At 40.7% G+C, this 141756-nt stretch overlaps 10 protein-coding genes across 18 annotated transcripts in view; 6 read left to right on the forward strand and 4 right to left on the reverse strand.

The window, feature by feature from the left end:
• The window catches only part of dnajb1a (DnaJ heat shock protein family (Hsp40) member B1a), a 5253-nt gene extending 2948 nt beyond the window's left edge, over positions 1-2305 (forward strand). The window contains exon 3 of the mRNA XM_006791324.2: positions 1-2305. This exon is cut by the window's left edge and continues 812 nt beyond it. The gene's annotated coding sequence lies outside the window, so the exon portion shown is untranslated.
• A 3375-nt stretch (positions 2306-5680) lies between these two features.
• On the forward strand, positions 5681-11211 carry gipc1 (GIPC PDZ domain containing family, member 1). Of its 2 annotated transcripts, none has more exons than XM_006791323.3 (7): positions 5681-5882; positions 7314-7882; positions 7981-8166; positions 8330-8510; positions 9189-9301; positions 9383-9464; positions 9554-11211. In XM_006791323.3, exons 2-7 carry the CDS (start codon positions 7583-7585, stop codon positions 9703-9705), a joined length of 1014 nt encoding a protein of 337 aa, XP_006791386.1. In that variant the 5' UTR covers positions 5681-5882; positions 7314-7582; the 3' UTR covers positions 9706-11211. The 2 variants fall into 2 exon arrangements, with proteins under 2 accessions (XP_006791386.1, XP_035763970.1); XM_035908077.2 differs by having other exon boundaries at positions 7576-7882.
• Positions 11212-12077: 866 nt separating this feature from the next.
• On the forward strand, positions 12078-16546 carry LOC102795085 (E3 ubiquitin-protein ligase TRIM39). Its single transcript, XM_006791322.3, has 6 exons — positions 12078-13108; positions 13513-13608; positions 14538-14768; positions 14850-14872; positions 14969-15087; positions 15238-16546. The coding sequence occupies exons 1-6, from the start codon at positions 12569-12571 to the stop codon at positions 15795-15797; spliced, it is 1569 nt and encodes a 522-aa protein (XP_006791385.1). The 5' UTR covers positions 12078-12568; the 3' UTR covers positions 15798-16546.
• Positions 16547-20027: 3481 nt separating this feature from the next.
• Positions 20028-61943, reverse strand: kcnt2b (potassium sodium-activated channel subfamily T member 2b). Of its 2 annotated transcripts, none has more exons than XM_035908078.2 (30): positions 61486-61943; positions 46244-46323; positions 45418-45520; positions 45103-45165; positions 44326-44374; positions 43875-43934; positions 41696-41770; positions 41355-41438; positions 40784-40878; positions 39887-40067; positions 37511-37675; positions 36071-36207; positions 35476-35539; positions 34400-34508; positions 30013-30121; positions 29807-29863; positions 28111-28263; positions 27779-28032; positions 27116-27440; positions 26936-27041; positions 26687-26859; positions 26137-26208; positions 25925-26059; positions 25718-25829; positions 24857-24955; positions 24674-24757; positions 24463-24591; positions 23572-23917; positions 21709-21793; positions 20028-21610 (listed from the first exon to the last, which is right to left on the reverse strand). In XM_035908078.2, exons 1-30 carry the CDS (start codon positions 61572-61574, stop codon positions 21493-21495), a joined length of 3711 nt encoding a protein of 1236 aa, XP_035763971.1. In that variant the 5' UTR covers positions 61575-61943; the 3' UTR covers positions 20028-21492. The 2 variants fall into 2 exon arrangements, with proteins under 2 accessions (XP_035763971.1, XP_006791384.1); XM_006791321.2 differs by having other exon boundaries at positions 24857-24958.
• Positions 61944-63340: 1397 nt separating this feature from the next.
• Positions 63341-68286, reverse strand: qtrt1 (queuine tRNA-ribosyltransferase 1). The gene is made up of 9 exons (XM_006791320.2): positions 67985-68286; positions 67797-67865; positions 67546-67684; positions 67238-67432; positions 65554-65692; positions 65177-65252; positions 64969-65078; positions 64603-64687; positions 63341-63866 (listed from the first exon to the last, which is right to left on the reverse strand). Exons 1-9 carry the CDS (start codon positions 68261-68263, stop codon positions 63714-63716), a joined length of 1245 nt encoding a protein of 414 aa, XP_006791383.1. The 5' UTR covers positions 68264-68286; the 3' UTR covers positions 63341-63713.
• Positions 68287-68464: 178 nt separating this feature from the next.
• On the forward strand, positions 68465-100415 carry dnm2a (dynamin 2a). 7 transcript variants are annotated; one of them, XM_087839859.1, is made up of 22 exons: positions 68465-68934; positions 76880-76953; positions 77189-77338; positions 78747-78950; positions 79879-79977; positions 80068-80228; positions 80328-80470; positions 80691-80826; positions 82012-82079; positions 82750-82888; positions 84744-84830; positions 86478-86548; positions 87917-87970; positions 88206-88257; positions 89510-89542; positions 91534-91644; positions 93703-93812; positions 93941-94052; positions 94292-94456; positions 95608-95831; positions 95964-96227; positions 96540-97336. In XM_087839859.1, exons 1-22 carry the CDS (start codon positions 68774-68776, stop codon positions 96610-96612), a joined length of 2691 nt encoding a protein of 896 aa, XP_087695985.1. In that variant the 5' UTR covers positions 68465-68773; the 3' UTR covers positions 96613-97336. The 7 variants fall into 7 exon arrangements, with proteins under 7 accessions (XP_087695985.1, XP_006791379.1, XP_087695986.1 ...); XM_006791316.3 differs by lacking the exons at positions 87917-87970; positions 89510-89542 and adding an exon at positions 89300-89311; XM_087839860.1 differs by lacking the exon at positions 87917-87970.
• On the reverse strand, positions 99026-103731 carry LOC102781559 (transmembrane emp24 domain-containing protein 1-like). The gene is made up of 4 exons (XM_087839861.1): positions 103371-103731; positions 102347-102444; positions 101077-101263; positions 99026-100961 (listed from the first exon to the last, which is right to left on the reverse strand). Exons 1-4 carry the CDS (start codon positions 103563-103565, stop codon positions 100743-100745), a joined length of 699 nt encoding a protein of 232 aa, XP_087695987.1. The 5' UTR covers positions 103566-103731; the 3' UTR covers positions 99026-100742.
• Positions 103732-107275: 3544 nt separating this feature from the next.
• tnfsf14a (TNF superfamily member 14a) lies at positions 107276-110031 on the forward strand. The gene is made up of 5 exons (XM_006791315.2): positions 107276-107448; positions 107608-107818; positions 108912-108945; positions 109033-109098; positions 109243-110031. Exons 2-5 carry the CDS (start codon positions 107624-107626, stop codon positions 109632-109634), a joined length of 687 nt encoding a protein of 228 aa, XP_006791378.1. The 5' UTR covers positions 107276-107448; positions 107608-107623; the 3' UTR covers positions 109635-110031.
• Positions 110032-116115: 6084 nt separating this feature from the next.
• LOC148102973 (uncharacterized) lies at positions 116116-118922 on the reverse strand. The gene is made up of 4 exons (XM_087840339.1): positions 118806-118922; positions 117506-117556; positions 116959-117025; positions 116116-116699 (listed from the first exon to the last, which is right to left on the reverse strand). The coding sequence occupies exons 1-4, from the start codon at positions 118920-118922 to the stop codon at positions 116311-116313; spliced, it is 624 nt and encodes a 207-aa protein (XP_087696465.1). The 3' UTR covers positions 116116-116310.
• Positions 118923-126704: 7782 nt separating this feature from the next.
• The window catches only part of ppap2d (phosphatidic acid phosphatase type 2D), a 15405-nt gene continuing 353 nt past the window's right edge, over positions 126705-141756 (forward strand). Inside the window, exons 1-6 of the mRNA XM_006791314.3 lie at positions 126705-127313; positions 137235-137392; positions 137568-137857; positions 137961-138018; positions 140183-140359; positions 140578-141756. The exon at positions 140578-141756 is cut by the window's right edge and continues 353 nt beyond it. Of these exons, the coding sequence (XP_006791377.1) occupies positions 127106-127313; positions 137235-137392; positions 137568-137857; positions 137961-138018; positions 140183-140359; positions 140578-140682 (996 nt within the window). The 5' untranslated portion in view covers positions 126705-127105 and the 3' untranslated portion in view covers positions 140683-141756. The remainder of the gene's footprint in view (positions 127314-137234; positions 137393-137567; positions 137858-137960; positions 138019-140182; positions 140360-140577) is intronic.

Genomic DNA, 141756 nt, shown 5'->3' on the forward strand with positions numbered 1-141756 from the left:
CTTTGTGAAAAATACACCTAAAGTGTTCTCAAGGCTGAAAACAGTAGAGCCCTAATAGGACTGATGCTCAGTACGACTCTTATGGAGTGTGTGTATATATAAATATATATATACATATTAGTATATAATGAGATGATATTGTTTATAATTATAAAACTGGCAGCCACAACTTTAAATCCACTAAAAGGTGAAGTGAGACTTAACATTCATGTGGATGTTATTACATGTAACACTCACTCTAAGCCCCTATCATGCAGGCCAAGAGGCCAGTTAGTGACCCAAAGGTCGCTAGGGAAAAATGCGCATTCCCAGTCTGGTTAGTGAGTGGTTGCTGGGTGAAGTTGGTTGCAAAGAGATATCACCTGCAGATTGCCACGATCACCCAAAGGGCCAGAGGTGATGCTGACTTGTCTGCAAACACTGCAGCTGCTTGTTGAGCAGAATGGAAATGGAGTAAAAGTTGCACCTATTGAAACATAATAGTTTTGTAGTAAAACACGAGTTTTGTTTTGGAGGTGAGTGCACTCCATTTTTGGTTTGCGTTGCAAGTTTCACTACTGCTCCATGGTTAGATAGCGAATGGTTGCAGGCAAATTAGTGTCTTGTGTACAAGCAATGGGCGAAAGCAGAAATCTGAGCGTTGACAAGGAGGGTTTTGTGCAGCACATTAATTGTAGGTTATTTCACCTAGCGACAGTCTGCACAAGCAGTCGGGGATGACTGGGACTCAGCGGCCAGTCCCTCGGTCATTACCATTGCTGAAGCCCAAGCTCAACCACTTGTGGTCAGTCTTCTTCCCAAGGTGTCACATCGGCCTCGAAACCCTTTAGGTTTCAGTTGATCTTTGGAACGTGGCAGAGGCCTCGCTACGTAGAGGGTATCTGACAGGTCAAAGGGGAGGTACCTGTGCACCTGATTGGTGTAAGTACATACACTACGCTAGGGGTATATTTAAAGAGAACATTATGGGGTCATTGTTTATTAACTTTCCAGCAGGGCATTTAATAAAATTAGTTACCAACGTACCATGAAGACTTGACAAGTCTCCACACTACACTGTGCTCATCTGTAATGCTGCTCTGTTACGTGTGCTGCAGATTATTGTAAAAATGGAGTGAGACTATAAATGATCCCTGTTTAGTATCAGAAAGCATTATATCCCAATGCTATTATATCTGGAGATAGGCCAATTAACTTATGCTTATGCTACTACTACTAATAAGATGCACCTTGATGGACCTCCAGTATTTTCCAGATTTTTAATGCAGGACAACAAAGGCATAGGGAGTTTTCTTTTCTGCAGTTGTAAAGATGGCACATGTTTACTTTTCCAAACTCGTGTTTAACCAGAAGTACACACAAATTATTGCTCATGTAAAATATTTGTTGGAGAAAAAAATGTGCCAAACATTTGTCCCTATCTTATTGTAATATATGTGTGTAAGTATGTGTCTTAAAATTTGCTGAGGACATGTGTGTATCCTGTCACATGACGGAAAATGATCAAAACCTGACTGCATTCATACCCTGTTAAAATGCACAGAGAAATTGATATTTTATACAGAAGTCATGTATTTGTGATGGTTTAATTCATCCTTTTTGTTGTTCTACTGGTGTCTGTCTGATTGCAGATTGAATCAAAAGCCAGTGTGTTTATAATTTCTTTTATCCAACCTGTAAAAATGATATGAAATGTGCTGCCGTTATATTTCACATCAAGATGTGAAAAAGAAGTTTAACCTCCAGCTTTAAAGGCCTGCAACCTTTGATCATTCTGTCTTATATCACGAGTCTATTGTGCCAGACAGCTTTCACTCTAGTGTGTACAGAATCGGGTGTTGTGTAGTTTCACAGTTGGGTGACGATCCTGAAGACACAGTTGAAGTCTTTGACTGTGATGATGATGGAAGCTGGTGAATATTAGTAATTTTAGTATCAGTGTGACTGTCAGAGAAAAATAAGTAAACCTCATGATAGTCAGGAACTGCCGCTTCGTCCTGCTTCTGCTTAAGTTTTCAACTTACACGCACACATGGTGTAACGTGAATGTAGAGATGCGTAATCTCTCTAATTTCTCTATTTTATTTTATTTTTTTTACAGAATGAATGATTTCTTTTTTCTTTTTTGTTTACCTCATTTATGTTTTGAAATTTCTCAGGTTGGGATTCAGAAGCCTTTGATTTTTAACAACAAAAGTTTTATGAATTGATAATAGGAAATATGGAAATTTCTACTTGGCCTTTCCTATGCTGTGATGATTAGCATTTCCACAATAAAGAAACTGGCAAACCAAACTGGCCAATACTGCCTCACTTACTGTCCAATGTTTTAATTATATATCTGAATTGTAACAACAGTTTCCCCTAAAATCTTTTCTCAGGTTTCACTGTATCCAGCACGTTATCTAGCAAGCCTCATACATTTTGGTTTAGAGGGACTATGCTTAATTTAGGACTTAATTTATTTCAAGTTAACGACCAAATAATATTACAGAAAAATGCCCAACAATCAAATGACCCCTTCCAACCCCCTTAAAGAACCATGTGGTGACAGTAGAAAGGAAAAACTTGCTTTTAACAGGAAGAAACCTCTGGCAGACACAGGATCTTGGAGGGGCAACAATCTGCTGAAGCCGGCTGTGAGGGGAAAGAGAAAAGAAAAGAGGCATTCGCAGAGATGAGGAGAAAACAAACTATCTCAGAGAAAAGATAAAATCACATGGTGGCAAAAAAAATGCTCATTGCATCATAGGAAGTTCCTCGGCAGCCTGAGCTTATAAGATAAGATAACTCTTTATTGTCATTGCACAGTCATACATAGTACAGTAGTACAATGAAATTGGAAAACTGTCCTACGTCGGCACTACATATAACACGACACGATATGACACATCACAACGCAACACAAACAACACAACACAGTATAATAACTTAGTAATAAAAAAAGAAGAATAAGTGTATTTGTATTGCACACTGTTATTATTGCACATTAATTATTATTGCACCTTGTTATAAATATAGATATTATTATTGTTATTGCATATCTTATCTTATTATCTTATCTTATTATATTATCTTAAATTATAATGGCAGCATATCTAAGAGATGGTTATGATGGGGTCTAGTTATTCATGACTCGTGTGTGCAAGAAGAAATATTTTAGTTTAAATTCTAGAACTAACAAAGTGTCAGTGAAGAGAAGCCAATACGGGAGAAAGACGGTCTGTGTTCTAGTCCCTTTTGCTACTCCCACTTCAGTGTTTGGGATCAACTGGCTTTCCAGAGATCTTTCAGAGCAACCTGACAATAATGATTTACAATGGGCCAGTCTAAGCATAACACATGCATGAACTAGTTTGTCAGCATGTCAGACATACTTCAAAAATGACTACCAGGTTCCTCAAAGTGTTGCTGGAGGCTAACTTAACCCTCTGCTGCATAGCGTTGCCCTGAGGCAACAAACCACATTTTCATGCCTTACACTGGCCCCTCAACCCCCCCCCCCCCCTTTTTTTTTTCAAATAATGCTACCAGACACATCTCTTTCCAATAAAATGATGAGTTGAAGGTTGTGTGACTTTCATTTCTGCAAGTTGCACTACATGAGAGACATCTCCATTAGGAGGCAAGATAAAGATCACTATTTTACATGTTTATAGTGAAAAAAATGTATATTAAAAAAAATACTTGTATGTGCATGAATATGTTAAGAAGCATATTTGATTGTTTGTTCTACTTTTTAAAATTTATTTATACAGTAAAACTGTTTTTTCATTCGTTGCCTCAAGGCAACACTGCGCAGTTTGCCCAGTTTTTTTTCAGGCAATATAATGCATTTGCATATGTGTGTAGAGATGTGTTTGTGTGCATTTATATGATCATAGTCAATGTTTTTTACTTTACAATCTGCTCATAATTACAGCACATGGATGTAAATACCTTTTATGGAAGGAAACCAAGGGAATGTGCACTTTTTGTCCTCAGAAAGTGAGGACAGTGAGCTTTCAGGGAGTGACAGTGAAGTAGAGGAGTGGATCCCTGAATGAGGTTTGAAGGACACTTAGGAGCTCAGGGGTCAGTTGGTAAAGTAACTGTGTCTGTGTGTGTGTGTTAGTGCCCACATAGCAAGCAGGTCTGGCCAGGATCTGGTATCAAGTCGGCACCGCTGGCAAATTTTATGATTGATATATTATTAGGGACCCTAAAGCTCCCCCAAAATAGGGAGAAATATTTTATTCCCCAAAAATTAAAAAGTCATGCAGTAGAGGGATAATGTCATCCAGAGTACATAGCTGGCTAGACACCAGGTTTCTGAGGTTTTGTCACAATTAAGAAGTAGAAAATTGGAGGTCAGGAATGCCTATAGTATAACGAACCAAGTTGTCTAATCTGGTTTCATAAGTAAATACAGCAAGGTACTATTTGCATAGCAATGGAAAAGCATGCAGTGTTTTCTAAAGATGTTACCTTGGGAAAACATGTATGAGGTAAAAGGTATTGGTCGCAGCACAGAGCCCTGTGGAACTCTATGTGAAGAAGAATCCCTGTTTACATGAACAAAGTGTGGTAATTGGTATTGAAGTACAGAGACAGATACACTATCAGAAACTATAAGAATATTAGTGACCCACACTAGTGTTACTTTTGTGCTATGATGAACTCTTCAAATGGACTATTTTACATTTTTTAAAAGGTCTTGATGCATGCTCAATCATCCAGGTAAGTAAATCCCAAAAGGATGATTCTATTCATCTGGAAGTAGCGTTTTCAGTAGAAGAACAGAATCAACTTTTTGGGATTTTTAAGAAGTTTCTGTATTAGTCTTATTTGTATTGTTCAAAGAAACCATGTAATTGTTCCCATTGTATTAAAGTGTCCTTGTCTCTTTTTTATTTACTGTGTAAAAATAAAAATGAACAGAATTCAGATTAGATATCTTCTAGATATCTTCTATTCAGATAAAAATAGCAATTTCGTGGTTAAAACTGTGCAGTGTTGGTTTTATTTTGAAGACCGCAAACGGAAATACGTCTGTCTGCCATGATAGTCGGAAATATCATATGTACGAATAAAAAAAACTGTGTCACTTTCAAGGACACCATAAGCAGCCAGTTAATACATTCAAGCTGTTAAAGAAAATGTTTCTACAGGGCTTGTATTGTTCTCTTGTAAAGAACACATCGAGGAACTAGACATACAAACGTCAGCGTCAGAAACACTAAATGCTTCCGGCAAGAACCTTCAAAATTAAAGTTTTATAATTGACAGCTGTCGTAAATGATTTTGGCCTCCAGGGGGAGGTGTATGCTCACGGCTATCAGCGCTCATAAGCGAAATAGCAACAATATCAAAAGTTTAAGTAGACAACGGCATCCAAGCGTTTCGTAAAAACTAAAGAAACGCTTCATAAAATTCATACATTCACAGTACACATTTATATATAATTTAATGACAGTAATGATGTAACTTCGACTCAAAGATCCTGTAAAAATGTCAAAATAGCAGGCCTCTAATAGACATATCCATGTGATTTTTTACTAAATTTTAACCAAACATTGCTTTACACTCATGTCGTTCTTATTCTTCTTGATTAAACTTTAAATCCAGACTATGAAGCAGTCGCTCTGGGGAAAGTTGGTGTTTACGAGAAACCTTGAATGCGTCACTGTTCCACCCCTGTTGGGCTGGCACTAAGCTAACTCTACAGCAGCATACCGACACACATACACACAGATACACTGTACCCTTAAACCTTAATAGGCCAATTTAGCCTGTTCGTGACGCAGAAGTAAGAAATATTAAACACTGTCTGCATAGCTGTAACGTCATTTGCGAGTGCACCGTTAGCAGGCTAACGATAGTTGGCTGAAACTCGTGCTCCGGTAAGAATGACTCGCCTTCCATGTTTACTGCGATCTTGATTCAGCTAGCTAGATAGCTAATCAATCTTGAGAAAGAGTAACGGTGTAACTCACTAACATGGGGGATTGCCAGTCAAAGATTCAGCTGCATGTTTCATGAGTTGTCTGATAACTGTCTGATAACTGATTAAGTGGTCACTGGAGTATTAACTGTTATTCGTTATTTGTGTTGCTACAAGTGGAAGATGTTTGACTGCGTCTTGGAGCTAGCAGCTAACGTTAGCGTTTTCTAATGTAATGAATGTTCAAGCTATAATGTGGAGACAGTGTTGAGAAGAAGCAATTTATACAGCTTATGCAGTACTGTGCAAAGGTCTCAAGCCAACCCTCGTTTCTTTATATTTTGTTTGGGAAATTGAGAAGGGGTGCAGTGATTTATTGAAACATGTGCAAACACCCATTGAAATACAGTATGTAAGGCAAAACAGAATTTGTATAATTAGCTTGAATGTCTGTATTTTGTATGACTACGTTTATTCTTCAACACAGCCTAAACTTTCTTAGGCAAGTGTGGCTTTCATGTAATTTTCATTAAGTAGTCTGTGGGAATAGTTCTCCAGGCTCTTTGGATGTTGGCTGTCAAGATGATCCCTGCTTCAATAATCTTAAAGTTTGAGGTCTGGGGAGGCCAGGCCATGACTGATAGTGTTCCTCTGCTTTTGCTGTGTTTTTGGGATCACTGTCATGCTGAAATATGAAAGCAGTTAGACACTCCAGACTGTATTTCAGTCCAGACTTTTCTCTCTGTTTCCATTCATTAAGAATGACTTCTTGACAGCCACTGTTCCACTGAGACTATTTCTGATGAGGCTTCATTGAGCAGTAGATGGCTCGATTGAAGCTTCAGCATGTCTTTAGGTCCCGTTTCAGGTATTTGCTGGATTTTTTTATTTTTTCCTATTTTCTAAGTACATGACAAGTATTTGGCGTGTAGCTCCTTGAGAATCACCTTGTTTGTGCAAGGATACTATTTTATAACTGTCAGACTGTGTTATCTTCTTCATAGATGTATCTAAAGAAATGGGAACAAATTGTGTTTTTTGTGACAGGCTGCTGCAGTGTTTAACAAAGTGCCTCAAGACCGTTTTAAACAGATTCTTTCCTAAAGTTCTGTGCCTTTTTTATCCTTGAAAGGATTCACAAGTTATTGTTAATTGGCTAAGAAATAAACAAACAAAACAAAACCCCCTGAAAATAGTCAGAACCAAGGACTTGACTGTAAATTACAGAAAAAAGAAACAGCCAATGTGCAAAGTTACAAGAAATTTTGGCTCCCTAGATACAAAAAATAAAGAAATAAGTTGTGACTCTAGACTTTTGCATGCCACTGCGTATGTACAATCCATGGTACATGTATAAAGATGAAAGAGTTTCTTGTCTCTTGTTTTACAGCTGAAAACCTTCCACTGGAGGCTGCTGGACTTAACAGATCCAGCTATGTGAGCTGCTCTAATGTGTGGATTCCTAAATCCATACAGTGTGTGGTTGAGACGGCTCTCAAGCTGGTCTAGAGGACAACACTATTACTGTGACATACATATCCAGCAGACCTGCAGCTGATTTAGCTGAGCAGGTGTATGTTGGTCAAGGTTGTAGCATAACTCCCCACAGCTGCCTCCATCCTCCCTTCCTCTCCCTCTGCAACCCCTCATAGGACTACTATGCCACTGGGATTGGGAAGAAGGAAGAAGGCGTCCCCGCTGGTTGAGAACGAGGAAGCGGAGCCTATCCGCGCGGGTCTCAATGTGCCAGGTATGGAAGGCATCGATGGTGGGGTCGTCGGGCTGGGAGAAGGCGCCACCTCCGAAGGCCTGCCGCCGCCACCTAACAGCATGCGGCCTCGCCTCATCTTCCACACCCAGCTCGCTCACGGCAGCCCCACAGGCCGCATCGAGGGCTTCAGTAACGTGCGGGAGCTCTACGCCAAGATTGGCGAGGCTTTTGGGATACCACCGTCAGAGGTAAGCCTTCCTGCAGACATTAATGGATTTGAGGATTTATAGATTTGCTCCAGATATGCTCGTGGCAGAATTTACCTGATGTTTGTCTTCCTTCACAGGTTATGTTTTGCACTCTGAACACTCACAAGGTGGACATGGATAAACTATTGGGAGGTCAGATCGGGCTAGAGGACTTTATTTTTGCCCACATTAAAGGCCAGAGAAAGGAGATAGAGGTGTTCAAAGGGGAGGACGCACTGGGGTTGACGATCACTGATAATGGAGCTGGCTACGCTTTCATCAAGGTGAGGAATGTTTAAGTGATGGATAAAGTGTTTTTTTTTATTGACTCAAGCACCCCCGGGTAAAGGCATGACCCTGGAATGAAAGTGAATCAATTACTTGCTGTAGGGAGAAAGCGATGAGCTCAATAGTGAATTGGATTTTTTTTTTTTGATGGTTTTTCAGAGGATCCGTGAGGGCAGCATCATCCACCAGATCCAGGTCATCAACGTGGGGGATATGATAGAGTCGATTAATGGCCACCGCCTTATTGGCTGTCGACACTACGAAGTGGCCAAGATGCTGAAGGAGCTTCCCAAAGGAAAGGAGTTCACCATCAAGCTGGTGGAGCCTCTTAAAGCCTTTGGTAGGTGCTGGAAGAAGATGCTTGAAAACCCAGTTTGAAGGGACCTGTTAGGGCTTTCCTTTTTTCCTATCATTTATAGATATATAGTTTTATATGGTGGGAATTTGGATAAAAATGTTTTTAAAAAATTACATTAGCATATTTCCCCCCCAAAAAACAGTCTGGTTTCGGCCTGCTCTTAACACATTGAGGGTTTTTTTGTACGCTTAGATCTGTAGGATGTCACTGAGGAAGAGACATCCTTTACGTATGAGGGGTAGCCAATCAGAAGAAAGCTGGCTTAAAGGGAGGGGGAGGGCAGGTCAAACAGCTAGTTCTAGACAAAGGATTGAAGTTTTTGGCTGTGGCAAGGCCTAATATGAGGTAAATAAAGGTTATTTTGAACAGTGACTTGACACTTCTAATGTAGAGCAACCCCACAGGGTGTTCAGGTTTGTTTTTGTGCCAGGATTCTAGGCCTTTTCACTTGCTCTCTTACAAATATATATTTCATCGTGCTAATAACATCCTTATTAGTACATCAGAAGTCCTAAACAGAAACCTAGAGTGGTAAACGAACTGTTTTCAGTTTTCCAGCTCAGGGAGTAATAAGTAGAGAGTAAAAAAGAGGATGAAGACTGCCGCAGCAGAGGGAAAAATCTTTAATTATTTCTGAAAAGGTTTAATTCTGTTTTGTAGACATGATTAGCCAGAGATCTGGTGGGTCTAGATCGGCTTCAGGGGTTCAGCTGGGGACTGGCAGAGGAACTCTTCGTCTTCGCTCTAAAGGGCCTGCCACTGTGGAGGAGCTGGTGAGCATGCATGCAAGACCTGTGAACTAATAACTGGTGGTTGTACTGTTTAAATAAAATGTCCCGTTGCTGTTCTTCTAGCCCTCTGCATTTGAGGAAAAGGCCATCGAGAAAGTGGATGACCTGCTCGAGAGTTATATGGGCATCAGAGACAGCGAGCTGGGTAAGTGTGAGTCCCCGATGGCTCTGTGAGTGTCTCACTTAGCGTGATGTGAGATAAAAAAGATCTTATGTTTTTTTTCTTCCCCTCAGCGGCTACCATGGTGGAGCTGGGAAAAGACAAAAAAAACCCGGATGAGTTTGCGGAGGCTTTAGATGAAACCCTGGGAGACTTTGCCTTCCCCGATGAGTTTGTTTTCGATGTGTGGGGCGCCATCGGAGACGCTAAGGTCGGGCGGGTTTAACGACAGAACCGAAGCAGAACGACCTGCTTTGCGTGTGTGCTTGTTACACCCACAACATTGAGCACTACTAGAAAACCACAACACTACCGTCATGAGTTTGTTTTTATTCCACTGTGCACTCTTTCTATTTTTTTTGAGTTTTTTTTTTGTTTGTTCGTGGGAGACTCATCCTTAAAAATGAGGATAATCCAGTAAACGGGAGAGGAAGGTGACTATGATGACTTCCAAAGTGCTTTTATTTGTCTTCCAGCTATTCCCAGAAAATACGAGCACGCCAACGAGCATTTCCTTCGACTGCGTCACATGAACCTGCATGTCATTGTTGTAGTTGCTGGCAGTGGACCAAACACACGGCAGGTTTCTAAAACGGGAGAAATGGCAAAACAGTGGCTGACACAGAGGAGATTGATATGGATAATTATTATTTTTGATTGTTGCACTGTGTTGCACGCGCTGTAAACCAACTGCAGAAGTGAGCATGGATTGCACTGTACCTGGTGAGCGACTCTGTTATGGCACAAGCATGGGTCTCCCTGAAGTACAGTGTCGTCCTGAAACACTAAACGTTACTGTGATGGATCAGTTTTACAAGCATGTGCCGTTACATTTCTCTCCTCATAATGAATTTGCTGGTTTTCCTTTTTATTTTCTTTCTTTTCTTTTTAAGTAAAGGTAAAAGAAGTGTTCTCGGAGAGAAGTCATAGTAAATTGTAGCTCCTGACTAAAAAGACCAGAGGTGTTTGTTTACTGTTAACACACTCCATGATGTAATGAAGTAACCGTGCAGACTGTCTTTCACACATTTGACAGTGTTTGAGAAAATCAGTGTTCATTTACTTTCATTGAAGTATGTGCTAGGAGAAAGAGAAGAATGGCGGTCTCCAGCTTGTGGATCGTGTTGACTTGTTATTTTTTATAGCTGGTGTGTTTTTTATATGAGGTGATGTGATGTCTATTTTAAAACAAGGTTTGCATAACTGACGAATAATGAAAACTTGTGTTGCAGTTTATTATGGAGAGCAGTATTACAGAAGAAGAAAGAAGTGATAAGTTGGAGTAGTTGTTTAAAAAAAAAAAAGGAAAAGAAAAGACAATAGATCTGCCTTCATTTCTTCTTATTTCTTACATTTTATATACTTTGTTAGAAGTCTGCGTTCTGGTGCGTGCGATTGAAAAATGAGAACACTTGAAGCAGAATGGGACCAAATGACTTTCATCTCCTGCAGTCGTTTGTGTTCACTGAAAGGAAAAAAAATACAGCGGCAATGTTGCACCAACTACTTGGTTTAGGTAAACACACGTCTTAAAGAACTCTGGGTGTTTAGCCTTTTCTGTATATCCAAATGTATGAAGCTATTTTGTAGTTTTGTTTGATTCTTTCAGAGTTCATGGATACCTAAATGGGTTATGATGCTAGAATACTGTAAAACTAAGGAGAATACATTATTTTGATGGCTTTGTATTACACCGGTGTCAGTGTCCAAATATAATGCAATAACATCCACACAGCAGCCGTCCTTCTGTTTCTTCTTTCATCAACTTAGCACAACAAATGTCTAGCATCTGGTCTGAAAAATCTTGATATGGATGAGTTTATTCAACACTTTGAGCCACTATTGTGAAACAAAGAGACAAAACTGCAACAAACCCGTAGTGTTTTCCAAGATTCTGAGAAACTGTGCCCGAGAGCACGTTCTGTGTTTGTGTTTCTTCTCACTCCTGCGTCTTCTTGAAATATAAATGACATTTAACTAGACAGTGAACTAGGTGTCAGCAGGTAATAAGATCTCTCTGGGTCAACATGATAGCGCTGGTCAAGCTCAGCGAGGTCACTTACAGGCCTCAATGGAGGGAGGTGACAAACTGAAGAGCCGCCGATGTTCCTGCCACTTTATAAAGGGGCTTTTTCAGCATTTCTTTAATAGGATTTTCAGATGAGTTACTGCAGTTCAAACATTGCAGACAGGCCAAATCTCACTAAAAAGTGCAAAGAAAGTCTATGAGACCAAACGTCAAATATAAGTGCAATTAACAATAAATATTTTGTTAAACATGACACTAAATTTGAAGCATGAAGATGAGACAATGACAGTACAAGGAAAAAAAACATTGTATTTAATGAAATGCGTAACAATAAGGGTGAGTGCGTGCGCTGCACATGCAAGGATGTGCTCTGTAACTATGAATGTCAGACATGGAGATGTATGAGGCTCTATTCAGTCTAGAAAATGATATTACTGAGAGGAGATATAGATGTAGACGGAGAGATGTCGTAAATAACTAAATAAGAATGACTAATAATAACAAAGATAATGATAATAAGGACAGTAATAGTAAATAAGGTAAACACATAAATAAAAGGAACAGAGAAATAGGGTTATGCATAATAATTGAGTAAAATCTATATCTGTAATTGGCTTGGATTTGGCCTTCCTCACCACATCTCCTGCTCCAGAGGGTCCCAAGAATGACAATAATAGCAAAATTACTTGTTTTGCTATTATTATACTTCAAGTCTATTTTTATTCGAGGTTTGCGAGTACACAATGTCTTTGTTCTAGTTTGAACAACAGACCTTTTACCAGGTAAGTGTCTTTCCTTACCTGGAAAAAGCTTAAAGTTTAACTTTGGTTCACTATTACGACCTTTTTTCTACATAGAAGAATTTTCAATAGGCTTCCCTGAGGGGTGGTGACATGTCCTGTATTTACTACAGGCGAGGTAAACAAGTTCTTCAAGTCCCTGTTGCTCTATAACCTTGGTTGCTCATAAACTGTGTCCAGACTGCTCTCTGGACTCCCTGCAGGGTACTTCTTCCTTACAGACAGCAGCTCCCCCTCCCACACACCCTACATCAAGAACCATGGCGTTGCGCCCACGCGCTTCCTCCCAGCCTTTAAAGCTTACCTTCTTTCAGAGTTCTAAGCTAAATTCGTCCCTGCGACCTCGAGCTGTTTCGTCACAGTCAGGCTCCATGCTGGAAGATGAGCTCTCCTGTCCTATATGCTGTGAAATCTTCAAGGACCCGGTAGTGCTCAAGTGCAGCCACAGTTTCTGTCGGGCCTGTCTTCAGCAGTTCTGGAACAAGAAGAAAGCCAGGCGTGAATGTCCTGTCTGCAGGAGGAAGTGCTCGCTGACTGAGCCCACAGTCAGCTTGGCTCTGAAGAATGTGGCCGAAACCTTCCTGAAGGAGCACGGGTGCAGGGGAACCACAGCGGGAACTGGGGCTGGTGATACAGGGAAACAAGCAGTGACAGTGGATTTTAAGTGCAGTACACATGAGGAAGTTCTCAAACTCTTCTGTCTGGATGACTTTGAAGTCCTGTGCTGTGTGTGTCACACCTCCAAGAAGCACCTCGGACATCGAGTGTGTCCCATAGAAGAAGGTGCTCAGGATCTTAAGGTATTGTACTTTTGTTCCCTTTCCTGTTCCACATCCAGCTTTAGCAGATGTCTACCCCGCACAGATCCTTGTTATGCTGGAAGGAGTTAAAAGGGAGTTCTTCCTTCCTGCTATCACCAAGCGCTTGCTTATAGAGGTTCACATAATAATTGGAGCTCTCTCTCGTATAGTGTGCGGTTTTCACCTTATGAAATAAGCACCTGCTATTCTTAATTGGAGCTACATAAATACAGTTGAACTATTTGCCATTTAAGCAAACTACCTTTGACCTTTTAGTCCTCCTTTGAAAATGTCACTTTACTGCTTTCAAATTGAAGAAGGTGATACTTTTGCAAACGGAGAAAACTGTTAACATTGTTCAATGTGCAATAAGATAAATATGACTCTTTATCCTCGCTCTTCAGGCAGAGCTGAAAAATGAGCTGATTCCTCTGAAGAAAAACCTGCGTTGCCTCTATGAAGCCAAGCAGGAGTGTGATGACACAACTGTGCACATCAAGGTATCAATAAACACTCAGATACCACGAAACACTAGAGGACGTTGAAGTTGACGTAACAGTGACTGAAGTTGAGCAGTGCAATGTTAAGTGTGTAAATATGTCAGCTAATGTCTCAGAGCAGGTGAAATGTTCTTCTCAAAAAAGTTAATGTCTAACATGAAATCAGATAAACTTCCAGGATACTGCTCTGGTCAGTTAAGTATCAGAGAGGGTTGATGGTCAGTTCCAGTTGCCTTGATGTTAATTAGATTAACAACAGGTACTCTAGATGGGCAACAGTGAGGCAACCATCCAAAAACATGGTTTTACAGGTGGAGGCCACTGACATTTGTTCCATTCTTTTCTGGTTTTCAATAGTTTTGCATTTGTCTAGGGTCAGTGTCACTACTTGTGGTTTGAGGCAATACCCGGATTGTACAGATTGCACAGGTAGTCTGGATCCTCCAGGGTGGTACATCAACATGTGCCATTTTCAGGTTTGCTGTCTCTCCTGGTGCAGTCTCAGTAGTGTGGAGGAGATTCCAGGAGAGAGGACGTTATTCTAGGAGAGGTGGACAGAGCCGTAGAAAGTCCTTAACCTGTCAGCAGGACCGCTATTTGCTCGTTTGAGCAAAGAGGAACAGGATGAGCACTGCAGGAGTCCTACGAAATAACCTCCAGCAGCCCACTGGTGTGAATGTCATGATGAAACAATCATGTTTAGGCAGTGGCACCACGAAGGAACTGATACCACTGACAAATGAGCACGTCAATATGACACCCTGACCCTCACTCTCGCCTAACATAAATCCAACAGAACACTTCTGGGACATTATGTTTTGGTATAAGCTGGTGGGTTGCACCTCAAGTCCCTTTTGAGGAAGTATGGATAAAGAAAGAAAATTCGACTAGAAATTAATTTTTACACTGATCCATATTCCCATGTGTAGAACCAGACTCAGGCCACAGAAAAGCAGATAAAAGAGGAGTTTGAGGAGCTGCGGGAGTTTCTCCGGAGGGAGGAGGAGGAACGGCTGGCCACTCTGCAGAAAGACGATAAAGAGAAGAAAGAGCTAGTGAAGAAGAAGTCTGACAGCATTGCCAGAGATATCCTCACCTTCTCTCATGCTGTCATTGCCATTGAGAACGAGATTGCATCCAATGATGTTAATTTCCTTCAGGTGAGCAGATTTTAACGGTTTTCCGCATCACATCCATGCCATGAAACACACTGTTTATAACTCTTTCTTTCCTTATTTCAGAATTATACAAACACAAAGAAAAGGTAGGAGGTTTAAAAAAGTATTTGGCAGCGTCATGCCAGCTTCAACACTAGTGATTCAGCACTACTTTCTTTTTGTGTTTCTTTTACCTCTCACAGAGCACAGATCCCACCCAAGAATCCAGAAAAAGTCTCAGGTGCTCTTATAAATGTGGCCAAGCATGTCAGTTCCCTCAAGTACCACGTGTGGGAGAAAATGCTGGATCTGGTTCAGTACAGTAAGAACTCATGTGACTCTGTGACACATTCTTGTATACATCACCAAGGAAGATTTATTTATTTTTTTTAGAGATCTTTGAATTTAAACAATTCAACGTATCTCGAATTTCTTTCTTCTTCTTAATCATCGACTATGTGTAATCTTTTAGCACCCATCACCTTGGATCCTAACACTGCCTACTCCTGGTTATCCCTCACCTCGGATTTGACCAGTGTGGCCAACAGCGGATCCCTGCAGCATCTCCCAGACAATCCTGAACGGTTTGGTCATTTTGTGTTTGTTCTGGGCTCAGAGGGTTTTACATCAGGCCGTCACGCCTGGGAGGTAGAGGTGGGCGACAAAGTGGAGTGGATGCTCGGGGTGGTCAAAGAGTCCATTGACAGGAAGGGCCGCATCTCGGGCTGTCCCAAGGGCGGCTTTTGGATGATCTCATACTTTGAGGGGGAGTACTCAGCCATGACGAGGCCCAGCACCCCGTTGCATCTGGAGGGGGAGCTAACTCGAGTAAGGGTGCAGCTGGACTACGACTCTGGAGAGGTCATCTTCTCCAACCCTGTCAATATGACACCCATCTACACTTTCAATGACTTCTTCACTCAGAAGATGTACCCCTTCTTCTGCCCTGGTGCCAACATCAATGGAAACAACCCCAAACCTCTTAAGATCTGCCCCGCCAAGGTGGCTGTGTGGAACAGCGCGACGTGGTGATTAGTGAGGACCTTAGAAAGGACATCAGTAGAATTGAAATTCATTATATGACCCAAGTGTGAATCAAATGATTAAGCAAATTATGTCAGTGCATGATTGTTGGTAAAATGAGCACGACACAAGCTGAGTGATGACAGCAGTAATTGGTTTATTTCACTTGGGTTCATTTAGTGATTGACTGCAGGTTACGAAGCCAAAAGAGGCTCTTTAGAGTGAACAAGGGGACGCAGTTGCAATAATTATGCAGCAAGGCTCCATTATACTTCTCAGCCGGGCAGGCTGTCACACTAAGAATCTCCTGCCTACTGTCATGAACATCAATATCCCCCTAGTGGTTCCTCACACTGGAACACAATTATTTTCACTTCTAGTTCAGAAAAACACAAACAACCTCATGCGAGTGTCACAGATGATTTGAGTTCTGCTTTTTCCCGCCCGGTTCAAATGTAACACAGATCTGTCATTCACTGCGGGTATAATCATTAGAACACACACTTTCACTCATCTGACCTGAACTTTTTTCATACGTGACCATTCTGAATTTAATGGCTTTGCAGCAACTGTTTTATAAAAAATTATACAGTTTTAGTTTATCTGACTAAGTGTGTCTTTAAGTCTTTAAGTTTTGTACAGTGACTCCTGCAACAGCTTGTTTTCCATGCAATGATGACGCATACACGCAACCATTGTTTGTATAAATGCTGAACATAATTGCTTGGTAATTGTCCTTAATTAATAAAATGATCATATTCTGAGATCATTCTTGTCCCTCTACATTATTTTATTGCGTCCTTTATACAAGATGTAACTGGAAACTTGATCTCCTCTGCATGCGATTTTAGAGCTTCTTCTAAAGGGGAAATGCAATCTAATGATGAGGACCAGAAGGAGCAAGAGTTAAAGTCTGCTTTTTCTAATTTAAAAAATACAAGACAGCTTTAGATATAGTATTTTATCCTCCTCAGTCCTTGTTTTGATGCTCAACATTATTGTGGACTTTAGTCTGCATGTTCTCTGGCCTGCCACCCTGCAGGGGGCCTTTGGTCAGAACCCCTGCTTTGTTAATCAGCAGGTTGAGACCCACTGTATTCACCAGGGAGACCTCCTGCTGGGTGTACTGTTTTATGCAACAAAGGTCAGTGGCGTCTGACAGAGAAAGAAAGAAAGTGGAGCATCAGGGGCGGTCAATAGTGAACAGTCAGATAAATATCAGAACAGTGGGCTAGTGGTGGAGGCGGGGCCTGTTTGTTCCCTGGTATGTACAGACTATAACAGGAGAACATCCAATGATCAGGCATAACATGACCACTAAAAGGTAGCGTGAATAACACTCAGTATTTGTTCATCATGGCAGGATTTATTAGGGAGCAAATGAACTTTGTTCTAAAAATTGATGTGTCACAAGCAGGGAAAATGGGCTGTTTGTCAGAGCATCTTCAAACCTGAAGCTTATGCGGGGTGTTCCCAGTCCGCAGAGGTCAGTATCTATCAAAAGTGGTCCAAGGAAGGAACAATGGTGAGCCAGGGTTCACTGATAAACACGGAGAGTGAAGGCTGACCCATTTGGTCCAATTCTAGAGATAAGCTAACGTAGCAAATTTCTGTAAAAGTTAATGGTGGTTCTGGAGATGTCAGAATACATAGTCAGTGTTGGGGAGTAATGGAATACATGTACCGCCGTTACGTATTTAAAATACAAAATATGAGTAACTGTATTCCGTTACAGTTACCGTTTAAAAAGGTGGAATTTAGAATACAGTTACTTTGTTGAAATAAATGGATTACACGGCGGTACTTCCCTGTTTTATTTTGTGGCGGGTCAGGCCTGTTTGTGTTTTGTTTGACAGCTACGTTCTGTTGTTCCAGCCCAGGCGGCAGCGTTATGGTTGCCATGGTGTTTCCTGGGTGAGAGAGGCCTTTTTGTTGTTGTTGTGCTAAGCTAATAGGCAGAATGCTACCGGTATAGCTCTAAAGAATGTAGCCTCATAGGCAGTGTAGTCCGTGCTGCAGGGAGAATGGACTGCCATACCCGTTATGTGTCTGTGAGCGCGAGGAGGGAGAAAAAGGAAAAGTACAAGCTGTCATCGAGCAAAAACGGGAGCTGGAAGCATGTAAATATAATAATAACCACTGCAGCCAAGAAGAGTGCCCGACGAGCCCAGTTGTAAGTAAGCTATTAAGACTCGACTGTACACCGTGTTCCTGTTTTTCCTCCAAAAACAATAAGTTCCGTTGGAGCAGCCTTTCAACGCCTCTCTCTGTCTCTCGCTAGCAAAGTTGACCCAGACGACAAAGTAAAGCTAGTTTTCGGCTACGAGCCCGACACAGAACCCGACGTATTAGCCAGAGGTCCTTTACGGTTCGGAGCCGTGGACCTTCAGTAACAGTAATAAATCACAGCAATAGTACATTCATGTAGTTGTAAACAGCATGATAATATATTAAGTAATCCAAAGTATTCAGAATACGTTACTCTCATTGAGTAACGTAACGGAATACGTTACAGAATACATTTTGGGGCATGTATTCTGTATTCTGTAATGAAATACATTTTAAAAGTAACCTTCCCAACACTGTACATAGTGTATCGTAGTTTGTCGTGTATAGGGCTACATAGCACAGACCAGTGTCCGTGTAGCCCGTGCTGACCCGTCTCAACAATGGGCACAACTGGACCATAAAAAGGAGCACAATAATGACTTTGAGAAGTTGACTTGGCATCCAAATTCCCCAGATCTAAATCCAAGTGAGCATCTGTGGAATGTAATGTGTAAACAAGTCTGATCCATGGAGGGCCATTTGCTGCCGGTAGCACTGGTACATTCAAGGTGGATGGAATAATGAAAGAGGAGGACTACCTCAAAATTCTTCGACGTCACCTCAAACCAACATCTAGACTGTTGAAACGTAAACACATTTGGGTGTCCCAGAAGAACATTGATCCTATTCACACCAAAACTGGTTTTGGAGGCTTCTGGACTACATCCCACAGTGGGGGAAAAAACAGTTTAAAGAAACCATTAAAAAAAACAAAAATATCAAGATATTCATGTATGTAAACTTCTGAACACAGATGCTGTAGTGCTCTCACTCAGATGGACAACAGGATGTTTCTTTTGTCACCGTTTCCTGTGTCTGTAAATACATGGAAAGAAATTTAAACAATCACAAGATGCAGTCCATCAGTTATACTATTTTTTTGTCTTAGCTGCATTTTTGCTCCATCTCCTGTGACATCATTTTAAACACATTTTCTATTACAGTTAGGGAGCAGTTTACTGCGACTCCTATAAAGTGGCACAAAGGTTTAGGGCTGTTACCTCAGCTGTGGATTCATCTGACTTCCTGCAACAGTTTTCTCACTGGGGTGGGGGTCCTCTGTTGTCTCCAGTGTTAAGCATGCTGACTGGCTGAAGCTCCATTTCCTCTGCCTCAGTTTGCACAGTTTAAGCTTTCTCATTCAGCCTCAGCTGTTTAGTCTTTAGCCTGGCCACACCCATGTTTGTTCTGTCGCTTTGCCTGCATAATATCCATTCAATATGACAAGTAAAGCATGTGCACAGGGGCCCTATTTTGAGGCTTTTCCAAGATAAAATAAGCTTAAGAGCAAGAAAAAACACATATAATGGCAAATAAAAGAACCCAGACATGATGATGGTGATAACGTGTAAAACATGCTGGATGAGGAGGAGGATGAGGAGGAGTGTGATTCGTGTTAGTCTTTTTTTCCAAAGCCCAACAAGAACAACATGTGCAAAGCAATGAAAACAAAGGGCTTCGTGGTTATGAGAAGAAAGGAACTCACCCAGCGAGATGACCGTTGGTTAAAAACACACTGTCCACATTAACTTAACTAACAGCACAGACACGAGGGGCCGTGGTAGACTTATGTAAGCCATATGGGTGCGCAGACCAACTGCTAAAACACATGCAGCAGTATTATGCAGTTGTACGTGAGCTCGGTGACATTACAGTAGATGATTTAGGGCCATTTAGTGTGACTCATGCACAGTGTTGATGTAGCACAGCAAAAATAGCTTCTGAATGTGAGCTCAGTAAACCACACAAAAGACTGTCAGACAATTAAACGATTCATTTAGATAAGAAAATAATGTGAAAGCACTGATGTCAAGTAGTTTTCATCAACTGTGTTAAGCCTTTGGTTTCATGTCTGGCATTACAAACGAATAAAAAAAACAGCAACAAAGCAATGGCAAGCTGTATGGAATGCCTTTAATATATACATATTTCCACCTGTTATAATGGCACTGAAGCTACAGCAGTGGTGTTGGCAGGGATTTGTATTCCCGCCACATGATTGCACCATTTCTGTGTGAAACGGCGCACTCTGAATGTCTGGCAAAAGATTTACAGAGGCTTGCAAATCCTTGATAAACAAACGGCATAAATGTCCACAGTAACAAATGATTTACTCTTCAAAAGAGGAAAAAAATTAACCTCGGGTGCGGAGAGTGATCTGAACAGCGCGCCGTTCACTTGTTTTGAGAGGAATAATCTTCTTCGGAAACCAAATTGCACAATAGGTTTAAAACCTAAAGACATGTCTTGTGAAGGTGGATATTTATAGCAGCGTGCAATAAATATAGCAACAAAAAAATATATATTGTGAGGCTTATAATTTAGCTTCAAAACTGACAGTCTCTCAAATTGATGTTTATAGGCTTCACAAAGGTCGTATTTCTTGCAGGGCTTGTCGTAAACTGGATGGCATGACGCTGGAGTCTCTGTACCTTTTATTCTGTCCATCCCCTGCCTCTCTAACATGCGTGTCAGCAAAAGCAAGCTGGCAGCAGGACGGCTCACACTGACACTGACACAAGCAGAGGGAGGTTTCGGGAAGAAAAACAACAAATGTGGGTCAGATTTGTTCGGAGAGGACTCGTATATGTATATTTAAAAAACGATGAGAAACTCAGACAACAGTGTGACCGAATGCCCTGCATTGATGATAAAAGCTTGCTGTCCATTATTGAGACTGGTGCTCTTTGGATTCCTCCGCTGCTGGTGAGCGTAAACTGAGTGTGTGAGCGAGTGGTTAACAAAAAGAAAACCCCAAAACAACCCCCTCCCAGAAAATCTCACGAGGGAGGGGTGCAGACTGTGGTGTCTTCTTGAAATACGTCGAACGACAAAAGTGTGACAACACGGGAAAGGACATAACAACACATCCCTTGACTTTCATTTGGCAGCAGCTTCCTTTGGCTGTCCGGGTTTTAAATAGGCAGTGTCTTGCTTTCGATCCATAAGCACACGCACGCGTACTCACTCACACGGTGTAGCCGTACATACTCACAAACATACATACAGTACATGATGCAGTACATAACATGCACGTACACAGATATAAATACGTAAAGGTTTTCTTTAAATGCACTTCTGTGTCCGCAGCTCTCCGCTTTGAAAATAGGAAGGTGCATAAATAAAACATTCCTATTATAGAAAAGGTCCATGCATGCCTGGCACCTCTGGGTTTGCTGAGACTGAATGTGGAGGAAATATGAGGGCTGTGTGCCATCTGGCTGTATCCCCTCATCTCTCACCACTTCATAAATTATGCTTCTTCTTCGTGATTGTGTCGTTTGACTCTCGGGCAGTGTTTGGACAGTACATTAGTCTCTCTTGCTCTCTCTCTCTCTCTCTCGGTGTCTTTATTTATTTATTTATTCATTGTCCTTCACAGATGGGTGCTGTCCTGCGTATCGAACCTGTGGCTCTCTGAGAGCCCGGTGCTGCACTTCCTGCTGCTCCCTTGATTAGGTACCAAGGAGAGGGGGTCTGGCCTGATCAGGTACCTGGAGATGGGACACAGGACAGATTGACCACAGTAGTATTTGTAATTTTTAGTGCTGGTTTCACTTATAGCACTAAAAGCGTGCTGCCGTATACTCACACGACATCATGGAGCTCCAGTCTGGTGTCTGGAGGAGGGTTGATGAGGATGTATGACAGTCTGTTCCCTTGGTCTGTCATCCCGTCTGACACAGGAAGAAAAGAGGTTAGTAAGGCAGGAAATGAAGTAGGCACAGGATACACAGCAGGCCGTGCTACATCCGCACATGCAGAATAGGCTTTATGTTACACTGAGTCACATGACAGGAATTTGGATAAAAATGGACACGAGTCCAAACAGTGTCACAGATAGTAAACATTAGGGTGAGCGATACAGATACTTTGCTTAGGTAGAAGCAGAAGTTTGAAAAAATAAAAAGGCTGGTATGATTACAGTGATGATTACAGTGTATTAATGTGTTTTTTTATTCATGCAGACGGTCTAGGTGTAGCTAATTTTGATAAACAGCTAACAAAATGCTAAAAATATGTCACAGAAATATGTAAAATATGGTATTATTTGAAATAATTATGTAACAATTTGAAATGTGCAAATGCAATCTGAGTATTTTCACATTATTTGTAAAAAGGTTTGAAAAAATTAGTTTAATCTAATTATTTGTAAATAAATAAGAAAATTAAAAAAAAAAACATTAGAAACTACTTATTATAAATGTCAACTATAGTAACCTGCCACTTTATTAAGTACGCTTTGCAAGTAGTCTGTTTAAGCCAGCATAAATTCAACAATCTGTTCCACGACATCCCAAACATCCTCTTTTGGATCGAGACCTGGTGACTCTGGAAGCTATTTGCGTACAGTGAACTCATTGTCAGTTTGAGATGAACCTGAGCTTTGTAACATTAAGTGTTATCCTGCTAGAAGCAGCACTCTTCTGATACACATGGACAGCAACAATACTCAGATAGGCTGTCGTGTTTAAATGATTCTCAGTTGGCACTTAGGGACCCAGCCTGACTGAACCCCTGGTATAAGACAGGACAGATCCAAGCTTTCATGTTGTTTAAACCAAATTCTGACTCTACCATCAAAATGTGGCAGTAGAAATTAAGTCTCATCAGAACAATCAACCATTTTCCAATTTTCTGTTGACTAAATTTGGATAGTCCGTGGCATGCGTTTCCTGTTCTTAGCTGACAGATGTGGGACCTGGTGTGGACAGCAGCCAGAGAACTGCTGTTCACTGGATATTATCTCTTTTTCTGGTGATTTTCTGTAAACCCAAGAGACGTTTGTGGAAGAAAATCCCATCATATCAGTAGTTTCCGAAACTCAAAACACAGCCTGGCACCAACAAACATTCCATGTCCCTTCAATCGCCTTTCTTTCCCACTCCGATGCTCATTTTGAATTTCAGCACTTCCTTGGCCATGTCTACATTCCTAAAATCACTGACTTGCTGCCATGTGATTGGCTGATTAGATATTTGTGTAAACAAACAGTTGAACAGGTGCACCTAAAAAAACTAACCACTGAGTGCAGTTTAAAGTAAGGCAAACGCTTACATAATCCAAAAATACTGAATTTAAAAAAAACCCTGAATGTTTGATCCCTTTGTGAAGGAGATCCAGTGGCCATGTTGCTCCACTATGAAAGCTTACAGGTGTGCAGTGTACCTCCGTTTCTCAGTCTGATCCATCCCTCACTTGTCACACCGCAAAGACAGTGATGGAAAAATTTCTCAGACTGAGGCTTGTTACAGAAGCTGTGTCCACCTTTTACATGCAGCTTCTGGTCCTTTCAGTATAGTTACAGACTTGTGGAATCGATGCCAAGATGCATTAAAGCTGTATTAGTAGCACACGGTGACCTGACACCTACTTGTCTCCCGTCTCTGTGCGCTACATCCACCACTCAAAAGCAGGAACAGTTAGATTCCTACACAAATTGCTGCAGACTTACTGAATCCACTTGGAGAAAGGCCCAAATGTTTCATCCTTGTCCGCACCAGCGCGTTGAGTTCCTGCCTCTCTGAGCGCCTGAAAAGAGTCAGTCTCTGTTGGCTGATCCTCTCTGCCGCACTGCCGGGTCCCCCTTTGGACCCACTGGAACTCCGACCCCCCTTCCTGCTCAACCGCCGTGCCCACTGCATGCTCTTCCTCCTCAGCAGCGGGTGGTCTGAAGAGTGCGAAGAGGTGGAAATGGGCTCCGAGGATGTCGAGTTCCGGTGGACGCTGGTCCGGGATAACAGGGGCTCCCTGGGTTCTCTGGTGTCCTCGTAGTCCTCAACTGTGATAGATACCTGGGACTGAGACCCGCACACAAGCAAAAGCTTACACTTCTTCATATGTGAAGTAAACCTGTTATGACGCTGGTCTCATTAAATCAGTTCTGCGGCAGTTCTGTTTTCAGATTTCTCAAAGCAAAGCGGGATTAACACTTTATCTTATTAGAAACAAATGATGAATAAAAGATAGATTCTTTGAATGTAATCACAAGTGTTTTTTCGCAAAGCTCTCAGTTCCCAAAGCGCCATGTTTAATATGCAGATTTCATTCAACTATGTCTGTTTCACTTCGCGGAAACACATCAAAACTAAGCTCTAACTGTCCTTACAGCTATCAGTGTCTTCATAACATGAACAAACAGGATTAACATCAAGACAGATTCTTCTATTTAAACTAATCCAAAGGGAAAATTTCCTGACTGATTTTGTTTTTATAGCGAGGAAACTCTTTAAAAGCAGAAAGTGTGTTCATTGCATGCAATTTAATAACCTTTAGATTAAAGTAACTGCAGTGACAGTCAGCAATTTCTTAGCCATAAAACACCAAAACAAGAGGAGCCGCTGACCTCAGAGACCGGAAGCTTGTGGGCCTCCGTTCGGTAGATCCCTATGGGAATGTCTCCAGTGGACGAGCATAGCTTCTGGTAGAGCCTGCCATAGTTGCGGATCCACAGGTCGTCTTCTGTGATTTTCATCTAGATGACAAACAACACAATAATCAGCATCGTAAGCAGTTACAGTCCAAACACAGTTTGAGCTCCTTGTGTCGCTACTTACGGCACAGAGGAAACCTGATCCCGGCATGGAGTCTAAACCAAGCAGCAGCCTGGTGATGGAGATCATGTAGTCCTTCACAAATGACTGGCAGGACATTCAAACAAAAAGTCAGTAGATATAGATCACACTCGGCACACTCGGGAGAAGGATCTTTGTTATTCAGTAAGAGTTTGTCTGAGAAACCTGGTAGAGGAGAGTGTCCAGCATGCTAACGCTAAACACCTTCCCAGCAGCGAAGGGCAAGCGGAACATAAAGACCAGGTTAGACCCCTTCTCCCTTTCCTTCTGGAGAACAGACACACAGACACACAGCATATTTTGGATTACAATAGGCCCAAAGGCGATAAAAACACAAGACTGTAATCACCACAATCTTTTTAAAATCTAACTTCTTTAAGCTGTTATGAAATCAAGCTTCCTTGACTTGAAGTTAGTGCTGACAAAGTGACATTCACTCTCATGGCCACATTAGACTTTCCTCTGCATCTGATTAGCATGTAATGTTGGATTAAACTCCCACCATGCATAGCAAAATCAAAACAAAACAAAAAAAAAAAAGAGGTCGGAAATCCACTAAAGGCCTTTTTCCAACTGTGAGCCGATGGCGTTCATGAGAAATTTAAATTTATCTCATCACACTGTTGTTTCTGTATTGAAATTCATTTTAAGACTTCAAGCAGTGACTAATTTACTGCTCTGTTGATTGATGTTATTGATGCCCAAGGGGGAATCATTAGCTTTCACGCCGAGAACGACATTATCAACAACAACAGATATTAAAAAAAAGCAAGATGTAATGGGTGAAAGGAACAAAAACCACAAGCTTACGATCAATCACACGTTTTACTCTGGGGTCATTAGAGGAGCTGTGGCAAAAGAGCTCTGCAAATCAATTTATTTTGAAAGGCACTTATGGCACACTAAAGATTGGCTTTCACACTGCAAATTTTTTCCCTTATGCTGTTTTTCCCCCATTATAAAGGTCTGTATTGAAGGAAATGACAGTAAAAGAAAATATGGAGTTAGGGTTAGGGTTAGGGTTACCTTTTCCAGTTTGGACAGAGCTAAAGAGTAGTGGTCTTTGACTTTAAACTGCATGAAGCGCATGTTGGCCGGGTGAGTGAGCTCTGTGATGATACTCAAACCTGGGAACAGCCTGACAGGGGTGGAAACGAGAAGGACACACAGAGAGAGATATTAAAATTTGAAGCTAGTGTGTGAGATTGAAGAACAAGTTTGGGCAAAGCAGACCTGAACAGTGTTTGGACGTTGACAATGGTCTTTGCATCAGCCATATAGTCCTCCTCAGCAATCATGGAACTCTCCTTGTCAACCACCACCATGGTGTCGGCAAAAGTGATCCCACATCGCAGCAGACTGTCCAGACTGTGGAAAGAGAAGGAACGACGATTAAAAAGCTAAAAAATAAGAATAAAGAAACAAGGAGATTTGGGTTGTCTTACTTGTCGATAGAGCCCACTGTGTAGAACACCATGGGGAACCAGCAGATTGCCTCCAGGAAGTCTGCTTCGGGTCTAAACCAATCAAAACACAAATAGACTTGAGAGTCCCACCGGTAGAGATTTATACACACAATGATAAAGAGCTAACGTTCCCACAGTGACAGACCCCTCCTCACTCAGTCTTGAAAAATAAGGCACAACCAAACAGCCTGCAGATAAAGCTGAAAATAACAGCACTACACGGGAGTGACTCAGCTTTTTATTGCCTTTTTATTGGATTCCACTCTCATTTGGCCAACTGCGCTTGTGTACCAGCCACAAAACACGACACAGGATTGTGGAGAGCATTGTCCTGAAAGCATTCAGCGTTCCACAAATCATGTTCGCCGTGACCAGTTTTTCTCCTCCACTTGCTATTTACAGAGGGACTCATTCTGCTATCCTCTGCAACCTGTATATGAGATGCAGCTCACCACCGTGCTGACTTTGAAGCCTGAGTTTCCAATAACAGCCAGTGCATCACAAGAAATAATAGAGATGTTGCGCTCACATGCTCTCCAGCAGGAGCACAATAGGGTTGAGCTCCTTCCTCGGTCGGTAGTAGGCCCGCAGCGGCACAATGAAGTTGTACAGACCATTCCCCGCACTCTCCGCAGAGACAATAATCAGCTTGTTTTTGAAGCCGTAGGAGCGGGCATCCTCGAAAGGGATGTGGTGACAAGCCTAGAAAAGAGCAGTGATGGCGTGATGGCTATGTCAGCGTAGAAAATAGAGAGAGCAAGCCATTTAAATTTTATACCTTGTCCAAGCGCAGGCAGCAGAAAGGCATCTTTTCTTGCAGGAGGTGGCACAGTGCAGGCGAGCTGCCGATGTATGGCGAGTTAAGCGGGTATCCCTTCACCCACCTGCAGCACAAGCCCACATTTACCTCTGAACTTACCCACTTCCACATGTTCCCACATTAAATCACTCTACTCACTCGCAGTGTTGACCCCACCAGTGGGCGCTCTCATCTTTGTCACTGTCCTCCTTGCCTTCTTCTCCTCCTTCGTCCTCGGACTGGTCTCCCAGAAGGTCAAAGGTGGGGTTGTTGACGCCGTCGACTAGCTCCAGGACAGGGGCGATGCTGTGTCGCCTCTCCTCTGTGGAGTCTCCCATGGCGGGAAGAGCCAAGGTGTTGGCACCCCCGGTCTCTGTTCTGGAGCTGCTTCTGCTTCCTCTCCCACTGCCAGGTCCTGCGCTTCCTGCGTCCTGGCCTTCTGGACTGCTGTCACTGGAGTCCTGCAGGTCGATGGCAACTGTGCCTAAAACACACACACACAGAGGATCTAAGCATGGATTCAGGTGTAGATCAGCAGTTTTCCTCATTGTCCACTAGGTGGTGTGTTTGTAAAACCACAGTTTTCTGGCATTATTGCTCTTGTCAAGTGTGATTTACTCCATAATAAAATAGATGGTAATTCCCCTCCAAATGCTATGAATGTTTGTTTTAATCTCCTGGCATAATTCTGCCAGCTGTGACTGAGCTGTTCTCTAAGACAGTTTAATAACAGGTTTGCATTTTTGACCAACACAGAAACTGCAAGCAGAAGGTCAGTGTGTAAATGTTACACAGTCTTTGTGCGGCGCCCATCTGACTGACCCATGCTGGCGATGATACTGTGGACTGGCAGGCGGGTGAGTCCATGGTAGATGCTTTGGTGCACTCCCCTGGCATTTCCTCCTGTGCCACCCCACGATGGCTCCCTTTGGCCCCTGACAAATGCTGAGTTCTCCTCTTTGGAGATATTGATGTAAAAGCAAGTGTCAGAGGCTCCCATGATGTGGCACGGACCAGGGTTTAACAGGATGTTGGTTGTGTCCAGCCTGCGTACTCCGATTAAGCACACCCCATACCTGCAGCCACACAGACAAGATCAGCTCTGAATTGTGCAACGTCATGTGCTTTAAAAGCTTTTGCAGATCATTGCTTACTTTTTGTGAGCGTGAAAAGAGGCAAAAGTGAAACTCTTCCCTTGGTATTCCCCAAAGAATTTGCTCTCTTCCAGACGGATATGATGCACCTCATTGGCCGAGCACCGTCGGTAGGTGCGGTGCCATTGGTCCGCCGAGCATGCACCGCCCTCCCTGCGAGAAGAAATTTGGCCATGTGGGGAAAGACTGACCTTTAAAACATGTTACACAAAACATCCAGCTCTTCCATCAAGGCTGAGGAGGTAACATCTTATATCGCTGTCAGATCCGCTGATCAAGAGCACAGCGATGCACGCATGGACACCCAGGCTGTCTGAACAATAGGTCCCAGATGAACACATTTGCACAGTTAGGAGGACAGCAGTTTACACAGGGGGATACGGCTTAAGACGCGGAGGCTAAAGAGGTGATAACACGAAGCAGGGGTGTGGGGGCAGTGTGAATGTGGGAGGCTTGCAACAAAGACCGTATTACATAAAAAAGTGTTATAGCAAATTTACAGTTTACAGGAACTAAGTGCAAGGCAGGGGAGGAGGAGGACAAATCCTCGTCATGTCGCATTGTCGCAGCCAATAAACCAAATGGCATCACGTCTAGATATAGAAGCAAACTTATGAAACACCCTGCTTTTGCATGTTGAACTATTTTGCTGAACTGTTAAATGTTTTCTGCCTTTTTGCAATTGAAAAATATGTTTATTGCACTCACTTGTGTTAGCAACATTTGCATAAGCTTTAAATAAGAAGCTGCTTGTGTAATGTGATGTGTTAGCTATTTATCTGACATTTTACATTTAATTCATTAGTTCGTGTTTTTGTTTTGAAAGAAATGCTAAAAATATATAGCCTAGCCACAAATCTGCACATATTTAATGGTGTTACAGCTAATTGAGATATTTGAACACAACATCTGTGAAAATTTGCAATTAAAAAAATATTTGTACCCCATTCAAGTGTAGCGTTTCCCCTTGAGATGACCGATATAATCGTGGTAATTTTGCCTCTGCACACCACCATGATGGATTCGTAATGAAACAATCAAGATGTGATTGAAGTCCAGATTTTCAGCTTTAATTCAAAGGGCTTTTGCGAAACAAAATGCAATACTGTTCAGTATTTACAGCCATTTTTATACAACTTCATACAATTTCAGATGCTCAAAATTAATTGGACAACTGCATGCTTTTCAGGTATTTTGCATTAAAACTGAAGGCAAAAAGACCTACAAACAAGCAGCAACTGAAGGTGGCTGCAGTAAAGGTCTAGCAGAGCATCTCAAAGGGTGAAACACAGCATTTGGTGATATCCAGGGGTTTTAGACTCCCAACAGTCTTTGACTGCAAAGGATTTTCACCCAAACAATAAAAAAGCCTTATATCTAAAATATGTCATTTTGTCCAATTAATTTTGAGCCTTGGAAAAATGGAAAATTCATAAAAGAAAAAACAATCCAAATGTTTGTAAAATGTCTTGAATTAAAGCTGACAGCTTGTACGGAGGCAAAACTATGAAAAACTTAAGAGCAAAAACATTCCACTTCATGCATAACCATGTAAACAAACACCGTTTCATGCCTCACATGTTTCCCTTACAAACAATGGAAGTAAGCGCTATGTGCAGCACAGCATGCAAACTGTGGAAGTTGACAGAGAATTTGGGATAACCTTGAGCACAAACGTGGGAAAAGAAAAATCTACCTGTTGAGGGCTTGAAAGGCTCCTACACGTTGCTTGAAGGCCTCTTGGTGCGCCGTTCTTGAAAAATAAAGATGAGTGGCAGTGAAGAGACACGACGCAGCCGAGTTTGACTGCTTACTGCATCTTTGAATTTCGAGACTGCAACAGCGTACTGTGGACAGTTAAATCGAAAGAACGATAGGAAGAGAGAAAAGAAGTGAACTCACTGTCCTCTAGAGGAGTGGATCAATAGAGTGATGAGAGTTGAGGTACCAGGGCACACACAGTTTAAAGCCAGCATGGCATACTTAAACTCTTCTTCACATACCACATGGTCTGCAAACACAAAAAAGAGAACAGGCACAAAGGATGCATCTGCAAATCGCATTGTTATTTTTAAAAGTTGATCTTCTTCTTTTGCCTGCTCCATCTAACCCTATCCCTGTCTTCTGTCATCTCCTTTGTGGTCTTACTCTTTTCCTCCAGCTTGGCAGCTTCACATTCATCATCCTCTATTCAGTATGTCATCTATCACTCCTCTGCACATGCCCAAACCATCTTCTCCTCCATCTTCTACCAGGATGTAACATAGCAGCAAAACACTCAGTGACGCCTCGTGCCTGGTGGACAAGGGTATTATCTGCTTGGAAGATAAAAGTGATTGCTCACAACAGCTTATTTCATTGATTTGCAGTGACCCTTACCTCCAAATGTGGACCACAACAGCACAAACTCTCACTTCAGGAGTCAAAGGTTGAACTTTTTCCTTTAATTGGTCAAATGTCTATAAATCGATGGATCCGGGTCAAAGATTAATAATCAGACCAACGTATTAAATAGGAATATTTTCATTTGAATTGTGCATTTTTTCTTAATTAACCTTTTCCCACCACATGTGCACACAGTCCAAACCCAGAGCTTGGAAAATATGTTTTGTTTGTCCAACTAACACTTCAAAACTCAACGATATTCAACAGATAATTACATGAAACACAAACAACACATTTAGGCATTTAAGGAGCTGCAAGCAGCAACTTTGCGGCATATTTTCTTTGCATGCAACACATTCATTCAAATTATTATTAATTTTCTGCTAACCAGAAATAGTTTAGTTTGATGTTCATTTAATTATCTGCTCAAAACACTAAAAAAAGAACATTTAAATAAATATGAAAGCTACTCAGGAGTTTCACTGAAACTTTGTGCTAAATAAATATTCCCAAAGAAAACTGTTGGTCTTATTTACTTTACCTCTCCTTTAAACACACAAAATGTAGCGTGCGTTTTACATATTAGACTGTTATTGTGGCTCTATCCTTAACATTAAAGGACACGAGCGCACAATCAAATGTCACTATCTCACATTGGAATATGTCTAAATGTCACCTGACGTTTGTCACCGTCCCCGTTGACTCAGATGGGATCAATTTTATGTCGCTGCTCGGGGTTTTTTTTGTTTGTTTTGGGGGTTTTTTGGGTGGGGGTGAGACCTGGTAACAGGCCGGTGATTCAGCGTCAACCCCACTGAGCCACCTTCCACTCACGTCATTGAGCACTTAACGTAGTGCTGCCTGGGTGCCAAGCGAGCCAAACTGAGCAAACGCAGATGACGGCGCCTCGTTTACCTGTTGCTGCTCAGCATCCTCTTTGAAAGAAAAACCAACAGAGCGATTAATGTTTTTTGTAAGCCAATCAGAGCATCCATTTCTCCTGCTGTGTAATTCTTGATTGCATTATCGACAGCGGTGAGCACACGGGCATGTTAAGGTCTGAAAGTACAATTTGTGCACTGTATCATTGAATAACCGGTGAGAAATGTCAGATCCCGACTCTACTCGGCCGCTACTGTGAGAAACAGGAGGCCAGCTATGATGTAAACGCAGCTTGTGATAAAGTAGCAGACTTTGTGTTTGTGTGTATGTGTGTGCCAGAGGCTGAGCAGGTGAGAGACATGACAATTAAAACTGCTGATTGTGAATATTCTGCTAGAGAAGTAGTGTTCTTTCGGCTCAACACATCATGATGCAGCTCACAAACAAACACACTGTAGCATCTTGCTATTCTGCCTCTGAAGTCCTTTCAAAGCAGAAGGTTTTATAGAGCAGCGAGCATCTGAAGCCTCCTGAGCAAAAAGACAAAAACACTGATGTTGTTTCTACAGAGGAACAGTATTCATTATTGTTAGACACGCATTCCTCCCTCTTTCTCTCTCTGAGTCTCTCAAACACACATTTCCCCAGCTCCCAGTGCACAGACGTGGTAGCCATGCATCAAACTGAATCTTATTTTCCCAATATTTAATTTCCAGTGTCCTTCTCGCACCTTTCCACAACACCGCCCCTTCGCTTCCAGTTTTCTACCCTCAAGCACAGCCCTCCTTCCTGCCCTGTCTCCTTCAGGTGCCTAGACCCAGACCAGGAGTGAAACCAATTACTGACACTAGAACACCGCACATGCACAAACACACATAAGGACACACTTTTTGCTTCCTGTCATGCTGACTTTGAAGGTCTTGGTTTTCTATTACAGAGAGGCATTAAAGGTGCAATCCTGTTTGTGCAAATGTGCATATCTGCATGTAAATGTGGCTATTGGCTCTCCCTGCAAGAGCGCAATTACAACCTGACCACAGGTCGGCCGGCGAAGCTAATTAAATCAGTCGGCCTTTATTGCTTGTACAAGTCAGCTGCTATCAATACCATGCGGCTACAATAAGTTGTGCTCATCAGGGAAACTGTTTATTGTCATTAAAAACAAAAACCTGGACAGTCTGGATCCAATTTTTTTTATTATTATTCAGACACCTCAGGGGTTTCCTGGCCTGCTCCAGCATCATACCCACAGATCTATAATGAACCTTGAGCTGTTTTTAATTCACTTTTGCAAATCAAATTAAATCTTGTATCTCTTGCTCATTAATGCCTCCCACACTATTGCTTAGTGAGTCTATTCTAAGTAGTGTCAAAACAGAGCATCTGTACTTACAGTAATGCGCATGTGACAGCATGCTATTTGCTCTCTGAGTCTACCTACCAGGCCTTGAGGATTCGAGGACGTTAAACTCGATTTATTTTGAAGAGCCGTACCTTGTATACGGCTAAAGTCCTACTCAGAACTCAAATATTTTGTATTCAGCACTAAATATTTGATACAATACTCGCATCACCCAGTGCTAAATCAATACTTTGAAATGATTAAGGAGGATTTTTAAACTCGATTTATGTGAGATAGCACTTCAAAGCAAGTCATAGATTTTACAGCAGCTAAACTCTCAGCACAGATTTACCCAACTGCTTAGCTCATGAATTTATCTTTTTGCTTTTAAAAAAGGCCAACAAAGGTCTGACTGTGCCAGTGTGGAGTTGAACCTGCGCTGCAGGAGGATTGCCTGTGGTAAGAGCTCTTCTGCCAGGTTAGCGTAACAGCAGACCTCATCAAATGAAGGGGATTTTCTTTGCCAAGGTAGCAAAGTAAAACATTAATCATTGATAGAGACAGCTGGGATGAGGGCGGTAAGCTAGAATTGAGTCTGACTTTCTCCAGGGCTGTAGGCAGCGAGATGTGTGAGATAGGAAAGGGTGAGATAGCGACCGAGCGAGATAGAGACAGTGAGAGAGAGAGAGAGAGAGAGAGAGTTTGGGTCCTCTTCTTTCACTCACAGATGATTGACTGGCGTCTTCTGTTGAGCCGGAGAAGAAGGGAAGCTCTCCAAAAGGCAATGTAAAAACTTACAGAAACCCTCAGAAGGCTTAAAGCCAAGCTGTGCCAATCTGTCCAGCACTTCTTTAGAGCAGGAAAGGACAGAGAGCTCTGCTGCTGCAGCACGCTGATAGAAAAAGGATCCAGATTTAGAACGACAGTTGTTGACGCACACTCGAAAATTGTGGTGAAATTTCCAAAATGAGCATAATGTTCTCTGCGGAAGCAAAGTAAAAATGCTTACCTAATCGCCTGTCTTTTTAGACAGCTACGCATCATCACCGGTGACAAAGCAATTCCAATCACATTATTGGGCAAAATCAACTGTCAATGGACCAGGAGAACACACAGACAGACGATGAATAAAAAAAAAAACTGAACACTTGAACCCCACAGCGAGGGGGTGTGAGGTGGTGGTGAGCGGAATGACAGTGCCACCATCCACAGAGCATGAGGGGTCTCTGAATAGCTACCATATGCTATGACCTCGGGGTGACGGTGGCTCAGGAAGTAAAGCAGGTCGTGTACTAATTGGAAGGCCGGTGGTTTAATCCCTAACTGCTCTCAGTCTGCAAGCCAAAGTAAGAAAAAACAGTGCTTGTGTGACTGAGACGTGTTGTATAAAGTGCTTTGAGTACTCAATTAGAGTAAGAAAAGCTCTTTATCAGAAGCAGTCCATTTGCCTTTACCAGACATCAACCCGTGGGAGATGTTTTAGACGTCCACTAAATGAGGGAATACCATTTTGGAAGAATGCTCTTTCATCCATTAGAGCTCTAGAGACCTGTAGAGTCAATGCCATCAGGTACCATTTCATTATTTCCTGCATCCTGGTGTGATCAAATAATAGTAGCTGCATTCAAATGACTCATTCAGTGGCATCACCAATAATTTGATTTCACACTCACTGCCCACCTGCAAATTTGACATGGAACTTGTTCTCAGGCTTGAGAATCTGGACGTAAAGGGGGCAGTTTGGAGCGAAGTCTTTCACCGCCCATGCTCGAAGGATGGTCTGGTGATCCTGAGAAAATTAGAAACAAAGAGTAGTGAGATAAATGGAGTGGCAGAGAGAGAGAGAGAGAGCGTTAGAGTGCAACAGAGGGAGAAAAAGAGAAAGAAACCCATCATTAGCTCGGCTATAATAATCCCCTTAAAGCACTGATTGCATGCAGCAACTGAATGGTCCGTGCAACATCTCAGAGTAATAAAATACTGACATTTTATGACAGGCTGTGGCAAGAGCATGGAGAGAGTGAGCTCAAGAAGACTAGCCCTGAGAGAAATTTTGAAAAGTCAGTGAAAGGAAAAACAGGAGTTTAAAGCTGCGCGAGGCTGCACTCTGACACAGCGGCGCTCTGAGCTAAAAGGTTATCTTGCTAGAATTTACTAACAAGGAAAAAATTCAAAGTAGCCGTGGCTGATAGGCACGTCAGTTTGCGGATACTAACAACAAACCAAAGAAATGGCTAAATTGAAATTTCAACTTCACGGATCAGTTGGGTGAGAAATAAGGGCATCGTCGCTGCATGTTAATGGAAGAATAACTTCCGTGTCAAATCTCGTGGCTCTCCAGTAAAAACTTGTTGATGTTTTTCACGGAAATGTAAAAATGTCAGCCTCGTGATGAATGAAAAGGTGTGCTAACAATGAGCGGACCTTGAAAAGTCCAAATGAGAGAGTCATGCTCGATTGCCTGAACGCTGATATTTTAGAAAGGAGATAGTGATATTATTCGAGTAATACACCAGCTTACAAGATACGAATATTAAAGAGTTGCTCTGTAATGTCAAGCACGTTTTTCTCTTACTCCCAGTTTTAGTTGTTTTGCACTGCAATTAATATGTTAGGGGAAATAATCGAGCTAGAAATGAATGCCAAGTCATAAAAAGCTGCTACCAAAGAAAACTGCTATTTTGCTAAGTCTGGTTATACTGATGTTTTGCAGTGTGAGGAGTTGTGGCAATACAGGAAAGTGGGGAGGCACGTACAGCAGCAATGCGGTCCACTTCAAACCGGTTACTGAGGATAAAGCAGGCCTCAGCATCGTCCATCCTGGAGGGAGTTAGTACAGCATGTAGCATTGGGAGTGCCGGAGAGAGAGAGAGAGGGGGAGAGAGAGAGAATTGGGGAAGCCATGAAACACAGGAAGGAGGGTGTTGTCATGTTATTGAGCGAGAGGATAAAAGAGGAAAAAAGTGGGACAATAGAACAACAAATGTACCAATGTGTCTTTCAAGCCCACGCCATTTAAAGATGAGATAGCAGGAGGCGAGGAGACGGGGAGATTAAACAAACAGGCTTGTGCTCCTTTTCCTTTTCTTTCTCTGTGAAGCTAGCCTAGGGTGCTGCGTCTGTATTATCAAAAGCCAGGGGCCAAACAATATGCAATATGACTCAAACCGCAATCACAGCTGTTACTTAAAGGCTTGAAGGTGCTACAGGTATTAATTGCGAGTTCGAGCTTGCAGACGCGAGGGCCTTTCATTTCGAGGTGTCTAAATTCGAGTCTGTTGTGGATTTTTGTTTTTCGAGGCTGGATTGATGTGATGATAATAATAGTTTACTTCTGACTCAGCGACTCACTTGGCCCTCATCAGGTCTTGGTCTTTGAGGGCAGATCCTTGCAGGTAGATGACTCTCTGGGCCCACAGGGGGACATGAAGGATCCTCCTAACTTGGACATCCATCTCCGCGGGGCAAAGAATCACCACATAGTAGTCCTACACACACAAACACATGGGAACGGGTGTTAACCTACATTATAACCTATATTTAGGTAACACTAACTGAGGAAATGCTGTCAAGCTTGCCATTGAATTGGAATTTAATTAGTTATAAATGTTTTAATGAATGAAATCCAAATTTCCAAGTACACAAAAAAAATAAAAATACATCAAATTAATTAGATCACAGCTACACTAACCACTGCATAATATATATACTGTTACATTATTGGATCCTCTTATCAAAGGAGGCAAATTAATGAAGTTGGCCTATTTAAAACTATGGAAAATGCATCTTGATGCATGCTCAATCATCCAGGTAAGTAAATCCCTAAACGTTGATTCTGTTCATCTGGACGTAGCGTTTTCAGTTTGAGAAACGTTTCATGGCTCATCTAAGTGATTTCTGCAGTCTCAGCTGACTGCAGGTTTCCCCGACCTTATAAACAGTACATTTGCATAGTAATTGAAACTAACACCACTGAATTATTATTATTATTATGGGCTGTGAGGTTGTTTCTCCCACTGAAAACACTATGTCCAGATGAACAGGATCAACCTTTGGGGATATGGTACTGTTTTTCCTACTTTTGTGCTTAACTGCTCAGATTTCCTTATATAGTAAGGAAGTATTCACAGAGCTTCACTTGTTCCCTATTTTATACCCTAACCAACCTGGTGGATCTTGAAAGGTTCAGCAAAGAAGATCGAGAGAAACTCCCCAAAGTAGCGGTGCCCGTGAATACTTTTTGGTACATGTTATTTTTTGTTGTTGTTTGTTTGTTTGTTTGTTTTAAATTTTGCAATAAGTTCAAGCAATTTTTTTTCACTTTGTCATTGTGGAGTATTGTGTGTAAATTTGTATGGTCACCTCAGTGTGGCAGGAGGAGGTGAGGTGAACTAGAAGCACTGCTTCCAGGGCAGAAAAAGCCATTAAGAATAAAGTGGACAGGTGCAAAAACTGCTTATCTCAAACAACAGAAGTGTGAATAACGCAAAGCCACCCTGGTTGAGTCCTAGATTTAGCCCTGAAACTATAGATGATATTTAGATATTTTATTCCCTTTAAACCCCACCTGTGGAGCAGACCAATCAAAATAACCCCCAAAGAAACAAATAAATATGCACACATTCATTCAAATGAATAAGATAGCGGTTTAATTCTTCCTACTGAAAAGTTCATTCTCTGCCTTAAACTCAGTCGACCTGGCACCTGGAGAGGATCATTACAGACAACAAATGTGCACACACAAGGGCCCCCAACCTCCCCCTTGTCCTACTTAAAACCATTTGGAGAGACCTGTAGCCGGGGGTGAGCGAAGAACTCATTGAGGAAGTCCATGAGGAGGTCGATCTTGAGACAGCTGACACACAGAACCACGTGTTTCTCCGTCTGTGCCCTGTAGCGGCTGTAGTTTCCTCCAGACTTCTGTCGTTCCATCCACAGAAAGGCCAGCTGCTCAAACTGCATTGAGAAAAACATCCATCACATTCAACAGATGGAAACTGGATTAAGTTAGCCTGGATACAGGGAGGAGCCAGGTGGTATATGAAAAGAAAACAATGCCTTGTACTATATAGTGTTTCCATGTGATTAGGGAGAGTGTTTGAGAGGAATTAAGATAAGTGGAAGTTAGTTCAGCATAGCGAATGAATGGAACACGATAGCGGATATTAGCATGGGAAGGCAGGGCATGGAAATAACAGTAGGCTTAAAGAGAGCTCCACAGAGAGACTTTATTGTTGTTGTTTTTTGTCTGAGCTCTGGAAAGTTGTGCGAATAAATGGGTAGTTTGAGGTTTTAACAGATGTAAGAGTAATCTACTTTCTTGCAGATTTCCACAGCAAAATAACAAGCTATTTTACACCTGACACTTCGTTCAGTCTGAGGGGAGAAAAGGAGCATTTATTATCCCGTTCGTTCCCCCGGTGATTCCAGCAGGTCCAGAAAGAACTATCATGATGCAATTTTGTCTCACTCCATGTAAGCAGTTCTCCACAAAATCATGGTTGATACTGTTGTTGGTCTGAACACAGTTTATTAGCCACAGTCACAATGAATCTCCGATGTTTCTGGCCATACACCTACATCTATCCGATTTTAATGGGCATATTTCATTAGTGTGCAGTTTTTCTCTATGAACTAATCATTTTGGCCCAGATAAATGTGATCACCTTTATGTTGAGATAATGTCAGCTTATTAAAGGGTAAAAGCATCATCCAGCTACAACAAATGTGTTTTATTCCGTCCTCTTTTAGACTCTATTACAAAAGTATAGAGATTTTTCTTCACGCTGGGCAATTTGAATTTTAAACAAGAGAATTGGATTAAATTTCAGACTTCTTATTTTAATGGTATTTACAATAATGATCCTTTTGAGGCTCAAAATTGCACAAAATGTCTTGGCAAGAGAGGCGGATTTCCTGCTGTGTGTTGGGGACAGTTACAGGAAAAATCAACAGAGGAAGCAATAAGAACCAGAGCGACAGCTGAATCCTGATGTGCTCTGCGGCTCTCCTGTGCAACCTGGAGTCTGGTCATGGCAGGATCAGAGTCAGACAGAAGGACACACTCACACTCGCAGAGTGAGTGGGGGTGGAGTTGCGTTTATGGAGAGAGGGCAAAGGGGTGGACCAGTTTCTAAATGTCAAAGGTATTTATGGATGAAAGATAGAGTGAGGGGCCGAAGAGGATGACATGATAACCACGTCAGTAATCAACAGCATGCAAGTGCAAATTTAAGAAAAGTTGTCTTTATGGTCATGATTTGTGAAGTTATTTGCAACCATGGAGCCCTTACTCGTGGAAACAAAACAACACAGATAAATAATAAAAATAGTGAGATCATGCTTGTGTAGGATGCAGTCCTACACCTACAGTACAGTGTGTGTCTGCTTATTTGATGCCACCAAAAACAGAGAAAAAAAGTTAGCAACAATTTGTAGCGTCATCACTTGTGTAGCAGTAGTGAGCGTGAGAGATTTCCTGCCCACGAAAACCTCCTAACTGCAGGTATAGTATATACACAGTGGAAATTTATCATATTTTCGCCTTCGAGTCTTTCGGGAGACAAACAGCTAGTGCAGCTACCTCAGGGATAAAAGCTTTACACAAATATGAGAGACAACTGTTAGGATACAGAGGGACAAGTGCATTTGTCAGGGTGTTTTTATCAGTTGCTGTACAAATAGTGTGTTTGTGTGAGTGTGTGTTGGTAAACGGTTGCTCCAATTCTCTGTCATGAGGTTCCCTCAGCGGAGCAGTTAAATGACAGGAGAGGGATTTGGGGAATTGAGTGAGCATGGAAGACACTCTTGTTGCTCTCTGAATAAAAATAGTCTTGCAAATCTATGTAGGCTGCAGTGAGTCATCACATTATTGTGTGATGGGGGGAAACACAAAAAATATTAGTGTTAAGTAGGAAGACTTTATGTGTTGTGTACCAAGAAAAACGTTAACTTATTTCTGATGAGTTTTAAAAACATCTGTGGCTAGTTTATCTCTTAGTTTTTACCTCACTACAAACTGAAGGAGAGCTCAAAGCTGTTGGTCGCTTGAAAAAAAATTGATGGAGATGGACGAAATGATTTTTGCCGCCACTGCTTTTATTTAAATTAATCTGAGTGCTGTTTAAACTTGCACTGCACTCAAACTTTAGCGCTTTCACTTCTCACCTGGATGGGGAGCACAATGAGTGCCACAAAGATCATGATGACCACCAGGAGCTGCGAGGGCCAGATCTGTGGGGTGACATCGCCGAACCCCACTGTGGAGAAGGTGACCACGCAGAAATAGAGCGAGTCGAACAGGGTCAGGTTGTTGCCCGCTCGCTCGAGGTGTTGAATGCCGCAAATGCTGATGAGAGAATAAGAAAAAGGAGCGGGCATCGTTGAGACAGAGACTTCACACCTAAGCCATAGGCACCTGCTTCACTCGGCGAGGTATGGGTGCTCGTGGGGGGGCAATATCCACGGATAACTGTTTTTCACGCCTGTGCCTATATGTGTGACTTTGAATGTGTGGAAATGGGAGTGAATGCACGCCCGAGTGCATTTGTCGAACATGGTATACTTTAAAATAAATAGGTGTGCGACTCCTGGCTGGACATAATATCATAATTTTTAAGGGACAGATGAGTCAACAGGCAAATGTCAAACCCGGAAATGGTCGGAGATACTGTGTGAATGAACTTGTGGATTAGCTCAGGCTTTCACACCAGCAAACTGCCACATCCTCCACTGCACTGAAGAAATTGCCAGTTGTCATCTCAGAGCTCTATCTCACTCTTACAGTTACCAATTACCTTTCTGCTCTCTGCCTTTCGCTCTCTTAGCTCCAGTGGCTGCATTTTTCAGTCTCCTCTCTCTCTCTCTCTCTTTCTCTCCCTCTTTTTTTTGCCTTTGCATGTATCACACTAATGGTCGTCCATCTCGCCCTCTTTTCCTTTCTCACTCCATCCATGACCGCGACACCTTTCACTTCCCACTCAACCTCTATCTAATGTCCTTTTTTTGCCTGCGCTTTTTTTTGCCCCCGGCTCTCAGTGTAATGCCAGCAGTAAGGGTACGCACCACGTAAACATGAGACAGACCAGTGTGCTGATAAGTATCACCACCTGGTTAAACATGGCTGAGTGCGTCCGCTGGATCGCCCTGTGGAGATCGTTCTGCAGAGAGATGGTGAGACAGATAGGAGTCAATGTATGCAAATGACAACAAGCTAAGTGCTGCATTGTGCAAGTGTAAAATGAGGATGAAATGTAGCTGATGGACAGCAGGACAACCTTAAATGAAAAAAAATAAATGCAGGAATATTGAAATGCACTAAAAATGAGATAAGCATTGCCAATTACTGGAATATAAAAATCAGCAGGAGAGGGAGGTTACCAAATAATGTGAAGCAGCCTTAGTTAGCTGGATGTCATTGGACTGACTGAGGGAGGGAATGTTAAGTGCCTCAGGAAATAAAATCCATGTTATTATTATAAAGGTTTTCTGACTGATTTACCTTCGTAGGAGAGTGTTTAAGATAAAACTGGTGAGCTGAAATGGGAAACAGAGAGGGGCAATTGCATGCCAACAAAATAGCATAATAGATGCTGAGATAAAAAAAAAATGGACAGGGACATTGTGCTCCACTTACTATCATGTTCTCCAAAGCATGCTTGGCCAGCCAGCAATTTAAAAAGACAGGGATGAAGAGATTTCTGAAGGATGGCAAAATCACCTGTCAAGAGAAAAATAAATGCTTCGGCTTACTTAGCCTTAATTGCTCTGTTTTCATGTTACACAGTCATGGTCTCTGGCAGTAAAGGGGGTTCTGTGCATCTTGGGATATCCTCACGGTTTCAGGTATTGGATAGTGATGTGTGATTTTTTTTTCATAGGTGGGTGGGACTACAGTGCTTGAAGCCCAAAACAAATGGCTGCCTGCAGAGACTCCCCGTGCCGTCAGTGCTCAGTAATGCGTATCCTTCCACTTACAGTGATCATGAAGGGAACAGCGCTGATCATCTCCAGAATGAAAGGGACACGTAGTACCTGCTCCCAAACGTTGCCCTGGAAACACAAACCACACACAGGGGTCAGGAAACTCCATTGTCTTGGCGACCTTAGGAGATTAACACATAACAAGCCCAGTTACCGCAAAGTGCAGGGGAGCAAATTGATGAGTTTTTGCACCATACAATAAATCGAGGTGTGTGTTAGGTCCCTTGTGTCTTTTGAGGAAGGAAGCAGCATTACTCAGTTTCCACTAAGCCTTTCTGCTCAATTAAGATGTCAGCCATAGCTGTTTTTATGTCTCTCCCGCCTGCATATGGCTGACCTGAATCTGACTAGTGTAGGTGGACAGGCATAGGCTATGTCCACAGGAATCAGTCAGCTCTAAATGCTAAGGTCTCTAGCCTCCAGAGCAATCTGCAGAGAGAGCGCCTTATAAGCTTATAGTTTCAGATCCAGACACACATTGATGAATTGCCTTCCCTCTGCCTGGAGAAGGGCGGTCCTCCCCAAAAGTGCTTCAAATGTGTCCATAACAGGACAATGCTGAGGAAACCTCAAGGAGCTCTGAGGTTCTTTCCAAATGCAAGAGCAAAGGAGCAGCATCAAAGGAGAACAAAAAATGTCAATTTATTAGAGTGTACCCAGAAAATCTGCTTTTGTTTCTCTAAAAGAGATTCCAGTTTCAGGGACTGCCCTAAACAACAATGACATAAAAAAAATTAATTAAAAAAAAAAAAAACGAGTGGTGGTGAAAAAGACTTCTCCTTCGATAGGTCACATTAACTCACCAGAAATGACTACAACCCAGAATTTGAAACAAACAAACAAACAAACAACTGAGCAGGAGATGAGGTTTGCTGCTTCCAGCTGGTGATTCTTGGTTTGTTTTATACCTGCAGATGTCAGACAGCAGCAGGGTACATCCGTGCACGTTTCCAAGGTGAGAGTTGTGCCAATTAATGCATGTTGCACAACAGCGGTAATTTAATTAATTACTCATTGCTCAATTATATCATAAATGGAAACTACTCAATCTACCAGCAAAACAGCTATAGCATTAGTTCAAGCAGGGTATGACGTCACTGAGGAGGTAGATCAGGTGGTCTACTAATTGGAAGGTTGCTGGTTTGATCTGCTCACAATGCATTCATAAGAGTGTGAATTTACTTCAATAGAATTCAAATTAGTTTGATTTATATAGTGCCAAATCACAACAACAGTTGCCTCAAGGCACTTTATACTGTAAGGTAAAGAGTCTAAAATAACAGAAAGAAAACCCCAACAATCAGGTGGCCCCCCTATGAGGCAACACTTGGCAACAGTGGAAAAGAAAAACTCCCTGTAAACAGGAAGAAACCTCCAGCAGAGTCAGGCTCAGGGAGGTGCAGCAAATGATTGGGGTTGAAGGGAGGGGGACACACTGTGGAGGACAGACAGCTTAATAATAACGAATGATTAAATGCAGAGTGATGTAAAATGTGCAAAAGAGTCCCTGCATAAACGTTTGTATAAATGGTTATATAAAGTGCTTCGAGCGTTCAAGTAGTAGTAGTAGTAGTAGTAGCATAGAAAACAGTTCATTTACCATATTATTTTCTACATCCGGGGAATATCTCATATAGGGAATATCCCCCCCATCTCACGCCATAGTTGCTGTTCATCTGAAAGCCACTTTGCAACCCACCTCTAATCACAGATCCTCCTGTCGTGTTGCTTGCCCCCACCTTAGCATTTAGGGGCAGCAGGAAAGCTCCCAAAGCAGAGCTGTGGCACCCAAATAAAATTACAGCAGGTGTAAATAATATTCTTTTGAGAACATTTTATCAATTGAGATAATCTTGTTTAATCAAAAAAGAAATTTTAGATGCCAAAGAAGGTCACAGTTTGTAAGCTTCAGCTTCATTAAAAAAAAAAAAAACCTGATCGATAACAAAGCTCACAGCACATAATGTTGTTGTTTTTACTAAATGAGGTCATGAGGAGCATTAATGTAAAAATGATCTATGGTTGAAAGACATAATGCCATCACTTCAACTTTAATAGCACAGCAGAAGTGTCCAGTGGACAGTCACCACCATCAAGCATCAGAAATCCATGCAAATCCCCCACATACACCACCACAAACAGGCTGGCCAACGGGGTCGTGTGAGTGGCTCACCTTGTAGCTGAGATACACGAGTAACATAGTTTCCGAAAAGCTGATGAAAGCCACAAGCACCTGCAAAAACAGAGAGCGAGAGAGAGAGACTAATGTGGAGAAACAGACAGAGGGAGAGCAGACACAGAAATTAGGAGTCGCAGAGATGGGGAGCGTGGGTGGAATCAGTGGGTGTGCTGATGTTTGAGCTTCAGAAGGAACAGGTTTAAGTGAAGCAAGAGACAGCCTGGTGTCTGATGTACATTTATATGTATGTGTGGGTAACCACATTGTAACTGTAAATATATGTCAAGTAAGAATGAGCTGAAATAATGTGACCTAAATTTAATTGGCAAATAAGCCGATAAAGCGAACGCAGATATTTTGACTTCTGCACATTCGTGCATGCAGAAGTGATCAGACACAAAAATGGAGGCCTTGTTTACATGGGAATGTTACAGATGTATCTAACCTGCAGTGCCCACAGCGGTAGAGGTCTGTCAACCCAGATGATCAGCTTCCTGCAGAGGTGGAAAAAAAAGGGAAGAATGCAAAGTGGAGGAGACAGATGTCACAAAGAAAAGCGAAAAAACAGGCAGACAATGTTAAAATTAAACTAGACTAATTAAACTGTGCTGATGATACTGTATAATCATCATAACTGGATAATTATCATATTGTAAGAGGTTAAAGGAAAGTAACCCCCCACTCCCCCCAGAGGGAAAAATAAAAGAACCTGGGCTTAAGGCTGCTTGGCACGATGCTACAAGTCTACTGCCTGGAGCAGGAGGTGGCCCATCCCTTTCCTGAGCTCACTGAGTCAGGCTCCTTATTCATTTGGCGCCAGAGCTTAGCCAATGTCATCAGCCACCAATTAGATCAATAGGTCCCTGAGCAGGAGACAGGGCAAGGCCCCAGGTCCAAACACACCTCCTGGATTCTATCTCTGCTCCTGTATATTAGATACTCTGTCTTCACTAGATCACTGTTGATTAGGCTGCACAGGCACTGTGTGCATATTATGTTAGCAGGTAATCCATACAGCTGAATCGTGATAAACGAAGGTGGATCAGTAATGTTTAATTTCAACATTATGGATTGCATCGGTTAAGCGAAGTCGCATTAATTGCATTATACAACATTTCCGGCCGGAGAGCTGGTGTCGTGGATCACGGTATTCCGGGATGGTTTCATGGTCCTATTCTGCAGGCTAAAACCATCACTCCTAATTAAAGCCTTGCATGCTTACCAGTCAAACTCACTCCATGGATGGGATGACGTGTTTTGTTTGGTGCAGTTAACTCCGCTCACACTGCAGGGGGTAAAACCACATGAACAGCATGAATAAGACATCTTCATCCCAGCAGCTTTCATCAAAACTGGACTGAGCCACTAAACGGTTCAGTTTCCAGACTTGTTTTTCTCTCCCTCCATAAAGTTACGGGATACTTTATACACACACACATACACACTGCTGTCCCCTCTACTGACTTGTTGCTTTTGCTCCTGCTATCAGAGAATCTTTTTTACCCAGCTGAGCCATCGTTCACGCCATATTGCTCACCAGTCCTGTCTTTGCTCTTGCGGGTTGTCCAGCAGGACTCGGACGATGTAGAGGAGGCAGCTCAGCACTTTTAGAGAAAAGTTGAACATTCGCACTCGCAGACCTGCAGTTCAAAAAAGAAATAGCCAGCGAGTCAAAGACAACACCAATACGGCAGAATTTATGAAGATACAATTTATTCAATGCTATCAATATCCTTGATGCATGATTTAAAAATGTGACACAGAATAAAGCTCTGCAGGGTTCTTTTAAGCAGTGCAGTGCTCTTTGAATCTGTTATGATTAAAGCTTCAATGAAGACATGACACAAATTCTTAAGAAATAAATCCTCTGGGCAACTAGGAGTATTTCATATACCACTAATTATCACTACCAGAAAGCTTGAAAGTCCTTCTGAAAGTTGATTCAATGTGATCTTTTCAATGTGGATTTCTGGCCAGGACTAACAATACTTGGCCTAATGTAGCTGAAGTGCACGCGTGTAGTATATTGCCTAACTAGTAAACAACCCCTTGATAATTCACAATAAGCCAATTACCTCCCCCCCAAAAAGCAACTTGTGTAATCAGTAGAAATATTAATATTACTGTACACCATCCTTGTAAATGAGCACACTGATAATCAAACCCGCTACACAGACATTTAAGCAGGCACAGAGAGTGGACAAGTTGAATAACTGGTGATGAAATGCGGAGCAAGAATGGCAGCACACCACACATTAAAACTGAACCAGTTGTTCAGCTGAACAACTGGTTTGGAAAAGAAGACAGCAGACAAGAAATTCACTCAACCAGGGAAAGCGTGATCCCGAACACGGGCAACTTACTGGATCTTTGGTTTTTGATGAAGAACAGCTTGAGGCGCTCCTTAAAAGTGTTCTCGTTCACATAAAACTCCACCTGCACCCTGAGAGAGGTGATGGAGAGATGGGCAGAGTCAGTAATAGGCAAATGGAGATAACAACGGCACAAGAGAACCCAGAGGAAAAGTACTAGGAAACTGCTTCAGGTGACTGAGGAAATAAAATAGCTGGAGTCAAGTCATGAGACAGAAGAGAGGAAGCGAGTGAAGTCCTATGAGATAAAATAGGGTAAAGGTGATGAAGAAAAACAACACAATTGAACAAATTCGACATAGAAAGGGTGATAATGATTATGTGACCACGGAAAAGTATGTAAATAAGATGCTGTGGACTGCTGCATTAAAGACTAATGGGTTTTGGAGGAAATGGTGTTCCTGCTTGTCCGCCTGCCCATAGGCCCAGACAGCTGCAGTCACTCTCGTTATCTCCACTGATTAAATATAGAGCAACAAATTACTTCCCTCTGATGTTTCTGCTGAACATGGGAGGCCATAATTACTGCTCTTTCTCCCTTTTCATTCTGGCACCCTCCTGTTAGAGGGGCCCGCACGCACACACATTACTGTACACACATGGCCCTGAAACACACACCTGCAACTGGGTCATTAGTATTATTAGACCATTCATGTGGCCATCTGACATGGATTCTTGTGGAGAGATATGATGAAGAGCCACTCTTCAGACAGCTCTTACATGTGTACAGACACATAATCAGGCACTGTCACACACAGACTGTATTTCCTGTCTGACCACCTCGGGGGAGAATTCTCAGTAGCTCCCCTTTCATCCTATGGAGGGAAGAGTGGATGACTCAGGTCGAGGATAAAAACGCCAGGCCCGGCACGCCAGTGGTCTCACACAACACAGGCAGATGAAAGAGAGGCAGAACAACTGCGGTCTATTCTCCTGTCTGCAGGAAGAGGAAGAGGTGACGGCAGTCGTGGCGGTAGTTGAAGAGGTGGTGGGGGAGCCTTCCCGGGGTTCCAGAGTGACGTTATACCACCATGAAGTGCACACAAATCAAGATAAAACTACACACCTTCCCAGCAAGGGGGGGGGGGGTAGGCTTGTTGGGGTGGGGTGTAATTGTCGTCTCTGTTACTATGGCAACGCAGAATTCAGTGTCTTTTTCCTTGACTCTCTTATGAGCACATGTGAACAAACACACACTTGTGGAAAGTGTTCAGCCACCGGAGCTGATGGCCCCGCTGCAACTTGTCGACGGTTCCCTGCGCTCTGAGCAGATTGCTGACAATAATGCTTTCACACACATGATGAAAAACACACAAAAATAATAGAAATCCAGATGAGCATGGGCTCGCGAAAGCCCAGAGATGTGCAACGGCACCTTATTGTTTGCAATATGGATACTGTCTCCCCCTGTAGAGTCAAACTCAGTGTAGTTAGTTAATTAAACTTTAGTCAACAGTTAGTTTTACAAATTATAACATGTTTACTCTTCATTAGTAATGTTACAATTTACGATATTATGTAGTGAGAGTTCAACACGGTGTATTTTTTAATGATTACAATGCTATTGTAGTTTTCTAGTAAAGGTTTTACTGTATTATAAATGTATCCTGTCTAACTCCTCAAAGGTGGACACTTGGGCACGACACTGTTGGCATCGTATTTCAATTTACTGGGTCCACTTGAGCATCAAAGTCTTTTTCCTAAACCCAAGACAAGTTGCTGCTATCTAGAACTGTATGATGTAGACTGCTGCCTCCACCCATTAGCCAACTTACATTCTCCTTAAAACTCTGGGAGGTGCGTGTCGTCATGATAAAAAGTACCCTAACTCCATATTTTGGACAAAAATGAAAGAACCAATCTGGATAAAAATATGTAACCAGTTTATTATTTTTTTTGTCCTGTGATTGGCAGTGACTGGAAAAACAATCCAAAGCTCAGCAAGTAACTAATAGTTAGTTAAGAAATGCACATTTATATTTAAAAATCTATTATAAAGTGTAATTAAAGTGTAATTAACATAACATATTCCACATTATTAACAATGGCTACTATAAAGTGTTGGACTGGATATTTCAGCTGTAAATGTGTTTAGTGACAATAAAAGGCATTCTATTCTACAATAACCTTATTTGTGGTTAAAGTTTTATATCCAGTGTCAGGTCACATTACTTTGCACTTTGCCATCTTTTAAGGGTCACTTTTAGTATTTCCAGTTAACTTTTTTTTTTTAAACTGTGTGGCATTCATGTTACTGTTACTCAGCTAGTGTTGGCAGGTCTGGTGGACCCACTGCATTATCATGTTATATCAATACACCCCTTAACAACAATTTATGTAAAACAAACAAAAAAATAACCTAACAGATGTTTATTTTATTAGTGGTTAATATTTGGAATTTGCCTCAGTTAGATAACATTTATGAATAAAAGTGCTGTTCATTTTTTATTATTATTATTATTGATAAAATGTATTAGAAACTGAAAAAATAATCCTGACCTAACCATCCTAACAGGTAGGAAAAAAATGTATTGATCTTGAACAAGTATAATTAAAGGAAGGGTTCTCAACACTACTGACGTTTATTTCTTTGAAATAAATTAGAAGTGAATCAAGTTCATGCCATATTACATATTAGTCCCAACAATGAATAAATGATAAATACTGATCGATAAGTAACAACTCAGGCAAAGCTATTTATTTATTGTGTCCCACCACCAATTTGCAGCTGGGACAAAGCGTGACAAACTACAGATGGTTTCTGCAGACATACAGCAGGGCATGTAGAAGGAGGACAGTGTGGACAAAGGTACACGGAATTGGTGTAGTCCCGAAAACCACACGTGTAGTGTCAATGTGTGTGTAAAGTCATTGAAAGAGTTTTATTTTATATGTTTGTCACAGGAAATGAGCCAAAAACAAGAAGTCTGAGGTTCAAAATGGTAATAAATTGTGTCATTTTTTATTTTGGTAAACAATGAAAACAGGTTTATCAGACCTAAACATCAGACACGAGTTAATTAAAATTGGTCAAACAGCATCTAAGACACTTTTTGCATTGCTTTCATATTTCAAAAGTAACCTTTCTGATTATGTCTAAAGCTACATTATATTCTAGTAAACATCAGCTCCTCTTACACTCTTGAGTGGGGCTTCTTTTGAAAAGCTCCACTGTGCCAAGTTCCTGGTTATCATCCTCATAACAAAAAAGGTAAACACTAAAATGTTTACTTTCCCTTGAACTTATCTGGCCTTTTACAACCACATACATCTCAGGCTGCACTTTAAGATCTGACGGTGACAGTGTTTTTCTCTCCTGCGCCAAAACATTTTTATCGCCTGTTTGTTCTCATCTTAGGACAATTTAGGTGACATACGTTCTTAAATCCTGCCATCTGAGTATTTATTCATTCCAGAAAGTCCTCAAAGCCTCTTCATATTTTGTGAGACGAGAAGAGGATAATTTCAGAGGTCATTCTAGCCTTGATGTATTTCTCTAAGCAGAAGCTTTTCCACTTGAGTGTACAATAGAGGATGAAAAGTAAAGTGGAAATATAGCCCAATAAAGACTTGAGCCGTAGGATAGATTGAAAGTCGGGAACTTTAATCTAAGGGGAAGGTGGAGGAGAAAAACATATTAAAAACTCATAAAGAGCATTATTTCAAAACAAAAGACAAGCAATCACATCACGATGATACCCCTGGGCAATAGCCTCGTTCCCGCCCCAAGGCCTTCTAAGAAAGTGAAATGAAAATAAACGATTAGATAATTGTGGGGGAAAACTGGTTTGGCTCATGTTGTGCAGAAAATAACATATGTCACTGAACTGGGGAACAGCGAGATTCATCACGAGGGAGAAACTCCCATAGAGGTCCTCTCCTCTCACTCTCTGCTCTGACGCTCCTTCAATAACGTTGATTGATCAAGCTAATTATTTACAACCAGCGAAAATTATCTTTTGGAGTTTAGCAAAGTAAAACTAACAGCTTTAACAGCTGGAAACGAGAGCACGTGACTAAAGAAGCATAACAAAAACGAGCCCGGAGAGATTTCACATTTGCATGGACGTGTGTGACGGGGAGGCAGAGGGAGATAGGGAGGACTGAAACACAGACAGATAAATGTGGTTAAACAGACGCAGACAGATGGACAGACAGACAGAAGGGGACATGCGGAGGAGGATCTCTGAGAAACACAGAGAGAGAGAAAGAGAGCTGAACCTCGTTCGCCTGCTGCTTCCACCCATGCCTGAGCTCCATAATGACACAGCATTGGCCGTCTAATGACACAGTGGAAGAGACTAAAGAAACCCAAATCTATGCGCACAAAGCAGCACAACATAGGCTCATTATGACCTCCACACTAAAACTCTGAAATAACAGTCATACCAGCGACAGAGAACAAGCAGGAAAATAAAGTAATCGAGGCAAAGATTCTATCAGGGAAATCAAAGCTTGTTATGTTTAATGAATGAAAAGATGATGTCTTTGGAAAATTAAATCCAAAGAAAATATTCAAATGTGCTTTAATACACGAGATGGGGAGTTTTTCATTGGAATACACATAAAAAAATTACACTAGCTGCTTGCAATGAAAGTCAATAACATATGATGCCATTTATACACTCGTCACATACACCCTACACTTTATTAGGTACACCATGATAGTAACTGTTTGAACCGCCTTTTGTTTTAATTCTTCCCAGCACAGATTCAGCAAGATGCTGGAAACATTCATCCGATATTTATTCCCATATTGACATGTAGCACCACACAACTGCTGCACATCCATGATTAGAATCTCCCGTTCTACTACCATACACTGTGCATTTACCCATTGCAACACATCCCAAAGGTGGTCTGCTGGATTGAGCTCTGGTGACTGTAGAGGCTGTTACCAATTAGAGATGATTTCCTGTTATGCTGTTGGAATAACATGTCATAATGTGGTCATAATTCATTCAGACCTGAAAACGTTTTTCCAATTTTGATGACCACTTTTGTGAATTGGAGCTTCGGGTTCCTGCTCTTAGCTGAAAGCCTGGCACTGGGTGTGGTCTTATGCTGTTGTAGCCCATATGCTTCAGTGTGTTGTGCATTCAGAGATGCTGCTCTGTATACTTTGGTTTTAAATTGTGTGTATTTGAGTTACAATTACCCTTCTATCACCTCAAAGCTGTCTGGCTTTTCTCCTCTGACCTCTGGCAGGTATTTTCACCCAGAGCATTGTACCTCGCAGGATATTATCTCTATTTTAGACTCATTCTCTGTAAATCCAAGAGATGGTTGTGTAGGAACTTTCCCATAAATCAGCAGTTTCTGAACTCTTTATAACAGCTCACCTGGCACCAAAAAACTTGCCACATTCAAAGTTACTTAAATTGACTTTCTTTGGATATTAGCAGGCTGTCTTGAGCATGCCTAAAGGCCTCAGTAGATTAAGATGTTGTCATGTGATTGGCTGATTATATGTGTGTATAGAATGCACATCTACCTCATATAAAGTTAGTCTTAGAGTAAAACATCGGACAGTATCAAGGATTGGAGTACTCTGCCAGGCATTTTAAAGAAGAAAAACTCCATTGCTGCATTTATTATCTGGATGGGGAATCGCCCAGACTGGAAGTTATTAGAATATTGGAAACATCACCAAGGCTACATGAAACAGCTGGAGAATAGACGAGCTGATGCCGCTACATTGCAAGCCCCAATCCGAGCAGCAGTGAGGAAACATCCACCTGCTGATGTGACCGACCAACGCTCGGCTGGAAAATCTGTTTGAAAACTCAGACAGGACGACAGCAACTATTTGCTCCTCTTGTCACATGCCAACATGCCCCGAGCATGGCATGAGGCAACTGTATGCTAGAGCTGCCTGTAGTGTATGTTTAGCTTTGGCTAATTTCAGTTGTTTGTTCAGTCCCTGCACAATGAAAAAAAAGTCAGACTAAAGGGCTGCCCTTTGTCAGAGATTCTGCTCATAATCCTTTATTGACAGAATTTCAAATAAGTAAGCAAATAATGTTTACTTAAAATGACTGAAAACTAAGTGACACCAGGATGATAAGTAGTACAGTGGATTGTGCTTCGGATTAAAAAAGAAAGTATAGATTTCAGTTTTGCAAAAATAAAGCTCTAAGAAATCCCCAGGAAGACTCCAGACAGTTAGATATGCTAGTAGGATGATGGTTAAAGCTGCACCTAAATATTAAAAAAGCCAAACATCCCAGCATCTCAACAAGCTGCTGAGTTTTGCAGAAGAGATTTGAAACATCAAGAGTCCCATTTTCCTGCTTAAAAAAAGGTTAAATAAGTATAAAAAGGAAAGAGCTTTCCAGAACAATGAGAGCTCATGCTGGGATAACATGGGTTATCTCTTGTTGTGGAGTCCCACCAGACTGAGAACAAGCTGTCATTAAAGCAATGGGTGGAAGGGTGGAAACTAGATATTCTGTAGTTCACAGACTTTTTTTTCCACAGTCAAATTTTTCCTCAAATTGTCAAGCTGATGTTCCAGCGATTATAATCAGTCTTATTATACCACATTTTTTCTCCCTACTGTAAGGACTATGGCTACCAGCGCACACGAGAGACTGTGAGTCACACCTTTTCACAGCAGACTCCGATCTGCGCATGAATTAAATGAGTAAATAATGACCATTTTCAATGGCAGTGATAATACTCCTGCTAAGTTAATAATTTTTATGTACACGAATGAATAAAAACCTTTTGTATTTTACAGGCCTGTAAGAGGAGAGAGCCCGTGGACACTTGTGCCAGTCGGTTTGAGTTAATCCAGCTTCGGCTGCTCCGTCCTCGTGTCACAGCAGGGATGCTCAGGTGTGTTATTGATGGCTCAGTTCTACTTAGTGGAGGTGCTGCTTTTATGCATGCTGCCGTAGTTAGTGGGACGCTAAAGAAAGCCGAGCCATTGTTAATTCCACCTGTGCTTTCCCTACTGTGATAAGCCAAGATGTCTGCTGGGTAAAAGGTCAGTGATGGCTTTTTTTTCCCCTTTTTCTTTGGAACTGGGTTTTTCAATCCAGTCCAATTCAATTTAGCTTTACTGGCATAAGCATAATTCGACACATGATGGCTAAAAAAAAAACAAGTAAGCTGCTAAACTACAGGTGCACCTGCTGATTATTTTACCTGAACAACTCTCGGTAAAAACACTTTACAAAGATTACAGGTTGTGCACCCATTCAGGCCACAGATGCATCCTTTAATTACACCTTTTTTTTTTCTCCATGAGGTGTTTAATAAATACAGTTGCTTTACTTTGATCAGTCCAAATTGAGTCAATCAGATAAAACTACAGTGCTAAGCAAAGAGTAAATGATCGTCCTGGCAGACAATTAATAGTCCTGAAGCACTTCCAAACGCAGGTGACATTTATACAGATCAGCCAAAACATCAAAGCCTCCAAAAAAGCTCTGACCTGTTGGGCAATAGATGAGGAACCTCTGGGGGTGTCCCGTGGTGTCTGGCACAGACACGCTGGCAACAGATCCTCCAGACTGTGCTTGTGTTTCATAGCACAGCAACACGACTGGCTTGATATTTACAGGCTTGGCTGTTATGCAGGTTTTTGGGGGCAAGTGCGGGCCATAACAGCCATCATTGCACATTTATTTTCCCATACAATTGAAGAGGTTTAAAACTGTCAATTCATCCCTCAAACCTCTAAGACGTACAGAAGAAGTGCTACAATCAATAAAATGCTTTTAATCTCTAAAAGGAGGAGAGCAGCGCACACATACAGCGTAAAAGTTTTTAAGGAAGGTGTTCTCATTGATTGAAAGAAACGTGCTTAAACATATTTGATGTTTATTATTTGGTTTCTTGATTGGGTTAATGGCTAAACAGGGGAGATTTTGTAATCATAAAGCACACAGACGATGAATGAGAAGACAACGAGAAACAAATAGATTGCGCATTTTACAAGAGGCGAGGTGTACTCTGCTTCTGCTCCAACCAATGGCTGGTGTGACAGCCTGTCCCTGACCCAGATATGCAGCCATTACATGTGTTTGACAATTTTGAAGTGAGGTGAAAAAGAATACAGAAGAGATCGGAATGAGAATATGTGTCCATATCTTTGCTAAATGAAAATCCATTTCTTGTGGTTAAAAGTTTTTTTTTTTTTCTCTAAGACCTCAATGCAAGAGATGGCACCGACTGAGGAGTGACTTAAAAGATGCAGCCGTTTCCTTTTTGCCCCTCTTTCTAAATACCAAACCAAAATCAATTTCACTGTTGTGAAATTGATTTCACTGTTGTGAAATTGATTTTACCACTCCAATGAACAAAAAGCTACGCTTTAATTATCACACAATTATGACCGAGGTTTTAAAAGTGCTGTTTTTTTATTGTTTGTTTTTCACTCTGTAACTGAGGGGGAAAAGAATCCACACATGTCAGTGCCATGACTGATTCTGCAAGTATATATTTGCCTGGACAAAGAACAGCAGGAGCAAAGGGGCCATCGTTTACAAGAAATGTGCAAGGTATTTTAAAGCATACTGACAATAAGAAAATAGCACTGGAGTTTTTGGTCTGAACCATATCCTGAGCAAACTCTGGTTTCCCACTGATTAAAATTTGCCACATATTATCTGTATGCATGATTCAGCCATCATCCACCACTGCTTCCTAGTGTAGTCATCTTACCTCACCCTTTCCTGAAATTATCATCTGCTGCTTATTGCTTAAAGGATCTGCTGACACATAGATGCAGTCTGTTTTGTTCACCTGAAGGAAGAACAGAACATGATGGTTCATTTTAAAGGTTGAATTTAGAGAAATGCACCTCCTCTGCCTTGGCAATATTTCCTCACTAAAAAAAAGAAAAAAGAGTGAAAAAAGAGAGAGAGAGACATTAATTTCTCTTATCATGAAACAAAATATAGGCTGAATTGATGCAAGTCATTAAAAATCACGCAACGCCATCCTATCTCCCAAGTCTCTTAAGATTACTTTAGTTTCAGATATGCTCAGACATTTAGCATTTGATTATGTCAACATAAGATATTCATCTTTTTTATTGCCAAATAACCACTTTGAAGATGACGTGAGATGCAAAGAAGAGTGAAACATAAGAGGAATCATCTCTCTTCACTGTCCCTGGTGTCCCTGGGGCTTCTTGGATTTCAAAGATAACTCCTGAGGTGTATTAAGCTAACATAGTTTGGGAATAGGGGAGCTTCAATCAGTGGACAACTGCGTTTGTGATCTCCCACAATAGTGTAGCACAGCTTGCTGCCCCCACTCTGATGCCATGGGACCTTCCAGCAACATCCAAACACGGCAAGAGCCCAGAAGCGGTCAGGCACACGCTAGTCAGCTCTGTGGCTGTGTTAGCATCCACAGCAGGAAGGCACTTAAGTGTTGACAGCGCTCATCTAAAACTGAAAGGCTGGTTAGGGAATTCAATGTTGTGGTTACTAAGCCCCAGCGGTGGGGAAAAAATAAAAACAAATAAAAACAAATAACCATGAATCTAGATGCCCATAAGAGAAACTGCCATCATTTTCTTTCTATAGTGTTAAAAAAATGCATATCAAATACAATAAACCAGAGCAGAAACTGCCTCTGTAATTACTATATGATTACTATTACTATCTTACTATATTACTTTTACATCTAGGAAAAATTGTTTTTGAGGTTTAGCTGACTGTGAGTTTCTTTTAATAAGCATCTATAGATCCAAAACTGCTTTCATTTTAATATGACAGTGTAATATTTGAAGGTGTGAGAGGGGATTTTTGAAGGAGAATAACGATTAGAAATGAATTTGAAATTAACCACTAATAGGCAGATCTTGAACCTCCTTTTGCCTTCAGAGCTGCCTTAATTCTTCATGGCACACATTCAACAAGGTGCTGGATGTGTTGCTCTGAGAGTTTGGTCTATATTGGCTCAATAGCCTCACACAGCTGCTGCAGATTTGTTGGCTGCACATCCATGATGTGAATGTCGTGTTTCACCACATCCCAGAGGTGCTCTGTTAGACTGAGCTCTGGTGACTGTGGAAGCCATTTAAGTACAGTGACCTCAATGTCACGTTCAAGAAACCATTTTGATGGTTTAGCGACATGACACCTTACCCTGCTTGAAGCAGCCATTAGATGAAGGCCAGACTGTAATCAGAAAAGGGAACCAACAGCCTGAAACTGTTGATAGAAGGCAACATACATCCATTTTTAAATGTTCTTTGCACCAAGACTCATCAGAACAGGTAAAGTATTTTTCATTTTCTGTTGACAACTTTGGTGAGCCAGTAGGAATTGGGTCACTCATTTCTTGTTCTCAGCTGCCGGGAGTGCCATCCAGTGTGGTCTTCTGCTGCTTTAGCCCATTTAAGTTTTAATCTAGAGATGCTCTTCTGCTGAAGATTCTCAAAAGTTCAGCAGTTTTGGAGATACTCAGACCAGGCCAATAGGCACCAACAATAATACCACATTCAAAGTATGTGTGTGTGTATATATGTATCCCCATCATATCATTGGAGAGTCTGTTTCCAAAGATTTTGCAAAAAAATTGCCAAATCTTCTCTGCCAATGGCAAACAGCTTATTATACTATTATCTCTTCTTTTGTGTCATTTATTGGATTGGATGATTGAAGTCTGAAGAAACAAGGCATATTGGTAATTTAACAATTTCTTCATTTAAGAAACAGAGGCCTCAGTAGCATGTGGACGAATCATACACAGCCACAACAGCCTGGCACCGCCTTCTCATGCTGCTCACCAGCTTGGTCACACACTGATGTGGGATGGCATCCCATTCTTTAAAGAGCATTGTTCCAAGTCAGCCAGTGTGGGTATGTTGGTCATTCTAACATGAACAGCATGCCCAAGCTGATCCCACAACTGTTCAGAGTGATTGAGGTCAGACCTCCACGGAGGCCTTTCCATCCTCTCCACTCCAAATTCTAGAGGTAGTTTCTAATAAATCCCACTCAGTGTTTTATCAGTAAAGCTGCAACTTGGTGTTGAGGAACACCAGCTTGAAGCTGACACTGACTGACCGCTGTACCATGCTGACAGGTTCTGTATATATACATACATATATGCACACACACATATATATGCGGGGTTGCTACAGTAACAAAAAAGAAAAAGAAACTAAAATGTGACTGTGATAAACTATGACACTGCAACTAAAATGAAATGTCTCTCACTCTGCCTTAGGTAACGTCTTCCCTGTTGTGTAGACAGCCTTGTCACAAAGAGAGCAGTGGCTCGTGTTCAAAATATTGTTTCCAGCAGAATTATGCTCAGACCGCATATACACCCTGCATTTCCCCCAATCATACCCCGTCATTTGTTCTCAAATAGTTCTGTGTTTTTACCACATGCAACCCATCCTGTTCTCCTATATTAATTAGAGTGTCATTTATGGAACACCTTTTTAATTAATAGAAAGAGGCATTCATGAGACCTGATGCTTTAGTTTTATTAGCTCACTTCACTTTATGTTCCAAGCTTTCCATTAACAATTCAGACCCCCGCCCCCCTCTTCTCCCACTCACCCCACCAATTACTTTCCATTAACAAAGTGTTTCTAAGTTCACTTTACATATTTTCCAGAAATAAATGTGCAGACACGTACAGGATTCATAAACGAGGCGATGAGTTGTGCCTGCTCCCTCTTCACCTCTTTTCTCTCATCCAGGCATACATTTGATAGATATCACTTTTTCAAGTGACTGTTTATCATAAAAGCTATCTATTGCCAAGAACCTGCTTTATGTCAGTTCTGGCTTGCGAGATACCCGTGATGCATAATACATCTCTGATTCCACAGTTCTGGACAGAGATAGTCATCAGCTTTATAATCTGAGTTATGAAAGATATGAATGAACCTTACAGGGGCTCTAAAAGACACACTAAAGGACTCTGGAATCCACCTTAGTGCCAAATCAAAGGACAGTAAAACTAACTGGAACATGAATATTGACAGTATTGATGGATCATGCGCCACGTTGGCCTTACTAGATTAAGACTTGACAGGAAGAATTAAGAGAGAAGAAAGGGGAATAGGGACACGGGGAGAAAGGAGAGCAGACTGAGACGGAGATTAAGCGAGAGAAGATGTGGAGGCGACAGCCAATAAGAAATTGTTTTAAGGACAAAAGCCTGTCATTTGTATGGTAATCCTGGACTCAGACATAAGCTCCCACTGAGGATTTCTATTGTGGAGCAGAGGAGACTGTTGTATTTAATTCACCTTTAACAAAATAATTATAGAAGTGGAGAAGTGTAATAGTTATGTGTGCTTCTGTGCTGGCCATTTTAGCAACTTTGAGGAAAAAACATGTTGCTCTGCAATACAGCAAAACGTACTTTCAAAATGTATATGTCAGAATAATAATGCATATCATTTTGGGTGAAAGAATCATAGCCTTTTGTAAATCTTTGATTAGTGCTAACAACCATGCCATGAATTAATCAGTTACAGGACTCAATATCAAATTAATTTCAAGCAAAAACCAGACAGCTCCTTACTCTGGCAAAATCCTTACCAGCCTGCAAAAGATCTGTATTTAATTGTTTAGTCATCTGGCATTTCCTCTAAACAGAAGCCTCTGACTCGCTGCCAAAAAATATAAATGGTAACCATATAAACAGAAGAGTGGCAATAAAATGTTTCTGCGTCTTCGCTACCGACACAAATGACAAAATGACCCACATTTAATTTTTGATCAGTCACCAGAAATAATCTTGATTTAGGTTTTGGAGTTATGGGAGCGACAGAGCTAACAATAATTGGCTGCCGCAACCAAAATTTCAACAGCCTATTCAACCGTAGTCAAATTCTGTCTTGGACTTCATTCTTATCCCGTTTTATTAACTGCTTGTTCCAATTTGAGGAAAGAAAATGCAGCCACTGCTGAATTGTCGAGACAAAATCTGATGTTTGCAGTTTAAGCCGAACATGAAGCGAACTGAAGGACCAGCAGGGGTAGACAAAAAAAGGAGTCATGCACCACACGGATAAATGTATAGTCAGAAAGATCAGATCCCTGTGTGTGAAATAAATTATTAAATCGATTCCCATCTTTAAAAGCCTGCTAGAAATTCTTAACTTAAGGACCTTTTGTTGGCTACGGTAAAATCTATTCGACTGAGTTACAGGAGCAGTCTGGGGGGTGGCTGCAAGGTATTGAAGGCACTTCAATCAGAAACGAGAGGGATGGTGGAAATGTGAAATGAGGGAGATGTATGGACACACACAAATGCACACACGCAAACACACACTTAGAGCGACGCAAACAGAAGAGAGGAGGACAGGGAAAGGCCAGCGGAGGGTGACAGAAGAGGGATTAAAGGGCTCAGTAACGCACGTTTTTCCAGAGCACACTGTACCATATGTGTCAAGGAGATAAGTTATGCATACACACACTAACATTTTGATGTGAGAAAATATGTTGGAGTTAGGGGATGTAGTCATACTGTACAGAGCTATCTGTGCACCTGAGCCCAAGGGAAGTGTCTGCTTATTTATTTGGGGTGTTTGTGCAGACTAAGGCTACTTCTATAGATTTCTGGCCTACAGCAGGAAAACTCTGTGTGATTTAGCTGTAATGAAGCTTAATGTCACTATCAATCATATTTCTCACTTTGCTCCCAACGAGGAACTGAGATCAGCATGCTGACCCCTCCACTCGACTGCTCTTTCATTTTCATTTGTGTAAGTCGGCGTGCGGACGCTAAGAGAAATCTATGAAGCGTGGCAAAAAGAGACATTGGAGGTATTTTTTTGTTTACAAAAGCTCATTATCTAGGTAGTGGGTAAACAGCTACTGCTTGTGTATGTGCCAGACACTAGAGCTCTGACAAATGACAAAATAACATGCACAGTACACACACCATTAATCAGTACCTGTCTGTCTTCCAAGGCACTTAAAGGATATTCCTGAAACACCAATCAACATCATGTGTTTGCGGGTTATTACAGCACATCTGTGGCACCAGCATACACAGAGTCCTCTCCAACTGTCTCAGCAGCCCTTCCAACCAAATTATTCACATCCACACTTCAGCTGTGTATTAATTTGGCTTTTGAAAGATTCATTTTAGTTAAATTACCTACTGCATTGTCATTGGATGTTTTGTCCCCCCCCCCCCCTCCCCCCCTCCCCCTCCTATAGAAGATGAGGTATCTGACCTATAAAAGGGTCCTCTCATGTCTCATAGACTTCTAAGAAACAAGCATCATAACCTCTCTAATCTGGTGACTGAGGTCACACTGCACTGAAACATTTGTCCTGGGGCAATGGCTGACAAATTACAGAAGGCTGGGAGCAGAGAGAACAGGCCTTTTTAGACTTTTTAGCTGTTCAGAATAAGAGCCCCTAAGAGGTCAGGGCCACAGAAGACCAAACATACAAGTTATAAATCCAGGCAATGCTTAAATATTGACCGATCGCGTCCTCTGCGTTTTTAATAACAACTTTCCCCAATAATCTGATTTGAAACACCCACACAAGCCCACACGTAAGGGTTTTTGGGCCTCAATTCCACATAGCAACAAGAAATACAGGCACGATGGAGGTTAAACTTTTCCATTAGCCAGCATAATGAAATTGTAGAATTAAGCAATGCATATCCTATATAGCACATCAAATCTACTGGAGAGTAAGCAAAGGTTAATTGCTAGTTACTGAGGGAGACCATTTGAAACTGCTTACCCAGGTGGCAGATGTTTCACTGTAAATCTCAGAAACGAGGGCTTTAGGGAATACATAAAAAGGGAATAGCCCAATGTAGGCATTCCTTGCTGTAACTGTTCTTTAATTCTTCTCATTTGAATTCAATAGAAAGGATTTTTTGTAACACTTTATATGTGTAGATTTGCACAAACGCGCCTCTTGCACAAAAGAAAAAAACAACAACTTAAGATTAAGGTGTCTTTTAAAATATGTTTTCTTTTATGCTTTCATATTGCCTGTATTGTCTTAACAGTATTATCACCAGTCGCCTCTGCGCACACAGGGAGACGAGAAAACCTGTTGCAGCAGCGCCCTTTAAACAGAACTGCAAAGCTGACCATAAAATTCTCCGAGACATTCATGCACCTGATCTGTTGAGATCAGAGTGATTTGATGGCGGTGCAAAAGAAATGAGTACTTTCTAGACACAGTGATATAAGGTTCTGATGTTGTACTGATGCGCAACGGATTCGGTGCGCCGTGCGTAAACGCTACAAGCAGCTGCATTCATACCTGTCGTCACTCTGCCAGTCCCCGAGCAACAGGTCTCGGAACCGGTACCGAGGGGGCAGCGGGAGCACCTCCTTCTCCAGTTCGACCATGGTCCCCCTCCTCAAAACCCAGAGACAGAGACAAATACCACCGCAAATCGCAACTCCACAGCGAGGAGGTGATCTCCTCCAAAACCAACTCAGTTCCTCTTCCTTCTGCTATTCAGAACATAAATCAGTAACGAACACATTGATACACCTCATGGTACCGTATTCGTCCTTCTTCAGAAAAAAAAGAAAAAACATCTCTCTTCTCTGCCACCCGTCACAATGCAGCTCTACTTTTCTTCACACTGAGGCAACAGGTCGAAGATGTTCATCCGTCGGTGGGTAGGGGTGGCTCCACTTTTCTGTGACAGCTGGAGAGCAACTGGTTGTCTCTCTTTAACACCAGCATCCTCCCTGCCTGAGCTCCACATGGACGCACTGACTGCAAATGTGTAAAGAAACGTCGAGGAGAAGCTGTTGCCACTTTCCTCCCCTCCCCTTAGTCTAACCAAAATAAACATCGACAAAAACTGTGATTTTAATATTATTTTCAATTAGCAATAAGCTCTCTCTCCGTCCACATCTGCTCTACACTGTGAACGATAATGATCTCTGTAACCCACGATAATAATAATTAAACTGTTACACATACGCACACGTGATGCCCAGAAATATCTACTGCACTGTAGAGACCAGCGCGGATCTCAGTCGTGAGTCTATTTCGGCGCTATAGTTTTCCACATTTTTCTTCAGTATTATTCTTTTCATAAATATCAGCTGTTGGTGGTTTTCAATCAGGAGACGTGTTTGTCATGTTGGGAATTGCTCTGCTTTAAAAATTAATGAGAGCAATTTATTTAGTGCAAGGCTTTGGTCGTACATATTCATTTCCAGACACTTAACACGATTCTGCACGGCTTACCAAATGAGCTCTGAGTGCTGCTGCTCTCTTACTATGTATACATATGCTAAGTGTATTCAAAATACCCAATCAAAGCAGAAGATGCAAAAAAAAAAAAAAAAAAAAAACCAAAAAAAAAAAAAAAACCCCACACAATTAATCACAGACTTTAAATAAATAAATAAAATGGAAATCCAGGCCACCATTTGAATTCTGCATCCTCCCTTAATGGACATAATCAATACACATAGGTAATTAAGGGAATAAAAGCTTGCAAACTTACCGCTTTACAGTTTCAATCAGTACTCAAACATCTGTGCTATATATTAGTCGGTCACACCTATCAGGGGTTTAATCTTGTAGAAACTCTTGGTCACAACAGAAGAGGTGATGAAATTCAAATACGGTGCTTAAGAGGCCTGTTGACCCAAAGCTGCAGACAACAGGTGTTATTCAAATTAACTTTCATGGATTAATATTGATAAAGCAGCCCCTCCGTGGGCTCCACACAAAACCAAAACGTCAAAAGGTTTACTGCCATCTGAGGTTGATTAGATCGATGTTGTGCTTGGATTGTAAGCATGTTGGCGTCAGTGCGTTTGTCCACTCAAATGACTCATCTAAATGTAAATGTTTGTTATTTTGCGCTTCCAGACAGATTAACTTTATCCCCAATTAGGAAACTTGCACAAACATATTCAGTTTGTGCAAGTTGCACAAGTTTGTGCAGTAGTTGCATCCATTTCGCCCTCTGGTGGCCAATCAGGAAGCAATCTTCATTTATCTTTGCAAACAGCTGACAACAATTTGTCTGTTAAAATTAAAGTTAAAAGCTGAGAATATATACACGTCGACTATTACTCTGCCTTTGGTAAAAAGGAAAAAAGGTACCTCTGTAATACACTTGGCCATTAAAACATTAAAGAGGTTGACAGGAAGGCAAAAATATTTAATTTCAAGTGGGTGAGCCTGTAGCCATGGTAACAACACAAAACTGTCTGCGGATATCAGAGGAAATAGTTCATGTGTTTCAAACCTCATTTAAACTGCATTCAGTCTAACATTACCATAATGTGTACTCTGAGGACAATCTGCAGAGGCTGCGTAAAGCAGCCTGTTGCAAGGGGCAATTGGGCTTTATTCCAGTAGATTAAAAGCCATTCTCCTCACCGCCAACAAAACAAGCAATTCATATACAAATACAGACAACGAGTAGAAAACAATCAGCCATAAAAAAAGTCATTTAAAACAATATAAAATCTGTCAGTTGAGATGAATAGCAAACAGTCATCTCCCAGCTTCTAGTCCAAAGTCACGTTAACAGAAGCTAAAGCATCCACAGCCCAGCTGGGGTACTGGTCACCAGAAGGAAACAGTCGCTTCATGAACGTCCGTATGAACTCAGGGAAGCGGCCTTCCACAATGCTCTCTCTCACAGAGCGCATCAGCGTGAGCTGCAAAGACAAATGATTGATGAACTGAGGAAAAATAATGCGATTATTATTGATCTGCAGTGGGAAATGATCTTTTGCCGTGCACAAGGTCAGCTACAGGTCAGTGTCCTCTGAGGCAGTATGTTAATGTTTTGCAGCGATCCATTAAAAAGTTAATGAGGCATTAAACTCTGGATCAATCATAGAGTGACCGTCCGATGGTCAACCATCACTCTTGGACACTCCAGAACCACCATACAAGTGGCTTAAAATGAAAAAATAAAGAACAAGCAAACAAATAGGATGCGTAATCGATTGGATTATATTGGTTACGATTTCCTAACACCCATTTTGGCGACACATCTGTAAGAATATTTGGCTTTTTGTGCTTCTGATTATGTCAAAGCAACAAAACGAGTTGTGCCCCTGCTATACAAACCATACTGAAGGATTTAATAGCCATCACTGAGAGAAGGCTATCGTCATGTCACATAAATTTGAAAAGATAGACATTTTTCCTCATATTTCTGCCAGAGAAATTCAACTTTCAAACATACTGTGAAAAATATGTCGCACGTCAGGCTTATTGACTGAAGATGGCAGATACAGGAGAATAATAAACTGATTAATCGTCAGATTTATTCCATGCATGTGCCTGTTTAGTATGTCGCCTGCTTTGAAGCACATGAGAAAACTGTCAGAATAAAATAAAGAAACCTGTACTTTCTCAGTCATAGAAGATTTTGCTCGAACTGACCTGGTAGGCAATGTTGTGGATAGTGATGTGATGCATGGCTGCAGTGTCACTCTTAAACAGAGCATGCAGGTAAGCTCGACTGTGCCTGAAAGAGGAAATGCAGACATTATTTACACCAAAGTGCAAATCACTCGGCTTTTGTCTGCAGGACATTTTAGACCAAGTGATGCCAAAGGACTTATTTTTGCTAGTCTTCAAAGATATGTTATTATCTAGATTTAATTTTCTCAAAATAAATTAATATAAAATGAAAACAGGTAGAATAAGAGCCAGCTGGCTAAATGGACTGTTCTAGGGCACTAAAAAGAACTTTCTAGGCTTCAATTTGTCTCACAGTAAAGAAAATGCTTTGGCAAACTGACTTACTTCTTGCAGGTAGGACACTGGCAGTCTGGGTCTATGGGCTGGAAATCTTTGGCATACTGCTTATGTTTCACTTGGAGAGTTCCCCAGGGCACCAAGGCAGAGCCAAACCTCTGAGAGAAAAGAACCATGACTGTCAGAACAGAATGAAATACATCTGAAGTCAGTTGTGGATCCTAATGCGATTTCTCAGAAAATAAAGACGGATTACCGCAGTGCGTGTTGGGAAAACGCAGTCAAACATATCACATCCCAGGGCGACGCATACCACCAGATCCACAGCATACCTACAACACATGACCATGTGAATTTATTACGTGGTTAAATGTACCACAGCCAATATTCAATTACATTTTATTTAATCACAACAACCGTCGCCTCAAGGCACTTTATATGGTAAGGTAGACCCTGCAATATTACATACAGAGAAAAACCCAACAATCATATGACCCCCTATGAGTAAGCACTTTGGCGACAGTGGGAAGGAAAAACTCCCTTTTAACAGGAAGAAACATCCAGCAGAACCAGGCTCAGGAGGTAAAAAACCAGGTTCTCATGATGGATTTCAGTGAAAACCAGTAAACATACCCTACACCCATGAGATAGCGGGGTTTTTCCCGAGGCAGGTGATCAGTGCTTAGTGTCACCATCCGCCAGAAGTCATCCTTCTCTTCTCCTCCACTCAGTCCGCCAATGGCAAAACCAGGAACATCACGCTTAGTCATTTCTACAGGAAGAAGAAACAATATCTTAAGTGAAAGTCTGATCCCTTATCTTGAATTCTGATGTCCTTTCCAAACTGCATGGCCCTTTAAATAACTCGGATTAGTTCCTCACCACGCACTGATATCTTTGATTCACATATGCTTCCTCAATAGACTGAAACATGTAAACTTTCTAGTTAATGCTGCCACTTTTCCACTTACTGAAATAAGTGTAAGAGGAAAAAGTGATCAAGGCATTTTAGCGTGTTTTCAGCCTCCATAAATAAGATGAAATTAATCAGCTTGATTTTCAAAATTGGTACATGAAGAAAGTGAAAGAGCAAGATTAGTTACTGGAGACCCACTCATATTAATTGCCTGTTAAGTTTGACCAGTAACAACACATTATAGATCTAGTGGTCATCAGCATACGGTCATGTAAGTCCATGGAAAAAAAGAAAAGAAAATCCAGTAAGTGCCTCCCACCTGAGCTCCTTAGAAGCAACAGATTTCCTTGTAAAAAACAAAAACAAAACAAAAAAACTTGGTATGTGTTATGAAGCTATTTCCCAGTTTTTAGGTTCTTAAAGTACATATTGGTGGATACACTGTTTTTTAAGACATTATAAAATTTGACAAAGAATAAATCATGGCTAGAAAATGGTATCAAAATTTAGGTAAATATATTCGCTGTAACTTGTTTTGACCAGACACCCATCTCATGTATTAATATAACCCTGTGCAGTTTACACAAATGTGCTTTTTTGATGTTTTCTCCAGTGAATTATGAGAAAAAATAAAAAACCCAGGGTACCAAGATTAACTTGATTAACAAGAATATTAACAAGATAAACTGGTGACGCTGTGGTGTTGAAACTGTTATGTCTCTCTGATATTGATGCTCAAACGCAGGTTAAAAAAAACAAGCTGAAAAAAGATGAGATTTGATTTTGACTTCTGACATTTGAATGGGTGTAGAATGTAGAATGGGTTTGTTTTTTTTTTAAACACAGCCCAAGTGTGTTTTTTCAGCGGGGGAATTTAATGTGACTATATTCTGCATTTAGGTTATTTCAGCTCTAAAATGCTGGAAAAATACAGTGAATAGTGCCACGAAAAGTGCTTTATATTAGCCCACCCCACGTATGTCTAATATGGCTTTGTTTTCTTCGAGAAGCTGTAACTCAGCACATATCCTCTGCAGCACATGTAGCAGAGGGCACATCAGCTGAGCAGACAGTGGTGAGGATGCATCAGCATCTTCACATTTCACTGATAGTTTGTGATAAACAAAACTAATAATTCCCCTACTTTAACCTAACTTACATACTGTCTGAATATATAAGATAGTACCATCAAAAAGCAAGAACATTTCCCTGTGTGCTTTTCTTCCCGCATGCCTGCCAATTTTACATCAATCCGATCACAAACGGGGGATCTTAAAGGACTTAATAGTCAAATTTCAGCCTTTATATCAATGTGTGTTTGTAAAGCACATCAGCCAAAATATATTTATCATTAAAGGAATCTCAGTGTCAGCATCAGCCTCTGTTTGTTTGTTTTTTTACCATCTAGACAGGCCTTGCGCAGCTCTGCATTCAGTCCTCCCTGAATGATGGCAAAGAGGTTTTGTTTGTCTCGATTTTTATTGGCTGCTATACAGCGGTCCAGCCAGCGAACGGATCTATGCATGGCCTCTTCTACCCGTGGTCCTGTCACAGTACTGCTGACCACATCATCCAGCTGCATCATGATGTCTGACCCTGGAAGAACACAAAGAAACATGGATGTGCTGTCCGTCAGCCACAGAAATACTGACGAAAGCTCAGAGTATCTGCTGGTTAATGCTGAGTCAGTTATTTTACTCCTTGCTGACCCAGACTGTTCTGTATGCTGATAGACTTCTCAGGACTTAGTAAGATTTCTTTGCCGTCGTAGGGGGACCTGAACTTGACTCCTTCCTCCGTAACTTCGGAGAGCTCAACGAGAGACACCATCTGAAACCCTCCACTGTCCTGTGAGCAAAGAAAAAGAAACGCGTGGTTTTTAAGACAAAGGTTTCCAGTCACATGTTGTACTTTTATTTGTCATCCACGTATGACAAATAAAATGTGAAGTTAAACTCACAGTTAAAAGATTTCTCTTCCAGTTCATGAACCCATGCAAACCATTGGCTTTCTCAATCAAATCGGGACCCTTTAGGTAGCAGAAAAAACATTTACACAAGAAAACTGACATGAAATCGTCAACAAATGGTTTATGCCCAGTAAAACACGAGATAAAAATTAAATTTGCATTATAGCAAACCTGCATACCGGTCTCATTCCAAGGTGGTATGTGTTTCCAAGGCAAATCCGACATCCCAGATCTTCCAGCTGATCCACAGTGATTCCCTTCAGGGTCCCCTGAGTCCCGACGGGCATGAAAACCGGGGTGCTAACGGTGCTATGCGGCAGTATTAGATCACAGGCTCTCGCTTTAGTTACTGGGCATTCAGCAACAATTCGCAAAGAGAGAGGAGACAAAGCTTTCTTTAGGGACATGTTGTTCTCTATAGTTTCTGTATTAGCCCCACACTCTATGGGGGCAGCCATGTTTTACCGATCACGTGACATGAACGGACCTCCAACTGACAATCGTGACGACCAATTAGAAATTAATTATCTGATTCGAGCGTTAAGACGTCCAATCAAAACGAATTTTGGTGAAGCGGCAGCAACATTAGCCAATAAACCGCTTTTATTTGTGCAAGGGAGGCGGGGCTATAGTAACCGGCACCGATAGGATGTCATCTTCTGTGACCGGATGGTGTTTGTGTAGAGGAAGTTTTGCTTGCGAGTTTTCCGTCCGTTTCGACTGTCTGAGTATTTAGTTGAGGCGTTTTGTTATTATACGATATGATATTGGTGTGAACTGCATTACTGGGAAGCGCACAAGTATTCAAAAAGTGAATAAAAGCCCGAGCTGAAGAGGCGGGGTTTTAGCACTCTAGAGTAACCCGAGAGCACCTTGCTGCTAAGCTAACGTTACTGAGCTCGCTAGCGCGGCTAGCATTAGCCTCTGGTCTGTGTTGAATTGAAGGGGCTCTTCAAGCTCACGAAGCCATGGGGAACCGGGGCATGGAAGACCTGATTCCCCTCATCAACAAGCTTCAAGACGCATTCAGCTCCATTGGCCAGAGTTGTAATTTAGACCTTCCTCAGATCGCGGTGGTCGGTGGGCAGAGCGCTGGAAAAAGCTCGGTCTTGGAGAATTTCGTTGGCAGGTAAGTGATAATAGTTAAATGAGCTAGTGTAGTGTTACGCCCTTTTAACAGGCCATGCTTGGTCGTACGTTGTCAAACAGCCCTTTTTTTGGTCTGGGAGGTACGGTACTTTTGGAAATGCCAGTGGCATTAAGCTAAGCTAACGTCACTTTCCCAGTACGTAACGTCAATATTGATTTACGCACTTGCGCTGTAGGTTCAACAACTTCAGATACATACTGTTCTTGTGTATTTATGTAGTGTGATATTTGTGTTACGAGCTTAAAAAGAAGCTTACTTTTTCTCTCTTTTCTTTACTTCTTACAATTTTTTTTTCAACTCGATTGGACCACCAACTGTTGTCTTGCATTTGCTGATAAATTCGTTTGTCCTGCCCAATATCTTTTAATATGATTAAAGGCTTGTTCTGGGTTGCCATTTTTTTCAATAGACCTTAGTGCACGTAATCTTTCCTGTAATCTAGCTTAATGGGCTTTTCCCCCTTTTGTTTTCATATTGATAACTACAGGCCACACCCTGAGAGTCCTACAGAATTTACATTACCAACCATTTTAAAAGCTAGAAGGATGACTGTTTGTTTTACAAGGGAGGAAGTTTTATTGGATGGTAACTGGCAAGGTGTATGGGGTAAAAGGGGTATCGCAGTGTAGGCAGAAAGTCACCTAACTTGTATTTTTACAGCTACTTATTGCATTTTGACACAAAACTTTGACCTCAAAGCAGACTGTCTCTCTTTACAGTGCTGACATTTCCTCAACATAGCAGACATAACTTCCCTTACCAGCTTCCTCTTTTGTTTCTGTTTTTGGCCAACGTTTAGAAATTACAGAAACAGACTTGACATCACTGTTTTTTGAGATGCATTGCTTTTAATCTACAGTCCTCCTTACCAGACTGGCTCTATCATTGTCATCAGGCTGGTCTTGTTGTTGTCGCCTGCAACAGCAATGAGTGAGATCACCCTGCAGTAAAAAGAAACATAACAAGTTTGCTCTGTAGTAGCTTGTTTAACAGGATTTCACCTCCTTTGAGAGACAATCAGTGTTTAGCCCAACCCACACACATATGCAGGCTGGTCGGCAGACTGGAGAAGGCACATTGGCTATTAAAAAGATGGCATGCACATAGGCTTTTGGTTATAAAAACGGAGACAAGAGCATGTTGTAACTACTCTCGGGCAAGAACATGCATGCAGATTAGACTTCCACTCAGTGTGCAGTAATTCAGACGAGTGGGACTTTGTGCTGGGAGAACACTCGAAACAAATCGGCAGCAATTAACTTGAGACATTTCATGGTGACCTTGATTTGCTTTCGTGCTGTTTTTCCACTTTATGCGTGTTTACAGGGCAAACATACATCCATGTGCTGACAAATTATTGTAGCATTGTAGGCTGTTCACTTTCATGTACCTTTCATAAGGTGTGCTTAATATTGAAAAGAACACCATTTACTCTGTTTGCATGTTGATGCTGTGCGGGTGAATTTAATGAAGGCTGACCAGGTGAAACAATCTTACTTCAACCTCGAAGCACGGATCTTGGAATTTGTTCCCTCCAATGGGCATTTTGACATGTAACAGCTGTTTCTTGATTTTTAAAATGACACCTAAAAACACAACCATATGAGGACTAATGATTATCCAATTAGTGCTATGTACAGGATTAGTGCCACTGGGAGCCACACACCACAATTGTGATGCTAACACTGGGTTGTTTTTGGCACCTGTGAGGCATGGCTACTGGAAACAAATGGAGGAACATGTTGAATTGTTTTTTAACTTCAATTGTAAAACCCTTGCTAAACCTGTATGTTGGCAAAGCTACGTATAGGTGTCCTGAGATTCAGACAGATCAGTGGTTGATTTGGGGAAAATTTCATTTCCTTCTGCTGTGCAGATCATTTGGAGTAGTAAAATAAGTCAGGCTAGGCACACCTTAGGAGTTGCTGTACACTGCTAAAGCATTAGGCAAACTCATGAGTCATTGTTGACTAAAAGGTTTCTTTGAACCGATACCTAAACTTTGTACCATGTGTTCTACTCATTTAAAAAAAAAAAAAAAAATTCAAAGCAGATGAAAATGGTGCGTGTAATGGTGTTGTGGAAAACTTCATTTGCAATTCTCTGTGGTTACGCCATTTTTTTGTGTTCTTTTTTCTTTTCACCATGAGTACTGAGCTTCTGTTACACTCGGTAATGGCTGCTCTGTAATTTCCCCAGTGACTGAGATCTTTTCTTTGGTGAGGTGCATGTTGTGTGTAAAAGGCTGGCTTCATCTCTGTGTCCTATGGGATGAAAATAATCCCTCTGTTTTCTTCCCCCCCCCCCCTTTGACGTACCAGCAACAATAGAAACAGTGTCACTTATTGCTGGGAAAACAACTGGGACAATGGAGTGATGATTCTGCCACAGACAGTAAAAGCTGCTCGCTTTCTCTCTCTCACCTGAACTTCATGCTGATGTCATGATCCACAGGTGCCAAGTGACCTCACCGCCTCACTGTTAATTTAGCAAATGTTTGACCGCCACAAAAAGCACGTCGGATGCTGCTTGGTTTCTGCTTCAGATTTCCTGGTTTCACTGGAGAGGGAAAAAGTTGGGCTGGTTTTGGTATCATGTGACCTAACTTGCTATTCTTTTGGCCTCTGCTTTCAACAGCATTATTGTGGAAGACAAATATGTTTTACGTGGTTGATCCACATTCTTGCTGGGGAGAAGATTGTTTAATAAATTAGCTTGTGTTTCAGTCTGTTGGTACGCATCTAATCTTATTACATTATCCACCCAGCCAACTTAATGAGTGACCTCAGGTTTTACTGCAACACTGACTTGATTGACTAAATAAATATTTACAATAGTCTGTATTGCTTTGAGTTAATTTACTGGTCCTTACCAGAAGATATACTAAGGTATTACAAAGAAAAAAGTAATCTGTGTAGTTAAGAACTATCTTGAATAATAAGCAAATTTTCTTTCTGTGTGTGTTACTCTACTGAAATATTTATGGACCAGTGCAAGTATTTTCAGTTCAGAGATGCTGATCACACCCATGTCTCTGTTTTGGCTTTGGTGTGTTGTGATTTCATTGTATCAGTTGGGCGCAAAGACATCATATCTTGTAGTGCAAGCTGGCCTGGGCGGAGGTTATTATCAGATCTGTGGCAACTACACTGCAAAAACAGACATTTTTTTTTTTGAAGTGTTTGATCAGTTAAGTTTAAAGGGGACCTATTATGCTCACTAGAATAGAGTGGCTTTGTTGTTATCTCCTTTTGTGCAGCTCTTCATTTCAGCCGCCATCTGAAACAAGCTATTTTAGCTCTATCTTCAAGGACTTCCTTCCTTTGAACTGACTTTCTTCTGATTAGCTACCCTTCACAAATAGCAAATTTGGATACCAAGCAACTATATTAAGGATATCCTGTACACGTCACAAACACCCAAGAATAGGTGAAACTGTCAGAAACTCTCTGAAGCTTAGAACTTTGTCTTGATCTGATAAAATATTTTAAACATTGCTCTGCTTTGATTTAATGGCACATTTATCAAAATATGACCATGTTGACATAAAACCTATTCACTCAAGGTTGATGGTCAAGCTTTGCTGTCCTTTCTGCAAGTACTCTGGCATGATGGCCGGAATATATGGAGCAATTCAAGCAGAAGTGTGGATGCTTTTGTGTAGTGCAGTCAAAGAAGAAGGAGCACACTCAGTTGAGTGGCAGAGAGTGAAGGGATTTTCCACTAAGCAGTTGGATTTTGGTAGTGCTTCAGGAGACTTTGCTGCCTAGCAATGGCTCTTCGTGCTCTCATTGACAAACTGCGGAGCGGGAATGTGGATTGCCATAATTATATGTTCATAGCCACTCCAGAGACCTCCTGAAGTCCCACCAAACCACAAACACATTTTTTTTTTTTTTTTTGTGCTATGCCCTCCTGGGAGGACCTGCTGTGACTTTAGCATTTTTCATTTAGGTTTGCATGCTTGAAAAGGAGACTTTGTAGCCCTGTATAGGCACGAGGAGAAGGAGGACAGGGTTGCTCTGCCTGTTTGTAAGAGGCAGAGGGTATAGGGGCTGGCAGGCAGGGGGAGGGGAGTTGGCTCTCATTCTCTCCCTTCCCTAGTCTCTCTTGATTTTGCTTTCTCTTGTGTTCAAATGAAGGGAGGGCAGCGCATGGATTGATGCTCTTTGCTTGGCAATGCATAATGCATCAAATGATACACAAGCTGCTCAGCCTCTTCTATCATTTACAGCGCATCAATAATGGAACCCTGGCCTCTTGCTTCTTTTCAATATGTCACCGCAGTTTATCCAATTCTGTCTGCGCAGACGGACTGGCTCAATTCTGTCTTTGCTGTATGTCTCCTCAAAAGAGCACTTTGAACCAAATATTATGGGCACTTTATTTTATTGCTGTGGATCTTTCACCAGTGACCACTTGTAGAGACCGTAAGATGGGATTTCACTACCGAGAAGTCAGTGAGAGTAACTTGTAAGTGGAGAGTATCCTTTACCACCAATGCTTGCTGAATTTCCCTAGACAGCTTCTTCATACTATTTTCCACATCTGATCTAATCTTGTCACATCTGAAACGCACAACGTGGCTTTCTTCTTTTTCTCTCTCCTTTTTTTTTTTCTAAATCTGATCCACAGCTTTCTGCCTTACACAGCACCAGTGCTGAACCACTGACCTGTGGATTTTTGCTGACCCCTGGTCAACTGGTGAGAAGGTTCGGGATATTCCCCACTGTTTGATCACAGTCTAGGCCTAACAAGCAGTGAGTAGTATGGAAGCTCCCCTCTTTTATCCTGTGGGTGACACATTGCTTTCATCCACAGGGCCCTTAGACATGTAGGCCTGGTAATGAGAAGAAAAAGAGGATGTGGGTTAGTGACGCACTCATCACTTCTAGCAGTATTCCTGGCCTAGGAGTACTGATTACCACCAGATGTAGTATGTTTGTAGGGCAGCAGACTTGACATTCAAAATTTATACGAGTCTGCAGAAAACTGGGTGGAGGCGTTTATCTGAAGGCTGACTAAGCAGGGTTATCCATGTGGTTAAAAATTCCATAGGTACTCTGTCACTTTAAGAGGAACAAAAAAGGTAACTGTGAGTAACTTCTCATTGTTTCCTATAAGCTTGGTGTCTCAGTTGTGCACTGTTGCACCCGTTGTTTGTTTGCTGTCATCTAAAGCTTATGCACTGCATTACATTTTGCAGTTGGCATGATGAAAGCCAGTTGTAGGTGCACCTATTCAACCTATTCTCCGACCTGGGGCCTAGTGTGGGAAAAGCATTACATGTTGCTGGCATTGACACAAAATCTAACAGCTGCTAGCTGAAACTGTAGGCTGGAGATCTGAATCTGATAATGGCTTGTTTTTCAAGTTTGTTTACAGATAGTGAAACTACATTTATGTTACCCAGCAGAAATTTTGAACAGGATGTTATGTTCCATAGTGTGAGATGTGCTTTTCTTCATTTTTCAAAAAAAAAAAAACTGCACATCCAAAGCCAACATTTGTAAGACCCTAACAAACAAAAACCATTATTTCATGGTTACAACTCGTGATGATGTTCAGTTAAAATCAATACAATGAAGTTTAACGTCTGCAGTTGTGGTCCCTTGCTGTGTTCATATTTAGGAAACCCATGCAATGGTGACTTATTTGTTGATAGTTTTGTGTTTGGCATCTACCATAACAGATTTACAGGATTTAAAAACAAAACAAAACAAAAATAGAATGGATCTCATCTCTTTAACTCACTTTCAAAGAAGGCCCAAAAGTGCATAAAGACAACCAAAAGACAAGCCATTTGGCCTGCTTTGAACATCACTGACACTTTGTGGAGTTATCCAAGCGGCTGTAGAAAGTGGTAATGGTGGACTTAAAGGCAGCCTTATGTAAATGTGTTATATTCATGTAGATAAACCAGCAGAAGAAAGGGATTGACTCCAGACAAGGTGTTTTGCTATGTTACAAAACCCAAACTCCAGACATTTTATATACACAAGCTATGTAGCACACTAAAAGAGAAAAACACAAGACGGAATAATATAAGACATCATTACAGAGGAAAAAAGTCAAAACTCAAAGTTGCCTCCTCAGCTTTGCTGCCACACATCTTCTCCCCTGGAGTTGAAGTAAGCTTTTGGATAATCATTCCAACACTGAATTTGCTTTAGCTGTAATACAGATAAATGCACCGCCTATGCACGTCTTCAAGCTGAGCTTTAAACATAAAAGAAACATACAACAGAAGTGACAAGATTTTCTTGTTACACCAAAAAGTTTCAAGACACACGGCTGGAAGCATTATACACAGGTTTAAATGTTACAGGGGGAAACTTTTCTTGATGTTGAAGAAAAGGCAAAGCTATTTGGTGAGGAGAAGAATAAATGTATTCCAAAATTGCTGAACTATTGATACAGATGATAAGTTGCATAATGTTATTCAACTTACAACTGTATTCAGTAAACCATACAACTCTCTGTGGGTATCTGGCGTGGTCGGTGTCATAGGGCTGAGCTAGTCGATTCATATTTAATTTTATTATTTATTTATTTATTTTTAAATTCGGTCTTTCAGCCTATTCATCTGCTTTGAGAGGGATCGAGGTTCCACAGTTACTAACTCCATGAAAATTAAAGATTTAGCTATAAAGCTTGTCCATCTGTGCTTGTTCTTGGGGCTTGTATGATATCTCAGCAGGAGACCTGCTGGTGGTCTTGTCAAGACTGGCTTCCCTGCCATCACACTTTCAGACATTTAGAGTGGCGCCTGTCCACCTTTGGTTTTAAAAGGATTAATGCTAGTCGTGAAGCTTTTAATGCACTTACTTCAGGGTAATTTGTTTTTGACAAGTCAAGTAATGGTATCTTCTCATAATCCAGTCTGTTTGTCCGTTTTGTACTCTGCCACGCTCTATTAAATTTTATCTTCCGAATCGGTGCAATTTCTAAGTGGAGCATCAAAGTTTTAGTTAATCTTTTCATAAAATATGAATCGCATCACTAGAGTGTTTTTCCAGGTTTTAGAGGTTGAATATTTCTGACTGAAACTGTAGTCATATTTTTCTCTTGTCAGACAACAAATTTTAAAACATTGTTTCCTATGTTACAATAAAAGCTTAGCTGGTTATTGGTCGATACTGGCATTTAAAAGTATTACAAAGAAAGTTGGGGACTCAAAGTTGTGTTCTTAGCCTAATTGCGACATAGTGACTCAAAGCTTTTGAAAACCTCCGTTTACTGAGGACACACTGAAGCCTTTGTGAGACTTTATTGGTTTAATGTTTGCTTCCTCTTTGTCTAGTTTTTTTTCTGTTTTTCTTTTTTAAGATATTGCATCAAATATTAGTTTAACTGTTTGCAAACCATTGAACTGTGAATCGCAAATGCATTTAAAGCGCTAAGATAAGCACAGGTGCCTTCATTGTGTTCTAAGAGTTGTCATTGTGTTCTAAGGATCACTGTCTGTGGACGTCCCGGAGGATCTGTTCTTAGATGGCATTATAATTACACGCTGTTTGGTTCATTATGAAAGGAGATCCATAAATTGAAAAATGAAGTTGGTGTAAGGCATTGCAGATATGACCATAAATTCTATTTTAGGGTGCATTTTGCTCATATTAGCAGCAGTGGGTGTGCCTGTATTGGTCTGTCTTGCTGTAATGATGAGAGAAAATGACTTTGTCGCATCTAATTTGTTGTGAGTGAAGTTGGAGGCGTGAAATTCTCCTGTGCCCATCAATTTACCAGAGGCCAAACGATGGGGAAATGGACATTGAGTGCAGTAAAGAATTGATGTAACTTTTTCTTTCTTCCTGTCTCTTTCTTTTCATCTTGATTGCTTGTATTATGTCTTTTGTGTCACTTTTACAACATATCTGGTGTTTATTTTTTTTTATTTTTTCTCTCTGTCTCTTTCACGCAGGGACTTCCTTCCACGTGGCTCAGGCATTGTGACCCGCAGACCTCTCATTTTGCAGCTGATCAACAATAAAGCAGGTGAGTATGTCAGTCCTGTACACAGCCACATCCCAATCTCCTTTTGTAGATGCCCTGCATATGGCCTTTCAGTCACAATGCCTCAAGCTAGGCACACTGTCTTCTATTTGCTGCTTTCATCCATTTAATTTAATATTTTCTCTCTCGCTCTCCCTTTCCTTTTTGTTCCCTTTGTCCTCTGTCTCCCCTTCTCTCCCCATCTCCCTTGTAAACGTCACCCTGTCACTGTGTGTAGAATATGCTGAATTCTTGCACTGCAAAGGAAAGAAGTTTGTGGATTTTGATGAAGTGCGGGCAGAAATTGAGGCAGAGACCGACAGGATAACAGGCTCCAACAAAGGCATCTCTCCTATCCCAATTAACCTGAGGGTGTACTCCCCACATGGTAATGGACACAAGTCTTTTTGAAACTTTAATCACAAAGTCCAGAAAATCATTTTTTAAAACTCTTTGCTCTCATGTACATATTAAGACCATTACCCCCCACACCCTTTTTTTTCTAAGCCATTGCAGATACAACCATAAATTCTATTTCAGGGTGCGTTTTACTCATACTGTGAGTGTGAATGTTCATCCTCTGTTTCTATTTAAAACTGATCATTGTTTTAGGACAGTACTGTCTGATAGGTTAATTTATTTATACAGCACACTAAGTCAGGAAATTGGACAGGCACGTTTCGGCATGCTATCCATAAAAATAATTACTATATGGTAAGATATTGATATTGTCATTTAATATTCTTTTAATTTTATACAAATACATTTATAACATATTAGAACCCCTGTGAGGCTTGTAGAATGTTTCATTCCCTTGTGCAAGTTTTATAAATCTGCTATATAGTCAGCATTTTTGAACTTTACAAATTAGCTTTCCAAAGATCCTTGGAAAATATTTCAGAAAGTAAAAATGTGTTCTTTACAAAGCCAAAGGCCATTCTCTTATTGCTGGATGGTTCTTATAATAAAAGCCTTTGGGTCAGCTGTAGAAAGAAATAAAAGTCACGGTTGCATCCATGTGAATGATAAGCCATATTAATGTAAATAACAAAATGTAAAGTAGAGCTGCAGGGCCATTGCAACTTTGCATGCTGAGATGGTGTGCTATAATCAGGGAATGCTGCAGCAATTTCCTGCATGCATGTAGATGTTTTCAGGGCTGTCAAGTTACAGATCACTTCTTGTGCCTCTAGTTGGTAATGGACAACACACCGATTATATGTCATGTTGCCCTTTATCATGTGTACAACCCACAATGAAAATATCATGTACATTGAATGATCTTTTGCTCATAATGTCTGTTCTTGTTACCAGTACATGATGCTCCGACTGTGGCCTGGCATTGGCATTTAGTTGTATTTATGCGTGGAGTCTTATCAAGAATGCCAAGTGTGGAGCAGATTGGACAGTGTGCATTTGAGTTGGTTACTAAATGGCACTAAAATTTACTCTTGACTTCAAAATGGTGGATTTCCTTTTTGGTTTAGGACTTGCCTACAATTTTATTTGTATTTCTTAATGTGTGACGTGTGTACCAAACCCTTAAAATAATACAGAATTTTTAAAACATGTCACAGGCCTAGCTAGTATTAATAAATATAACTGACCCAATAGGGCGTCCCCAGTGTCAGTGCTCAGTCCCAATGACCTTAAAAATAACACCTTACTTGAGCAAACAATGATATGTATGGGTGTTTCCTATTTTCCATTCAAGAAACCTGATTATCTACTTTAATCCATCTGAAAGAAAATATGTATTTATGATTTATGTTGACTTCTGTCCTACTATGACTCAGTGCTGAACCTGACGCTGATTGACCTCCCGGGAATGACTAAGGTTGCTGTAGGAGATCAGCCACAAGACATAGAGCACCAGATCAGGGATATGCTGTTGCAATTCATTACCAAGGAAAGCTGTCTGATCCTGGCAGTCACTCCTGCCAACACTGATCTGGCCAACTCGGATGCTTTGAAGATTGCAAAGGAGGTGGACCCACAGGGTAAGCGTGCATCTTTGTAGTAGTCTAACATTCAAATAGCAGGCCTCCAAACCCAAAGTTTTAATTAAAAAAAAAAAAAACACTTTAACATTGCATGTTATGATGCCTATTATCTTACTTTTAATCTGCTACTCCCGTTTCATCTGCACTTTAGTGTGGAGCAAGTCTCCACATCTTATTTTTTCACCAAAGGCCTCTGCCAGTGATGAAAGACACTGATGTAATATGTATTGTTGTGAACTGTTTGGAGTTACCAGGATTTGTGATTTAATTACACATAACATGTGTTTTGAGCATCATTACATAGTTATACACAAACATCACCTGACTAAAGTAATAACACAAAAATCCCCTAATTTTCATGTAAATGGAGAACACATTGACTAGTTGCTTGAAATGTGTAGTGAACTATGGTTACAAACCCAATTCCAAAAAGTGTTGGGACGCTGTGTAAAATATAACTTTAAAACATGAAATGATTTTTAAATCTCATAAACCTATATTTTATTTACAATAGAACACAAAACAAAGATCATTTAAAATGGACTGAGGCAAAGTGAAAACGTTTCTGAGGTCAGGCAAATCAATTAAAAACATTTGCTGTATCATTAAATCAAAAATATGGTAAAGAAGACCCAGGACTGATGAGCATCTGAATTCCTAAAAGGTAGATGGGATCCTACACCGTAGTAAACATGGCCCTGTCTCAGGTTTTTGTTGTTGTTGTTGGACATTTCCTGCCATCAAATTAATTTTATTTTTTTCCCTTAAATTAGTACCTTTTCCCAGTTAGACACATACCATGTTTTTATAGTCTTATCTGAATGAAATATTACTCTGAGATTTGTAAATCATTAAATTTATTTCCATGTTGGTTACAAATATCACATTTCTGAACGTTTGTATAACTACACTTAATTATGTGCAGGTCTGCGTACCATTGGTGTTATAACAAAACTGGATCTGATGGACGAAGGGACTGATGCAAAGGATATTTTTGAAAATAAACTTCTGCCACTGCGAAGGGGTGAGGATTATGCACATACTTACAGGAATATGCATTTACTTGGCTTTAATTTTACACCTGGAATGACTCTGTGTGTGTTTGTGTGTTTAGGTTACATAGGTGTGGTGAACCGCAGTCAGAAAGACATTGATGGGAGGAAAGACATTCGTGCTGCTCTGGCTGCTGAGAGAAAGTTCTTCCTGTCTCACCCTGCCTATAGACACATGGCAGAACGCATGGGTACACCACATCTACAGAAAGCACTTAACCAGGTTTGCTAGTGGTTGTCTTTTTAAATTTTGTTTTTTAAAAAATGTTATCTCTGTCATGCCACCGATATCCTAAAAATAAAAGGCTACTTTTTTCTATAGCAATTGACCAACCACATCAGGGATACCCTGCCTGGTCTGCGCAGTAAGTTGCAGAGTCAGCTTCTCTCCCTAGAGAAGGAGGTTGAGGAGTACAAGAACTTCCGTCCAGATGACCCGACACGGAAGACCAAGGCTTTGTTGCAGTACGTGCAAATTAATATTTCTCCTGAGAGAAATACAAACAGCATCATTAATTATCTTGTGCTGAAATAAAAGTAGAAAGGTTGTGATAAAATGCCTGTTTTACTTAAAATCAATACCACTTTTTTTGTATCATTGATGTTAAGTACTGTTATTACAGATAAATTTGTTTTAATGAACAGCAAGCAGGGTATTCACAAAGCCACATGTGTCCTTCATCAGGATGGTGCAGCAGTTTGGTGTGGACTTTGAGAAGTGCATTGAAGGCTCCGGGGACCAGGTGGACACCAATGAGCTTTCAGGTGGTGCCAAGATCAACCGCCTCTTCCATGAGCGCTTCCCCTTTGAACTAGTCAAGGTTAGTACTGTAGCATAACATGCATAAAACAAGCAGTCGGACTAGGGATGGGTATCGAAAACCGGTTCTTGTTGAGAACTGGTTCCCACTGTTTCAATTCCTTGGAATTGTTTGCCATTTTTGCAAACGATTTCCTTATCGATTCCAGTCGCCCCGAAGGACGTCACCACGTTGCGGAGCGTCATTTACCTGGCAGGAAACATGGCAGCTCAAACGCTCAAAAGTTTGGTTATACTTTACGAGAACGGATGACAACAGGGCATCTTGCAAAGTAGATATTTCATTTAAGGGAGGAAACACTACGAATATGCAAAAGCATTTGCTCACAAAACATGCGATAACCTTAAATGAATGTCACGTTTTTAATTCCGCTCCGGACTCGTGAATCTCAACCTAGCAGCAGCGGTAACGGTAATGCGGCAGGTAAATAATCAACTAACAGTGCATATTATGTTAGTGAGATCTGCCTTATTACAAAACCTACCATTACTGTGCATTTAGGGGACCATGATGAGAGAGACAGACAGAGTCTGGCTGGCTCAGATGCTGGCAGTTCTCGCTGCAGTCTACCGGTAGCGTCTCCTTTCAGGCCAGGATAGACAAATGTCACCGAGCAGTGACTAATTTTTGTGGTAAAAGGCTTGCACCCATTTGCCACAGCAGATGATTTTCGGTAAGTGAATGTGTTTAATTGTAGGCAGGGACATTACTGGATATTCTTGTGTAATTGCTACAGAATAATTGATGTTATACTTTGTTATTGCTACAGAAGAATATTTATTTTATTATTTTACATTTACAATTTTTTTTTCCTGGGGACCCTGTGACACCCCATTGAAGAGCCGTAGGCTGGATCTCTTAAGATCTCACTGTTGGGTTTGTAAGGCCACGTTACTCCTAAATTTCTGTCTTGTTCAAAGAGAATATATAAAACAAAGTTTTAAGCTAATTGACCTTAGTGTTCTCCTTTTTAAAAAAAAAAAAAAAGAATTGATAAAGAATTGAAACGTTAAACAGAATCGAAAATGGAATCGGAATCGTGAAAATCTTATCAATACCCATCCCTAAGTCGGACACAGGGAATCAATCATATTTAGATCAAGATGTACTTGGAAAGTTTGGCTTCTAGGTTTGATTTACATACAAAAAACCGCAAAACAACTTTATATCTTTTCTTTTATCCAGATTGTTTTTGATGAGAAGGAGCTACGGCGAGAAATCAGCCATGCAATCAAGAATGTCCACGGTGTCAGGCAAGTGGAATAGGACAAAAAACATCCTCCTCCCTTCGAAAAAGAAACTCAATAATTGCCTCTTTTCTGCTTCAACCTTAAATACTGCTGTAGCCACACACTTGATTTTCTCCCTTCATCAGAGCTTTATTTTACTGCAATTCAAATTTCCATAATCAAGCCTTGGAATCATAGACTAAAAGTACCAATTAAAATTGGTGTATTCAGAAAGTGTTGTATGAGAACTTTAAATTTTCTACTTTTCCTCAGTGTTCTTTCAATCTCTTTATCTCCTCACTGCAAAGCCACCCACTCCTTTTTTTTGTTTCTGCCTGCCAAAGTATTCGGTTATAATGCGATTTTGTGTTACATGTATCTGTATTAGCTGCATTTGTGTTGTTGTGTATTCCTTAATGAAAATCTTCTGTCTGTCTTATCTCATTTGTCCTTGTGTGTTTTTAATTATACGCACATTCGGCCGTCTTTGGCACTTCATCTCCACTTCTCCTGTCATGTTTGTCAGTATTTACTTAGTTTTTTTTTTTTTTTGGGGGGGGGGGGGGGGGGGTCTCATCATCTGTCTGTGTGTGTGTGTATATATTATATTTTATTTTATTTATTTTTTACCAACATCTCTGTTAACTGTCCCATCTGTCTGCCGCTGTGCCTCTGTCTCTCTGTGCATCCTCAGAACGGGACTGTTCACTCCAGACCTGGCGTTTGAGGCCATCGTGAAAAAGCAGATCGTTAAGCTGAAAACGCCCTGTCTCAAATGTATCGATCTGGTCATTCAGGAGCTCATCAACACAGTCAGGCAGTGCACCAACAAGGTACTGCAGGTGGTCCAGCATCTCCCGACCCAGAGACATTGGGCGGGGGAAAGCATGGGTGTGCCAGAGGGTGAACTGACACAGGACATTAGCATCTTCTTAGAAGATGTAGAGAAGCCTCTGCTAAGCTACCAGTGTTTATAAGGAGGATAAAGAGGAAAGTTCTGTGCAGTTTGCCCTGGCTTCACCCAGCCCCATGAGCTCTGTGTGCAGGCAGCGCTGTCGTGTTTTGGAGTGTTGTGACGGGTAACGTGTTGTTGTGGATAAGAGATGTTTTCTGGACTGAACATCTCAAGTCTCTCCTGGACAAGCTGCAGGTCTCACAACTCGATGCAGAATGCCAGTGAAATATAGGGTGGTCTGTAAGGTTTAAATTTGGCATTAGTTATCACCATATTCACCTCATTTAAGAGGGACTAGCTAGGAAGAGATGTGAAGTACCTGCAGCTTGTCTTTCACCACTGCTTGGTTTTGTCTGTCTGTGCCTAGAAGTGACTAACTGAACAACAACTTCTTCTCTTTTTATTTCCTCTTTTTTCCCTTTCCTCTCTTTTCAATTTTTCTTTCTTCAATTCCTGCCTCCTGCTGTCTCTCTACCTCCTTAACCAAATTCAATCAACCCAATGACCTCTCAGAACGGGGCTCTTCACCCCTGACCTGGCTTTCGAGGCGATTGTCAAAAAGCAGATCCTCAAACTCAAAGAGCCCAGCCTTAAATGTGTGGACCTGGTGGTTTCTGAGCTCACCGCACTCGTCATGAAGTGTGCAGTTAAGGTAACCAGGGACACACCAGCCAGGAAGATGGCATTAAAAAAAAAAAAAAGGGATTCATTTTCTTTGTAAATGTGTATCACCGTCATCGAGTTTTCACCCCAGTGAAATCAGCTCCAGACGACTCTTTGCCACTACACCATCTGTGTCCACTGCATTGAATGTGTGCATCCTCCCATCCCTGCCGTCTTCGTACTTTTAGAAGTTGCCATGCCATTTGGCATCTTCTTGGCGCGTCAGATTTGCTCACATTTGAAATATTAAACACAACTATAAAATTCCACCAGCTGTCTCCCTGCTGGACCTAAGCATCAGCTCATTAGAGCATTTTTTTCCCCCCCACCTCCACATTGCTTCTGGTCTGTCTGAGCAGAGGCGAGCCCACCGCTGCTCCCTTTCTGACCCACATGACAGACTGACATTCTGTTATCTGCTGAACCGGATGGAAAGGGAACAATGTGAGTCGGGGTGGGGGGGCTGAGATGATATTCAGAGCCCTAAGGGCTCTGTGGGTGTTGTGACAGCTTGAATGAAGCGTTTCCATAGCAACAACTCTACACTACCATCTTGTGGACAGATGAAGGCTCTGCATCTAAAGACATGATTTTTAAAAAAATCTGCTCTGTTACCCAGGCATCCATAGTCCCTGTCTTTTTCTCTGCCTCACCCACCCTGCTATTTCTCATCCAGTCTTCATTAATATAACTACTACAGTCAGCTAGAGACGACTGTTTTACACACACAAAAATACAGGATTATGCCAACAACAAATATCGAGTGCGACAAAATTGGATCTTTTGTGAAGTCATCTCTGGCTGACTCTGCCACATTATATAACAGACGGTCACTGTGGCTTTAAAGTCTGTTTATGTGCGTGTGCTGGATTGTGATTGCCTGGATATGTGTGACACTGCAATGTCACTTGACTATCTCTTTCCCTTTTCTTTGTTTCCTACTTATTTTCACTTCTCACTCCTGTTTCTCTCTGATACTTATTGGTAAGTCTTATTAAGCTCAAGCTCACATGTAAGTGTGCATGTGTCTCAGTTCAAGGCCGCAGTTATGTGTTTTTGTTGCCTTTCAGCTCAACTCCTACCCCAGACTGAGAGAGGAGACTGAGAGAATTGTCACAACTCATGTCAGAGAAAGAGAAGGGAAGACCAAGGACCAGGTGAGATGCTGGCATGCTGATTAAACATTAGTTATTATTTTTCATGTGCAAAAAATGCATCTACAGTTCCTGTGTAACCTCAGTCCAATAGTTGTATGTATGTTTGTTTGTTTTAAACCTGTCTTGTCCAACTTTTTTTTTCTTTTCTTTGTTGTGCCGAACATAATTTTGCTTTCCCAAGTAGAGCACAGTAGGCTCTTCTTGCTAATGTTTTTATTTTATTTATTTACTTTATTATTCATATTAATGTCCTGTGGTTGTTACGCTGGAGCAGACTGGGGGTAAAGGCCAGATTGGTGAAAAATCAGAGAAGAAAGCAGAGAACTAGAAAAAGAAAAGGGAGAGGGGAAAAAATAGAAAAGAATGGGATCGGGAGGGGGGGTCGAGAGTGAAGTAAACAGACACGCTGGGTCTCCAACTGCTGTTTCTGTAACAAAGCACACATAGATGATACATGGCACCAAAAAGACAAAACAGAGGGAGGTACACAAACAGATATACCATTTTGCTGACAGAGAGAAAGACAGAGACCCTCCAAGGGGGCAGGCCAGCAAGCACACCAAAATGCCCAATCACGCACCCCAGAGCCACCAAGCGCACGAGGAGGTGAGGGGGGGGAAGTGACACATGAAGTTATGATATAAGTATAATTAATAAATGTTATAGTTTGTAATGTGAAGAAGTTCATAGTTAACATTTTAACACCTAGCATTAACCGTATCAATGACTCATCGAGCATTTTTAGTTTCTACATCTGCTGATCTTCCATCTGAAACACGAAGAAGCACATTTTTCCTTTTTAAAAACACCCTTAATCTCCCTGCAATTCTTTATCAGTAATTTAAGGTCATGCTATGCTAGTTGCCATCTTGGTGTCTGCATGCATTCTTCCCTGTGACGCACAACCACATTATAAAATGTTTTGTCTCAAGCCTATTCATATTTGTGGTTATCAGAGCTGCAGATGGATGCATAGATTAAAAAAAACGGATGCCTGTTATATCCTGTATATTAGAACACTGCATGCATTATCAGGTTTTTTTTCCATAAGGTTTGCATAAGGTTTGTGTGTGTGTGTGTGTGTGTGTGAGAGAGAGAGAGAGAGAGAGAGAGTGTGTGTGTGTGAGAGTGAGTGAGTCTAGTCCTAGTCATCATTGGTATTTAGTGCTGCAAGTGTTTTGTAACTGATAGTTTGACCAAATAAGTCAACATAGATTCTAATCTCCTTAATCTTCAGGGGAAAAAAGTTTAATTGGCCACATGTGCTTTAAATATATTCCAACTTTCTGTTAATTTGACTCATTTCTGCTAAATTTTCACAGAAATCTGGATTTTGAGAGAGAAGGAAAAACTTATTTATTTCGTTTCAGGTTTAAATTGTCCACGGTAGAGTTTCAGTCCTGGTAGCAACACTTTTAACCAGAAATCAAAACAAGTTGAGCTGAAATTCATATTCTCTACTCCACTGCATCACTAATGCATCACTGATGGGCTGTATCACAATGACTGTGTGAATTTAGTTTTAAATGTCAGGGTTTCTTTTTGTTCAGTGTGTAATATCACAAGGGAGACTTTCTATTTTGTGCTCACTGTAATTGGTGTTTAATTGTGACCTCTCCTTCTTAATCATAATTTTCTGCCTCTAAGGTTCTGCTGCTGATTGACATTGAGTTGTCCTACATCAACACCAACCATGAGGACTTTATAGGCTTTGCTAAGTAAGTACCCTTCCCACCTCCTCCAGCCCAATTTACAGCCTGCTGTCTGTGACAAGTGCCTCACCGAGGGCAAGTTTGGTGAACTTTAATTTGCCTTTTGTCCGAACGTGTGGTTCCATTGATTTTTTTTCTTAATTTTTTTTTTAAAAGAAAAGACATGTAATACAATAACTTTCAGCAATCAATACGCATGCAACCCATCTCTTACTTTAGACCCTTCACAATCACTGCACTGCTCCTGATTCCAGGCGTTTCCTTTAATAGGTTTGTGCCCATAGATGATTGTCTGAAAATGCTAGCCAAGCTATATGTAGCTTGTTTTCCCTTCCATAGTTTCCCGTGGCACCTGTCATATAAACAGCACGTACACAGCAGTCTGGCTCACAGCTCTGCACACTTTCAGTAGAATGTGCATGTGTCATATACTGATTAACTATGAGAGAGCAAACCCGTTGGTTTGGTTTGAAATTGGAGAGTGAGGTAATTATGCATTTTTAGAGAAGCTAGTTTCTGCTCTCTAGTTTCTAGTCACATGGTTGTGGAGAAGTCCCAATGAAAAGCAGAGGAGCAATAGATGGGGTAAAGATTACTGGAGTCAACAGCAAGTTGATGAGTGGGTAAAGACTTCACAAAAAGTGTTAGTTTGTGTCAAATCAAAGTAGGTGACTTAAGCCAAACTGAACATCCGTGTTACCTCCCGCTGATGGTATTGGATGCTAGCAAGCTTACAGGGTTGCAGTTGGATGATTTGGACTATTGAGTGCAGAGCTCCAGCTTATAATTACATACATGTTGTAAACTACTGTGCCTCAGTTTGCAGCATGCCAATTAGTCATTTAGCACATATCTCTCCCTCTCAGTGAAGTGGATGTTACATTGATCAAGGTCACTTTAGATGGCGCCTTCTCCCCGCTGCATGCAGCATTACTTGCTGAGCCTCCAAACAAAGTCAAGCATGCTCGGTTGCTTGACAGGTACATTATCCTCTTTCCCGGAAACTGTTCGCTGCTGTAAACACTACTTGTGTTGGCAATGAAGAGAGAAAGTGCTGACGTTTTACTGCATTGACTTTAGATGCTTTTGTGCACTGGAAACTAATTTGCACATTGCAAAGTGTTCACTGCGTTTGTGGTATATCCCTAAGCAGTTTGTGGTTGAATTCGTGTTCTTTTTAGCATAGTAGTTACAGTAGCATGTAGTTGAGTGACGCTTCCCTGCTCTGTGTGGGTTGTTTCATTGACCAATAACAAAGCAAGCCCCAGAGTGTGTGCGTGTGTGAAGGTTTATCCTCTGCATGGCAAGTGGATTGATGAAACTTGTCGGCGGTAAGCAAGGGCTGTTTAACGGTTCTCATGACATCACTTTCAGTCTTGACTACAGAAGGCTGGATGATGGTAGCTCCCCAGTGTACGGCAACAACAGGTGGGCAAACAGAAAAGATTGAGGGTTTTGTCTTATAGCATTTGTAAGACCATTATAGTCCCCATGCAGTGCAAATTTCTCCCCAGCCCACTTCCACATCCATGTGTGTATGTATTGGTTCAATAATAATGACACCATGAACATCTTAGCTAAACCCACACAAGTGACTTGTGAATACTTGTGTATTTTAGAGATGTGGTATAAGGTGTGTTGTGATCTCTTTATGTGATGACAGTGCTCAGCAGAGGAACACGGCTGCAAACAAGAAGAGGGCCATACCGAACCAGGTATGTTTGATCAGTCAGTTTTTCACCAATCCCAGATTTAATCTTCCTTTACTGACGCCTCCCATTACCAACCTGTTAATCAACCTAGTGAGCATACCTGACATAACTTAGCAGTGATAAAGACCCTTGGCCATTAATCTATCTTGACCTACCTAACTGTTAATGACACTGACTGTATCCAGTCCCAATCTTTTCTAATCCTCATGTTCAACTGGCTGGTCTTTGCCAACATTATTACAAAGCTGGTACCTCTCCTTTTCTATTTTATTCAGTATTTTGTTGAAAAGTTTGTTTAAATTGTAAAGTGTATTTGAGGCAATTTTTAATATGATTGTATTCCCGCTAATTAGCCTCAATGGCATTTTCAGTAAGGGGAGAGTTGCCTTAGTGAACTTAAAGAAGACCCTGCTTCACTGCTTTATTTTTTTTTTTTAACGAGCATTTGTCTCTGGCTGTTATTAATTGCTGTTTGCATGTGACCTAGGCATGATGGTGTGAAGCAAAGTAGCCATTGATCCCCAAATTATATTGATTGTTTTGCCTTCCCATTAACTCGCAAGCATCCTTTGCTACAGAATACAGAATGTGCATGGATCCTGCACCTATCAACTGAGCAACAAATATGACATAACCAAATTGTGGTATACTTGAAGTAATTCTAATTGCATGTAATTCTCTTGCTCTCTCTTTCTCTCTATACCTCTTTCTCCTCTCTCTTCGTCTTCCTTTCTCTGGTTGCCAAATGGATTTCCTCTGTTTTCCTCCTGTGTGTGTGCACTTCCTTCAAACTCTCATTCTTACCATTTTACCATCTTCTTTTCAACCTTTTGTTAAAATTTAATTTTCTACTCCTCATTACTGCTTCACTCCTCTTCTTCTCCTCTTTCCTCCTACATCTTGTCCTTCATCTTCATTTCTTTGCTTCCTTACCTTATTTATTTTGGCTTTGATTTTATACTACTCCCCCCCCCCCCCCCCCCCTTTTTTTTTTTTTTTTTGTTTTTGCTTTAATCTCCCCCCTCCCCCCCTCCTGTTACTGCAGGGTGAGATTCTGGTAAGTACCCCTCAAACCCACACCCTGCCCGGGGCAGTAGGGGTAACTCATGCAGAAGAACTGAGGCCATCACAGAAAGGTCAGCTGGTATAGTTAGGGTTCAAAAACAGGCTGCTATGAAATAACTGTTTAAACAGCTAGCTATAGCAAATAGCACTTTATACTTTCATCATAATGAATTGTTGTACCTCTCTGCAGCTTGACGCACTAGGAGAGGTCTACGAGGAAAAGGTAGAGTCTCAGGACTGACTTAAAGTGATATCAATTACAATTCTGACATCAGCACGCAGTCCAGTAATTTGGACTATCTTTAGAGTAACACTCGGCACATTGACTTCTGTAATTTATCACTTTAATATGACAGTAATTGTCATTAATTCTACATTTTGGTTGCTACTAACATTTTCTCTATTGAATGATATGAAAAAGATATGAATTATTTTGTGCCCATAAAGGGTTTTGGCACTTCGCAGTGCTTTGTTCTCTCTGTTAAGGACCAGAGAAAGATAACAAGAAACTCTTCCACCAGTAACCGTGGAGGCGTCAGTTCTCCTGTCCTTGGGTTTTTACCTCTGCTGCTGCCTCATGCATGGTGACTCAAAAGTTTGCCTTGTGGAAATCATCCTAAGTGTCACTGGGGACAAAATGGGTATTGAGAGTGGAACAAATAATAATAATAATAATAATTACTCATTTCCTTTATGGATTGGTTGTTAGATTAAATTCGTTACATTCTAAAAGATACCTTCTTACTAATCAAAGCTGTATTTGTACTATGATTGATTATAACTTTGGGATTTCTTTAATTAAATGAAATGTTTTGGGGTTTTTGGTCATTTTTATTTTCTTTTTTACTATTTGACAAGACAAATTCAAAATGTCATTATTATTATTTTTTTTTTTACACCAATCCTATGAATTTCTTTCCTTTGACTCTGATGTAATCTAACACCTTTAATTAACCATTGCATCACAAAAATTTAGATTTAACTGACTACAGAGACAAGAACATCTCACCTGTGAAATCCTCACATCGCTTATGCAAGCTTACATTAAAACAGGAAGCAGTATTTCTACCTGCCTTAAATCCTCTGGATTTAAGTCCTTTTATTGCTCTGAAAAGTTACGTTATGTTCATGCCAAGGCAAACTACCACTACTAGCTTCTGCATTCCTGACTCCTCTCCCATGTTTATGTTGGCGCTTTTGAACCAATTAACCTTTATTTCCCATCGCTCACTCCAGTCCTCTCCTGGGTGGAAAAGGAGTGCAGGAGAGAGGTCTAAAGCAGGTTTTGAAATGGCCATTCCACTTAGATGCAGTCTGCAAAAAAGCACACTTCTCAAAGATAGTTTCACATACTGCACTTGAAATGCATGAAGCTCTGTGTGAGAAAATGGAGAGACCATGGTTACACTGGTTTCTCCATAATGCATGGACTCTTTTCCTAAATTGATTCCCTCTCCAGCTCTCCACTTGAGATTTTTCTTTGCTTTTAACATTTTTGTCCCGCTTGTGATCTCTGCTAACTCCGTCCATCTGCTTGGCTCTGTGTTTAATCTCCTTCGCTACAAATCACTTTTCCTTCTTTACCTCTTTCTTTTAAAATCAAGTAATTAACACTCTTCTCAAAGTTCAGCTAAACCCATTAACAATGCTGCTCTCTAACTTCCAGTGCATAGGCTAGGCTTTACTGACCCGCTGGCATTAACATACCACCGTCGACCTTTGGTTTTTGACTTTGTATCAGAGCAGCCATGCTGTGGGTACCATCAGGACCCATTTGGTTTAATGATTTCCTTACTGTGGACTATAGACAATGAGGCCTACATCCCTCTTTTCAACCTTGTAATGCTTTTGTATATAGTCATCTATATTACATGTGTATATACAAGATAAATGTGCATGTTTTTCTGTTCTTTAGTCACTCCATTTTGTCATAGTTTAGCATTTTCAGATTCTCTTTTGTGATACCTAGTTAAGTAAATTAGATTTGTTTAGGTACAATGTTTAATATGTACATAAAAAGAAAAAACACAAACATACCAAGGCCCAGCAGGTAAGCGGGTAAGGTTTTATTGTTGTTAAATCCCATAATTAATGGCACTTATGGGGTCCACATTTCACCAGTGCAGGAACCTCATTGTTAAAGCTTTCCCTCCATCCTCCTGGTACCCCTCTCTCCCTACAACCCTTCTCCGTCATATTCTCCTGACCATACAGGTGATCAGGAAAGGCTGGCTAACCATCAACATCAGCATCATGAAAGGAGGCTCCAAGGAATACTGGTTTGTCCTGACTGCTGAGTCCCTGTCCTGGTACAAAAATGAGGAGGTGAGAAGAGTTGCTGTGTGGTTAAGATGCTGCTGCTAATATAAACTATCCCAAATGAGGATTTGGTGTCATTTCCCAGCCTAGCCTAACCAATGTGCAGACTACTGTTCAGCTGCAGCTTGATGAACAGGTAGTCTGAACACTGGGCAGGCGAGGTGGGGGTTGAGGGGTGAGAAGGACTCTGATGGGAGGAAGGACCCAGAGGTCATTACGTCTGCATGCTGCAACTGCAGGACAGAGGACACAAAGAGTAAATATTATCTCAGTAATCATACATATGAAGAAAAAGCCATGTGTATATAGGAACTGCTTATTACTAAAACAACAAAAAACTTAAAATTTAAGTTTTTTGTGTGAAAATGCAACATTAAATGAAACATTTTAACCATTACAACAATATGTTTAAAATGACTCAGGCGAGTGATTCGTACCAGCCCCTCTTGGCTAAACAGCAGTGTCAATATGTTTTGTAGAAAAGATATGTACTGAGTCTCGAATTCAAGGAAAGGAGACAAACGTTCACTCCAAGAAGCATGAGTGCCTTGATGGATAAACTTAAAATGATCAGACTTAACTGATTTAACTAAATTGAAAGTTTGAATATTTTTAATAACATGAAATTCATAAAGAAAATCATCACATTGCTCACCCACTTGATCGTCCTTAGTTGTATCCATTCGTCCACCAAGATTTTTTATTTTTTTTTAAAAACGCGGGGGAAAAGCCCACCTAAAGACTGCCGCAAGAAGTCATCATTTAAAATATATATACACACACAAACGTTAACTGAAAGGGCGTCCTCACGTTGGTAGCCTTTTGTGAAAAGTCGAAGAGAAAGGAGCGGTACGATGGTGGAGGCAAACTGACGTGGCAGGCGGGCTGAAATGTTCCAGCCGGGATCCGACTTTGGAATTTGCAGGAAATCGTACTGGGTTACGGGGGCCAGAGCAGAGGGAGGGGGTGATTGTGTGTACAAGTGTGCATGTGTGTAGACACTTGTTCACATGAGTCAGCCTAAATGATTTAGGAATTGGGTGTATCTGTGCAAGTGCGTCGTTATGCACACGCCCAAAGTTCAGTTTTATGTATTTGTTCGCTTTAGTCAGGCTTGTCTGTTTGTTTGTCTTTGCACGTGCAGTTAAAGACTTAGCCCCTGTTTCTTTTCTTTTTTTACGAGTGTGTATGTGTCGTGAGGGCGGGGGATCATGAGGAACCGAGTGATGTAACTCTTGGGCCTGCACCCCGCTCTCTGTGGTTGTGCAGACATAAATGCTTCCAGATGTCTTTGCTCAACAGCGAAAGCTGGCACCCCATCCCCCTAGAGCTCCCTCATGCTCCTCCTCCTCACACTCATCATGCATTTCTTCATCCCACCAGCCTGGTGGTCGTCCACACAGAGGAAATGCATTCCATCATGTCTGCTCATTGGTGTCGAAGTATCAGAGCAACGCTCTGTGATTTTCATCTACAGCCTACAGTTGAAATCAGAGCTCTTCAACCCTACATAGTATGTAGGGGTTACACATCAAATCATTTAGAAGTTCTATAAGTAACATTTTTGAGTTAGTTGAAATATTCAAACAGAGAACATTTTCTGTGGTATTTAAAGAAAGCAAATGAAGAACTGAAAAAGAGTAAGTTTTTTTTGTTTCCCACAGAGAAATTAGAATTTGAAAAGGCCTCCAAAGTTTGGGGGGAATACCAGAAAAATTTGATGCCATTAAGGACAAAGGAGGCTCTCTATAAAATCCCAACCTGCTGAATAATTTTTCTGCTAGTCTTCTTGGAGGAAAGCTTCATATGTTTTAGTACCATCGGTCATTTTCTAAAAACGTGACTCTGAAATTTATTTTTGAATTTTATTTGTTTTTCAATGCTTTTGTAAATTTCAGTAAATGTTATTCACATCATGAGAAATGTCTTGACTATTGAGAGGTTTAAAAAATTTCACTACAGCACTGTGTAAAGTCCTTATTTGTTCTCTGTTATATGTTCAAGGTTTGCCTGTTTATTATTACTTTGTGTCGTGTGTAAAAACTTTTTTTTTTCTCATGCTAGGAAAAAGAAAAGAAGTATATGCTTCCCTTGGATAACCTGAAGCTCAGAGATGTTGAGAAAGGCTTTATGTCCACAAAGCACATCTTTGCAATCTTCAACACTGAACAGAGGTCAGTCGTGTTAATAATAAAACCCGTACTTGTTGACCGGTATTCCTGCAGGCCTATCTTTTCCTTGTGTGTGCATGAATTTGTTTATTGGAGTGAGGCTACACACAGCCACTTGTTTATCTCTACAGGAACGTGTACAAGGATCTTCGCCAAATAGAACTGGCATGTGATTCTCAGGACGATGTGGACAGCTGGAAAGCGTCTTTCCTCAGGGCTGGAGTTTATCCAGAAAAGGACCAGGTATGTAACAAAGTATTTCTGTTTGACTGGTTCTTTTCCATTAAAGAACCAGAAAGCATTCATAATCAAGCTCAGAGTTTGGACTTGCAACTATAAACACTCTACAGCGCTTTTTCTCTCTTTACATTTTCAGGAGAATTTTCATATCTGCTCCTATTACAGGAAGCAAATGTGTAGATGTGTGTAGGCTATAATTCTGCTTCATCTTTGCTGTTTTGTGTTTTGATGTTGTGGTTAAGGAGGAGAATGAAGAGCCTTGCCCTGCAGATACATTCTCCATGGATCCTCAGTTGGAACGGCAGGTGGAAACCATACGCAACCTGGTGGACTCGTACATCGGCATCATAAACAAATCTATCAGAGATCTTGTGCCCAAGACCATCATGCATCTCATGATCAACAGCGTAAGTTCAGCAGTTCTCACCACCAGACCAAAGTAATTGACTAGACTCGAAATATGCTAGAAGTAGAGTTTATAAGTTGGGCATAGCAGTGTGCAATTTCTCTGACAGAGCAGTGATCATGTTGCGGTGGGCCATACTGTGGGAAGTGACATGCGTATTTAAGTTACAAAGTTATGCAGTTGCACCATGAAATGGGTTCAATCGATTGATAGTTGCAGAAAACAGTTGGTGCCCACACCCATACTGTTTAATGTCTGAAAGGTGTGGTGTTTTCCAGCACTATTCAACCATCGGAAAAACAATATGAGAAGAATATATATCCCGACAATGTCTGCATGTTCTGGGTCTATTACTGCAACACTGCACTGTATTTCACTTAGAGCTTAATTGGCTTCTTTTCTGCAGATTCTCTATGACAGCCACTTCATACAGTGCATAATACATTCAAGCACAGTTTCTGGTTAAAGCGGATCCTAATTGTGAGGATATGTCCTGTGAAAAATGCCAACAGTAGCTGTATCTCAACCTAAACTTTAAATGAGAGCATGTACTATTGCAACACTCTGCATGTCCTAAAATATTGCGCTTCTACACAGTATCCCTCCTACGCACTCAAAGTGTATTTCTGTGAACTGTGGGAGGACGTAGCATGTTTTTAACTAGTTCTGTTGATTGTTGTCTTTCTTAAAACAAGCCTTTAATTGTGCTTACAGTACTAAGTGTATTTACTGTAGAACTATGGAGAACAGTTTTTAGTTTTCTTGTTTTTTGTTATTAGCATTAGTCGTGCATTTTATTTTGACACAAGTTCCTAAACCTGAAGCAATTAAGAGAATTTATGAGGCATCCTCACAGTAACTTGCCCACTGTCCATTTATTCTGATTTATTATTTTAGCGAGCCTACTTTGACATCTTCTAGCAGTCCAGCAACTACACATACACACACTTGTAACAAACTCCTACACGACTGTCTAGTAAGCAGCTCCTTTGCCAAGACTTTCAAATATTTTTGGTCACAGATCTATGCGTATTTTTCTTTTATGAGTAAGTATTAACCCCATAATATCTTATTAATTGGAACCAGATACTACAGCCATTTTCCTGCTCCATATCTAAAAATTCTGTCTTGATTAATATGTCGTCCTTATAGGCGAAGGACTTCATCCACTCAGAGCTTCTGGCCTACCTCTATTCATCTGGGGATCAGAACAGCCTCATGGAGGAGTCTGCTGACCAGGCCCAGCGCAGAGACGAAATGCTGCGCATGTATCATGCACTCAAGGAAGCACTGGTCATTATTGGCGACATCAGTGCCAACACAATCTCCACCCCAGTACCACCACCTGTAAATGACTCCTGGATGCAGGAAGCCAGGTGAGGGTTAACGGGGTGTGAATGTAATAGTTGAAACACACTTTCTCTAATCACACAGGAGAACTCATGTGATCTTTGTGTTGGCTTTCATTTTCCTTTCCTTTTCTCATGCACTAAACTTTCTTTTCTCAGTCCGACCACTCAGCACAGGCCAACTCCTACATCATCCCAACCCCCCAGCCGTCCACCTGCTGTGAGGGGACCAACACCAGGACCTCCCTTGAACCCTTCCCCTGCATTTGGAGCACCACTCAATCCCTCCCCGGCCTTTGGTGCACCCCCAATCCCCTCCCGCCCAGGCCCGCCCATCAATGCCTTCAATAGCAGTCAGGATCCCTTCAGTGCACCCCCACAGATCCCCTCCCGGCCCGCTCGTGTCCCTCCCAATATTCCCAGGTAAGTTTTATGATGTGACCAGCAATGCATTGAAGGTGTTACTGTGATTTTTGTCGCACAGACTCTCTAACACTTTGTCTTTGACGTCACATCATTGTCTTTCTTTCGAGAGTTCCAGGCATGGTTTGTGGTTTGTCTGTATACATACCTATTATTTCTGTATGCGTCATTCTTTCCTGAGTCAAGTTTCTCTTTGTCACTCTTCTTCCGTTCGTCTCTCTCTTCTGCTTCTGTTTGGGAAGTTTGGTTTCTTCACTGCCTCTTTGAGAGCACATCTCACTTCTTGTCCTGGTTTTTCTCTCCTCGTTACAGCCGAAGACCCCCTGGTGCTCCTTCTCACCGGCCCACCATTATTCGCCCTGCTGAGCCCTCCCTGCTAGACTAGACCTGTGGCCAAGTCCACCTAAGTGTGTGTGTATTTGTGTGTGGATGTGTGTATCTGCACAATATAGGCAGGGGCGGGGGCTCAAGGGGAGGGGCTGACTGATAGTCGTGCATAACATGCAACATCCAGCCGCATTGATGTCTGTTCAAGCAATGTTAATAAGCTGCTAATAATGTGTTTATAAATGCGCAGGAAAGAAAGCAAGCCCTTAACCACTTGAATATTGCATTTGACTGCTCTAAAAGAGGAAAACAAATGGCTCATCTGTGAGATGCATTCAGCTTCTGTCATTAGGAGATGATGTGTCAGATTCAATATTTTTTAAATGTAATAACTGGTTAATTTCTTTTACAGTTTATTTCCTGGCAAGGTTCTCAGCAGAAGTACATTTATTAAGTTATTAACTGGTACAGGCTGGGTTTTTCTCTCCCCTCCCCTACTTTTTTTTTCCCCTTCAAAATGAGCCTGGACGTTCAAGTCTAGGTTTGTCTTTGTAATATACACCCATAACCAGCTGTTCTCTCGGGTCTCCTGATTTCATATTGGAAAAACAATGGCTTATTATAACTGTTCTTTTTTCTTCCCTTGTGTTGTTTTATTTGAGTGAATTTGTCCTTTTTAAATGACAGTTATACATGTAGCTTTAAAATGAAATCTTAATCTCAACAGAGTGTAAAAACAAAGAAAAAAAAAAAAGATACAGAGCAGGGTTGTTTGACACTGAGAGAAATAGCTTCGGTTCCTCTGTCAACAATTATTTTCCTCAATGAAATGTTATTCATTGACCGTTATAATCCAAGCACTTCTAACCGCCTAGCCTTACATTAAGCCACTCATAGCAGGGATGCTGTAGCTTGTTACCATAACACTATGCACAAAAGTCCGGGGGGGTGGGATGGATGCTGTCTGCACTTTCTGGGAAGCTTTCTCCACTAATTTGGAGATGATCACGTCTTGAATTTTAATCCTTCTAGTCTCAGTCATACCTCAGTGAGGCCTACAGCCTTGGAGGAGAGTTAATTCCTGGATTAGCGGATTTAAATAGAACGGCGCACACGGTACAGTTTTCTCTCGGAGAGGATCAAACTTGATGAAGCTGAGGGGTGTGTGGACAGATCAGTGATTCAGAGCGTAAGGTGGTATTAAGCATAGATCAGATGTTATGTCTCTGTCTGGGCTTAATTTTCAAGGAAATTTTCTCACTTATGCTTCCATGCATAAAATGATCTTGTATATAGCTGGCCTATTCTGGGGAGTTAGCTTATCTCTCATTTTATTATAGGGTACATGACAAAGCATGCTATCGATCATAATCCAAGCCCAAAATGTCAAAATACAACGGTAGTCATCAAATTAAAGAAAGCACTAACGCTCATTTCATAGATTAGACTTCAATAAAGGCGGGAAAAGAGATTATTTCATTGTGCTTTATTTAAAAACTGGGCATTTTTTTTTTCCCCATTTCTTTTGATGCTTTGGTAGCAATTGTATCATCTCTGTACAGGTATGTTCAACTCAGCCCCCCAGCTTCGCCTGGACTGTTATTTGGGGTTTTGCTACAGGGATTATCTGTCTAAACTTGGACGTGCACTTGGTTCAGCTGTGATTATTTGATGATGATCTTTTGATTGCTCTTTGAACGTATTTGACCATAATAAAAAAATATATATATATATTTTTAAGTCTTTAAGGGGAAATTGGGAGTTACATTGGGCACTTGTTTTCTGTTTTTTGGTTTGATCAGTAGTGGTGATCAGGTGCTGGGATTTGTGGTTTACAAAGGCACATCCTGTCAAGAGAAGCTCCCTAAGATGGTAGTCTGCATCAAGGAAAGATGATTAATTAGCCAGACTGACAAATCAAACAAGCTGTTTAAAAAAAAAAATGCAGCAAGATCCCAAACCACTGCTTCTTGAGACAAAATGTGCCTTTTCTTCCTTTCTCAAGGTCTGGCTTTCAGTGACAGCACCAGGAAGAATAAAATATTCCTATCCGGTCTTTATACTGAAGATCTTTAATAATGGATCTTCCACACTCCCCATGGTACACAAATTTTAAACAAACTAAAACAGATATTCATTGGTCTAGAGTTTAAATCTCTGTACTTGTCACTTAGACCTGGCCTTGGGAAGGCTAACCTGTAAATGGCTTGTCATATAGTAGGCTGTGAGCAAACTGCCTTTCTCCCTAATGGACGTACCCATCTTTCTTCGAACCCAACTCCTCTCGGATCTGGAAGACAGGGATTGGAAAACAACCTCCAAACTTTTTTTTTTTCTTCAAACCTTGTCAAGTGCCTCTGTAGCAATTAATTGATTTGAATAAACAACATGAACGGATTTAGAAAGGCGAGTAAATAAAGAGGTGTTGTGTACAATAAAGGGACTGGCTCTGGTGGTTGGTGTCTGTTTGTGTCTTGTGTGGTCTTCTCTCTTTCTCTCAGATAATGTATAGAGCATTTCCTGGTGGTCCTCTCCTTTCTCTTTGCTTTTGCTCTCCCTCTCTCGGGCTAAAACAAGCCCATATTCCTATGGCAACATTCTACTTAGCAGCCTGCAGAAATGCATCTTTACAAATCCTGTGGTGATGAGCAAGAACACACTACATTGTTGCAACATTAACTTTTAATCATTGTTTCTCTGTGGGCCAAATCATCTTCCAATAACAGCTTCTCAGATTTTCTCTTGCAACACTAAATTGAGATATAATCATACATTTTTCACACTGATGAAAGATAAAAGGTTGTTTTAGTATTTAGATTTTTCCAGGCAGTATTTAAAATTCAAATGTGAAATGCACTTCCCTAGTATTTCCCTTTGCTTAAACAAAAGGTCCATCTTTCCCTCAGCCGGCGCCTGCCACAGTACAAGTGTCCATGCTGTTTTGATAACTGGATCCTGAAGGGTTAACATGTCAACGGCAATTCTTTACTGTGTGTCACCAAGAGATTAATGTCAGTTGTTCCTGAACAGGCGCCTGGGCCCTCGTCGAAACCAGCAGTGACCTTGACCGCTCTGCAGTGAATGTGAAATGACTCCAATCAATGACAACAACGGGAACAGAAGAGCACGTTTTAATTTCACTTCATCAAAACAAAGAGGCACTCCCAATAACACTGTTACAGTCCTGCAGCTTAACTGAAGAATTCAAACTGAGTGGCATGGTTCAGGGTTTTCTTTCTTTCTTTCTTTCTTTGGGATAAATTACACTAATGAATGTAGGCACAAAAAGCTGAAATGGTTTGAAATCTCATGGTGTACTTTCAGTTCTCTGTTCCCAATCCCCCAGAAGACCTTAGAGCATTTGTTTTGTATCATTTCAGTAGGGTTAAATTACCAGACATGGTGCCAACTCACAAAGTGCAGCAAGAAAATTGTATTATAATTTTTCATGTATCTGCTCAGTGATGCAAAAGAGAGAATGCCTTTCAAGTGGTGGAGCATTACCACAATAAAATGATTCATGGCAGAGTCTGTAACTGCTCACAGTTATAGAAATAGACACCTGGTTTTACTGACTTCTCTACCTTAGTACCACAAAGTGCAATTGCATGAAACAAGTGACTCTGATGCCTTTTTTCCCCAGCCACCTGACTGGTATTGTTTTGTGTAATATTTAACTGTCATATAGTAAATCTAATCAGGGACTTTTCTTTTTATGATTGTAAATATTTATTTTATTACAGTTACTATTTTGCATCATTTTGTTGTTGTTTTGTTTTTAAAGCTTTTACAAAGCTTCATCACGCGCTTTCATGAGGTGAGGTATCTGATAATTAGTTTTTTGGTGTTTTGATAATCTTAGTTTTTAAATGTGCCAAATGTAGTGTTTGTAATTCAATAAACTTTCAAGAGAGAACAGCTGACTTTCTAGCTTCCCTAATGAAACTTGACAAATACCGGTGCTACAGGCATCCACTACTGTGCTATAAATGTGATTTCAGGAATGACACAAAAGCAGAAAGTGGTTTCCACAATGCATCAAAGGGAACAGTTTTTGACAAATAAAAAAAAAATCAGGTGCAAAAACCAGCTTTTTAAAATGATGTAAACCATTCCTTTAAATTCAGCTCCCATGTCAGTTGAGTGTTTTCTGCTAGTCTTTCGTCGATGGAGGTAAGGATGGTTTTGTTATGTGCGGACCTGCTTGGTGTTGACAAAGAGGCGTCGGAGGGTGTAAATTTGAACAACAGCAACAGTGAGCATGACCGACAGGTTTACGCAGGACCAAAAGGACACTCGCCACAAGTTGTCCTCCAGAAGGTAGCGGTCTCTCGCCTCAAATGCCCTCAGCATTGCCTGGACCTGATGGCTTTTCTCCAGGTGCCGGTGCACAGAGTCCATTCTCGCCTGGAGGGGGACAAAAAAGACATTAAGTGGATTTAAAAGAATGGCGCTGATATGATAACCAGTTGTAGAGTAAATTTAGATCCAGGACATGCATAATTTTATTTTCTGCTCTCACCCTGATGTCTTCCATTTTGTAGTCCACCATGCTGTCTGAAGTTACAGTGTCTAACCAATCATCATGGCCTCCGTTTTTGCTGTTCTGATTATTAATGACCACCTCAAAAAACACCATCTTCTCTGACATTTTACTGAAGCTGTTGTCAAAACATAACCGGTAGTCTCCATCAACTGTGGGATCCACCCTACAGGAAAAAGAACATTTTGAAGACAGGTGGCCGATCGATATGAATCTCCCACATTGTATATGTCTTGATACACGTTCAATCATCAGGGCAAAAAAGAGTTTATCTGGACAACTGCGAAAAACTGTGATGAAACATTTCTTCTACTGAAAACGCAACGTCCGCTAAAATGTACATTATTAGGTAGACTTTATAAGCCCTTCTTCCCTTTAATTCAGTTCAGATTTATATAGCAAAAATCACAACAGGCGCCTTCAGAATGATTTCTTCTGACCTCCAGAAGTGCCTTAATTCAAGGCACAGATTCCACAAGGCGCTGTAAACAATCCTCTGAGATTTTGGTTCATATTAAAATGATGGCATCACACAATTGCAGCAGATTTGTCAGCCACACATTCATGATGTGAGTCTCGCCTTTCACCACATCCCAAAGGAACTCTATTAGATTAAGATCTGGTGACTGTGGAGGACATTTGAGAACCGTGATCTGATTTTCATATTCAAGAAACCAGTTCGACAGCTTTGTGACATCATGGCATATTATCCTGCTAGAAGCAGCCATCGGAAGATGGACACATTATGTTCTGTAAACCCTAAAGATGGTTTTATGTTTGTGAAGGTTTTTTTCTTGCTTTTTAATTTTTTTAAATTATTTTAGGGTTTGTAGCCTACAATATAAAGCACCTTGAGATGACAGTGGTTGTGAAGGGGCTATATAAACAGAACTGAATTGAAATGAAGCAAAAATCCGAGCAGATCAGCTGTTTTTGAAATACTATGACCAGCCCATCTGGGAACAACAACAGTGTTGCATTCAAAGTCACCTAAATAACGTTTCTTCCCCAATATGATGCTTACTTTGAACTTCAGCAGGTCATCCTGAGCATACCTACATGCCTAAACACATTCATTTACTGCCCTGTGATTAGCTGATTAAATATTTGCATTAAAAAGAACTTGAACAGGTGTATCTAATGAAGTAGCTGGTGAGTCATTCTTTATGTACATTTGTTTAACTACTTTTTTAATGCAAATACTAAAGAGCAAGAGAGACTGCTCATGTCAGACTGAACAGATACGCACATGTGGATACCATCAGACCTCCTGAAGTCAGAGACTAGCCGATGTCCGGTGGGTGAGAGGAGGATAAACCCAACATCCAGACCTGACCCTGCTATCACCTGTAACAAAAACAGGGATTGAAGTCAGTATTTGCAAAGGTTTGAAGTCACAATCACACAGAATTCACTAACACGGCTCATTTCTTTTCATCCCAGACATGCAGCTTACATGTGAAGCTTCTCTACTACTTTACAGGTTCATTTGCAGCAGCTGCCTGAAATTCAAATTAGAACCCTGATAGTAGCCTGAGCGACAACCTACCTCACGTGTTATCCCACTGTCTGAGTTCTAGCCACACAGTTCTCAGCAGTTAAAAGTGTTTATTTCAGCACCTAAATAACCCACTAGTTGATGAAAAGCACAGGGTCAGACAACTTTAACACCCAAGGTAGGAAATTGATGAATTTTATCAGTGACTGACTGAAAAAAAAAGATGTTTACTTCTGAAGCAGGACTGGAACTTAAGGATACTGAAGGTGTAGTTATGTTGTTTAATGATTGTGACTTAGGTTTCCAAATGAATGCATTAATGCTACACGGAGACAGTCATGACTCAGAACCAGCACACCACCACAGCCCCACAGCTGCAAAGAGACTGCCATAACAGAGTGACCGCGATACTAACTGTGGTCTGATTATAGGAAGTTAACCAAAGGTTATGCTGAATTTTTGAAATGACAGTTTCTTTGGATTTATGCATTGGTGTGTGTGTGTGTGTGTGTGTGTGTGTGTGTGTGTGTGTGTGGTGGGGAGATAATGCATAGAGGTAGATTAATCATTTTGTGGGTTATTTTGCTCCCCCTCTGTGTTATGGCTTCTGCAGCACCGGTGGTTTTGTTATCTCTCTCTATGCAGTGCCAAAGTCCAACACGTTCTCTTGTTTTTGAGTTACATATTATACACAAACTTTTTCCGGCTAAAGCAAACATCAGAATAAACTCTGTCCGTGTACAGACAAACAGCAAAGAGAGAAGTTTCCACTCACCTGATATTCAACTTCCATGCTGTCGTTCATCGCCGTCCTTTGGTAAAAACACTCTGTGCTTCCAGCTGGTAAGAGGAACGTAAACCCCATGTTTTTGTTTGGGCCCAAACCCAAAGTCAACCCCAAAGTCAGAGTTAAATATGCCAGCAAACAGAGCTGTGCAGACGCAGTCATCATGCTTTGGTGGCAGTGCATAGTCCATTTATTCTACTTTCACCAACTATGAGCCACTTGTTACACATTTGCTACACAGTTTTCTGCATATCTCTAATTGCTTACTCGCACTCTGACAGTTGGAGAATAGCCAATAGATAGCACCGCTTCCCTTAAAAGCTCAATGAGTGGAGCCACCGTTGCGACCAATAGCGCTTTGCGGTCTGAACAGCAGAGCTGACAAAGCTGACATAAAGTAATTGGTTCGTTTTTTTGTTTTTTTTAAAAAAATTCTACAAAAATTTCTTCGAAGACAAAAGTGCTATGTTTTGCACATTTCATTTCCCCTTTCTCTTAATTTTCTGGTTTGTACACGCGTAAGATCACTAACGTTGTACCTGACATTTTCCTTTAGGTGGAGCTGTTGATAAGATAAAAAAAAAAAAAAAAGAATAGAAAGCAGGCCTGATATTAAAAAAAGAGGCACAAACATGATTTATGATGACTTCATGAATAAATAAATATACGTTGTATCATAAAGCTTTGAGTTTGTGGAGACTGAGCTCAGTGTTCACAGAAAATGTTGCTGAGTGATTTCCATTGAACGGTCTTTCAATGGAAGATCATTTATTTACAGCCTAGAGACTATGTGATGTGATTTCTCTGTCACTTTATTATTTTATTCTTGATATATAGAAGAAGAAAACCCCAAAACAAATCAACGAAACCCAAAACCACAGAGCAAGTGCCAATTTACAAATCACTGGAGGGCGACAGACAGAACAAACACTTTTCTTAATTTAATAAAGAGATAAAGAAAGGAACATTATGTAATACTGTACTGAATGTGACTAAATGTGACTTCTCTCTTTTCAGAGTGAGTAATGAAATCTTAGTATGAAAAGCTCATTATTTTCCGACTTGGTCTCGCCTATAAGCCATCACTACCTGTTGATACTTTGAGCTAATTAATTAGAAATTGTTTATCTGAATTTCAGAAAAGGGACCACATCACACAGATATCCCTCCTGGTTCGATGGCTATACATGCTTCTCGTGCTACGGGCTCATTTTCTCATTTTCTTGCCCAACCTTCACTCTCCTTTCCCAGTTCTCACGCCTCTCATTAGTAGATGGAGATCTGCCACCAGTCCTCACCGAGGCCTTCCCCAAACCACAGTCTCAGGCCTAGATCTGTGCTTGTTCCCCCCGCCAGTCTCTCCCAAGAAACACTCAAAGTGAAGATGTGAAAATGATATGACAAATAAAAGACATTTACCACTGCTATTAGGAATTAATCAAACTGTCTTAGGTCCCCTTGGGTCAGCAGACAAACAGCATTAAAGGAAGTTCAAATTAATGTTCACTTCCTCTATAGTGCTCTGTGTCCTATTTTGTTTCCTTTTGTCTTACTTTTGTCATCATATATATATTTTCATCCTATGACTCACCTTGCATAGTTGCTCTCTCACTTTCATTGCATCATGTACACATTAAATCATCATTAATCATGTATTCCTAAGAAGGTGTTTAGAAAGATCAAATGGAAACCACTTCATCATATTGTCCATTATTGGCATATTTCAGAACCACTTCACATACATTACTTTAAAAGGATGATATGGTAAGCTCATACACTAATATGCTAATACAATCCAAGCAGCTGGTAGATCACTGGAACATGCTTAAACAGACGTTTTATTGAAAGGATGTACCCCCACGCTTCCTTCCCCTTTCTCATTTCTCATTTCTCAGGCTTCTCATTAGTTTGCCTGCCTCGTCAGGGAGCCTCCATCAGTCCTCTCTGAGGGCTTCTCCAAACAGTAGCCTCGGCTCTGTGCTTATTCCATCTGCCATTTTCTTACAAGAAATGTTGTCAAATCTAATTGAGGATGTATTTTATGATGGTGATGGTATTTGTTGGGTTGTAGGACATGCTGGAACTGTATTAGTGACAGTATTTAATAGTAATCTTGTACTTTGTTATATTTACGTGTATAGTCCACTACAAGGTCAAAGGTCGGGAATCCTTTTCAGCACTCAGCTGGTAAAATGTCTTTCCCCGTATGTCCATCACAGCCCCTCACCTACTGAAGTCTCAGTGACAAAGTACATCTCATTAAAACTGAGTTTTAACCTTCTTGGATCTTCTAAATGGTGAATATTGATACATTTAATGTACTCAGTTCATTCCATCCATTAAGCTTCTCTCCGGACATGTCCAAACCATCTCAGCCCTGCCTCTCTAACTCTGTCATAGCAGGTCTCACTGTCATCTTGTAAACCTTCCCTTCCATTGTTGCCGCTATCCTTCTGTCAAGAATCATCCCTGACACTCGTCTACACCCACTCCATCCCCTAAGGGTGGGTGGTGGAGTGGGAAGGTGGAGTGGGTGCTTCTAATGACATTTAACAAAAATTGAAGTAGGTAAATAACTGAAAGAAATTCCACTATTAAATCCATATCTTAAAAAAAAAAAAAAAGCTTTGTGTGGCCTTCAGAAAAAATATTTTTTGTACCTATGAGACTGGCAAGAATTTAAAGGAATCCCTAAATTATTTTAGGTAAAATAAGTATAGTCTTTAAAAAGTGATGCCAATTTTTCAAAAACTAGTCCACCACATTATCCCAAGAACAAACTGTTTGATGCAAGAACCCTAAAGTGCAATTACAGGAACTGTAGGTCAGGTGTGAGGGTTAGAGTGCATGCATCTCGAATCAACCAGAAATTGCACATTTGACCTACATTGCAAAACCGTTGCAGATGTTTAGAGCAAAACAGCAGTTTGCAATGACCTTACAGGTCGTTTGTGCTCTGGAGACACAAATCAAAGTTAGAGTTGTTCAGCAGCACTAACAGCAGACCAACCAAGGACAGCTTTGCCACATACTGATGGAAACTTTATTGTGTTGTGGTTGTTTGTTTCCTGGGGGATAAACGGCTCTCTGCCATTGCCATTCAGCTTTGAATTCATTCTGAATTCTGCTTAACACGAGGCCATCTGTGCCAAAGCCGAGTGAACTTTTAAGACAGCGATGGCCCTTTACACCAAGGAACGACTTAAGAAGGAATCACTCAAAAAGAAGAAGGGAAGTGGAAAGTTAAGTTAAAGGCAAGATTGAAATGACATGTTCTTGCATTTTACGCTAAGACTATGTCACAGATTGGTGGAAAATTACACCTATACATTTTTTAAATTAACACATTGATTTGAAGAAGCTAATTTCCTCTGTGTTCAAGTATAAAATGTTTATCTGTAGGGAAAGCATCCAACAAATTGCATTGGGTGTACATATTTTTCCCCATGACTGTTATCACCCTCATGTAGAAGCTAAACGACTTTTTCCTGCTAACCAATGGGATGCTAACTGTTTACTAATTAGATGCTAGTGAAGATAATGAAAAATTATATTAACCAGTGCTACGTATTACCAGCACTGACTGGATGGAATATGCATACTGTTTAAACCTCAAAATACTTTCTTTCGTAAAATAACCAAGCCGTGGGAGAAAATATATACAGTTTAAACCCATTACTTAAGGTGGCTTGTGACCTTTTAGGGTCTTTCACAAATGTGCTTAAAGTGACAAAGGACATGTGTGTACAACTTTGGTCTGTTATTGTAACTGTCAGACCAAAGAGAGAGTGTTAACGAGGGAGGAAGTGGGACTGGAGACATTGCTGCACTGCTGCTGCACTGAAGTGGGAGGGTGTAAATGGGGAGGTCAGAATGCATTGCAGTGGGTCTTCCACTCACTGAATGTCACCTTCAACTGTGACACTTCAAAAACGATTTATTGACTACACTGGAAAGAGTGACATAACCTCGGAGTATCCTTTGGGTACGTGCAGTTCAAGTGCACGTTGGAAGCTCTCAAAGGTGCTTTGGTGATACATCTCAAGACTTCTGTCTCTGATTGCTGGTAAGTTTGCTCCACTTGAACCAACCAGAAGTAAGCCCACCCATTCTGAAACGTCTTCACACTTGCCTGTCTCTCAGGTCTCTCTGTCTTTACTGTCCTTTTGAAGTAGCAGCAGCTCCTTCAGTGAGAGCGCCTCACTGAATTCTTTTCCATTTACAGAAAAAACCCAGAAAGTATGGAGAAGATTAAATATCCCTCTGTGTGTGTGGTGGACACCCATGCCACAAGGCCTCCAGTGCCCCCCAGGCTGATCCAGGTGCGAAAAAAGACCGGGGTGGCTCAGATCCTGCTCTTCATGCTGGTGAGCGTGGCGCTGTGCGGCATGGTCATAGAAGCATGCTTCATCTATGGACTCTACCAGGCTGAACATGTAAGTATCACCATTTCTGTACCTTTTGCAATTTCATCCTGTGATTTATTATTAGCTCATTGTCTCGGTAGATCTTTTTTTTCCATTAAATATCTGTTTCAACGCCTCTGAATCTCGCTTTCATTGTAAGAGTTTATTCATTGTTTACCACAGTGTTCTCACTTCCAGTTTTCTTTTCGTACTTTTTCACAGTATTCTCCTACATATTTTCTGTCAGTCATTTTAATGACACTTTCACTCAATCAGAAGTATTGGTAATCAGAAATGCGTTTGGTTAAAGGTCACAGCAGATTGCTATAGGTCTTGATTTTCTTTAAACCTGAGTTTTTGTTTTATATCATTGATATTGTCATAATTAAACATGTAGATGCATAAATAGGTATAAAAATGTATATCCCTTTGAGCTGTATGTGAGAAAGGTATTAAAAATGTAAATTTCCACAATAGAATAGAATAGAATAACAGTTTGACCTAGAGAAGATCCTATTGCAGCGATTCTTTATGCAATATGTATGTCTGGGAATCTGGAAGGGTTTGTGACGCAAACACAGGGGCTCTTGTGATAGAAATTCTGCTGAGATGAATTTATTTTCAGTAAAAACTGCTGATCATGAATTTATGGGGAAGAGGGCCAAGCACACATGGAGAAGTACTCTAAAGTCCAGCTCATTTACGGACAACTTCAATGACGTGCATGTGGGGAGGGGGCAGACATACTTTCTGAGGTGGCGGATGTACAGAGTCAGTTTCCTGTACAGCACTGGTGCACGGTGTTAGGGTAGCTGTCACGTATTATAGAACAAAATAACAGCAGTGGTGTTTTTGAGTGTGTGCACAGTGTACAAACAAGGGATGATGGCAAAAAGGAAGTGGTCTACTTCCGGTATCATGATAGCAATCTACTTTCTTCTGTCCTACCATGCTCTGCAGAAAAACAACGCCCGTTACAATTACATTTTAATATTGTTAAACTTCTATTTTCACAACTTTGTTATCCACAAGAGCCGATTGCATCTACGCATCTACATGTGCACGCTCAAAAAATGCAAATGCACATTAAAAATACATTAACCCTCTTTCGTTTTCATTGCAGACCGACTCAGAATCGATCTCTAAGCTCATCGGAGGTGAGTCTCAGCACTTTATACACAGATGACGAGCACCTTCCGTTTATTTATTCCACAGTAGATAAATAATGTTTCGTCCTCTCACAGTTACAACTGCCACTAAACAACCCAGTTATGGTATTCTTCCCTCCAAACCGGTTGCACATCTGACAGGTAAAAACAGCATTTCCCTATCTGCCAGAAACATAATGTTTCAGTTATTACCAAGATGCATAATTAAGTACATATTGCTCTTCACACTGTGATGTTTGCACTCTATTTTATTAGAATGATTACATTTGTTCTTTTATTTTACAGATGGACAAGAACTAGCTCATGGAAAAAACATAATGGCATGGAGCATAAAGGCAGACCCTCTCCTCTATGAAATGACCTACGAAGACAAAGAGCTTAAAATTCAGAAAGAGGGTTATTACTATGTCTATTCCAAGGTTTTCTTCTCAGACAGCGACAGATTTCAGCACCGTATTAGCATGCATACTGACAGGTATTCGGGGAATATCACCCTCCTGCAGTCCAGGAAATATTCTTCACATTCAAAAGGCATTCAAAAACCACAATCCAACAGTTACCTGGGTGGAGTGTTTCACCTTTATAAGGATGATGGTATTTTTGTGGACGTGAGTGACACTGCAAAAATTGTACACCACAAACCCTATGAGAATGTCTTTGGTGCCTATATGATATAGATGCCACATAAAGGCTCTAAATGAGAGTAAATTAAAACCTATAAGTCCTCTCAGGGGTTTGTGATTCTCTTTGACATGAAAAAGCAGGTCCGTAACCGCAAAGAAGGCAAGTGTCAAATCCTCTTTGTGCCTTTGCACGTCGCAAAGTGCAGGGCTGTGCTGCCAGCTTTGTTTCTGCACATGTAACTCTCAATTTTGTTTTATAAGTGTAACGAACAGTCGGATAACAGGGAAATTTGATATGCTTATATGCTTGTGTATTTGCTTTAAAACAAAACTTTGATTGTTAAAATATGATTTCTAACAACAATATATATATATATATATATATGTGTATATATATATATATATATATATATATATGTATATATGTATGTATATATATATATATATGTATATATATATATATATATGTATATATATATATATATATGTGTATGTATATATATATATATATATATATATATATATATATATATATATATACATATTTCACAGATTGAACTTCAGATTGTTGCTGAGTGTTCATACTAATATCTAAAATAAGGCTGTAACCTTTCTTTTTCCTACTTGCTGTAACACGTACTGCACACTATTTATGAATTTGTTTTTTTATTATTAAAGAAAAAAGCTCATTTTTCTGTATTTATATACAAGTCATACAGTGCAATGAAATAAACACATAATAATTTTAAAGGCCTGTTTGGTTTGGTCTTTTTTGTTAGTCATGCACAGTAAGGGAAGTGTATTCACTTCCTGCCGTGAAAATTGAGACCATGATAAAGGCTCAGTGGTCTCTGTATTAAAAATGTTGTCCCCCACTCAGTCCAACCACACAGCAGTTACTGGAGGAACCTATTTTTTTTAAATACCACAATGGCCCAAAAAGTAAAGTGTCATCATGTCAGCTGTTTCTCACCTGAATGTATACTGGCAGCAACATTATTTAAGGTTTAAAGGTTTAAAATGTCAACGTCTTCATTGTTGGTTTACTTTTCTATTTACTACTTTGATTCAGTAGATTACGTAGTTTCTTTTCAAGTCACATCTCAGCACAACGTGCAACCATGACAAGGTCTGTGCGAACGAGAAGCTCTTTGAAGCTTTTTTTTCCCCCCCTTTTTTGTATGTGCCATGCAGTCACTGTTATACTTTCCCTTCATCTATGTGTGTTCGAAGAAGACACCCACAGAGTTGTATATTTGTAAACTGAAAAGGAAGTGGTAGTGGGGGCTGCCGGGGGGAGGGGGGTGATAGCAGCAGATTGCTTGGCTGACTCACTTTCCAACCCCAGACCCAGAGAGAAATGGCTGGTGAAAATGAAGCAACATGTGTGTGTGTGTGTGAATGAATATGTGTATGTGCATGTATGTGTTTCTATGGGTGGGTGTGTAGGCTGAGTGATTTCTCTAATTAATTTTCCCTCAGCCAAGTATGGATTACTCAAATTGGGAAAACACACTTGAGAGCTGAAAGTGTAACTCCAGCCCAGAGTTTAGTTATCCATGAGCTGAATGATGTTTTCTCAAGAACACATGTGTGAGTCATGATCTTCCAGCGCTGGCTGACCTGTGAAGTGTGAGAGACGACAGTAGCACAGCAGCGCGAGCTGTATCAGCTGTGTAGTTTCGAGGCCAAGCATGACTTGTATAGAGAATTTGTGTGGGCTGAGAGTACTCTATCACCGGTTATGACATGAACCAAAATCTTTACACTTCTGTATATGAAATCAACATTTTCCATTTATAAAACAGGTCTGTGTGAAATATTGATCTCTTGAGCACTGCTGATTTTTACAATCAACTTTTGAAATAAGGCAAAAATGGCCTCTTAAATTGAACTTTTTTTGGCTAAAATCACACGACATAATTTTTGGAGAGTATATTTTTTTTATGCAAAGCAAAACTGAAAGAGGAGCACAGCAAACAGTCCGCAGCTAAATGCTGTCCCCTTGTGTTGGTGCAAATAACAGTTTGGGCTTCTGTGGGGGCTTTCCCCCCTCTTCAGAACAACTCTAAAACTTTGAGTGGGGTGAACTGTAACTCATCCACTGGAGTTAGGGATCAGTTTTTGTGCCCTTGGTGCTTTTTTAATCTATTATCTGATTAATATTGTGGCTGTCTGTGAGATACAGGCCACCCCACAAGTCTACACTTGAGTAAAAGTCTAGTATTTTATTAGTGCAATACTAATTAACCAATATAAACGCTAGTTAGCTGTAGAATTAGTACTTCATCTATATCAGGTGCCTTCTGGCTTCAAAAAGAGGTGAGCAAAACAATTATATTTTTGTTATTTAGTATCAAATCATAACCATAATCACTTTGGTTTGCTTTATATCACGAGGTAAAGACCCTACAAAAACACAGAAAACACCAACCCTTCACTAATGCTGTGTCTGTACATAGTTCTGAAGCCTGACTAAAACTCTTCAAATAAACCAACAATCAAAGGACCAGCTATGAGCACCTGGCAACAGTGAGAATGACAAACTCCCTTTTAACAGGAAAAAACTTCTGGCAGAACCAGGCTCAGGGAGGGTCAGGGATCGGAGGTTGGGGCAGGGAGACAGGACAAAAGAGCTGAAGTAACACTGCATCATGAGAATGACCCAGGAACCTAGGCCTATTGCAACATAATTGAGGACGAACCCAGGATCACCTGATCCAGCCCTAACTATAGGTTTTATCAAAAAGGAAAGTTTTAACCTCAGTCTTGAAAATAGTCTTAAAATGTTCAATTTCAAATTCAATGTGGGAGCTGGTTTCACAGAAGAGAGGCCTGAAAGTTGTAAGCTCTTCCTCCCATTCTTCTTTTAAATATCCTAGCAACCACAAGTAAGTCTGAGACTGAAGTGCTCTATTGGGGTGATATGGTACTATGAGGTCTTTAAGGTAAGACAGGGCCTGATTATTCTAGAACTGGTATAGGAGGAGAATGAATGAAGAAAAGCCAATAATGGAGAAACATGCTCTCTCTTTCTAGTCCCTGTCAGTACTTTTACTGCAGCTGAAACCGAAGGCTTTTCAGGGAGATTTTAGGAGAGCCCCGTCCTAACGAATTACAGTAGTTCAGCCAAGAAGTAATAAATGCATGAACTAGTTTTTTAACATCACTCTGAAATTAGATGTTTCTAATTGTAAAGATATTGCACAAATGCAAGAAAACAGTCCTACATATTAGCTCAATACACACACTGAAGGATGTAAAACGACTCTAAAATTTCTTTCAGTTTTACTGGAGGCCAAGGTAATGCCATTCTAAGTATCCAGTTAGACACCACCAGTTGCCGTAATTTAGAAGCAGGAAATAAGAGGTCATCCAGGTCTTTTTGTCTTCTTGCAATTAACTAATTGGTGAGTGTTATCTGGCCTCACGGGCAGATAAAGTTGGGTGTCATCTGGATAGCAGTGAAAATGTACCCTTTGCTTTTTAATGATAGTGGCTAAAGGAAGCGTGTATAAGGTCAACAGAATTGTTCCTAGCACGGAACCCTGCGGAACTCCATAATTAACCTTAGTGTGTGAAGTGTGTGTGAAGAGGACTCTCTCTTTACGTAAACAAATTGGAGTCCATTAGATAGATATGATTCATTCATAACCTTCAATTATGCTGTTTCTGTACAATGATGAGTTCTGAAACCTCACGAAACTCTTTAAATAAACCATTCCTCTGCAGATGATCAGTTAAATGTTTTACAACTACTCTTTCAAGAATTTGTGAAATAAAAGAAAGGTCGAAGATTGGCCTATAATTAGCAAATGGGTTAAATGATGTTTTGTGTAACCCAATAATAGATATACTCATCATATTTAAGACTGAAGCATTAATTAATAGTAGGACTTCTTTGAGCAGTCTTGTAGAATTGGGGTACATGTTAATGGTTTGGAGGAAGTTAAGTAAAAAATATCAGTTTGGGACAAGGAGTCTCAAAAATCCTAATGTTGCTTCAAGATGTGGCGTTCAAAATCAGTGGGTGACATCCATCTCCATCTTTTATACTGTCTATGGTTTTAATGAAAGGGGGAAAGGGGAGACATTAACTGCAATACCTCTAGTGGCCACTTGAGACATTGGAGGTGGTGCTGAGACTTTAGCCTCCAGTGGCTACCACATGAAAATACCCAACTTTGCAGCCACTTGACACAGACAGCTGTAACTGACCTGTGTGTGTGGGTTAGGCTTCACCTCTGCTATTAAACGTGACCTTTCCACTGTGTTTGTGCTATTGTTGTCTTTAGTAGAATTTTAATTGGATTAGCTGTTAAATAATAATGCCTGTTGTGTGGCGGTAACCATCCGAGAGATCTTTACTTGAATTTTGACAAGAAAAATTCTTGTATTGTTTTAGTCTTTTGCTAAATATCAGAAATTTGTGTCTGCGCATAGCACTCTTATAGCACAGTAGTGTATATATCCAAAACTGGGTAACCCACAAACAATACTCTACATGGCTATTTAACACTACAGGCTGAAGGAAAAATATGTGAGGTGAGAAATATTTGAACTTTTAAAGATTTGACATCACTATCATTTTGATTCAAGATAAACAAAAAAATGCTGTGACTGGATTTACAAGCTTACTCATTTCAGACATTTTCTATTCTGACAAATCTTTTATTGTAAGAGGTGGCATATTGATAAGGGTTACAAGAAGAAACTGGAAGATTGTTATTCAAAAAGTGCATGCTGTAAAGTTCTCTCCATGATGTCTGGGCAAAAATGATGTGTAGAGGTTATACACTTTCTCTGTGTGGATACACCATTTATTATCTTGACATTGGGCAGTGGAAAGCAGTAGGAAGGGAGCAACCAAAATCAACCCATGCAAACGCATCTAAGGCCTCTAATAAAAGAGACAGAGTGGGTGGTAGTTTGCTTTGTCTGCTATCAATTTTTACATCCTGGACCTCTTCGCTGCAATCGAAAGCTGTGGTAGCGACAACTAATTGACAGAGCACTGAGAGATATGGGACTCGTTTGTGGCTGAGGTTTGGAAAACAAAAGTTTTCAAATGAAAGCTGGAAAATGCGCCTCTTGACTGTGATGACTAATGTTCCAGTGACCTTTTTTGCTGCTTTACTGTATCTCTGTCACTGCGATTTAGGTCACTGGATGTGACTTTGAATGCTTTGTATGAGAAGCATTTCTTCTGTTTGTTTTGTCAAGAGTCAAGAGGACATATTCTTCGACAGCATATAGACAGGGAGGGTCCCGCTGTATCTTTCTATTAGTGATTATGTGGTAATCCAATGTTAACTCATGACCTCTCACTTTCATATCTAGGGTCTCATAAATGACTCAAACCCAAAAGCCCTTATTCACTGTCATCGTGTCCTTTGATTAATATTGAGTTTGTTTTTGTTTTACAGTCACATCAAATACAATAAAGACAGTAAACATTTTTAACTAAGACGTTCTCTTATTTTTTTCATAACAATGGTTAAAGTCAAATTTAAACACACACATTTAACAGTTCTCACAGAAATCTTTTCAAATGCATAAGCAGCTTCCTCTTCCACTAAAACATCAAAAAAGTTACAAAAAGTGAAAAAACCCAGTATTTCTTTCAAATCTCAAACACATGAAACTTACCGCAACAACCACTGCGACTTGTGTTTTCACGTGTCACAATGTATAGTACATGTAGTCAAGGATGTCTGGAGCTTATCAAGTCATTTCACACTTAACTTTAGACTAAAGAAATGAAATACTAAAGTATGTTATTGGTCAAGTAAATCAAAGCTACACCTTTGTTCTTTCCAAATATGAACTACATTCTTTTAACAAACAAAGTCAATTCTCTACATAGATTCCAGTGACTCACTACCAGTTTGTGACTGGTACACCCTGTGAAACATTATCACTGAGAAAAATAAACGTTCATAGATTATTAGCTGACCTGCCATGGGGTTTTTTGTTACATCCATTATGTGTCTAAATCATATGCTGCACATGTTTTTTGTTGCGAGAAATAAATAAATAAACTTAAATACAGAATTCATACAATGTTAACAAAACAAGAAATGAATCAGAGATTGGAAAGTATAATCTGTGCAAACATCTAAAAGCAATCTCCTGCTGAAAAATGTGACACTTCAGCACAATAAATTCTTGAAATCAACTACTAGATATTTTAAACATGCAAAGCTCTAATAAAGAAATATAGTTTCAACAAGTGAGATCTGTCAATTCTGAACAACCCGCTTCAAAGTTTCTGTTTAAAACAGCTATTTGAGAACAATGAAAACAATCCAGCTTTGGTTCTAATCCATTAAATACACAATACATTACATACATTGCGCTGTTTTCAAGTGTGATTTTGTAGTGATGATACAACCTGAGACCAATACCCGGTCTGCTATATCTACTTTACAAAACTGAACATCATTGGATCATTATAAACCCTGTTTAAGGCGAGCTCTTTCTTTTTTTGCAGACTGGAATGTAAAAAGAGACGAGGCTTTCATCCAACCTCTTATTGAATTCCCCTTTTTTACAAAAATTGTTAGGTAAATCGCTGATCTGGAGATCAACAGGCCAAAATCAAAGTGTGATCCATCCAAAGTGAACAAGTACACCCTACAAGATTCAAACTAGGTTTGCTTCAGTGTGGGTTCCAAAGCTGGAAAGGTGTCGTGCACTATGCCGAGGATTTAGAATAATGAACTTACACCTAAAGCCGTGGCATGAAGATGATATCCAGGTAAGGTTTTTTTCCGTCATTATCATCATCATCATCATTATCATCAATACAATCAAGTATTGGCTTACTAATGTTGAATATCAGCATCTCTCCAGCACCGCACTCCACTACCTTGCTGAGAATACCTGTGGTGTTTGTTTCTTTGTTAATCGAGCCCTTTAGAAGAGTTTTGGGGTCTTTGTCCTTCGGTATGTGCACCAGGCTCACACTGGATTGATCTGTTAAGGAACAATCTGGACGCACTGCAACCTGAAGATTTAGGAAATAGTATCCATCCACGTTCGGGCTCAGGCCATTGTTGACTTTTGAAAGCAGGGTTTTATCTGTTTGAATTTGCTCCAATGTTATATCACTTCGATCTGTGGAGGACATAAAATAGACTGCTATAGATGCTAAATTTGTTTTTTCTAGAAATGTATTCTCTACATTCAGTTTTTAAATCGATTTTTTTTCCTGAAGTAAAGTACATTTGACTGTATTCATTTATTTATTGACTGTATGTATTTCATGGGATTACATTTTTCTTCTGACAAAGAAAGTATAAACACAGCAATGTTTGAATGGGGATATGATAAAATTTTAAGTGCAGATAATAAATTGAAATAAGAAAAACATTACCTTTCTTAAAATTAAAGTTGAGCATTTTTCCTGTAATTGAGACGAGGCTAGACGGGGCGGTGGTTGTCTGTTGAAAGAAGAAGAAGGGATTTATCACTCTCAAAATAGTAACAGTAAATGTGGTGCAAACATGACTTCCAGGGACACACACTCAGGCCCAGAGAGGCTGCAGTTTATTCAACGTGAGACAACAGCAGCTTACAGTATATACTGTGTACTAACTTCAGAAGGAAAATGAAGAGACAACAGTTGAGTTTAGTGGCATTTCCCCGAATGTGGCAATGACGTCACTGAGCTTCCTCCAAGAGGGGAGGAGAGTGGTTAGACATACGTAACTCATAAGAAATGGAATTAATCTGACATACATAGTGCAGTATCTATCTCGCTTACTACACATGTGTAAGAATAGTAAATACATGTAACATCAGCAGGACGTTTTTGTGGCAAGAAATAAAGGAAATGAACAGAGGGTGAAAGAATGCTTAACACAAAAGTCAGGAGAGAAACACAAACTCTGAATAAATCTTAGAAATGATGGATAGCTTACCCATCTCTTTTCCGTGGAGGAAATTTTGGATGATTCTACAGCACTATTTTCCTAAGATTGGAAAAGGAAACAAAAGTGCTTATACTAAATACTGTAAGAGGATTGGAGGGTGGAAACTCACACAAATTTAGGTGCAATTGTCAGTTTTAACAAAGTTCTACAAAAGAACTAGTTGTCATCCAATTTCTTTTAGGCAATCATTTGTCAATAAGATGCCTTTTTCACTGTTTAAACATTTAAATATGTTTATTTTCTATAAAACTACAGATGACTTATATTTTCTCCCAGTAATAAACTTGCGTTTGAATGAAGTAAGGCATCCCTGGTGCTGTATTACTGTATCTTATTTTATTCTATGGGAAACCAGCTAAACCTGAACCTGAACATTATGAGAAAGCTGTGACTGGGTGTTATGACGGGGGTCTGTAACCAAATGTAGACCACAGGCATAGGTGTCTTTCTCACCAGCTATGCTACAAAAACCACAAAAAAGAACAGCTGTATGGTACAGATGTTGATTTTTTTCTGCACTTCATGTAATTTATTCAAAAAATGATCATACTATTGTAATGTTTTAACCCTCCTGTTATGTTGCAGGTCAGATTGACCCAGAACAGAAGAGATGTCACATGTCATCTGCATCACTACAGAAAACGAAAAAAAATCAAAATTATAAAAGAAAATTGTAAAATAATCAATGCCAGTGTTTCTGACACTTTTGGATGAGTAAATTTGCCCAAATGAACCCAGGAGCATAATTGGTGTCCCTGGAAACCAACATAACAGGAGGGTTAACATAGTTCTACAAAAGCACCAGATGTCATCCAATTTCTTTTAGGCAATCATTTGTCAATAAGATGCCTTCTTCACTGTTTAAACATTTAAATATGTTTATTTTCTATAAAACTACAAATGACTTCTATTTTCTCCCAGTAATCAACTTGTGTTTTGAATGAAGTAAGGCATCCCTGGTGCTGTATTACTGTATCTTATTTTATTCTATGGACCACCAACTTAACTCAAAAACACTGAACATTATGAGAAAGCTGTGACTGGGTGTTATGACGGGGGTCTGCAACCAAATGTAGACCACAGGCATAGGTGTCTTTCTCACCAGTTACCGGCTACTACCAAAACCACAAATAAGAGCAGATGTACGGCACAGGTGTTGACTTTTTCAGAAGTTCATGTTATTATTCAAAAAAATGTTCATGCTACACTAACGGTTTTAAAAAGAGGTTACATTTTTTTGTCTAATCACTAATCACCATAGTTAAAGTATTATTCAAAGAGTTCTCACCAAGCCTTTATGTCCTGCTGTGAAGTATAGAACGAAGAACACAATTAGGAATATGGTGATTACGGTGTTCCACAACACGAGGATACGGATCAGTAAATTCTGGGTAGGCTCCGGCATCGTCAGTCAAACAGCAGGGTTCGGAGCGCTCTTAGCCCGGGGAACGCAGGAAGATAGATGTTAAGAAATGACGACTGTACAAGTCCTGAGTTTCCTCTGCTGTGCACTGATGTGTTACTTCGCTTCCTGAGCTCAGTGTGTGCCCTAAGTATCTGAAGTATCCAAATGGTACTTTCCCCTGTATGCTACTGAAGGGAGACACAGCCAGATTATATCTATATCTCTAAAGGGACTGGCCCTTTTCTCCTACTCACCACAAGTCACACAGACAGGAACAAGACTGACAGCTGGGAGAAAAGGAAGGAGTGAAACTTTGACATAAATATATGTTGAAATGTGTTCTTCACTTCCTTATTTATGAAGAGACTGTTAAAGTGAAAATTTTAGGATATTTTCGTGTTTATTACAAAACTGAAAATCATTAAATTGCTGATTTTTTCTATGTGTATTTCTCCACTAATATTAAAATGGAAGGGTAAAGATGTGCACCAACATGACAATATGCCTCTGTTACAGTTTATCCTTAAAAATATTTGTTTGGAACTGACGCAAGCATCATAACCAGAGATAAAAATAGTAAACTGAATATAAAAGAAAGAACTGTCGCAACATAATTCAACCACATATTGTTGACTGAATAGTTCAGCTAACTCATTACTGTATCAAGTCAAGTCAGCCGGTACTTCAAGCTCTTATCAACATCTTATCTTAAGTCTGATCTTATAACAGAATGTCACCGCAAAATTTAGCAGTGGAACTCTAAAAAATGTTGTGATGAGCTGTTTACTATTTGCGCTTTTTAAAAATTCCCACCTGCAACTAAATTCTGCTTGTGGTCAGTAAATATGGTTTCACTTTCTCCGTTTGTACTTTCACAGGGGAAAGTTTCATGGCAGCAAAAACAGGATGGGCTTTGGTTCAGGTATGCGTCATCAAACTCAATCACTCAGAAAAAATGATGCATGCGGTGTTGTATATGACTGGGAATGGTCAAGTAACACAGCTGTAAACAACATGCCCAGACTTGTTACATGGATACATTTTAGTTAAATGAAATTATGAGGAGCAAAAAAGGAACAAAAGATTGTTATGTTTTTTTTCTTTTGATAAGATGGGGAAAGCCGATGAGCAATTGTGTTTTTTTTAGGAGTCAGCAGTATCGAGTCATGTGCATGTTTAAAGGACAGTGAGAAACCCCTACTGTCTCTCAGTGTGTGATGAATACGATGACATGAAAGCAATGATTCTTTCTGCAATGCAACTAGCTTACTTCTGCATTGTTGATGATTCACTATTTTCCAAAACACAAGCCAAAACAAAGTGCACATCTCATGATAAATCACAGTACAACTTCTGAGGCACATACAATCCCATACGTTACAAATGTTTCAAACTGACCAATTTTTAGACACATGCGGACGGAAGGGCGGGAAGTAATGACACCAACATGTAACTTCAATAACATTGTGGAAACAGTCATAGAAAATTATTTGCTAAAAGCTATGACATAATGCACATCATAAAATCATCAGAATAGTATAGCAGGTGTAATAGTACAGCACACCTCTTATACTGCCTTCATAATGTTTTTCTTTGATATGTATGCATCTGGTGCTGTCCTGGCCCGTTTTGTAAATTTTAAACTTCAGTGTGGCCCCTGAGCCAAAAAATTTGCCCACCTCTGTCTTATAGGGTGATGATATATTTATAACAATCATGTAAAGCTGGACTGTTCCTCTGATATTTTAACTACTAAGACCAAGCGATTCCTTTTTGTCCTCTGTGGACAACATCAAGCACAATTTATGCAAGCTATATCACATTCTGATCTTATCAATGCTATGTTTGTGGGAGCTGGGCAAACAGAGCACATGGATTTTCTTGTACAAGAACTGCAGCTTCCACATTTTATGGCCACAAAGGAGACAAAGGGATTTTTTTTTGTTTGTTTCTTCTATTTGAGCGTCTTTGATTTAGTGTGATTTTAGAAGTGTATAGCAATTTTAACCCTTCTTGAACAAAAGTGTTATCCAGTGCCTTTTGTAGTGGACAGCAGGTCTTACTGCCTCACATCCTGAACTTATTTCAATATTTCAGGAAGCAAAGGGCAGAACGAGGAGAAAAAGGAAATTTACTCAGAACTGTGGAAGGAGAGTCAGACTTACAGCTGTCAGGAGATGAGGTGGAGAAAAGCCAGCCATTAGAGCAGGAAGGTGAAAGCTCAGAGGAAGACATACCAGCCTTTGAGGAGTCTGAGCCAGGGCAAAATAATGGCACTCCAGAAATATTGTGCGAGGGCTTTGAAGTTGTGTGGTGTGGTTTCTCAACTGCCACATTGGATTTAAAATTTTTAGGCATTCTGATTTCTAGAAAACACACACACACACTTAAAGTTTCACTTCTGTAATGAATTACATTTATGAGGGAAAAAGCATTAAAGTCTACGTGTCTTGTCTTTATCAGTTGAATTCAGTTTAAACAATACATGAAAGGCAAAAACATTCTTCAGCATATCTGTGTTCACGGCATGACTCGGGTAACAGGATTTGAATTTACTGTTTCCTGTTTTCAGCTAATAGAAACTAATAAGACAGATTCTTTACGATTAGGCAGTCCATCAAAACAGCAAATGATCTTGGTGTTACTGATAAGAGACATCTTGAAGAGCTCTCTTAACTGAATACAGCAAGACAGCTTAAATCTGCTGAGCCCACAACTTCATAGCCCTAGCTTACAAGTAATAGACTTTGCGTCATTATTTTGCCGTCCACTGTTTACATATCCTTCTCTGAACTTTCACCTTCTTGCTGTAAGATCAGACCCCACTCCACCTGCATCTCCTGACAGCACTAAGTATGAAACTGACTAAGTAAGACTCTCCTTCCAGTTCCAACATTTGCTGTAGCATGTGAATGTCAAATCTAAATATCACAAAATTTTATTCTTCTGGGTCTCAGGAGGATTTATGATGACTTACAGCCATCTAGTGGCCATAAATCAAAAATGCACAAAACTGAGACCATCCCCAAAAAGGAAAGAAAAAGTTAAACGGCTAACTAAAAACGAAAAACTCGTACTTAGTTTCATTAGTAGTTATGATTATTGCCCTACAGTAAATGCAAAGCTGTGATACTGTGTTCCAGACATCTGAAGATGGGGTTTTACTACTTTTACTGCATCACTGTAGAATTTCCTACAGAAAATACACAATTCAACATAGAGAAACAGTTTCCTTTTGCTTTCTTTCTATTTTCTTAAGTCTTTCATTTCTCTCTGAATACTCCATTTCTTCCCAGAGTTCAAAAATATGGTTGTGGTTGAAAGATTGTTGTTGTGGTTGAAAGATTGGCTGTGCAGTATTGTATTGAATTCTCTGTATTTTACTTCCAAGGATCCAGATTTACTTCTAATTTGTAGAAGGTTAGTCATGGGAAATATTTCTGCAGGCTTTTAGGGTTCATTTCATTTATTTTCAGCCCAGTCCTTCTATCTGACAGGATCTTAAATTAAATCTTTCTTTTACCCCCCCCCCCCCCCCCCCCCCCCCCCCCCCACACACACACACATTTTTTCTTTAATTGAATCTTTGACACGGACAATTGATTGATTTGATAGGCATAAAATGTGTTTTTACACTAACAAACAGCTATTGTGCAAAAACATGGAATATTTTGCCATGGTGTGCAGTAAATGGTAAATGGACTGGTTGCTCACATTTATACACCAATGAACGCATCAAAGAGCAACTTTGGCTACAGTTTGGATATGCAGACTGCCAAAGATCAGACCACCAACCGTCCAGTCAGGAAGTTCTGCCTCCTAAGTAACAGTCACCCTGCTACCTTAAAACATCTGAGGAAAGTGGCAGGCAGATGAACAATGGAAGTCAAGAAGGGAGAGAAGACTGAGGTATACAAAAATACACAAAACTGCACTGAAAATCAGCAGCAGCAGGTCTTTATGGAGTGATGAACCCAAATTGTAATTTTTGTGCAAGTCGTCATTATTGTGTACAGAGGAGGTCAGGAGAGAGGTTTAGTAGTGAGTGTCAGCTATCTGTAAAACATGGTGGAGGCTCTGTCATGATTTGGGGCTACATTTTAGCAAGTAACGGCGTTACTAACGACATTACTTTTTCAGTAACGAGTAATCTAACTAATTACTATTTCTATCATTACAACGCCGTTACCGTTACTAACAAGAAAATGCGGTGTGGTCGCGTTACTATTTTTCAACAAACAGACGGTTGAAGCTGTCTTCAGCTTACTGCATCTTATATCAGTTGCACGGAAGTAGCTGACTTCGTAAATAATCTGGATGCTACAGCTTTAAGCAGCTCCGTGTGCTCCCGCGGACGGCAATCACTTTCTGGCACAACACCTGGAGCCAAGGGGGCAAAACAATCACATGAGTGCTGCTGTTTGACTGAGGGAGAATAAAGTAGTCGTGGTAAGGCAATCACATGACCACTTCAAGATGACAAAGTAACAAGGTGATATATACCAGTTATAAATTGTGTTGATAGGCCACGTAAAACATGAGTCATGATAAACAATATATACGCGGCGTTTTTTCCTCAATAGTTTCATCACGTTTACCGTCTAAGGAAAAGCGCTAGCAAGCACTCTCTGCTTATGAGCAAAAAACCCCCAAAAAACCAAAACAAAAAACAGCCCTTTCGTGTTGGTGGGAAAATGCACCATGTCGACCAATCAAAAATGATATGACAACATGACATTTGGTTGTTTAGGAAGAGGGGGAAGTTTTAGGAGTGACGGCGAGAAAGAGAGAGAGAGAGCAGAAAAAGAGAGAGAGCGAGTTTTGAGATGTGAGAGATGTGTGATGTTTAGCGTGTTTGGAGTGTGTAGTTAATGTGTTGTCTTGTGTAGTTAGTGTGTAGTGCTGTGGATAGTTTTGTGTTGTGTGTCAGAACAATGAGGCGACTGCTGTCTCCAGGTAGAAAACAGGAGTGATACATCTGCTGCTGTCTGACCTGCAGGTATCAGGCTGTGATGTTCTCCTTTATAGTGGACAGAAATTATTTTTTTTGGAGTGGCACAAATAATTTGTGTGGCATCTTATTGAATGCAGAACACCTGGTTGTTATGTAAATAGTTTGAAATGGTTATAAAAAAAAAAGGGTAAAAGGTAAATGGCTGCAAATAACTTTGTTGTTTGCAAAACTTGAACAATTTATCTTTGCATTTAAAGTTGTGAAATATGATTCATTAAACATGTTTGTGGTTGTTACAGTAAAAAATATAACTTTTTTCTACTCAAATATTATGTTTTTGTCTGAATTTAGATCAATTGTGTTAATACAGTATGTCAAAATGAAAATATAACTGTAAATTCAGACACGTGAGGTTGTGCTGATGATACCAAAGAAGGCAAAGTAAATAGTTTTTAACGGTGAAATGTAGAGGAAACATCAGAAGTAGTTAAAAATAGCCAAATATACCCTGGACCCCAGAGGGTTAAACATTTTTTTTAAAGTAATGCAATAGTTACTTTTCAAATAATTGATTACTTTAGAATCTTGTAACTCAGTTACTAACTCAGTTACTTTTTTGAAGAAGTAACTAGTAGCTATAATTAATTACTTTCCCAACACTGGTGCTGTCAGGGATCTTCTCAAAATTGATGGAATTACAGAAAAGTGCCATCAGAGTTTTAATCCAGCAAATAAAAACTATCTGGAAAGTCTCAGATTAGCAACCACTTCATTTTTTTTTAGCATGATTGCAAACACACTGTCAGTGCAGTAAAAGCACTCATGGATAGAAAACTACACAATTAAACACTATGAGTCACAGGTTGGCCTCCCCAGAGCCTGGACCTCAACATTATTGAAACAGCATGGGATTACGATGACAGAAAATGGATTAAAAGGCAGCCAGCACCAATAAAAAGAGCGTTGAATGTCCTTCGTGTAGCCTGGGATGCTTTTTCATTTCCACTTAAAATGGAAGAAATTACAAGAAAGAGAGTTCAGGCTATGTTGAGGAATTAAGGTGATCATACATAATGTTGATTTTCAAGTTCATTAGAATTGTACAAACTCTGTTTTTGCCTAATATATTGTATTGTAACTAATTACAACTTGGATAAGTTGCAGCTGTAAATGGATAAACAGCTAAGAAAATGCATCGATGGACTGATACACATTTTTAGTTTACAAAGATTTAGCAGATTTTTTAAAAATTATAGAAAATACAAAATAATCCATTATTAATTGGGACCACACTGCTATATTGACATTTTTCCTTTTCTTAAAAAGTTTATCCAAATATGAATACACATTTTCTCTCTCTTTTTTTTTTAACAAAAATAAAAAAAACAGTAAAAATTAAAGAGCTCTGAAAACATCCATAAAAATGACCACTACTGGAAGGCTTTTGAAATGAAGCAATGAGCGATATGTGATGCAGTTATAATCTAGCTTTTGGTGCTCATTGCAAATGTGCAAAGCTTTGAGACAATGAGGGTTAACCTGCTAATCCAAAAGTCAGTTTAGATCCATATCGTGAACTTTTTGTGCCGTTTGCTTGCAGAGCAGATGCATCAAAGGTTATGAAATAAAAGAAAAGTCAGAAAAAACAAGGGTGACATATATTTGTTTACCTGTAACCCTATGAATGCACTAATGCACCCTCTGAACATCAATGATTTCAAGGTTTTGTCTCACGGTAGGCTTTAACGTCTACTTTTTACAGTATGTAAAAAAAATGAAAGAAGCATAAAAAGTGGAGAAATATTAAAACAGTGCTTGTATGTTTTCCAGGTAACATTCAATTTTCAGTTAAAAAAAAAAAGGACTCCAGGACAGGTCTCCATTTCCATCAGGCTGATGGTCGATTGCGCTATAGAAAATTAGAAATCTTGAAAATTAGATGTAAAATTACAATAGGTGCTTTTGGCCATTCAAAGCCTAATAACTAATGAATAAGGTAGACGAATAATTCATAATAGAAATAACAGCTTGAGCATCAGCAGATGGATGAATAGCTTAAAGTATCAATTTAAAAAAGCTGATGAACTTTTCAGAGGCGAAGCAGCAGTACTTTAATCTTTACAGCAGGTGGCAGAATACCTCCAACGAACAAAAGCTTTAATAACGAAAGGAATCAAATGACCTATACAGCTTTGGATTAACAAATGAAATATCATGATATTTCATAAAGCCCTTATGCCAGTGGGGCAAAGACTAGACTTATATCACGCGTTCAGATTGTTTTATTGAGTGGTCTGGCAGACAATCAAGCAGCAGTCAATATTATGGAAATTAAATTAGCTGTATAGTGAGGAAGTCGTGTGCCCATTAAGGCATAAGGCTCAGTGCAATAAAAATGCTATTAAAAAGTCATCACAACAAAGGATATAAGATTACTTTCTACAAGGACACACTACACATCATTATTATGGAATGTATTTATACCCTCGTTTTGTTTGGTTTTTGGTTTGTTGTTTTGATTGTGTAAAATTTATGAACAACAAACTATTTAAAAAAAAAAAACAACAACAACCCACATGTCCTCTGAACTCCAGAAGTTGTATGTGGGACACGTCCTGACACTGGCAGTTTAAGGCATGGACATGTACGCGGTCATGAGGTCAAATGGATCGAACTTGTTAGCAAGCTCCAGTCTGATCGTTACATATTGATTTTCTAAGTTTTTTTTTTTCCTTGCCCCAACAAAATGCGTAAAGTCAAACCCACTATCACATACCGGAAATAACCAACTTAAACGCAAGAGCGCTACTCGACTTGGGATAGGAGGAGCAGTCACGGGGTTTATTTTGAAGTTCCATTAATGTGCGCTGCTGCATACATGTTTCGCTCGGGACGTTTCAAAGTAGTCTGTAGAGCACGCTCCAGCGGTAGAAGTTTGTTGTGACTCGGTTTAGTCGGATGCTTGTTTTCCTCTGTCTGGTTTTCTCCTGCCTTGCTTTGCCCCCCCCCTCTCTCTTGCCTTTGGATGACCGACGTAACCTCACCTCTCGGCCGGTTGCTTGACCAGGGTCTCCTGCTGTCAAACTTTAGTTGACATGATTTGGCGCACCGACGACGGATGGACTTAAAGTTTTTGGGATTTTCATCGTTTGCCAGCCACTACAAACGTAAAGGACTTACTGGAACTACATTCGAACAAGTTGTCATTAACTTTTAACCAGCCAGAGACATGCAGAAGTTAAATTCCACCGGTACTCACGGCAGCATGCTCCCCCAGGATGAGGAGCTCCAGCGGCGGTTAGCTGACAGCGGAGGATCCGGGGAAGGGAAGGAGAACGGAGCTGGGAAACAATTCATCACCCAACCTGAGGTGGAAAGCTCGTTTTGCACCAAGAGGAAGATGCTTGTTTGTTTGGATGTGTTGTGCCTTTGTATTGGTAAGAATTTGTGTTACTGTTTCACTTAACAAGTGTACTATTTAAAATCTTTAAATACCAAGATCAGTGTTTTAATGACTCTTGAATTCTGTATTTGCTTTTTCCCTAATGTCATAAACAAAGTTGGTTTCAGACAAGGGGCAAAAAAGCACAAACTATCCAACGCTGGATTGGGATTTGTTAAAGTTAACGAAGCTGCAAAGCATTTTTCCAGAAGTCAAGTGGAAACTGCTCAGACTGGAGCAGAAAACTTCAGCTCGGTCCCCTCTACATGCACGTGGGGGCAGGAGGGAGGGAAGAACCGGGGAAAATGTGGGTGGGGGCTCAGCTGGCAGCAGCTGAGTTGTCCCGGGAATTCATCAGTTCCCATGGCAACTCCCAAATTTCCCGGGAGAAGAACGTGGGAATAAGTATAAAAACGTGCCCCGTGCGTATGATCTGGTGCTGAATTACCTCTGTGCAGAGCTCTTTAGCCTCTCTCAGGGTTAGCTTACTGTTTGTAGCCAGTAATTCACCACAGTGAGCACAGAAGCGTTGCTTTAATATAACTAGCAAGCTTCACATCAAGAAACAAAAACTGCCAAGGCCACAATCAACACAGAAATGAGAGCCAACGTAGATACTAATCACAACCAAAAAAAGTTAACTTATTATGGAGAAAAACAAACTGGCAGTTGATTCATATCAAATAAACGATAAAAGCAGTAATAGTCACTAACACAGGCTATAACGTGATTGTCCAGATTGCTTTCATTCAGTAAAAGGAAAACAAATTGTCATTTTGTTCTTCCAAGTGTTTTAAGATTGGTTGAATACTCTCTCAGTGTATTCTTAAAATCTACTTATTATAGCCAGCGTGAGATTGAACTTGCAATGCAGCAGAACAAACAGAACCTCAAACACTCAAGTTGAAGAGTTATAATTGTTCAGAATCAAAGTAAAAGGTTGTTATGCATGTTGACATGTGCTTTAGGCCTGATTTTAGTGCCACCTTTTTAAAGATAGTAGAACCAAATCACATGTTTTGTTTTCTAATGATGTAATGAACCATATCTAAGGACTTTAATGCTTCTGTGTTGTTTTCAGGGCCAGTGCTAAGCCACAAAGGGTATAGGGAATATAGAAAAGTTAAAGGAAGAAAGAAAGAGTTCTACTTCCACCTGAAATTTGTAAAATACCTCAGAAAGGTATTTTTGCTTGTAATTGTTTCATTAACTGTACTTCAGCCCCTTTCTATTACTAGAAATCCTCCTAAAATTTGTACACAGAGTTTGTTTGTTTGCGTAATAATACATAATTCATAAATTCCATGCCGTCATCTCACATGACTGGGAAAGGGAAGGGAGCACCAGTGTTGTGTGAATTAGTATTTCAGCTGCAACTGAAGCCAGAACCCGTCTAGGCAGACCGACAGGTCTCAGGCTTGGCCGTTAAATCTTAGGAAGTAGCCTGGCAAACTCGATGACAGGTCGTGGTAGTCACTTTTCTTTTCTTCACTATGTTATTCTTAACCCCTGCAGGTATACTATTAGCTGTTTAGTTTGTGCACTTTTCTGCAGCTTTGTTTTGGGTTTAGGAAGTGGCTAGCAACCAAGCATCAGTCAGGAAAGTGTAGGAAATGGGCTCTCTCAGTTCTTCCCCTAAGACATAAACCAAGCACGCCACTAGCTTTCTCAAAAAACTGTGTGCTCTGACCCTTCTTAGCCCCGGTCTGAACAGATAACAGTTCTAAGCCTGTGTTGCTGGGCATCAAGCTGAACACAGCTGAGTGGATTTATAAAGTTTGTTGGACTAAAACGTTCAAGTCAAAGCTCAGCAATCTCTAAAGTCCCGGTTTGATTTGATTCTTTGATGTGTTCCTGGTACACTTTGGCAGCAAACGTGTCTGAGAACATACTGTTACACGTTTTCAAATAATGACTTGCAGTAATAATGCGAAGGCACAAGGTATTAGAGTTTGTGATTAAAGAGATTTATCTTACGGATTTTGAGAAGAAGTCTTTTTTTTCTGTTTTATTCAGCACAGTGAGACCACAACACTAGCTATTATATGTCACAGATAGCAATCAAATGTCCTGGAATAAGATGTAATTTACAGTACAAGGCATTATTTCCCCCTATTGTTGCATACAGTGCTGCATGGGCTATTGGATTACTGACTGTATCTGTCTCGCAGAAGCCTGACATTGACTCATCTATGGGCATTTGGCATTGAATGTCACCAATTGTTGGAAATGAATTGGACCCTTCATTTCTCTTGACCCTCATATGTCTGACTAATCAAAATTTCCCTTAAAAGTGCCTTTATCAGATTCCCTCAGACAGTTGACCCACCAGCGTTATTCATCCTTTAAAGGGGCTCATTCACAACTGTAAAAGTGGAATTTGGCCCTGAAGCACCGCCACTCTTTATGCAATCAGCTGAAGAGGGATTCTGCAATGTTCTGAGGTTATCGCTGTCTCTCAAAGTCTCTTTAGGGCTTAATTCACATTTGAAGTGGCGACGTGAAACCAGTATGTTGTGGTGTTGAATGAGCTTTAATCTGTCTGTGGAATGTGGTGACATTGAACTCATTAACTGAGGCTTTGGCTGAGTTTACCTGACCTGATTCTTTCTCAACACCAGGCTTGTCTAATATTGTTGTACTTTGCGTATCATAGTGTTGATTATGGGGGTGTTCGGGCATGCACATGATGCCTGACAGAGATAGATTGTTTTGGTTTAGCTCAGTGCCAATAAGTTCCATGTGATTTGCAAACTGCAATTTGTTTTCAAGTCTTTGCCTGTGTGCTAAAGTGTGTGCATGCATTATTGCTGGGACTGGGACTCAAAGAGAGATGACAATATTTTTCACCCTGTGGCTGCATGTACTATGTAGAGCCCAGCCAAGCACATGTCAGGAGGTTTGAGGTTTTTGTCATATCTGACGAGCGTGCAGGGACAAGACTTCTAGACTATGCTGCTATTTCCCTCCTGCGCAGGTGGCCCTGACTCTATCATCGCCATAATAAAGTAACTCTCTTTAAGGGTAACTGAATGAAAACAGCACTTGAGTAGCCTGCTGCACAACAAAAGCTCATACAACAGTGAAACATAAAGAATGTTATGAGGCATGACTTTTCTCTAGAGGTTAATTACAGAGCTATGCCATTTTCACACATCCCTGTAATGCAAAAGATCATAGCCGTGGTTAAAATAATACAATTTACATCGATTGTGTTTTTGTGTACAATAGAAAGAGAAAGCTGGAAACAGTCGATTGCTGTTGTATGTGTGTCAAGACATGAAGCAGCTTGCCAGAACAAGATGACTGGTATCTACTTAAGTGATCTGAATACTGAAAGGCCTGCCTCTTTCTACCCTACAACCGCTTATATCCTCTTCTCTTTTTATTATCTTTTCTTCAGCCGAGCTCTACTTTAGGACCAAAGGTGAAAGGTGTCCCACTGATGTAGTGAGGCGTGTAAGTGTGTTTTACGTCTCCATGTGTTTTGGGCGGGTGTCAGATTTTTGTTAGAGGATTATGGGTTATACTTATTTGGCAGAGAAAGCTGCCAAGTGAGTCAGGCAGCAAAAGGCTGACATGTCAGTGCGTGCAGTTGTGTATAGGCTCCGAAATATTAAATTGTGTGCGTATGTGTAAAAGTGTGGGTGTGGGTGTTTGTATGTGTATGAGTCATCGCTGTTAACTACCCTACTACAGCTGCCATGTGCTTGCTGTTTGTTGACAAATTTGCCGGTCTTGTTTTGCTGTGCGTCTTAGGCCCTGACTCTCTGAAGTTATGGAAAACATTGGCGTCAGTCTGCGGCTGACAGATGGAGCGCCATTAAAAATGGCTCAGTCAAATCATTAGCTAGTGGAAGAACTGATTTCGCTTTCTGTCCCCTCTTAGTCTATTAATGCATCTCCTTCCCGTTTGACAGTGCTGCAGAGTTACAGGAATCCATTAAGTGCGCTGTTGCTCAGACAGACCACATGGGCCTATTCACTTCACTTCTCGGTACATCTTCCTTCACCCATTAGCACGCTGGAATCGACTAAGTCCCACGTATCTATAGGCTGAGGGACAAGTGAGAACTTGAATGAAGGAAAAGCCCCAAGGGTGGAGAGCGGAGTAAGATACGGAAAGACTGAGGAGGCAGAGGATCTACAGTAGGGGTCAGGGGTCAAACCCTTGGTTGCTCGAGGGATCCTATACACAGCTGTCTGTTTATGTCTCAGTGAGGAAGTAGTACTCAGAACCAGATAGGAAATGTTCAGACAGCAGATAGCTTCAAATGTACTTTTAATGAGACAGCTGTAATCTTCTCCTAGATGACGATTCCATAAGTGCCCAGGGTGGTCCATAGGTATTAGCTATAATGAGCGAATAAAGATGTGTGTATCGCTCTAATCCTCAGCGCTCATTAGCTCCAATGGGCCTGGAGAGGATACCAGAAGACTGTCTACCTGACTCAGAATACAGGCTGTAACTCCGCCTTTTCGTCTGTTAGAACTAACGATTTGTCTTCTGTCTGTCTCCCTATAAGAAAACTTAGACATTCCCTCTTGGCGCCATTGCATGGTTACCCATCATCGGGTACATTTTATCATTGTGTCTCATCTCACCTGCTGGAGACTATTCTCCCTTAATCATCTCAAGCTCTGACTGTCCTAACAGCACATTCCCCTGCAAATCCGAACACTCTGACAAAACAGCCCTGCAGGTTTGAACTTTTTCCATTCATAGAGTGCCACCGCAATCATGTTGTACCCTGCTAAATACCTCTCCAGCAGTCTAAACTAAAATCCTGTGTCATTTTCACATTGCAGACTGGCAGCTCTCACCTCACAATGCACGCCCTTACCTTCATGCCACAAAAACCACTGGGGAACTCTTTAAAGTTTCCAAGATATGCACCACAGTGGCGGGTTCTTTATGTTCTTGCTGAATCAGACAGACAGACAGACTGCTTCAAACTTCCCCGCTCAGGCCCTGAACTCCAGAGTCAGGCTCCAGGAAGCAAGGCACTGAAGTGTGGCGAGAACAGAAGCAACTGTGGGAAGCATGTCTCTACTGGCTAGTGGCAACAGTAACAGTGGAAAGGGCAGGCAAAAAATCTCCCGGTGCACTGTTAGGATTTGAAAAAAGCTAAGTTTTAAAGCGTCATATTGTTTTATTTTTCATGGTCATGGAGACGTAGGGTTTGCATTTGCTCTGTGTTGAGTTATTAATGTAGTGCATTAAACCTCCATAAATATTAACATTTTTGGCCAGCGAGGTACTTTGAGCGGTCGACTGTTTCTTTCTGGGGCCCCTGTTTTTGCCTACATTAATGAGTTGGGTATGGGCTGATAAATGAAGCAGTGGGTGTACTTAAACAGTGTGTTTGTGGAGTCCTGCTGCAGCAGATGTTGATGATAGCAGATGGTTAACAAAACTCTGTTGTGGCTTCTCAGCCCGCCTTTGTTCTTCACTTAAAAATCTCTCGTTGATGCCATCAGGGCAGACAAAACAGACCCATCTCCCAGAACAATCTGGCCAATTATGGGAAAGTAAAAGAGTGTGTGTGGGTGTGTGTGTCAGTAAGGAGGCAAACACTTACTCTTCCCCCATTTCTCCCTTACCTGGATTGGGCCACCAAGGAAGAACAGGATGTACCTGTCATTCACACACTGCACTTTAATTGAGTTTTTCGCCATCCGCGGTTGCCAGTAATAATCACAGCCTTGGTGTGAATGACTTCACCCGCTGACTTACCTGCCCTACAGTACAACTGCCTGTGTGTGTTTGTTCTTTTGTGTGATAGAGAATTATGCAGTGAGGCGCACAGACTCTCTCTGGACTAACTTTTAAAACAGAGTCTTTTGTTTCAGGTACAAATTCTCAACTCTGCCTGTAATGATCTCAAACTGAGAAGGGATTAGATGAAATAACAGATCATATGAAGACGGCTTCAGTCATTATTGCACAAATAATTGCAAAAACCCACCCAGTCCATCTGCAGACTGCCATTTATGAGCGTACTAGGAATGCCGTCACGCTGCTTCCTTGTAATGTTGTTACTGGGGATTATCAACCTCGCAGAGATTCAAATTACCACACTGCGCGATACAGTTCACTGGCTTATTATTTTTGAAAGGTTGACTTGAAGGTAAATAAGCACCTTAAAATTTAGTTGTGATCTCCTGGCATATGCAAGCTGGTGAAGTGCTCGGTGTGGGTGGACCACCCGTGAAGGGTGCTGCACAGGCCACGCTCATCCCGGTCCCAGGTCCTGCAGGCCACATGGCTCTGTGTTGACAGGTCACTAACAGTCTGTCCTCTAGCTTTATCAAAGGACAAAAGTAGAAAGAGGCCTGTGCAATCAAATATTATTGAGTGTGATGGAAACAGATGACCATTACTGTGGCTTGGAGATAGCTTTAGGATATGTCATGCTAATCCATGAGTATACACAGGCTGTTTTTTAGTGATAGAAGCAGCAGCATCCATACGAGTGAATTTAGCTCTGTGATAGTGATTGTGATGTCTGCATTAATGGCTGTGTTTTGGATCGTTAGGGGTTTTTTCTGTGGTTCATGGCTCTGGAATGGTTGGTTAATTTTTTCCAGGTGGTTTTTTTGTGGTGTGTTTTGGTTGTCTTGTTAATCTATGCGGCTGTGGATTTGGTTTGTTTGCATCTTAGTGTGGTTTTTTTTTTTATGTGTATGTGTTCGGTCTGTATGTGTGTGTCGGGGGGTATTCTGTCTGTTGAGGCGGGGTCGTGTTTACAGAGCGGGTCCCAGCAGAGCCCAGATCTCTGACCCTCACATTCCAGAACCACCACTAATCGCCTCCGTCTGCTGTTCTTTAAAGAGGAACCTTTGCTGCATCTCTCTTGGCTCCATCTTTCCAGTTTTTCTCACCCCAGTTTTACTGCCCCCCCCTCACACACACACACATTTGTCAATTCTCCGCCCTTGTGGCCATGCATCACGGCCTAGCTTTCAGTCTGACAATGAATTGATGTCAGAATTGAATTCGTTGACAATTGAAGTATGTCGACGAATTCCTACCATCTGCCCTCTTTTCTTTGCACTCCTCCTTAAACCACTTTTTTCATTTGCTGTTTTTTATTTCTTTATTTTGTTGCTTTTGGTTGTTGTTGTTCCCCTCTCACAGTGAGCTCATTCTGGGCAGTGGTCATAGATGTGTAAATTAGAACCAGAACAGTTTCCCAGAGAGAGGCACATATCCCCTCTTTTCCTCCCTTCCTCTTTCCCCTTCTTCTTTCTATCCTTTTGACTATTTGAAAGCATTCCTGCTTTGAATGTTAGGCCCAGTGAGCAGCACATTTTGGCTCTTGGAGCCAGCCCACTCCTCTGCCTCCTTTTGTGTCCTCTTGCAGGCCTTCCTGGTCTGGCTCTCTTTTGAGCATGTCTTGGCCAGGTGCAGAGGTTGGCTCACAGCTGCCTGACAGATGAAGTGAGAGTCTGTGGAGTGTTTTTCAGTCATGTTGTGAAAACATTTTGAATGTAGTTGTAAAGCCTAGAGGTTGACTGTGACATAGGAGCACAGGAGTGTGTTTGCTCAGTTTTTCTCTTGTGATATTATCAAGGAGCTTTTTAAACCACTAAACCACTTTTGTCATGTTTAGTGATTATTGCATGCAAAAATGGGGAAGCATTACAAGCCGTCTCTGACTGACGTGACACTTCCTTCGCCTTTAAAAAGTCTTACAGTATAAGTGTTTGGACTTTAATGGAGCTTCTCACCATTATCTCTGTGTCAATACAACAAAATACTGATTTCTGGAATCAGATGAGGGGCTTTTAATGGATTATATGGAAACCAGAAAGGGTCAAAAGAAGCCCCTGTTCAACACAAAATAGTACTTGTTGTTGTTTTAAGTATTTGTTTCATTATTAAATGCTAAAATGTATCATCAGTGTTTGATTACCCCCAAACACAGCATGTCTCTGTCAGTTTAAAAGTCCTTGTAAAATATCATCAGCTTTTTATTTTAGTGGATTGTTGTTATGTTGTTGTTATGTTGGGGCTTTTGCATAACACTTATTTGAAAGGAGCTGACTGTACTGGAGAAAAAATCTGGGTGTGGAATCAAATACCTCACGTCTCTGCTTGAGTATGACATGCATAGGGGTATTATGATCAAGTGATTCAAAAAGATGCATTTCATGCAGGTAACACAAAGGCAAACATGAACTCTCATTGAGGTTATTTATTTATCTACCAATTAGCACAAACGCAAACACGGGTACTCCATTGATCTTAGCTAATGTAAACTCTCACTAGGATAACCACAAGATAGAAGATATGCTCATAATATAACTTCAAGGTGTATGACTAAAGGAGATGTTCTAATAAACAGGGCACACCTGTGTATATATAATCGATATGAATGCGTTTGTTATATGAGGCACGTCAGTGAGCTGAATTTCCATATGATGAATCTGTACACGTGTTATCTGGATGGGATGAGTGAGAGATTGGGGTCAGATGTGCGGTGTTTTCTCTCTGTGCTGGCGTCACAGGCTCTGCTATCTGTCTACAGGATGTTTCCCTCTCTCCTTCCCTGCCGTAACATCTCATGAAATATATGGACGCGGGCTTGTTTTTAGTCTTTGTTTTGTCTTTCTGTGAGGGCAGCTTGACTTTGACTGCAGAGTCTTTTTTTAACACACACACATTTGACTTATGTCTTAATGAATCCCAGCCCTAATCACGTCTCCCGTGCCTATCAGTAGGTTCAGTAAGGTTGAATGAACAGCATGGGAGTTTAGTTGACTCTGTGTTTGGTTAAAGCTGATACGGAGCCAGTTTTGGCAGATCTCAAAGTGGACAAACTGTAGCTACCTGCTGTTCGTCAAATACTCATTTCCCACTCTTTTCTTTCAAAATTTGGTGATTTATCATGATTAAAGGAATGTTTTCAGACCCTTGTTTATGTGTTTGAGCGAGAATCCTTCTGGCCTGGTTTTAAATGTGTATCCTGTGTTCTTTTCAGTCACGTAGTCTGAGAGATTCTCTGGCAGGAGCAGAGTTTTGGCCTGGGAGCGTTCCAACCAACAAGCAGGCCTGGGATGATAGGGAGAGGCACAGAGGTTAATGATTAGTCCCATGTCCTCGTTGCATTCCATGGGGTGACAAGGGGACATGGGATAAGGGACAGAGAAATGGAGCACGCTGGGACTTTAGAGGGATATTGGCTATTAGTGTTAAGTACAATGCAGAACAAAAGCCGTGCAGCTCAGCCCTCACCACCTTCCAATTCGTCATTAAAAGCTGGTTAAAACGCAAATTTTCCCCAGTGAACTTTGATCATGAGACTGTGAGGTGATGTTTACCTAAGCAAACCAGACCTTGGCCACTTTCACCTGATAGCGTAAATTCTTATAATTAGTGACCAGCCAGTAAACATAATGTGAGACAGTTGTTAATATAAGTTAAGACGGATTAAACTGTGAGTCACTGCTTTTGGCTTGAAGAAAACATACTTGTTTAACAATACACAGTGACTTTATTGTCTTGAGCACACTGATGTTTTTGTGTAACATGCTCTCAATAACTTCTTCCTCCTTCCTCATCTGAATTCTCCACTGTCATGCTGCCTCCATTTTTTTCACATCTTTTCATGTCTGTCAGCCTTCTCCTTCTCCCTGCTCCCATGTTGAAAGCAGCTATGTGTGGAATTCCCTGATCCCCAGGAATCTGGAACTCCTATCACCAAATGACTGACGCTTTAATGCTACCCCCCCTTTATTATGTTAGAAGGCCATTTTCATATGAGTAGACAGTACCGCTGTCCATGTATCGCGCTGTCTCTTTTATTTGTCATCGTTGTTACACAGACCACATCATAGATATTCATCAAGTCATCTTTTGTTTTTTTTTTTGTCTGCCTCCACTCCCTTTCCCCCCCCCCGACCCCTCCAGCCTCCATCCCATTTTTTGCATGCGAGATGAAGTTTGTGACTCCCTACAAACGAGGCTTTTTCTGCGGAGACCCCAGCATCACTTATCCCAACATAACGACCGAGGCCATCCCCGACAGCCTGCTCATCGCTGGTGGCATCGCCATCACTGGTGTAGCGGTAAGACAGTAATTGATGTTATGTGTAAGGACAAAGAGTTAAAGCTATCATCATCTTCTTATAGTGTAAATGTGCGTGTGTTTGCTTAAAAGTAAAACAAACATACTTTCACAGTATTTGTTCAGCCGGGCATTATGGCAAGTTAAAAGTTGTCTCCTGTCTTTGTTTCTTTCAGATCGCTGTAGGTGAATGCTATCGTGTACGTTTCCGAGGTGTGCACTCACGGGCTTTTGTTAGAAACTGCTATGTGTCATGCCTGTACAAGGAACTGGGAAGCTTCCTGTTTGGCTGTTGTATTGGTCAGTCTCTCACCAACATGGCCAAGCTAAGCGTAGGTCGCCTGAGACCCAACTTCCTGGATGTGTGCAACATCACATATGCATCCATTAACTGCAAGGAAGGCATCTATGTCCCTGCAGAGTCCATAGTCTGCAGTGCGGAGAAGAAGTTGGAGGAGGAGGCAAGGTGTGTGGTTTATGTGCAATTATCTGCTTTTCTCAGGGTGCTGTATACAGAAACCTAAGTTAATGTGTAACATTTGGCTGCTTTTATGGATCTTCTCTTTCAGGAAGTCCTTCTTTTCCGGCCATGCTTCCTTCGCGATGTACACAATGCTTTATCTGGCAGTAAGTCACCTTTGCTTCACAAACAAGCAAACACACCCAGTCTATCGGCGAACAAATCTGGAAAGTTGACCTCTACATACACCTGAGCTCATATTGTGTAATTACTGTATTCACCCCAGTGTTTATAGTATCAGAGGAAGATTACAGTTCTTGCTTTGTTTTCAGTTTTTAAAGACAGCACCAGCCCCTAGAGGCCGAGAACAATGCTAATTGAACATGTGGAAAGACACACCAAGCCATGTGCTGTTAAATACATTCACGGTTCCCGATCTTTGAGAGAACCAATTCTCTACAGGCAGCCAGCTTCCAACCAAAAGGGCTGGTGAGATAGGGAGGAGGAGGATTTGGAGTGGGGTAGAGAATGAGGGAGAATGTTTTCCACAGGGAACATGAATAGATGAAGAGACTCCACAGACAGAGGAGGCCTTGTTGTGGGTCTCATTTAGTCGAGGGGGGAGAGCTGAATATGCCTGCTGAGAGATCGACAGGCTTCTTTCAGCAATAGACACCCTCTCAACCCTCCAAGCCTCCCTCCCCATCTCTTCATTTTTCTCTCACAGCACAGTGCCCTGTAGTCATGGGCGCATTGTGAGAGAGAAGTGACAGTTAGAGGGAGGCAAAAGCACATTATTGTCTATGAAACGTTCACATACGTCACATAGCCATCATCGCTAGCTGCTAATTTATGGTTTTCAGGTGACATAAATATTTGTATTCAGCTTGTTGCTTTTCAAAACTCAAAGTGAGGAGAAAACCTCTATTTGTACAGTGCTGTGTCTTATTTCTGTATATTTGACATCTTCAAGTCATTGTGAGTACAGTACAGAAGGTCAGGAGAGAAGTTCAACAGTGAGTGTCTACAGCTATCTGTAAAACATGGTGGAGGCTCTCTCATGGTTTGAGGCTGTATTTCAGCCAGTGGCGTTGGGGATCTTGTCAGCATTGATGGAAATATGAATGAAGAAAGTACGTCAGATTTTGACTCACCGCTGAATACTATTTCTGAAGCATCTGATTGGCAGTCGTTTCATTTTTCAACGTGACAATGCAGTGCACTAAAACCATACCTGGATATAAAAATTCACAATGGAACACTGTCAGTCATAGACTGACCTTACAAGAGCAAATCAAAAACTTATGGAAGAGAACAGAACAAAAGGCAGCCAGCAGCTACAGAAGAGCTTTGAATATCCTTGAAGATGCCTGGAGAACTATTCTTGAAGACTACTTAAAGAAATTACAGAGAAGCTTGCCCAAGAGAATTCAGGTTATGTTCAAAAATAATAAAGAAAATATCAATTTATCTTTCAACAAATCACTACATTTATGTTTCAATAAATCACTACATCTATTTCTTATTTACCTAGCAAAAGATAAAGAAATGAGGGGTGGCTCATAATTACTGCACAGTTTTCTTTACAAGTCCACAGCAAAATGTACCTTTTTGAACAAAAAGAGAAAGAAAGGGATGAATATTGTGGCTGAGAGGAATGAAAGGGTAGCGAACCGAAAGGAAGAAGTGGCGTGACTAAAACAAAAAGCTAGTGTTTTTGTTTTTTTTCTCCACACAAGCACGCACACACAGAAGTTGCTGCTTACAAATTATTTGATAGAGCTTAGACAACCTAGTGAGAATGTGTCAGACTTGCAGCTACACGCCACCACGACCTTGCCAGCTACTTGTGTGTACAGCAGGAATAGTGACACCTGTTCTCAGTTAAGATAGGAAAAGGAGAGACAGCGAGGATTGGCTTGCCAGCAGTAATGTAGGCCACATGCTCCCCAGCGGCTGTTTGACTCAGACATACCTCCAGCCACCTCATAAAGCGAGCCCTGCATCTGCATTCAGCTCGACCTGTGACCCCATTTTCACGCACACAAACAGGACCTCTGTACTGTAGCGCTGATACACGGGATGAGGATGAACAAAAGCAGGAAGTTGGGTTTAAAAAGTGCTAATGAAACCATGCCAAACTTCTCTTCCCCCCCTGTGGGCAGCAGATTAAATGGATGTTCATGTTCCACTTAGTTTATAGAACTTCAGTCATTAGACATAACCATAAATTTATGTTTGTGGGGGCATACATTAGCACATAAATGCCCATAGCCATATATTCACTTAGTAGTGAAAATAATAATGGTATTTATCTTCTTTTTTTTGCAGTTCTACCTGCAGGCACGGCTGTCGTGGCGAGGAGCTCGGCTATTGCGCCCACTTATACAGTTCTTCTTAGTAATGATCGCTGTCTACACCGGATTGAGCCGCATCTCAGACTACCGTCACCATCCCACTGACGTCCTCACAGGCTTTATTCAAGGAGGGCTCACCGCATACTGGGTGGTATGTTAAAATTCCCTGTTGTTTAAATAGCCTGAATACCAGTTATCCTTTTCCTCGCAGGGTTTGTTTCTCGCTGCTTTCTGCTGACTGTGTTAGCTCAAACACTATGCTTTCTCCCTCAATTTCCACTCTCTGTTTATAAACAGTGAGTGATTGACAGCATGTTTGGTCTGCGTATCTTTCCTGACATTTGTTTTTTTTTTTGTCTGTGCCTGCAGGCCTTCTATATCTCCACCATGTTTAAGCCCTGCGCCCGCCCAGACGGGTCTCCCACTAGCCTGTCCCTGGAGAGTCCACTGTCCAGCCAGCAAACTGTCTGTTAGCAGGTGCATGCAATCATTTCAGGAATCGGAGGATCAGAGAAGTGAACTGCAGAAATACAGGGAGAGCAGTAGATAGCACAGGTGAGGAGCACAAAGAACTGAGGAACTAGTTTAGAAGAGAGGATATCATTCTAAGAAAATATTGAGAGTACAATCTAACCTGCTTATACTTTTGGTATGTTGATATACACGCAAACATACAGTCATCTAACACATATAGACATAAGATAAATGCAACAAGACTACAAGTCAAACCCGTCCAGTGGAACAAACTTTGTGGTAATATTAGAAATATTTTTTTTATATATGAAAAAAGATTAAAAGTGTTTATTTTTCAAGATAAGTTGTAGAAGCTGCTAAAGTTGAAAGCTAGTTTGTTTTCTTCTGGTATGGAGGGCTTTGGCAAGTGCGTTTGCTTAGCTTTCAAAGCCGAGCCAGTCACCCTTTGGTCTCGGGTTAGAGATGAGAAAATACCAGCGTCCGTTTTTGGTTTTTGATTCCTTGCTCAGCTTGGAAAACATTAGCCAGCAGCTGTTAACTGAGACCATCGGACCTCAGATGTAAAGACAGCTCTGTGCAAAGTGACGGAACAAGCACAGGCTTCCTAACGATCTTTGCCTTCAGTCGCACGACGTGCAACTAACCTAAAAAGTCGACCCTACACCACTGTGACTACATGATAAAACACATGTAAGCAAAGGACAACAATGTTTGAGCTGTGATAGAATGCCATCTTTCTCTTTTGAGTAACCAAGTCAGTGACTGGGAGCAATCTGACCAGGTAATTTCTCTTCCCATTCACTGCCACTTTCCTGCTACTAACCACTTTGACTGTGTCTCAGAGGTGGAGGTTTTGACTGAATTTTGTAACCTCTGACCTTTTGTCCCTGGACTCCAAACTCTTGAGCTGCACCTTGATTTATGCCACTCAGACAGGAGCCGTGCAGCCGCGATCCCAGCGGTCCTCCTGTGCGTCTTTATTAATAGCACTTGAACATAGTGGAACCCTCTAATTATAATCAATATTATATATTTTATCACAAGTTTGAATAATCAGTGTTTATTTTTGTTAAT

This window comes from Neolamprologus brichardi, chromosome 4 (assembly GCF_056152115.1).
Source record: "Neolamprologus brichardi isolate AB-2024 chromosome 4, ASM5615211v1, whole genome shotgun sequence".
In the NCBI taxonomy this organism is placed as follows: Eukaryota; Metazoa; Chordata; class Actinopteri; order Cichliformes; family Cichlidae; genus Neolamprologus; species Neolamprologus brichardi.

What these genes read in the sequence shown, in the direction of transcription:
- gipc1 (XM_006791323.3), top strand. Translation starts at nt 7,583, where the DNA reads ATGCCACTGGGATTGGGAAGAAGGAAGAAGGCGTCCCCGCTGGTTGAG. An exon ending in GGAGCCTCTTAAAGCCTTTG is followed by an intron (nt 8,511 to 9,188) that starts GTAGGTGCTGGA and finishes TCTGTTTTGTAG; the next exon opens with ACATGATTAGCCAGAGATCT. An exon ending in CTGCCACTGTGGAGGAGCTG is followed by an intron (nt 9,302 to 9,382) that starts GTGAGCATGCAT and finishes CTGTTCTTCTAG; the next exon opens with CCCTCTGCATTTGAGGAAAA.
- LOC102795085 (XM_006791322.3), top strand. Translation starts at nt 12,569, where the DNA reads ATGGCGTTGCGCCCACGCGCTTCCTCCCAGCCTTTAAAGCTTACCTTC. An exon ending in AAGGTGCTCAGGATCTTAAG is followed by an intron (nt 13,109 to 13,512) that starts GTATTGTACTTT and finishes CTCGCTCTTCAG; the next exon opens with GCAGAGCTGAAAAATGAGCT. An exon ending in TATACAAACACAAAGAAAAG is followed by an intron (nt 14,873 to 14,968) that starts GTAGGAGGTTTA and finishes TACCTCTCACAG; the next exon opens with AGCACAGATCCCACCCAAGA.
- kcnt2b (XM_006791321.2), bottom strand. Translation starts at nt 61,574, where the DNA reads ATGGTCGAACTGGAGAAGGAGGTGCTCCCGCTGCCCCCTCGGTACCGG. An exon ending in CAAGAGCAAAGACAGGACTG is followed by an intron (nt 45,166 to 45,417) that starts GTGAGCAATATG and finishes TACCCCCTGCAG; the next exon opens with TGTGAGCGGAGTTAACTGCA. An exon ending in GTTCCATGTCAAATTTGCAG is followed by an intron (nt 30,122 to 34,399) that starts GTGGGCAGTGAG and finishes TTGTGTTTGCAG; the next exon opens with ACCATGTGGTATGTGAAGAA.
- qtrt1 (XM_006791320.2), bottom strand. Translation starts at nt 68,263, where the DNA reads ATGGCTGCCCCCATAGAGTGTGGGGCTAATACAGAAACTATAGAGAAC. An exon ending in GCGCAAGGCCTGTCTAGATG is followed by an intron (nt 65,693 to 67,237) that starts GTAAAAAAACAA and finishes TTCTTCCTGTAG; the next exon opens with AAATGACTAAGCGTGATGTT. An exon ending in CAGTGTCCTACCTGCAAGAA is followed by an intron (nt 64,688 to 64,968) that starts GTAAGTCAGTTT and finishes TTCCTCTTTCAG; the next exon opens with GCACAGTCGAGCTTACCTGC.
- dnm2a (XM_087839856.1), top strand. Translation starts at nt 68,774, where the DNA reads ATGGGGAACCGGGGCATGGAAGACCTGATTCCCCTCATCAACAAGCTT. An exon ending in AAAGGAGGTGGACCCACAGG is followed by an intron (nt 78,951 to 79,878) that starts GTAAGCGTGCAT and finishes AATTATGTGCAG; the next exon opens with GTCTGCGTACCATTGGTGTT. An exon ending in GTCCCTCCCAATATTCCCAG is followed by an intron (nt 96,228 to 96,539) that starts GTAAGTTTTATG and finishes TCCTCGTTACAG; the next exon opens with CCGAAGACCCCCTGGTGCTC.
- LOC102781559 (XM_087839861.1), bottom strand. Translation starts at nt 103,565, where the DNA reads ATGCACTGCCACCAAAGCATGATGACTGCGTCTGCACAGCTCTGTTTG. An exon ending in AGGTCTGATGGTATCCACAT is followed by an intron (nt 101,264 to 102,346) that starts GTGCGTATCTGT and finishes TTTTTCCTGTAG; the next exon opens with GGTGGATCCCACAGTTGATG. An exon ending in ACAAAATGGAAGACATCAGG is followed by an intron (nt 100,962 to 101,076) that starts GTGAGAGCAGAA and finishes GTCCCCCTCCAG; the next exon opens with GCGAGAATGGACTCTGTGCA.
- tnfsf14a (XM_006791315.2), top strand. Translation starts at nt 107,624, where the DNA reads ATGGAGAAGATTAAATATCCCTCTGTGTGTGTGGTGGACACCCATGCC. An exon ending in GACTCTACCAGGCTGAACAT is followed by an intron (nt 107,819 to 108,911) that starts GTAAGTATCACC and finishes TTTTCATTGCAG; the next exon opens with ACCGACTCAGAATCGATCTC. An exon ending in GATCTCTAAGCTCATCGGAG is followed by an intron (nt 108,946 to 109,032) that starts GTGAGTCTCAGC and finishes GTCCTCTCACAG; the next exon opens with TTACAACTGCCACTAAACAA.
- LOC148102973 (XM_087840339.1), bottom strand. Translation starts at nt 118,922, where the DNA reads ATGCCGGAGCCTACCCAGAATTTACTGATCCGTATCCTCGTGTTGTGG. An exon ending in CAGCAGGACATAAAGGCTTG is followed by an intron (nt 117,557 to 118,805) that starts GTGAGAACTCTT and finishes TTCCAATCTTAG; the next exon opens with GAAAATAGTGCTGTAGAATC. An exon ending in CCTCCACGGAAAAGAGATGG is followed by an intron (nt 117,026 to 117,505) that starts GTAAGCTATCCA and finishes TTCTTTCAACAG; the next exon opens with ACAACCACCGCCCCGTCTAG.